The sequence below is a fragment of the Bos taurus genome, chromosome 18, assembly GCF_002263795.3.
Source record: "Bos taurus isolate L1 Dominette 01449 registration number 42190680 breed Hereford chromosome 18, ARS-UCD2.0, whole genome shotgun sequence".
Classification (NCBI taxonomy): Eukaryota; Metazoa; Chordata; class Mammalia; order Artiodactyla; family Bovidae; genus Bos; species Bos taurus.
The window spans coordinates 34,452,936-34,587,145 of record NC_037345.1 but is presented as its reverse complement, the minus strand read 5'-3'; the positions used below and the strand labels follow the sequence as shown (position 1 = coordinate 34,587,145).

Sequence of the window (134,210 nt, the reverse complement as noted above, 5' to 3'; positions counted from 1 at the left end):
GGCAGCCCACCAGGCTCCTCCGTCCCTGTGATTCTCCAGGCAAGAACACTGGAGTGGGTTGCCATTTCCTTCTCCAGTGCGTGAAAGTGAAAAGTCAAAGTGAAGTCGCTCAGCCGTGTCCGACTCTTTGCGACCCCATGGACTGTAGCCTACCAGGCTCCTCTGTCCATGGGGTTTTCCAGGCAATAGTACTGGAGTGGATTGCCATTTCCTTCGTACACCTTAGACACAGTTTTCCCCGAACTCATTTTTTCTGCTAAACCTGCTCTTCCCCTCCTTCCCTAACCCAGTAATGGCCCCACCACGTGCTCAGAGACCCAAGCCCCAAGCCTGGGAGTCATTTTGACTCCTCTTCCCTCACCCCCACCCCTCTTCTGTCAGTTATCTGATCCTGTTCTTTGTCTCATCTCCTAAATATCCCTCTAATCCAAATATTTGCCTCCAGCTGCCCTACCACTCCGGAGAGGGCGATGGCACCCCATTCCAGTACTCTTGCCTGGAAAACCCCATGGACACGACTGAAGCGACATAGCAGCAGCAGCAGCAGCAGCTCTACCACTCTATACAATCTTATCTGGTCGCCCCACCCTGACTTCACCTTGGCCCTAGGCACTCTTCCTCTATCCCTGGAGAAGGAAATGGCAACCTCCTCCAGTATTCTTGCCTGGAAAGCCCCATGGACAGAGGAGCCTGACGGGCTACAGTTCATGGGGTCGCAAAGAGTCAGACACAGCTGAGCGACTGAGCACACTCTTCTTCTATAGAGCAGGTACAGTGACCCTTCTACAACTTAAATTGCTACGAAAACGTCTTCGTTGACTCCCCACCAACCACTGGGCCTTGAACTGACAATTACATTGGCATGGCCACTGACAGTTATCACAATAGTTAGTGGTTGGTAGATTGAGAAAAGCTGAGAACCAGGATGTCAGATACTCTGTCCGTCCCTGTAGAATTCAGATTATAGCCTGCTGCCTTACAAATTGCTTTAATAGAACCTATCTACAGCCTATGGTGGGCTTCCCAATTTGTTGCTCCGTTGCTCAGCAGTGTCCAACTCTTTGAAACCCCACGGACTGCAGCACATCAGGCTTGCCTAACCTTCACCATCTCCTGCTCAAACTCATGTCCATTGAGTCGATGATGACATCCAACCATCTCATCCTCTGTCATCCCCTTCTCCTCCTGCCTTCAATGTGTCCTAGCATCAGGGTCTTTTCTAATGAGTCAGCTCTTTGCATCAGGTGACCAAGATATTAAAGCTTCAGCTTCAGCATCAGTCTTCCAATGAATATTCAGGACTGATTTCCTTTAGGATTGACTGGTTTGATCTTCTTGTTATCCAAGGGACTCTCAAGAGTCTTCTCCAACACCACAGTTCAAAAGCATCAATTCTTCTGTGCTCAGCCTTCTTTATGTTCCAACTCTCATATCCATACATGACTACTGGAAAAACCACAGCTTTAACTAGACGGACCTTTGTCAGCAAAGTGATGTCTCTGCTTTTTAATATGCTGTCTAGGTTTGTCATAGCTTTTCTTCCAAGGAGCAAGCGTCTTTTAATTTCATGGCTGTCACCATCCATAACACTATGGCTGCCACAGTGATTTTGGAGCCCAAGAAAATAAGGGCTTCCCAGGTAGGTCAGTGGCAAAGAATCTGCCTGCCAATGCCAGAGACACAGATTTGATCCCTAGGTGGGAAAGATCCCCTGGAGAAGGAAATGGCAACCCACTCCAGTATTTTTGCTTGGGAAGACCCATAGACAGAGGAGCCTGGCGGGCTATAGTCCATGGGGTTGCAAAAGAGTGGGACTTGACTTAGCAACTAAACAACAATTACCTACGATAAATCAAGTGCAGTCTTCCCTGGAGGCAGAGAAAACTGGGAGAAGACCAGAAAAGGCCACTTAGAACCCTGAAAATGTGGCCTTCTGGGAGGAAGGCTCACTGGCTTACCTGGGGAGCCTGGCCAGCCCACCTGGATCCAAGGACATGGCTGCCATAAAACAGCTTCTGTCAGACTTGCTGGTGATATGATATTCATACTGCCACTCACCCTTGCCGTTTTTCAGAAGTTCTACCAGTAAGTCAGAATTTGCAATATCTCTCTTCCTGGATATTGAGACAGCTGTTTCCAACTTAAACTAAAAATAACTCCAAAGGATTTGAAATAAATAGGTGCAATTATTATTATTTTTACGGGCAACACAGTTTCTGGGTGCCTACCATATGTCAGGCCCTGGGCTGGTGACTACTGGAGAAACACAGATGGCAGCCCCAACAGCACTTTCCTGAGAAAATTACATCATTCTGCTGTCTGAAATCACTGAGTTTTTCTAAGTTACCACACGTACACCACTTCCAAAGTAAAAATCCACCCTTGAGGATTTTGTGTGCATTGGTACTTCTGTTTAAAGCCTATAGTGAGCTTAGTTGCCCTATATATACATGATGGCTAGCCCAAGAACCCTATTCAGTGTCAAGTCTTCCTTGGCACAAAGTCTTATTAGGGGAAAAAAAAAAAAAAAAAGAAGGAAAAGGACTTATCTGTGCCTTGATAAAGGGAAAGCAGCAGCTCAGCTATCATTTTCCAAGAAAATATGTAAAAAATACTGTCTCAATGAAAACCAAGCAAATGTGAATACTGATGAGTTACTGATTTTTGTCAGTCAAAGTGAAAAACATTAAAACATGATTAATACCTAATGTTGATGAGTGGGTGTTGCCTTCTTGGTAGGTGGAGTATAAATTGAGTTTGCCCAATGGGCAGCTCTTTGATCCACTAATTCTACATCTTTTAATTTTACAGAGACAATCAAAGGCAAACACAGCAAATTTTATACAATAAACATACATTCCCCCATCTTGTATAATCAGAAAAAAAAAAAAAGAAGCAAAACTGTATTTTGCAAGCAGAGGAGTGGTGGGGGTAGGGAAACAAATCTCTTAGATGATTCTGATTAGGTCCCCTGATTCCTTAGCAATGCAGATAAGCCCACCTATGGAATGTTAGGTAAGCTGGATTTGAAGATGACCAGGAGGAATTGAGATGGTGGCAGGGGGGTTTTGTCTGACTTGTCAAAACTGTATCTGGCCTGATCATCTGGGAGAGTTTAGAAAAATGTCAGATGTCTTCTTTGCCAGCACAAGCTTGCCCCTGCAGCGTTTCTGTGGCATCACTGTTGCCCGAGGTGGCTTTAAGCCCAGAAAAGCCTTCTTGCTGATCTGAGCACATCTGTGCTTTGAGTCAGTTGTCCCAGAGACCAGTGCCATCCCAAATCAAGTGATTTAACTTCACCATCTTTGAGCCAAGCAGGTGGCTTTCCCTGGCACTGTTCTCTCCCAGATTGATCACACATACACACGCGCACACCCCACCTTTCTTCCCATTAGAGGGAATGGTTACCAATCCCTGCAGAGCAGCAAACTCAGGGACATATTTAGCCAGTCTTGAGGATGCTTGTGACAAAGGCTTGGAAATTTTTGAAAAATACAAGTCCTGCCTCAGCCCTCTTAAACCTGTTGTGAAGCAACAGCACTGACAGCCTTGCCAGCAGTCTTCAAAAATGGTTATGTTAAGCACCTAGCCTAGGTCAAGCTAAGATTGCCCTTCAGTAGAGGAGGATGGGCAGAGCCTTTTTGGGGAAACACAGCCTGTGTTTCTGTCTCTTTAAGGCTTCTTCAAACATAAGTTAATCTTTTTCAGCTGCTGCCAAGGCTGCGATGATCTAGGCCAGAGGGCACCTTCTTCTGTGAGCCTCAACGAATCATTCCCTTTGCCACTGTCACCCCATACCCATTCTCACTCAGCCCTTATTAACTGGTGAGCTCAGAATTTTCCATCACCCTGGAGTCCCAAGTCTGAGGCCCAGCTCTGACACCTACTTGCTGTGTGATCATGGGCCAGTCACTTTCTCTCTCAAAGCCTCCATAGAACTATTTGGAGAGGGCAGTTATATGGGCCTTGGAGTTGTCATTTGCACTCTAGTTTGCCCATGACATATCCTTTCTTGAAAGTGAATTTGGAGAGGAGCAGAAGAATAGCATGGGCTTCCCAGGTGGCACTAATGGTAAAGAACCCACCTGCCAATACAGGAGATGGAAGAGATGCAGGTTTGATCCCTAGGTTGGGAAGATCCCCCTGGAGAAGGAAATGGCAACCCACTCGAGTATTCTTGCCTGGAGAATTCCATGGACAGAGGAGCCTGGTGGACTATAGTCCATAGGATCACAAAGAATCAGACTGAAACGACCTAGCAGCAGCAGCAGAACAGCAATACGGGCCTAGTGTGGGGAAGACAAAGTTGGGAGACAACTCTGGAGCTCCGAAGAAGCACACTTCCTGTTCTTTCCCTTGAAGCGCCATCCTGTGCTCCCCTGTGAAACAGTAGTTCTCCAGGAAAACTTCCAGTGCCTCTCCCACCACTCCGGTGGAATCCCCACCCCAAGTGCCCAGGGCACCTCTTTGAGACAAGGTTGAGTGAGTGAAGTTGCTCAGTTGTGTCCAACTCTTTGTGCGACCCCATGGACTGTAGCCCACCAGGCTCCTCCATCCATGGATTTTCCAGGCAAGAGTACTGGAATGGTTGCCATAGACAAGGTTAGGAGTGGAGTATCAGCACCTTGGCCTGAGCAGGTCCCTAACACCCAACAAGAAGCCAAGAGCCAGGTTGGAAAGTCCAGAAAGGAGCTATTGTGACCAAGAGACCTCAGATGGAAAAACCAGATTACAACAGAGAGAAGGCGTTTGATAATAACAGCAATTATCTCTGCATTTCTCCCAACCCCTCTTTTCTCTGCCTGCAAAGAAAATTAAGTAGGACACATGCCAGCAGTTAACAATGCTTATCTCTGTAGGAACTTTCACATTCTTTGCCTGTCCATTTATTATTTCCTTTAAAAAAAAATGTTTTTAACAGTCAGCCTGTCTATCCTACCTAATGACACCTGGGAGTGGGAGGGAAGGAGACACAGCACAGGGTGGGTAGGGACTGTCCTGAGGCCAGGGAGGCAGCTGGGGAGAGGGCAGTGTCCTAGAGGAGACTGCTGTTCTAGATGGGGGAAATCAGGTAGGTTAATCTGATAAGACAGGCTTTGGCCAGAGATCTGAAGGGAGTTAGGGAATGAGCCTGGCAGTATCTGGGAAATTGAGATACATTCAACAGAGAGAAAATATCAGGGACAAAGGTCCTGGCCTTGCCAGCCAAGGGAAGGGCTTAAATTTTATGGCTAGGGCTGCCTGTCTCATCTCCAGCCGGCTGAAGAGAACTTAAAGGAGCATCTCCCCCTTCTTTCCTGTCACACGAGTGTATGTTCCTCGGTTCTTTGTCTCATCACAACAAAGATTTGGAGTGACGAACATTAAAGCCCCCTCAGCGTGTCACAGCTCTCAGGTCTTGGATAGACCGTGTTATAGCTCTCAGGTCTCGAAAAGACCATGTTACAGCTCTTAGACAAATCAATGTTACAGCTCAGTGTTACAGGTCTATTTTATTTAGAAAATAGCAGGAAAATCCATCTTCGAGGCGTGAGGGCACTTCGATCCAAAGATGCGAAGAGAAGAGCGCCCCAGCGCTCGGGAGAGAGAAAGAGAGAGCTAGCTTTGGCTCCTCTTTTTATATGTTTACCTCTCCCTGGGCCTGTCCTGTGTAAATTGGGCCAGCCAGGAGTGTTGTTTGTTTTACCTGAGGTCCTCAGTCTGGTCTTCGGACCTTCTTTTGTTCTATTTTCGTGGGCTTTTCCCTTCTTCGTCTTTTAGCCACCGCCATTTTGGACTCCTTTTCCCTATTCTACCTACCTAACATTCCTAAAGTGTGCTCCATGGAACACGGTCTCCGAAAATGTTCTGAGAGAAAAGGGCCACAGCCATACCACTCTGCCCTGGCAGAGATGCATAATAAACAATGGCTTTGTTAGTTAGAATAGGAAACTGGAGTCCAAAATGGCAGTGGCTAAAAGACAAGGAAGGGAAAACCCCGTGAAAATAGAACAAAGGAAGGTCAAAAGAAGGTCCGAGGACTGGAGTGAAGACCTCAGGAAGAACAAACAGCACTCCTGGCTAAGCCCAATTTGCATAGGGCAGGCTCAGGGGGAGGGAAAAAAACATATAAAAGGAGGAGCCAAGTCTCTTTCTCTTTCTCTCTCTCTCTCTCTCTTTCTCTCTCCCTCTCCCTCTTTCTCTCTCCCTCTCCCTCTCCCTCTGTCTCCCCTTCTCTTCTCTCCTTTGGGTTGGCATGCCCTCACTCTTCGAGGATGGATTCTCCTGCTATCTTCTCAATAAAATAGACCTATAACACTGATTTGTCTAAGAGCTATAACACGGTTTCTCCAAGTTTGTGATGTGCCGAGGGCATTGGAGAAGGAAATGGCAACCCACTCCAGTGTTCCTGCCTGGAGAATCCCAGGGACGGGGGAGCATGGTGGGCTGCTGTCTATGGGGTCGCACAGGGTTGGACACGACTGAAGTGACTTAGTAGCAGCAGAGGGCATTAATGTCCAAATCTTTGCTGTGACGAGACAGAACCGAGGAGCATACACTCGCCTGACAGCCTAGTCAGAATTATTGGCTGAATCAAAATTATTCAGTAAAAGGAATTCATCCACCTTCATTGCATCAATGCAAAACTGTTCACCATGGACCTCCTTTTTACCGTAAAATTTTGACACATCTGGTAGAACCTGTGTACTTTGTGAGATGCCATATATCTGTTCTTGGAAGAGCAAAATAGAGTCGGAAGACCTGAACTGATTTCCCCAGGTTGCCCTTTAAGCTTGTGGCTGAGAGGAGTCTGGGTCTTGCTCTCTGGACTCATTGGCAAGCCACATTCCTAGAAGCACCTTATGCATATTTAATAGCCTGAGGGACCAGGTTAGACTTCTTCAAAGCCAGACAAATCCAGAGGAAGACCCCTGTACACTGTACAGGGAAGCTAGTTTTCACCATGCCATGTTTTTCTTTAGCCATCTTTAGGTAAAGACTGTAGCTTAAATAGGCACTTCATCTTCATGGGTGTTAACAATGTGTGTGTCTTGAGCTTGGTCCCCCAGTGGGCAGTGCAGGCTGATGCATTTCAAACACACTCATGGAAAATCAAATATACTTTAATCAGGTGATAGAGATAAGCAAAAGCTCTGTCTGAACACTCCACTTCTTGTAGAAGACTGGGAATCTGTGCATTGTTTCCCTCCCCCGCCCCATAGGATTTTTTGAAATCAAAGTATAGTTTGATTGTGTTGTATGTTGTATTCATTTCTGTTATAAAGCAAAGTGATTTAGATATACATACTATACATTTTTAAAAATAGCCTTTTCCATTATGCTTTATCATAGGATATTAAAAAAGTTCGCTGTGCTATACCGTAGGACCTTGCTGTTTCTCCATTCTGTATGTATAGCTTATATCCGTTAACCCCATCCTCCCACTGCATTCCTCCCCCGACTATCTCCCCCTGTGCAACCTCAAGTGTGTTCTCTATGTCTGTGTGTCTGTTTCTCTTTTGTAGATAGGTTCATTTGTGGCATAGTTTAGAGTCCACATATAAGTGATATCATATGGTACTTGTCTTTCTCTTTTCTGACGGACTTCACTTAGTATGATAAGCTCTAGTTGCATCCATGTTGCTGTAAATGGCATTATTTGTTCTTTTATATGGTTAAGCAGTATTCCATTGTATGTATGTGCCACATCTTCTTTACCCATTCATCTGCTGATGGACATTTAGGCTGTTTCCATGTCTAGACTGTTATGAATAGTGGTGCTATGAACATAAGGGTGTATGTATCTTTTTGAATTAGAGTCTTGTCTGGCTATATGTCCAGGAGTGGGATTGCTGGATCATATGGTAATTCTATTTTTATTTTTCTGAGGAACCTCAGTGGCTGCATCAACTTACATTCCCACCAACAGTGTCATAAACCAGGTATTTTTTCTTCCCTGCTGAGGACCAGTGTGGCACTGTGGTCTTGGGCCTCATTTATGAAGTGCCAAGCCCCACCTCAGTACTTTTTACACCTCTTCCAAAAGAAATGCCTAAGGATTGATGCTTTTGAACTGTGGTATTGGAGAGTCCCTTGGATTGCAAGGAGATCCAACCAGTCAATCCTAAAGGAAGTTAGTCCTGACTATTCATTGGAAAGACTGATGCTCAAGCTGAAGCTCCAATACTTTGGCCACCTGATGCAAGGAGCTGATTCATTTGAAAAGACCCTGATGCTGGGAAAGATTGAAGGCAGGAGGAAAAGGGGATGACAGAGGATGAGATGGTTGGATGGCATCACTGACTAGATGGATATGAGTTTAAACAAGCTCTGGGAGTTGGTGATTGACAGGGATGCCTGGCGAGCTACAGTCTGTGGGGTCGCAGAGCCAGACAAAACTAAGCGACTGAACTGAACTGAAGTTCCAAAAGAAACACACTTCACAGACCGTGTGCAGGCCATCGCAGGAGAGAGTGGCCTCAAAATGTGGTGTGTTAGCTTTTATGGGCTGAGTAGTTTCATAGCCTAATGAGTGGGAGGATTATTCCAACTCTTTTGGGGAATGGGCGGGGATTTCCAGAAATTGGGCCACCGCCCACTTTTTGGTCTCTGAAGGCCTTGGAACAGTCATGAAGCCTGTGGGTGTGTCATTTAGTTTGCTGATGTGTTACAATGAGTCTGTACTGAGGTTCAAGGTCTAGTGGGAGTTGTCCTTCCACCATCTTGGATCCATTTGATTCTAATCAGTTTATGTTGTATCCTTGGGCTCTGTCTTTCTTTCAAAGGCTGTGCCCCTTCTCCTTCCCTTCTGTTTCAAAAGGGCACCCCATGTAATGTGGGAGTTTCAGAGGCTGGGCCAAAGGTCAGGCAGAACGTGAGAACCCCAGCCATCAGCTGGATACATGATTAGGGCCAGAGGCCTCAGCTGAATTTAGAGCCCTGTTTCTCTATCTGCTGAATGGGGGCAGCCATTCCCATGTATGTTGGGGTGAACTCCTCTTGTGACTACAGAATGGGGGCAAGGGTTAGCATATGGGGGTGTTGAAGCAGAGCTGTCCTCCTTTCCCTGGCTCTGGAGATATTTCTGTCTCAAGAACTAGGGCCTGTTACTGTAATCAGGGCACCCCCATCCCCAGACTCTGCTGGAGACTGGGTCAAATTTAATTCAGCTTATTTTCTGTGCTCACTTCAGTCCCATGTAACTACCTGCAGGCCTTTGTCCCTATTGTTCCCCTGCCTAGAACGCCCTATCCTATCCTCCACACCTTTGGGAACAGTGGGGCCACTGTCTCAGCCCTCCATGCATGCCCTTTCCTAAGTAGCCCAGTGGTCTCGGTGGCACTGACCAGCTGCCTGCTCCAGCCAGTGCTGGACCCCAGGGGCAACAGAGGAAGCAAGAGCCTAGGATGTTAGTAAAGCAGGACCACAGACAACAGCAAAAATATTTAAAATATTTCAACAAGTAAAAACCTGCTGGATAGGCTTCCCAGGTGGCACAGTGGTAAAGAATCTGCCTGTCAATGCAGGAGACGCAAGAGACTCAAGTTTGATCCCTGGGTTAGGAAGATCCCCTGGAGTAGGGAATGTATTCTTGCCTGGAAAATTCCATGGACAAAGGATCCCGAAGGCTATAGTCCACGAGGTTGCGAAGAGTCGGGCATGACTGAGCGTGCACACACACACACACACACACACAGCCCACTGTTGTTGTTGTTCAGTCACTAAGTTGTGTCTGACTCTTTGCAACCCCATGGCTTCCCTGTCCTTCACCATCTCCCTGAGTTTGCACAAACTCATGTTCATTGAGTCGGTCCAACCATCTTATCCTCTGTCATCCCCTTTTTCTCCTGCCTTCGATCTTTCCCAGAACCAGGGTCTTTTCCAATGAGTTGGCTCTTCGCATCAGGTGGCTAAAGTATTGGAGCTTCAGCTTCAGCATCAGTCCGTCCAAAGAATATTCATGGTTGATTTCCTTTAGGATTGGCTGGTTTGATCTTCTTGCTATCCAAGGGACTCTTAAGAGTCTTCTCCAGCACCACAATTCTAAAGCATCAATTATTCGGCTCTCAGTATTCTTTATAGTCCACCTCTCACATCCATACATGACTACTGGAAAAAAAAAAAATAGCCTTGACTCTGATAGCTTAGGCTGGATGGTATCAGATTCATGATCTTCAAAGAATATTTAGCTTTGGGACCAGGGACCAGGCTTCATCACTCAAGAGCTTTTGAGTAGCAGAGTTTTACTGAAGTATGAAAAGGCACAGAGAAAGCTTCTGATATAGACATCAGAAGGGGAATGGAGAGTGCCGCCCTAGTTTTAACAAGGGAGCTATATACTTTTTCAATTGGTTATTACAGTAAATCAAAAGAATGTCTCAAGGTTGTAAAGGTCTTACTAGACCCACTCCCACAATATACATTTTAAGATAAAAGGATTAGTCAGAAGGTTCTCAAGAAGGAGAAACATGTCCTCAGGCAGGATACATTTTTGTTATATAATCCTTAGTACAGAGTTTAAACTGAGTTGTTTTGTTGTGTAATCATCAGCTCTGGGCTTAAAGAAAAAAAAAAAAAAAAAAACGTTTTATGTGACTAAGACTAAAGATGTAGGAAAAAAAAGTTTGTTCTTTTCTCCTCCTTGAGAGCCCCAGACCCCACTCTCCTCCTCGGGGACCTCAGACTTCTTATCAGTTCTTATCAACCTACATAGAAATTTACTCTCTCAACTCTACAGACAGTTGTCAGCAAAATGATGTCTCTGTGTTGTAATACACCATTTAGGTTTGTCATAGCTTTCTTTCCAAGGAGCAAGAGTCTTTTAATTTTGTGGCTGCAGTCACCATCTGCAATGATTTTGGAGCCCAAGAAAATAAATTCTGTCACTGTTTCCCCACCTATTTGCTGTGAAGTGATGGGACCAGATGCCCTGATCTTAGTTTTCTGAATGTTGAGTTTTCAGCCAGTCTTTTCACTCTCCTCTTTCATCTTCATCAAGGGGGTCATTAGTTCCTCTTCACTTTCTGCTGTTAGAGTGGTATCATCTGCATATGTAAGGTTATTGATATTTCTCCCAGGAATCTTGATTCCAGCTTGTGATTCATCCAGCCCAGCATTTCTCATGATGTATAACTTCACATAGGAGTTTAATAAGCAGGGTGAACAATATATAGCCTTGTTAATATTTCTTTTCCAATTTTGAACCAGTCTGTTGTTCCATGCCCGATTCTAAACTGTTGCTTCTTATTCCACATACAGGTTTCTCAGGAGGCAAGTTAGGTGGTCTGGTATTCCCATCTCTTTAAGAATTTTCCACAGTTTGTTGTGATCCACACAATAAAAGGCTTTAGCGTAGTCAATGAAGCAGAAGTAGATTTTTTTAAAATTCCTTTGCTTTTTCTATGATCCAACAGATTTTGGCAACTTGATCTCTGGTTCCTCTGCCTTTTCTAAATAGAGCTTGTACACCTACAAGTTATTGGTTCATATACTGCTGAAGCCTAGCTTGAAGGATTTTGAGCATTATCTTGCTAGCATGTGAAATGAGAGCAATTGTGCAGTAGTCTGAACATTCTTTGGCATTGCCCTTATTTAGGATTGGAATGAAAACTGACTTTTTCCAGTCCTGTAGCCACTGCTGAGTTTTCCAGATTGCTGGCATATTGAGTGCAGCACTTTCATAGCATCATCTTTTAGGATTTGAAATAGGATCTGGAATTCCATCACCTCCGCTAGCTTTGTTCATAGTAATGTTTCCTAAGGCCCACTTGACTTCGCACTTCAGGATGTCTGGCTGTAGGTGAGTGACCACACCAAAATGGTTATCTGGGTAATTAAGACCTTTTTTATATAGTTCTTTTGTGTATTCTTGCCACCTCTTCTTAATCTCTTCTGCTTCTGTTAAGTTCTTGTTTCTGTCCTTTATTGTGCCCATCTTTGCGTGAAATGTTTCCTTGGTATCTCTAATATTCTTGAAGAGATCTCTAGTCTTTCTCATTCTGTTGTTTTCCTCTATTTCTTTGCATTGTTCAGTTCAGCTCAGTTCAGTTCATTCAGTCATGTCTGACCTTTTGCGACCCCATGGACTGCATACGCCAGGCCTCCCTGTCCATCACCAACTCCTGGAGTTTACCCAGACTCATGTCCATTGAGTCGGTGATGCCATCCAACCGTCTCATTCTCTGTTGTTCCCTTCTCCTCCTGCCCTCAATCTTTCCCAACATCAGAGTCTTTTCAAATGAGTCAGCTCTTTGCATCAGGTGGCCAAAGTATTGGAGTTTCAGCTTCAACATCAGTCCTTCCAACGAATATTCAGGACTGATTTCCTTTAGGATGGACTAGTTGGATCTCCTTGCAGTCCAAGGGACTCTCAAGTGTCTTCTCCAACACCTCAGTTCAAAAGCGTCAATTCTTTGGCGCTCAGCTTTCTTTATAGTCCTACTCTCACATCCATACATGACTACTGGAAAGACCATAGCCTTGACTAGATGGACCTTTGTTGGCAAAGGAATGTCTCTGCTTTTGAATATGGTATCTAGGTTGGTCATAACTTTTCTTCCAAGGAATAAGCACCTTTTTATTTCATGGCTGCAATCACCATCTGCAGTGATTTTGGAGCCCAGAAAAATAAAGTCTGACACTGTTTCCACTGTTTCCCCATCTATTTCCCATGAAGTGATGGGACCGGATGCCATGATCTTCGTTTTCTGAATGTTGAGCTTTAAGCCAAATTTTTCACTGTCCTCTTTCACTTTCATCAAGAGGCTCTTTAGTTCCTCTTCATTTTCTGCCATAAGGGTGGTGTCATCTGCATATCTGAGGTTATTGATATTTCTCCTGGCAATCTTGATTCCAGCTTGTGCTTCTTCCAGCCCAGTGTTTCTCATGATGTACTCTGCATAGAAGTTAAATAAGCTTATTGTTCACTTAAGAAGGCTTATTTTTTTAATCTCTCCTTGCTATTCTTTGGCACTCTGCATTCAGTTGGGTATATCTTTCAGTTTCTCTTTTGCCTTTTGCTTTTCTTCTTTTCTCAGCTATTTGTAAGACCTCCTCAGACTACCATTTTGCCTTTTTGCATTTCTTTTTCTTGGGGGTGGTTTTGGTCACTGCTTCCGGTACAAAGTTATGAACCTCCATCCATAGTTTTCTGTCTATCAAATCTAATCCCTTGAATCTATTAGTCACCTCCACTGTATAATCATAAGGGATTTGATTTAGGTTATATCTGAATGGTCTAGTGGTTTTTCCTACTTTCTTCAATTTAAGCCTGAATTTTGCAATAAGGAGCTGATGATCTGAGCCGCAGTCAGCTCCATGTCTTGTTTTTGCTGACTGTATAGAGCTTCTCCATCTTCAACTGCAAATAATAGAATCAATCTGATTTCACTATTGACCATTTGATGATGTCCACGTGTAGAGTTGTCCCTTGGGTTGTTGGAAGAGGGTGCTTGCTATGCCCAGTGAGTTCTCTTGGCAAAACTCTGTTAGCCTTTGCCCTACTTCACATTATACTCCAAGGCCAAACTTGCCTGTTACTCCAGGTATTTCTTGACTTCCTAACTTTTGCATTAGAATCCCCTATGATGAAAAGGACATATTTTTTCGGTGTTAGTTCGAAAAGGTCTTGTAAGTCTTAAAACCATTCAACTTCAGCTTCTTCGGCATTAGTGTTTGGGGCATAGACTTGGATTACTGTGATATTGAGTGGTTTGCCTTGGAAATGAACTGAGACGACCCTGGCTGGTGATCCCTGACTGGGATGGACCAGAGATGAAGCTGCTCGTGGCCACCAGGGGGCGTAAACACACTTCAGGAAGCACTTGAGCCTCCCACTTTGCCTAGTTGGTGGAGAGAGAATGTGTGTGTATATGCACACATCCTTCCATAGCGCTTAGCACCAGGAACTGACAGTCAGTGGTGGAGAGGTTAAATGCCTTTTAAGCAATTTAGAGAGTGGTGGCTCAAGCTTAGCTCTGGATGTTGGCCAATCCCGGTCCCAGCAATTCTTGCTGTGTGCCCCAGAGCAAGCTTCTTAATCAGTCTTATCCTCAGTATCTCATCTCCCATATGAGAATAAGAATGGTCCCCACCTTGGACTTCCCGGTGGTCCAGATGCTAACACTCCAATGCTCCCAATGCAGGGGACCCAGGTTCAATCCCTGGTCAGGGAACAGGTTCCTACATGCTGCAACTAAAGATCCCCCATGCCACAATTAAGACCTGGGCCAGCCAAATAAATATAAATATTTTTTAAAAATGAAAGAATGGTGCCCATCTCAAAAGGTCTTGAGTTTAATTAAATGAACCAGTTCATGGGCTGTGTTCACTGGTTGGTCACACCACAGGCATTTGGAGCATGTTCTCAGGGGCAGCAAAGGAAGGTACTTTAAAGCAACTCATTACTTAGTATTGTATTAAAATAAAAGCATAATGGGAAAAATCAGAACTTTGTTTAACTTCTTTATTTTAGTATCAATTTAGTATCATTGTTTTTATATCTAATTACACAGGTGCATATGCACTTAGTCGCTTAGTAGTGTCTGACTCTTTGCGACCCACGGACTGTAGCCCACCAGGCTCCTCTGTCCATGGGATTCTCCAGGCAAGAATACTGGAGTGGGTTGCCATTTCCTTCTCCAGGGGATCTTCCTGACCTGGGGACCAAACCTGGGTCTTCTGCATTGCAGACAGATTCTTTACTGTCTGAGCCACCAGAGAAGCCCCAGTTACACAGGTGAGGGTCCTGTAATCCTTTTGATATATAGCTTATGTGGGGTTTTCATCCCAGGAAGGTCGTTGGAGGAGCTACTGAAGATGGGGCCCCCTATATCTATTAGGGGGTTTCACTTCCTGTGAGGCCCAGAGCAGTTGAGCAGACATGCATGGAGGGCTCAGGAAAGTAGGTCCTGGTAGCATCCTCTGAGGAAGAGTGGGGATGGGTAGCAAGGTCCACATAGGTCCCCAGCCCTCCATCCCCAGAGACCAGCCTCCTACCCCGGAGCTGGCCTTGGGGAGGCCCCGCCTAGGGATCCCATCACTCCTCTCATCCATACCCCCACCTCCTTCAGGCCATGCCCAACCTTCTACCCTGTGCTTCCCTTGCCCCCGCCCCCGCCCCCATGGTTCTCTGACCCCCAGATGACCTCCCCATTTGTCCCCTAGACTTGTGGTACCACCTCAGAAAGCATTTGGAGAATCTGGGGGTAGTTGTCAAATGGTTGAGGAGACCTTGGCTTCTGGGATGGTCAGGGTGCTAGAAGTCCTACAGGACAGCTCACACCACAGAGGATGTCTGAGTCCTGCCCCACCTTCAAACATCTCACCTGGATATTCAGTCGAGTGAAGAAACTTTATCTACATCAGAGGCTACAACCTTGTTCCATTTTATTTGGAAATGCAAAGTAAGGCTTGCACAGGTTTAATATGCAGCAAATTATCGTACTTAGTGTCATTTGGAATTTCACCAGGAGCTGTTCACCAAATAGGAAAATCTCCCCATGATGGCATCAATACTCATGTTCCTCCGCCTGGAATGTGTGTGTGGCTGCCATGTTACAGGGCTTCTGAATATGGGCACGGACACACGGGAAGACTTCTTCACATCCTTGTGCCCCTGTATTTGCATAAGGACACACATGATATTTTTATTGAAAATTACATATTTTATGTATATAAATATATCTTTTTATGTACTATAAATCACTGTCCTTTATATCAGTGGTCCCTAAACTTTTTGCCTCAAGGCACTGGTTTTGTGGAAGACAATTTTTTCCATGGACTGGGCCAGGGGATGTTTTAAGATGATTCAAGTGAGCTTACATTTATTTCTTTTAATATGACATCAGGTCCACCTCAGATCATCCGGCATTAGATCCCAGAGGCTGGGCACCCCTGATTTATTTACAACTAAAGTGTTACATTGATTTTTTGAAATTATGTGTAGATGTTACATTTTCTTCCATTTTCATTGAAGGCTCATAATGGGACGTATGGCATTTGTTATTTTAGAAAGTAAGCTCTGAGAATCTCACAAACATACTATAAGCAAAACATCCAGAAACCATGGATGTTTCTGAAATAAATGACTTTATTTATTTGGAGTTCAAAACAAGACAAATGTAGTTTATGCTATTAGAAGTCAAGATGGTGGTTACTCTGGGGAGATAGGAACTTGATGAGGACTTGAGGGGTTTGGAGTGCTGGAAATGTACTTTTGTTGATCTGGGTGCTGTTTGCACATGTGTGTTCAGACAGTGAAAGTTCACTGGGTGTATGTACTTTTCTGCGTATACCCTGTGTGTGTGTGTGTGTGTGTGTGTGTGTGTTAGTGGCTCAGTCCTGTCAAACTCTTTGGGACTCCATGGAATGTAGCTCGTCAGGCGCCTCTGTCCATGGAATTCTCCAGGCAAGAATACTGGAGTGGGTTGCCATGCCCTTCTCCAAGGGATCCTCTCAATCCAGGCCTCCGAAGCTGGGTCTCCTGCGTTGCAGGCAGATTCTTTACTGTCTGAGCCAACAGGGAAGCCATATATACATTATGCTACCATGAAAAACAATAACGGAAAACAAGGTTAACATCACCAGTAATGGGACAAGCTAGAAAAATCACGCTAGCAAAGTGATGCTCAAAATTCTCCAAGCCAGGCTTCAACAGTACGTCAACAGTGAACTTCCAGACGTTCAAGCTGGTTTTAGAAAAGGCAGAGGAACCAGAGATAAAATTGCCAACATCCTCTGGATCATCGAAAAAGCAAGAGTTCCAGAAAAATATCTATTTCTGCTTTATTGACTACATCAAAGCCTTTGACTGTGTGGATCACAGCAAACTGTGGAAAATTCTTCAAGAGATGAGAATACCAGACCACCTAACCTGCCTCCTGAGAACTCTGTATGCAGGTCAAGAAGCAACAGTTAGAACTGGACATGGAACAACAGACTGGTTCCAAATCGGGAAAGGAGTACGTCAAGGCTGTATATTGTCACCCTGCTTATTTGACTTATATATAGAGTACATCATGAGAAATGCTGGACTGGATGAAGCACAGGCTGGAATCAAGATTGCCAGGAGAAATAACAATAACCTCAGATATGCAGATGACACCACACTTATGGCAGAAAGTGAAGAACTAAAGAGCCTCCTGATGAAAGTGAAAGAGAACAGTGAAAAAGTTGGTTTAACGCTCAACATTCAGAAAACTAAGATCATGGCATCTGGTCCCATCACTTCATGGCAAATAGATGGGGAAACAGTGACAGATTTTATTTTTGGGGGCTCCAAAATCACTGCAGATGGTGACTGCAGCCATGAAATTAAAAGACTCTTGCTCCTTGAAAGAAAAGTTATGACCAACATAGATAGCATTTTCAAAAGCAGAGACATTACTTTGCCAACAAATGTCCATCTAGTCGAGGCTATGGTTTTTCCAGTAGTCATGTATGGGTGTGAGAGTTGGACTATAAATAAAGCTGAGTGCTGAAGAATTGATGCTTTTGAACTGTGGTGTTGGAGAAGACTCTTGAGAGTCCCTTGGACTGCAAGGAGATCCAACCAGTCCATCCTAAAGGAGATCAGTCCTGAATATTCATTGGAAGGACTGATGCTCAAGCTGAAACTCCATTACTTTGGCCACCTGATGCGAAGAACTGATTCATTTGAAAAGACGCTGACGCCGGGAAAGATTGAAGGCAGAAGGAGAAGGGGATGACAGAGGATGAGACGGTTGGATGGTATCACCGACTCAATGGACTTGAGTTTGAGTGAACTCCAGGAGTTGGTGATGGACAGGGAGGCCTGGTGTGCTGCAGTCCCTGGGGTTGCAAAGAGGAAGACATGACTGAGTGACTGAACTGAATTGAACTGAATGAGACAAGTCAATATCATGTGCTGAAGACAATATGGGATTGATGTGTGATATTCTCATGAAAGGTACATAACCTGAGTCTCCATGAGGAAACACTTGACAAAACCTGAGGGAGATACATCAGTATCCCTAGTAGATGTATTCCTAGTACATCACTGGCCTGTGCTCTCCAACATGGCAAGGCTGTGAAAGAAAAACACACGGGGGAGCTGTCCAGAGAGAAGCAGACTTAAGGGACCAGACAACTGAATACAATGCATGGTCTGGGAATTTGGGGGGTTTACAAAGACATTATGGGGACAATGAGCAAAATCTGATTAAGGTACACTGATCAGATAATAGCAACATATCAATGTGAATTTCCTGATTTTGATTCTTGTATTATGTATGTAAGAGAATGTCCTTGTTTTTAGGAAAAACCGCTAAAGTATTTAGGAGTGAAAGCATATCATGACTGCAACTTATTCTCAGAGTTTTTAAAAATGTGTGCATATGAAGAAAGAGTGGGAGAGAGCAAATGTGATAAAACTGAGTCTGAGTGGCTAGTCTATGGGTATTCATTGTATTTTTTTTTCAACTTTTCAATAAATCTTGAGTTATGCTAAAGTAAAATGTTGGGGTTAAGGGGTTCCAGGTCTCATAGCATTGGCTCTTCCTTTCTTTATTCCTATGACCACCTTCTCTATTTCCTTCCTTTCCCTATTCCCAGTTTTCATGGGTGTCAGTGTGAAGAGAGGCAGAAAAAGAAAGAAGTAAAGCCTGGCATTTCCTGACATGGAGGCCAGGGCTGTGTGCCACAGGTGCTGAAGGCCCATCTCTAAATGTTCTAACCTACAGCAAAGCTTAGCAAAGTTGGCTGGGATTGGCAGTTCTTGCCAGCTGCCTGCCATCTGACTTCCCTTCCTCAGCATGACCTCTGACCTCAGGGGACACTGGGATCAAGGCAGGTGCCCCAAAGACTGTAAAGCTGGCTGCTGTGCTCTGACCCGTGCCCCAGAGTTTGCCAGAGCCACCCCTGGCTCCAGCTAAAGCAGCCAGGTTGGCGCTCAGCACTCTGGACCCAGCCCAAGTTCAAAGGATGCATGTGGGCAACTCTGTACGTGGCAGACCTGAGCTGCATGGGCTGAGGAGGCCCCCAGTCTACTTTGCTGCCCCTAGAAACCACAGGCTGAGTGTAGGGGCCAAGGGTTTTAAGGCTTAGCTGCCCCCAAATATTTTTTTAGCTCACCTGGCCCTGCCTGAAATTGTACCATTAGAGTTCTGTTCTCCTAGGAGAGACCATTTCCAAACACTGACTTCTTCTAAAGTACAGACCTCGTGTTATAGGGGGTCATAGTTCATGGACTTGGGTACACACATTGGATGCTTTTATTTTCCATAAATCAGTTGAATCTACCTCTAAGCTCCCATTACATTGGGCTGGGAGGGATTTCAGCACAGGTATTCTCCTGGGTTGATGAGTGCTGATGAGAAAACTCTGGGGGTTTGGGGAGGCTCTTTTGATCATCTCTCCCTGCAGGTTTTGACCCAGAACTATGTCCACTTTCAGTGTAGGGAGTGCCTAGGGTGACCCATATCCTGAAATCCAGAGCTGTCTGCCCCCCAGCTCAGACACAGACTAACTCTCCCCCTGGGAACTCTGTTTTCCCTCTTCTCTCAAGCTCTACCTCTCTCGGGCCTCTCATTGACACATTTTACAAAAGCAGAGACTGAGGCCAAGTGAAGAGACTGCAGAGCAGATGGAGAGGAGGCGGTAGTCATTCCCCCATAAGGTGTTTCTGTGTGCCCCTTCCAGGGACACTTGTCTTTCCTCAGAGGACCATTCTCAGCTGTGAGCACTGTAGCTCAAATGGCAGGATTTCAGGCTCCATGAAAGGTGTGCGTGTATGCTCAGTCAATTCAGTCATGACTGACTCTCTGTGATCCCATGGACTGCAGCCTGCCAGGCTCCTCTGTCCATGGGGATTCTCCAAGCAAGAATATTGAAGTGTGTTACCATGCTCTTCTCCAGGGGATCTTCTCAACCCAGGGATCGAACCCACGTCTCTTATTTCTCCTGCACTGGCAGGTGAATTCTTTACCACTGCACCACCTGGGAAGCCCCCATGACAGGCAAGCAGGAATTATTTGGTATGGGGGAGATCTTTCTGCTAGATTAGGCTCTTGTGATGGGTGAAGAGCATAGCACTGGGAGTCATACATCTTAGATCTCCCACCAGTTCATTTGAACAGACGCTGTTCCCTCTCTGGACCTCAATTGTTCTACCTGTAAAGTGGGGTCAGACCAGGAATCCTCTCAACCTGGATGCTCTGAGATTCCCTGAGCAATTTATTGATCACTGCCATGGCTTCCTCTGGTTGAAAAAGGTGTTCCCCAAAAACTCTACTCTTGAACGCTCAGGAGAAGAAGCAACCACAGCAAAAATTCACATGCCCACCCCCAGTCCCCCTGGAGGTTGGATAGCTGGAGAGACAGGGAAGTGAGCCCTCTGGGGCACCTGTGCCCCGAGCAACAACAACTTGTCACTCAGAGCAGGTGCTGAGAGGAGGAGCAGGAGAGAGAGTCCCTTTTCTGAAGATCCAAGGGTTCTATGGGGGCCCAGCTGAGACCAGGGCTCCTGTGTACCCATGCCTTCCCTGCAGGGCTTTTCCCTGGAGGGCAGCTTAGTGGAAAAGAGCCATCTGCTCACCCTCACATGCCACTAAAGACAGGTATTTGGGTTGCAGCTGGAGAGATTTAGATTAGGTTCACAGACTGCCAAGCCAGGAACTGCCAGGGCATGGGCATGAGTCCATTTCCAGGAGCCCAGGAGGGGGAGTAGGAGGAGCTGATGAATCGCACCTGCCAACATTTGCACTTGAGCCTGTGTTGGGAAGTGAATTCAGGCCAAGATGCCCAGCGCTTTCTGAGCCTCAGAGTCCTCTTTCTCCAATCTGGGAGCCCTTTAGCCCCTGCTCTAGAATTTCCAGTAGCTCCTCTTGGCCCCTGGATGTAAGGGTAGACTCCTGCCTGGCATTTGTGCCCTCCAGAGCCTGGGGACCTCTGTGTCTGCAGCCACACATCTCCCCTATGTTGATTCATGCTGGGCAAGAGCCAGACCTCCCTCCTCTCTGTCTCGTAGGGCTCCCTGCTGCTGAGGCTTTTGAGCCTCCGCTCGGATTCTGACAACTTTGCCCTGGCCTCCTCTTCCAGGAAGCCCTCCCGAACGAATCAAGTCTCCTCAACCAAGCCATGACCCTTCTCAGGGGCACTCCCACCTCCCCCAGTCTCTTGCCATTTGTTCCTTCTTGAGGGTCTTGAATCTTTTTCCCAATGGAACAGCAAGGGTCCTGCAGGGGGTGTCCTGAGACACGGCCAGCCAGGCCTGACTGAGAAAGGGAGTTAGGGCAGTTTCCTAGAGGAGGGACGTCCTGGCAGAGAGAGCCAAGTTGGCATCAAGTGTTCTGAGACTGCCCTTGTCGAGGACAGAGCCTTGGAGCAGATCTGACTCATGCCTGCCATTGCCTTGTCTGGCTCTGGGCCTGGCCAGAGGGCCTGCTTGGACACCTTGCTAGCAGATGGCCCTGTAAAGAGTGCCATCCGTTTCGGGCTGTGCTATCCAGTATGGTGGCCGCTGGCCACATGTGGTCTTGGGCACTTGAAATGTGGCCAGTCTGAGCCGAGATATGTAGAAAGTGTGAAATAAACACTGGTGTTCAAGAATTTAGCACCAAAAATAATGTGAACTATCTCATTAAATTCCTTATATTGATGATATGTTAAAATGATAAAGTATTTTTGGATATAATTGAAATATATATATATTTTATTATTATATATAATATGAAATATATTGAATATATTGTATTATATATAATATATTAATATAATTTATATTATATTAATATATCATATATTTCAATATATAAAATATATTAATATAATATATTTATATGTTAAATATAATATATATTATATTTATTATTTTTTTGATACAAATTAAATTTTATTTATCATTGAGTTATTGAAAACTTCAGTACCAAGAAGTGTAAAAATTGCTTTACATATCCATTCATTCATTAAACAACTATTTATCAAGCACCTACTAAGTGCACAATACTTTTTAAGCATGTGGGCTACATCAGTGAGATTAAAGATAAATAATAATGATTATCTACCCTCGTGTACATTTGATGAAACCAGGATAGAGATCTTTTAACTTGCCCAGGGTCAAGTTTTTGTTTTTGTGTTTTTTTTCTCTTTTTTTTTTCTGTCTTTATGGTATACATGTGTTCCCCATCCTGAACCCTCCTCCCTCCTCCCCCCCCATACCATCCCTCTAGGTCGTCCCAGTGCACCAGCCCCAAGCATCCAGCATCGTGCATTGAACCTGGACTGGCATCTCGTTTCATACATGACATTTCACATGTTTCAATGCCATTCTCCCAAATCTTCCCACCCTCTCCCTCTCCCACAGAGTCCATAAGACTGTTCTATACATCAGTGTCTCTTTTGCTGTCTCGTATACAGGGTTATCGTTACCATCTTTCTAAATTCCATATATATGTGTTAGTATACTGTATTGGTGTTTTTCCTTCTGGCTTACTTCACTCTGTATAATAGGCTCCAGTTTCATCCACCTCATTAGAACTGATTCAAATGTATTCTTTTTAATGGCTGAGTAATACTCCATTGTGTATATGTACCACAGCTTTCTTATCCATTCATCTGCTGATGGACATCTAGGTTGCTTCCATGTCCTGGCTATTATAAACAGTGCTGAGATGAACATTGGGGTACACGTGTCTCTTTCCCTTCTGGTTTCCTCAGTGTGTATGCCCAGCAGTGGGATTGCTGGATCATAAGGCAGTTCTATTTCCAGTTTTTTAAGGAATCTCCACACTGTTCTCCATAGTGGCTGTACTAGTTTGCATTCCCACCAACAAAATATTTAATATATATTTATATAATATATTATGTAATTAAGATAGATTTTATTATATAAAATACATTATATAATTTATAATTAATATAATTATATAATATAATTAATATATTAATTACATTGTATTATAATTAATAATTGTATTATGTTGATTAATATAATTAATATGTAATATATGATTTATAATTAATATATAATTATATATACTATATAATTAATATATAATACATTTTATATATTTATATATAATTTTATATATAATATATAATTATATATTTTATATATGATTAATATAATGTATATAATGCATTTATATATAATTTATATATTTTATATATATAAAATATATGTTGAAATGTATTTATTGAAATATATTATTATTTTGTATATATATAATTTTATATTATATTATATATATATAACTAAAATATAGTATTCAAGTTACTTTATTTTATATAAAAATTTTATTCTTAAATTTTATTAATCTTCCAGCCTTATTGAGATATAGTTGACACACAGCACTATATGAATTTAAGGGGTACAGCATAATGATTTGACTTTATACATCATGAATTGATGGTCACAATAAGTTCAGACAACATCCATCATCTCGTATAGATAAAAATGTAAAGAAATAGAAAAAAAATTTTTTCATTGTGACAAGAGCTCTATGGATTTACTTTCTTAACAACTTTCATATATGACCTACAGCAGTGTAATTATACTTATTGCATTGTACATTACATCCCTAACAATTATTTCTTTATAACTGGAACTTTGTGCTTTTGACTGTCTTCATCCAATTCCTTCTAACCCCATACCCTGCCTCTGGTAACCACAAACTTGGTCTCTTTTTTTGTTTGTTTGTCTGTTCTTGAAGTACAGCTGACCCACAGCATGTTAGTTTCTGGTACCCAACATAGTGATTCAATATTTCTATGCATTTCAAAATGATCACTACTATAAGTCTAGTTACAATCTGTCATCATACAAAGATATTACATAATCGTTGGCTGTTTTTCATATCGTACATCTCATACCTGTGACTTATTTATTTTGCAACTAGAAGTTTGTGCCTCTTGATCTCCCTCACCGATTACTTTCTTCCCCCATCCCTTCCCCTCTGTCAACCATCTGTTTGTTCTCTATATCTATAACTCTGTTGTTGTTTCTTCATGTTTGTTCAGTTGCTTTGCTTTTTAGATTCTACATATATGTGAAATCATACAGTATTTGTCTTTCTTGGATTTATTTCACTTGGTATAATACCTCTCAGCCCATATCCACATCATTGCAAATCAAGACTTCATTTTTTACGGCTGAGTAATATTCAGTTAAATATAAATGAAATTATTTCTTCCATATATTGGCAATTATAAATAATAACTAATGAACATAGGGGTACATAAATGTTTGCTCAGTAGTAATTTTATTTTCTTCAGATAAATACCCAGAAGTGGTATTGCTGTATCAAATGGCAGTTCTAGTTTTGATATTTTGAAGAATCTCCATATGGTTTTCTGTAGCGGCTACATCAATTGACATTCCTATCAACAGTGCAGTGAAGGTTCCCTTTTCCCCACACCCTCGCCAACACTTATTTGTTGTTTTTTTGATAATAGCCATTCTGACTAGTGGGAGGTAATATCTCATTGTGGTTCTGATTTGCGTCTCCCTGGTGATGAGTGATGTTGAGCATCTTTTCAAATGTCTCTTGGCCATCTGCCTGTCTTCTTTGGAAAAATGTCTGTTCAGATCCTCTGCCTATTTTTTAATTGCGTTATTTGGTTCTAGTCTTTGTCTGTGCTGGGTCTTCTTCACTGTGCATGGGCTTTCTCTAGTTGCGGTGAGTGGGGGCTCTTCTCTAGTTCTGACATGTGGGCTTCATTGTCCTATGACATATGGAATCTTCCCAAACCAGGGATTGAACCCATATTCCCTGCAATGACAGGTAGATTCTTAACCACTGGGCCATCAGGGAACTTCTATTTGGGTTTTATTTTTTTTTGATGTTGAGTTGTATGAGTTCTTTTTATATTTTGGATCTTAACCCCGTATTGGATATATTGTTTGTAAATATCTTCTCCCATTCAGTAGGTGGCCTTCTCATTTCATTGATAGTTTCCTTCACTGTACAAAAGCTTTTTAGTTTGATGTAGTGCCGTTTGTTCATTGTGGCTTTTGTTTCCCTTGCCTGAGGAGACATATCCAAAAAGATATTACTAAGACCAGTGTTAAAGCAAGTACTGCCTCTGTTTCCTTCTAGAAGTTTTATGGTTTCAGGATTTATTTTAAAGTCTTTAATCCATTTTGAATTTATTTTTGTGCATGGTATGAGGGCGTCATCCATTACAGTTCTTTTTCAAGTAATGGTCCAGTTTTCTTAACACTATTTATTGAAGAGTGTGTGTCTTTTCCCCACTGTATATTCTTGCCCCTTTTTGTCATAGATTAATTGGCCATATAAGTGTGGGTTCATTTCTGGGTTCTGTATTCTGTTGCATTGATGTATAATCTGTTTCTGTGCCAATATCATATGTTCTGTATAAAGTATACTGTAGCTTTGTAGTATAGTTTGAAGTCAGGGAGTATGATGCTCCTAGCTTGTTCTTTCTCAAGATTGTTTTGGCTATTTGGAAGTCTTTTGTGTTACCATACAGATCTTAGAATTATTCATTCTAATTCTGTGAAAAATGCCACTGGTATTTTAATAGGAATTGCATTAAATCTGTAGGTTGTTTTGGGCAGTATGGTCACCTTAACAGTATTAATTCTTCCAACCCATGAGCATGGTTTATCTTTCCATCTGTTTGGGCCATCTTCAATTTATTTCATCTGTGCCTCATAGTTTACTGAGTACAGATCTTGGATTTATTCCTAGGGGCTTTATTCTTTTTGATGTGATTATAAATGGGAGTGATTTCTTAATTTCTTTTTCTGACAGTTCATTGTTAGTGTATAGAAATGCAACTGATTTCTGTATATTAATTTTGTATCCTGCAGCCTTACCGAATTTATTGATGAGTTCTAGTAGTTTTTTGGTGATGTCTTTAGGATTTTCTAAGTCAAGTATCATGTCATCTGCTATAGTGATAGGTTTATTTCTTCCTTTCCAGATTTGGATTCCTTTTATTTCTCTTTCTTTTCTGATTGCTGTATCTTGGACTTTTTTTACTTTTAAAAATAGAGCTACTAGAAAATTTTTACTTACATATGAAACGGACATTGTATCATTTCCATTTTACAGAGGTGCTGTACAAGCATCAGAGGGCTTGAGTGACGTGTGGTGCAAAGCCCAAGTGTGGAAGTCAGTGAATCTGCTTTAGAATTTGTGAGCAGAGAGGACTTCAAAAGGGTGCATTCCCCAGGCCCTTTGGCTGTGGGACAAACACTAGGACCCTCCATGCTCAAAGAGTCAAGTTCCCCTCCTCCTCGGAATCTTAACCAACCAGAAGTATATTCTGCCTTTGAGGGTGGGCTCGGAGTTGAAGCTGTGACCCGTGGACAGAGGAGGCTCCCCAAGATGGCCAGCCTGAGCAGATGCCATTAACTGACCTGCTTCCCCAGTTCCAACCACAGCGGGCCGGCCTCTGCCCTGCCCCAGGCGCCATCGGCTTGAACCACAGTGTGGGCCCTCCCGGACGTCACCCCTGCCAGCCACTCTGTCGGGTGTCTTGCACCCTCTGCCTCAGATCCACCTCTGTCCCCGTTCCCATAAAACGCCGCTCAGGCCGCAGACCACTTTCCCCACAGTTAAGCATCCTGGCTAGCGGTTGTTCCTGGTCAGCCCTTAAGGGGACCCCCTCCCCGGCCCCTGAGGCAACAGATGTAGAGGATGACTTTGGATTTGGGAGCAAATTCTTGGCAGTCTGGGTCTTCACAGCCACCCCACTTCCTGAGATGGGGTGAGGCCAAGAGAAAGGAGATGCTCTGGAGCCCAGGAGGTGCTTCAGGGGGAAGATTGTGCCCCCTAGCCTGGGCACAGGCTCGGCATGCTGTGGCCACTTGCCTGGGCCCTGCGGTCCAAATCTCTTAGAAGGTCACCCTGGCTACCCTGGGAAGGGGTCTCTGGGGTCTTGGGAGTAAGCATAGCCCATTTTGTCTTGAGTACCCTAAATGTGCCTAGCAGTGCCTCCAGGAGGCAATCTTGCCACAGATGAGGATTCAGGACCCAGTCCTGTGGCCCTTGAGGTCAGGTCAGCTGGAGGCATTTGGGATCCAGCTGGCGCATCCCATTTGCATGTAATAGGGTCAAAGCTTGCACTGTAATTTTAGCAGAAGGAGGCCACTTTTGGTTTTAAAATAGTTTTAAATTTAAAAAATGAATTAAGTGGAAGGATGAAAGGCGTGAGGAATCTTGGCAGCCTTGGCATAATTATTTTAAAACCAGCTCCCATTTCTCAAGTCCTCCGCAGCACCAGGCCTGTGGTGCTGCCATCCCTGGGAGGCTGGCCAAGATCTCTGGCAGGGCCAGTGGTATCAGGCCTATTGTACCGCCTCCAGGTGGCCACCGCTAAGCTCATCCCTCCCTCCCTCAGGCCCAGCTGCTCTGGCAAAGAGCAGGCGGGTTATCGGACAAATCCAGCTTCAAATTCTGCTCGGCCACATGTCTATTTAACCTCCCCCAGACTCATCTTTCTCACCTGTAACATGGGGGTTATGACAGCTCTTGGGTCATAAGGAGAGAGTCAGATACCTGCCCCAAGCCCCTTGCCTGCCTTCCAAGGCCCATTACTAGCGTTACTTCCCTCAAGCTGAGCAAACGCTGTCCTCCAGACACCATCCCTTTAACCATCATCAACGTGGAGGGAGAAAACGGTCCCTAGGTGAGGCCAGGAGTGCCTGCAGGAGTAAAACTGTCTGACCCTGTGCAGGAGCAGCTCTTGGCGAGGGACCTGTGCCTCCTGTGCCCCGACACACTGGGGAGAGGTATGCCCCGAGCATGAGAGCGGAAAGGGGCATTGTCAACAGAGCAAACCTCTCCCTCCCCTGCCTCCCTGGGCTTGAAGCTAGAGGTCTGAGGCCCAATTCCGCCCTCTCCTCATGGTCTCAGCCAAAGCCCAGAAGTGTCCCATGACCTTGGAGTGCCTCCTGGTATAGTGACCATGACAAGCTGCGGCCAAAGTGAGTAGACACAGATGCGCCCATGGCCCCACCAGTACCTGCAGGTTGGCCTCCTCCCCAAGGATGTTCACGCACATCCTGAACATGCCTCATTCCCAGGCATGCCCTGGCCCATCTCTCCAAAAACCTTGACCCTGCATCCCCTCAGCTCTCCCTTCACAGCCTCAGGCATACATTTGCTGTCCCAGTTTTACTCCCCGCCCTACTCTTCAGTGCCCCCACTGTCCACCATCCTCCCTGCTCTGGCTCATCTAGGGTGCAGCGATAGCTGGGTTTCCAACCCTTCTGGACTTGGGCTGGGACTATGTTGAGTCCAGCAAGGCACTTCAGGTGCACGTTTAAGGAGACGTGTACTCTCAACATCATTCAGATGCAGGGCTGGGACCTGAGGGTGCATGCCCCTTTACATTTTGCACCCTGAGAGATCACTTATCCCACCCCAAGCCCACCCTGCCTCAGACTCCTCAGACCCTCCACCTGCCCCCCTCACCTTTCCAAACACTCATTAAGTGTCTCAGACCCCACTCTGTGGCTTTCCCCCTCAGCAGCATCTCTCCAGGGTTGTGCCCTGGTTCTGGGCTGGATCCCTCACTGAGTACCCTCTTCCTCCAGCCCCTCAGCCTCACCTACCACCTTGAATGAAGATGCTCCAAACCTCCCTCCACCCTCTACCTCTCTTCTTGGCTCAGACCCCAACACCTCACTCCTTCCTAGCACTCCTCTCCAGGGCCCCACAAATGCTGTTTGTCCCTCCTGGTCCCCTCTTGCCCAGGCTTTCCTGTCACCTCTCTCTACCCAGGGACATACTCTGCACTCCCCCTCCCCCCTCCCTCATTAATAGATAAATGCTATCTAAATCTCTCTCATTCAGCCCCCTGCTCCCAGCCTCCACCGCCCTGTATTCTTTCTCCTGGCCGCTGACCACCATCTCCCCCTGCTGCCACTCCTGCCTGCCCCCCAACACTCCCCAGGGATCTCCACCTTTGCACATCTGGCCTCATCTTCCCTTTACTCCAGATCCTTCCTGACTCCACTAGCCTTGGAGACAGTCCCAGGCCCTCCCCCAGGGCTCCAGCCCCACTGGTGCTTCTCCACTCCACAGACACCCTGGGCTCTCACCTGGGAGCTGGCACCCCTGCTCTTTCTGCTCAAACACACTGTTCCCATCTCTCTGCCTTGGAACACTGGTTGGAATTTAATCCCTTCACCAGATGAAGATATCGCAGTTTGAGCTCAGTGCCCATGGCCTCTCAACATCCCATGCTTGACTCATCACCATGGCCTCTCCAATGTCCAGAACAGTACTTGATAGAAAACAGGCACTCAATGGGTATTTGTTGCATGAATGATTGAATTTATTAATCAGTGCATGGAGGGATTGTCATGTAGGTGGCTTTGGTGGCTGGGTGGGGATGAAGGGAGATACTACATAAGCTGTAACCAGTGCCTGCCTATGGCAGCAGGTGGCTGGAGGGAGAAGGCCACGTCACCCGCAGCAGGCTGAGTCCCAGTTTTAATGGCCTGGCAGTGAGGTGCGTGCATGGCGGAGGCCCGCAGAAGAGGTAATGCTGAGAGGGCAGCTCTGCCGACTCTTCTAATTATTGCTTGAGTCTTTCCAGGAGTGCCAGCTGCTTGCCCCAGAGAGTTTGGTCTCATCCGTCACAGTGTGAGCTCGGGGTAGGGCTGCTGCCACTGCCAGTGGGGAAGACAAGAGGAGGTTCCCAGGGGCCTTTGGGTCTTGGAGAGCAGAGGCAGCCTCAGGCTTGGACCACACTCGGCTTAGGTCCCTTCCTGTCCCCAGGGCTGCTGAAAGGTGTCCCCCGACTTGAGGGTCCTGTCAAGAAGCCTCCAGCGTGGCCAAGGAGCAAGCCAACTGAAGGAGGGTCCACAGCAACCCCAGGCAGGGAGCCTCGGATGGTTTGGTGTCTGCTGACATGGAAGCCCTTGGGAAGATGGTGCCCCGGTGACTGGCTGGGCAGGTAGACAGCTCAGGCCCGGAAAGAGGCCTTGACCACACGGCCCTTCAGTGGCTGTGGCGGCCGGAAGTTGTTCACCATGTGGATCCTCTCATCCTCCTCTGAGGTGAAAAGCAGGCTCCGGAATTTCTCCATCTTAAGGCAGAAGAGATGCTCAGGGCAGAGTAGGGTAGCTGTGGTCCCCTCTGACCCCAGACAGACACATCATCTGGCATACCCTGCCCAGCCAGCTCTGCCCCTCTCTCCTCCTGTTCCTAGGGCTTGTCCCTACTTCTCCCCACTCGTTTCATGTTTGGGACCCCCAAGCTCAGTGACTTATTCACTAAAGAGCCTCTGAACCTGGGTCCTGCTCGTGTAGCTCCAGTCCCAATCTTCGCTCTAGCTAAGAATCGTCCGCAAATGCAGCATTCAGGTTCTAGCATGCTAGGGGCGGTCCCAGGATCCAGGGATCGCTCCTTCTAGCCTGTGTCCAGGTCCTAATGACTAACAACCAAGCTGACCCCCACCCAAGAATCTGAACATGTATTAGCAAAAAATAGGAACCTTGACGGTGGGACCGCAGGCTGTGGGCTGCTATGGTCATGCTGCCCAGGTGTGCCTGAATGTCACCTCCCTCCATCTGCTCCTCTGGGAGGACTCACCTGCCTCTCAGAGATACGGATGGGCTCCCGGAGCACAATCCAGGTGACGCTCTCGCTCAGCGGTGGCGTCGTCAGGGACCCGGGATAGGTCCAGTAGTGCCGGCTGGCAGGCAGGAGGCACTTGGGGTTGAAGCAGCTGAACTGGGCCTTGGTGCCCTGGGCCAGGGTGGGGGACCCAGGAATCAGCATAGACCTCCCACCAGGATGAGAGCAGCACCCTCCCACCCATTTCTGTCAATAGGATTTAGGCTTATATGGCCCACTGATGCAAACTGTGGGCAAATGTCTGTGATCCCAGAGGCCATCACCCATCCTTTTGCATTAGAAAGCTGTGGCTCCTAAAGCTCTCAGGGCACCATGTTCTCTCCTTTGCCCTTGACAAACCTTAGTGGTGCTGCCTGTCGGAGGACCATTAATGGGATAAGCATCTTATGAATCCTATACCCAACCAGACAGCACTCTGGGCACACAGCGGGGCCATGGACACTGATGATGAGGAGTCAGTCGCAGCGCCCCACAGCTGCGGACCTGCACCCTTCACCTCTGCAAGGGTCTGCTGCAGGATGGAGGAGTGGGAGGGCCCACTCCATGATCTAGCCTGGCCCTCTCTCCCCTCCCAGGCTGCTCTGGATCAAGGACACCGACCCCTGGTCTCACCTTAAACCGAACCATGTAGAGCGCATCTGTCAGACGGTTCATGCTGGGGTGCTCGTCCCCCGTCTGTCAGAGAGAAGGCAGCGTGAGCCCAGAATTCACTATGTTCTGGGACTAGGGGTGGCACCAGGCCTCCCATGGCCCTCTGGGCCCCAGGTAATCCCCTTACCTCCAGGAAGACACCGACCACAGCCAGGCCATCGGGCGCCGAGGCCGCCTCCCCAAAGGTGCTGTACTTCTTGGCGTTCCAATGAACAAGGTGCAGCTACAGGGCAACAACAGGCCAGGCCAGTGCGTAGTACCTCCCAGGGTCCGTGAGAGCTCAGGGCTAGGTTTCCCTCACTCCCACAGGACTCCTGGCCCCCTGCAGGAGGGGCTCCTCTGGGAGCCATGGGTCAAGATAGCATTAACCCTGTTCTAGGTCTGATCCTTTCCTGAGCCCCAAGGGACCAAAGAGCTCAGGCCCTGCCCTCCATGAACTGTGCAATAGATAATGACCATCTAATGTGACACCTCCCTGAGGAAGTGGACCCTGCAGCTGAGGCCAAAGAATCAGAAAAAGGTTACCCAATGGAACTCTCCAGGCAAGGTATTTCAGGCAGAAAGAACAGCATAGGTAAATGCCTAGAGGTATGAAAGAGCCAAGCTTTCCAGGTGGCTCAGTGGTAAAGAATTCGCCTGCCAATGCAGGAGACACAGGAGATGTGGGTTCGATCCCTGGGTCCAGGAGATCCCCTGGAGAAGGAAATGGCAACCCACTCCAGTATTCTTGCCTGGAGAATCCCATGGACAGAGGAGGCTGCCAAACTATAGTCGACGGGGTTGCAAAAGAGTAGGACAAGACTTAGTGACTAAACAATAACAATAGCAACATGAAAGAGCCAGGTGTGGGCAGGGATTCATTACATGTAGGTCAGTACGAGAAAAGGTCAAGGTGAGATGAGGCCAGGCAAAGCCAGGTCACGCAGGCTCTTGAATGCCAGGCTTAATCCTTGAAGGGCTGTTGCAAGGCTGTGATGGGACTGGATCTGCCCTTCAGAAAATTCCTTCTGGACACACAGATCAGCACAACAGTGGGCCAACTTCAGGTGGAAGACCCTGTGCTGAGGGTGGGTGGAGGTCCCCTAGGGACTTCACTCCTTCCAGTGCCCCACACTGGGCACCTAGCAAACCCCTGACTCCCCAGTGCCCCACTCCCTCCCCCATCAGGCAGAGGAGGGTCTTACCTCGCTGGGGAATGACTTGCCATCCACCGTGTGCTCCGAGCCCACACCGTGCTTCTTGCCCCAGTGGAAATGGAACTGCTTAAGCCGGTAGGGCCCATCCAGGGGGCCCCCAGACACCACTGCGGGGAGAAGGGGGACCTGTAGCAATAGCTGTGAGAGACCCCACTAGCATCAGGCGGCAGTACTAGCATCAGGGCAGTGCCCAGAAGGGAGATAAACTTTTCATTTGGAACATTCCTGGGGCTAAATGGACTTGGATCAGTCCCCACGCAGTTCCCTATGCCCTTGACTGGGCCAGGGCAGAAATCCTGGAGGCCTGTAGGTGACAGAGGAGTCTGGTACTGACAGGGTACATCCTTCCATCAGGCTGTCCTCCCCACTCCTGCCCACTTTCCAGTGGAAGCTAGGATGTTGCTTCTCAGACCCCCTTCACCACTAACGGTAGATGTCCCATGCCTGCAGCCCTGACTCAGAGCTGGGTCAGAAGGATTCTCTTTCTTTAGTCTTCATGGTAACTCAGGACAGAACCTATTATTATTCCTATTGTATAAAGGAGGAACCGAGAGACAGAGAGGGCAAGGTCTTTGCCCAAGGTCACACACAGCAAGGCACTGAGCTAAGATATAAGCCCACGTCTACTTCATGTAAGTCCAGAGCCCAAGGCCCTAATCACCAGGCTGTGTTGCCTGCCCAGAACTTGGTGGCTCCCCAGGACCTGATGTCCAGAGGCCAGCTCCTGAGGATCCCTACTCCAAGGGTCAGGCCCCTGTCTTGTCCAGAGTCCCGCCCTCATGGCCTCTTTGGCAGGGGCAATTTATGCTGGTTTTGTGACTTTCCTACTCTGATACCCAGTGAGCAGAGGCCACACACAAGGCTTCCTGGGACTGATAGAATTTCTAGCTGAAATAGATCTAGCAGTGGAGGGAGCCCCCGCCAGGCCTGAATGTGAGCTCCTGGATCAGGTGACGGCCCTGGGCTCAGAGTTCCACTAGGCCCCTCCAGGATGGGTGACTAGGGCGGGGCCCTGACCCCTGTGGGCCCCTCGAGGAGGAGGATAATGGGACAGCCCAGAGGCCCCGTCTCACTGTCCTGCCTCACCTGAGCAGCAGGTCTGTCCATGGCAATGCTGGGTGGTTAACTGAGCCTGAAGATGGTGGCTCTGGGTTGAGGCCCGGTGAGGATGCCTCCATCCTGGGGAGGGCCTACAGACTGAGCTTCTGATATGGACTGTGGAGGCTCACTCTTCCAAGCATGCCCAACCTGGGACTCCATAGTGTAACCTCTTAAACAGTGACCTCCCTCTCTAACCCTTGAGCTTGGCTTCCTCGCCTACTCTCTGCATCCTGACCACAGAATACACTGCCATTCTCGGTGTACTTACTGTGTGTTCAGGCACTCTGCAGACATCAACCCCCACAGTGGCCTAGAGGGGGACACATTGTTACCCCCCTGGCCAGATGTGGCACAGAGGCTCGAAAAGGTAGATCTCTTGCCCAAGGTCACACAGCTGGGAAGTGGCAGAGCCCCAACTCTCTCACTCCTAAGCCTACTTTCTTTCCACTGGGCCCCTAACCCCTCAGGCCTGGGCATTCTATTAAGAAGGGAACCCCAGCCAGGCTAGAAAGTAAGCCCCTGGATCCGTAGTCCAGAGGAATGCTCCCTTGCAAGAGTGGCCTTCACTGAGCTACTTATGTCTGAATCGAGCCCTCAGTGCCCTCTGAAGGTTATTCTGAAGGTCCAGTCACTTGAAAACTACTCCTTCACAAACTGTGATCCTTGGTGCTTCCCTGGTGGCTTAGCGGTAAACAATCTGCCAATGCAGGAGATGCAGATTCGATCCCTGGGTTGGGAAGATTCCCTGGAGAAAGAAATGGCAACCCACTCCAGTATTCTTGCCTGGGAAATCCCAAAGGACAGAGGAGCCTGGCGGGCTACATTCCACAGGGTCGCTAAGAGTTGGACACGACTTAGTGACTAAACAACAACAACAATGCCATCAAGAGCCCCATGTCCCTCCCCAAAGTTCTGGGCGAGAGCCTTTTACTTAGAATTCAGTACCAGGAATGCTGTGTCTCTCTTCCGAGGATCTGCTGAATTTCCTCCCTTCTGCAGCAAGAATTATAACTGATCCTCTTTCCCTTTTTTCCTAGCCTACCAGAGAACTCGGGATTAAGCAAATAAGATCATTCCCATCTGGCTTTCCTCCTCTTGTCTGCCTTTTGATCCTCTATTTGAAACTTGAGTTCCCCTGAGTACTTTCATTGCATGTATGGGGGGCAGAGGTCGGAGACAGAGGGGCAGAGTACCAGTCACTTCCTTATGTAAGGAACTTTAGCAGGTTCCCTCCTTGTCCCCCTCGACCCCTCACAGGCCTGGTCATAAGGACAAAAATCCCTATACTAAGGAGTACTCCCAAGCCTTCTGTCTAGGAATTTATCATGGAGGAACCCTCTAATCCCAGGGCAAAGAGACCCTGGAAGGAGCTGCCACAAGTTCCCACTGGGCTCCCTTTGGTCCAAGGTAGTTGGGATTTGAGGCTATAGGTGGGCTGGAGACTTCGGAGTAGGACCAGGTAGGTTCTGGCCCTCCCCAGCTTACTAAGTTTCTGCTAGCCCATCTTAGAGGCAGGTTCTTAAGAGGAATAAACCAACTGCCTATGACCTTAACAAGTGGCCTGGCATGCAGAACATTTTAGCTCCATTCTCTTTCTGCTGGGATTAACCAGATCACACACAGAGGAGGGTTTGGCCTTAGGCCACACAGCAGGTCAGTGATGGGGCAGGGAGTGGAAACAAGCCCGACCTCAAGAACTGAATGAAAGAGAAGAAAGAGAATTAGTATTTCTTGTGCATCTACTACATGCCAGCACTACAGACATCACTCCAGGTTTTTCATTTTTTTCTCTCTGTGACCCCAAGGAGGGAAACAGGGTCTTAATGTCCCCCATTTTATGCATCAGGAGACTGAGGCTTCACAGCTGGTACAAAGTGGAGCCTTCCTTTCCCAGTATAGCGTTCTGCCCTTCTTGAGCCTGCCCCAATCAGGTTAGGATCCCAGGGAGAAGAGTGGTAGTGGCTGGCAGGGACCACTTACCAGTTCGGTCATCACTGTCATTGAAGTCCACTTGGACAGAGTGGCCATTGTTGGCGATGCTGAGGGATGTGCAGGACTCATAGGAAATCTCCAGTGGCTTCAGGCTGGGCGAGTACACAGCCTGGCTAGATACGATATTGATTGGTGACTGGCGGTCTCCCTGGGCAATGGGATACAGCTTGTGCCAGTGTGAGGGGCCTGCAGATGGCGGGGAGAGGGCAAGGATTCAGGCCAGCCTGGATCTCAGGGCTGTAGACGAGGGCATCTGTGGGGGATGGTCTCCGTGCTATATCCTTTCAGAGGTCAGCCTCTGCTATGGAGTCGCATGGTCTGGAGCATCACTCCCAGCTCTGCCACTTCCCCTCTTAGCCTCCATCTTCTTGTCTGTGAAATGACCTCTCCAAAGCTCTCTACTCATAGCTGATAGGAGATCCAGAGAGCTAACGTGAGGAAGGGAGCGCACAAAAGCTACAGTCTCAGGGGCAGTTTGGGGTAGCAAGTCCTCCCCAACACCCAGCATATGTTTAGAGAGGTCCCCAGGGCCTCGAGGTCCCTGACCCTACCCTACCGAGTGCCTGGCTTCTTCTTGCATCTGACCAAGTTCCAGGCGGTATTCATAATAACAATAACAAAAGCTCACATCAACTTCACTTTGGCTCTATGACATGCATTTGCTTCTCATAATAGCCTTGTCAAGTAGAGACAAGTGTGATTCCCATTTCACAGATGAGGGCACTGAGGGTCACTTGTGCACGTGTGCATGCACACTTGGGTACAGGAGTAAACACACAGTGTGTGCATGCCTTGCCCCCAGCTGCCCTCCCTGGGCATGTGCAGGTCCAGGGAGATTTTCATGTGCGCAAACATATGTGCACAGTGGCCTGAGTTCACCGCATCCAGAGCGGGCAGGCCCGGTAACACATGTGTACAAGTGTGCAGCCCTTCCAAGTATCTCTGACACACACATAGGCATCCTCACACAGAGATAACCCTGTTGCAAACCCGGGTCTGCACTAAGAGACTACAGCAAAACACATGCTCATGCACACACATGCACACCTGTGTGCACACCCACGAGCACCCACCACCTGCCTCCCATAGATTCCATCTGCAGCCGAAAGGCTCGGCATCTCCCTGGGGAACATCCTGAGATGCAGCCTATTTTTAGAGCCACTGCCGGCTGGTGCTTCTCCCCGTTTTTGGCTTCTTAAGTTTTCCTGAGAAAACAGCAGCAGGTGCCGACAGAGCTGTGTCCCCAGTGGATGACTCAGAAGCGTGGCCCAGACCCACTGTGGGTTATTTTTGAAGTCCTGTGAGCATGCCTCATGCCGGCACCTCCATCCTCTGTCCTTCCCGCCCTCACTGTCCCTAGGGTGGGTGACCCAGGACTGGGTGAGGCACAGCAGCTTCAGGGAGGCCAGCTACAGGGCAGAGCTAATGTGATACTGGACATTCAGTGCTGGCGGTCAGGACTAGCAAGAAGGCTAGAGTCAGTGGACTTTGACTCTGGGGAAGGCATCCAGAAGCTGGCTGGGAGCAGAAGCTGGGCGTGGGGGAATCTTCTAGGAGGGTCCTGTCAACCTGCCCCTCTCTGCCTCTCTCTGCATCTCTGCGCATCTCTCTTGCCTTTTTCTGAAAATCTCTTTCTAGCTTTCACATGTCCAAACAGGGTTTTCCCCTTCAAAATATGCTCCTGTGTGCTTGGGACCTCAGAGTGGAGGCAAAGACCCCACAGCACCTCCCTAACTTTCTCTGGCCCAATTGTAACCTCCAGACCCCCAGACTTGGTACCCAGGACCCCCATCCACCCCTCACAGAGTGCCTGCCTCTCTGTAGATAAGTAGGGATGGGGGTGTTCCTCCCACCAGCACTCCCCTTCTCCCCACCCCCACCTGCCTTGCCTGGGTTTCCTCTGGATCTTGGTTCCTCGGGGAAAGCTAAGAACCCTTATTCCACATCCCCACCCCAGCTTGGTAAGAAATAGCCTCAAAGGAACTGCCCTGCCGCAGACCCACACTGAAGCGGTCTGGCTCTTACCGTCTGCCTCTTCTCTCTTTCTCTGCGTCTTAAGGAGGAAACTGAGGCAGGATCGATGAGCTATTCTCCGGGTCAGACCAGGAAGCTGATGTGGGCCACCGGCTCCCTTGTCTCACACCGGGACGTGCTCAGACACCCTGCCAGAGGCAGACACGCAGACACATCCATGCGCCCTTAGATGCTCCCTTCCTTCACATACCTGCCGACTCGAAAGCTTGGACACTTCGACGGGCAAACTCTGCCGGGGACACCGCGCCCTTGCCCACGCGGAGCCCAGCTCCGGGGAGGTCACTGCACACCAGCCGTGCGCGCTCCCCTCACATACACCGCGCAACGCGCTGCGTTCAGCCCGCCCCCAGCTGCCCTGGGCTACCTCCACCCGCTGCGCACTCCAGCGGGGGATGAGAGAGTGAGTGTCCGGCCCAGGTCCCAGCGAGCTGGGTCGTCAGGGGCTGCGCGGAGGAGGAGGCAGGACGCGCTTGGCCGCGGGTGGCTAGCTGGCGGCGGGGCCGGACGGAGAGCGGCGCGCACTTTGCGCCAGGTGCGGGGGAGCCAGGGCTCTGACCCGGCGGGTGGGCCGGGCTCTGGGGGCTGGATGGGAGAAGGGTCCCCGTCTCGCCTGGAGGATAGGGGGCTTGCAGGTCCCGCTGGGTGGGAGGGTCAGGGGCGAGTCCCAGTGGATGGGGGCTGGCTGGGGTTTATGCCTACCGTCGTTCTGGCCGTAGCCCCAGCCGTGGTGGCCGGTCATGCCGCTGCCGTCACCTGCCGGCTCGGCTCAGTTCTGCTCGCTCGGGCTGCGGCTCCGGCCCCGCTCGCTGCTGCGGAGCAGCCTCTTAAAGCGGCGGCAGGCGGGAGGAGCGGTTCCCAGGGGACCCGCCCCCCCCACCCCCTAGTAGGGCGAGAGAGGCCGGCCCTGCCCCGCCCTGCCCTCTCCCACCCACCCCGCAAGCCAGTTGAACCCTGAGTTGAGATGCGGGCTGTGTAGGGGTGTCAAGGGGACCTAAACCCCACCCCCACCCTGACCCTGGCCGAGCTCTGTTCCTCCTTCCCTCCAGCACGTGTACAGCCTCTGGGGCAGGAGAAGCCACCCATCATGAGGGCCGCCTCCGTTTCTCCACACCCCATCCGTCCCCCAGGCTTGTCTCTGGGTGGTAAATCCCACCACCGGAGACCTGGGCTCTGGGCCCCGGAGTCCTCTTGGATTGGGACCCCTTGAAACTGCAAATTGCACTGACCATCAAGTGTCCACGAGTGGAGTTTCCCCTGTTTGGTGAAGGATCCAGGTGCTGGGCCAACCTTTGGATCATTCCTGTTTCCTAACCCTCTCAGCTTTCCTACAACAATGGGTGGTATACTTCCATTAGCCTGATCGCACAGAGCAGGAGACTGAGGCCCAGAGAGGTGAAGTAACTTCTTGCTGCAGATCTTCTAGCTACAGAGTGAGGGCTTTACTCTCAATTTGTCTCACTCCTGGATTCTTGTGCTCTTTCCTACTTCCCCTTGGTGTCGGGGTTGGGGGTGGGGGCAAAGGAGTCCTGTGGTTGTGGGGGTCTGGGAGCCCTGGGGTAGGAGGAGGGCTTAGGCAGAACCAGGGTCTTATAATGGGAGTGAGGAGTTTGAGCTTTAACCACTGGGCATTAAGACAGACAGACCCCAGGGAACTTCCCTGGTGGTCCAGAAGCTGAGACTCTGCACTCCCAATGCAGGGGGCCAGGGTTTGATGGATCCCTGGTCAGGGAACTAGATTCCACATGCCACAACCAAGGATCCCACGTGCCGCAATGAAAACTTGGTGCAGCCAAATAAATACTTCAAAAGACAGACCCACAGAACACCAGCTGGCTCCCGCCATGGAACTAAGTATGAGGCCGTACCTCCACCCTCTGCTTCTCTTCCTTTCTTCCTCCACTGTCCAGGTCTCTGCCTATTTCTTTATAGCTCACTGTTTGTCCCTCCTTTCCTTGCCTCCCCATGACCTTCGGCACACCTGCTGGGAGCTCAGGGCCTCCACCCTGCACTCAATCTCAGTATCTGCCTTGGCCCAACATTTTCCCATCCACAAGCCCTGGTCCTTGCTGTGCCCTCCACCTGGGACGTCCTCTGTCTTCCACCCACTGGCTCCAGCCGGCCCAATCTGATTCATCTGAGGATGTGGCCTTATGCCAAGGATAGGGCTTGTCTCTGGCTAGGCCTCAGCAGGCACTTTTGGGAAGACAAACAGATGGGTGGATGGAAGGAGAGACAAATGATCCCACCCAGGGATTTGTACCCAACCAGAGTTGAAGGACCATTTGTGAAATCTCCGCTGGTCTGACCTCTACCAGAAGGAGACCATTTCAGACCCTGTTGTTGGCTGACCTTGTGAGGGAATCTGCCATCTTGTCTGCCAGGCTCCCCTATATCTCTGTGGCTGTCTTGGTTTCCCTTAGGCCCTGAACCCCTCAGGTCCCCGAGTAGAGTTGTGGAGATTAAGTGACAACTGGTTGGCTGGGCCAAGGTCAGTCAGTCACCTCCCAGCACTGCCTAGACACCTCTCCTTGACCCTGGAGCTGGAAGGGGCCCTTAATAAAAATCTGATTCTAAGACAGGGGGCAGAGGATCATAACAGACATGCAGAAGGTAGCCCCCAAGACTGCCTCTGTTCATCTCCCAGAAGAGCCAGCCACCTTTCTCCTGGGGGAGCTGCAACACTCTCAGGGCCTGGGGTTGGGCCCAAATGTGTCTACTTCATTGACCTACTTCCCCCTCACTGTGACCCAGACATTTCCATATTTATAATACTAAAAAAAAATGGAATTACTTTTATAGCATTGGATTGAGCTTCATTCTCACAGTAGCCCCACTTTGTAGATGAGGAAAGCAGGGCTCAGAGGACTTGAGTTAGGGTGCACAGTGAGTGGTAGAGCTAGGATAAAAACCCGGGGCTGCTGAGTCCCTTTTTCAACATGTCTAAAATCACCAGGAGGGGGGAGGAAGTGGGTTTGAAATTTGATTGTCATTTGTGTAGACAGGTAAGACTTCCTCCACAGTGACTGAAGAGAAGCCAGGGAGAGTGTTTGCCTCCTGGGTGGAGTCTGGTAGCCTGGAAGGGTGGGAGAGGGTGCAGAATGGGAATGGGAGGGACACCCTTTACTGCTCACTCCTTCACAAAGAATTAAAATATTGCCTCTTTAACAACCAAATAAAAGTTGATCCAATTCTTTCCTTCCTGCATCCAGTCTTTAGCAGTTTTCTCTAGGTGCTGGAGAGCTGGGAATTCAGGTAGGTGAGAGGAGATGATGGAGTCTGCCTGTCTGAGGTGAAGCCTCAGTTTCCCCTGTAGCCCACTCAGGTCAACTTGGGAAAGACTGTGCCCCCATTCAGGCACATCCTGTCTCAATTACATGCTGTCTTTAAAATGGAACTGGGGACTTCCCTGGCAGTCTGGTGGTTAAGACTGCGCTCCCAATGCAGGGGGCGTGGGTTCGATCCTTGGTCAGGGAACTAAGATCCCATATGCCATACAACTCAGCCAAAAAAAAAAAAATTAAAGAAAAAGTGGAATCGAAAAAAAAAAAGAATTGTTTTCACTGCTCTGGAGTTTATTCTTTGGTCTCATTGGTGTCAGTGGCCTCCTGGATTTTGCTCTTTATGGGGGAGAGGAAGTGTAGGGATGTGAGAGCTATGATGAAGGGCTGGGGGAGGATTGTACAGCCACACCTCATTCATCCTGACCTTGATCAGATCTCACTTCCCCTCTCAAAGATACAAGTGTCTTTGCTCTACAGTAACAAGGTGATTAGGGCATCATCCCTGCCCTACCCAAACTCATGGGATCCCTGTGAGTTTCAGTTGAGACAGTAGTTGTCCAGTGCTGCACCAACAGGCAGAATCATGCCTGCTCTTCACTGTGTGTTGTGCCCAGGGCCAAAAGGCCAGACTGGAAGCCCTGCGACCTAGAGACTCTAAGATGAAAATTATAGCTTCTCAGGTTTTTTTTTTTTTTCCAAAAAATTTCCACTCCAAGTATATAGAAACAATGGAAACAATGAGACTTTAGTTTCTTGGGCTCCAAAATCACTGTGGATGGTGACTGCAGCCATGAAATTAAAAGATGCTTACTCCTTGGAAGAAAAGCAATGACAAACTTAGTGTATTAAAACACAGAGACATTCCTTTGCCTCCAAAGGTCCATATAGTCAAAGCTATGGTTTTTACAGTAGTCATGTACAGATGTGAGAGCTGGACAATAAAAAAGGCTGAGCCCTAAAGAACTGATGCCTCCGAACTGTGGTGCTGGAGAAGACTCTTGAGAGTCCCTTGGACAGCAAGGAGATCCAACCAGTCAATCCAAAAGGAAATCAACCTGAATATTCATTGGAAGGACTGATGCTGAAGCTGAAGCTCCAATACTTTGGCCACCTGATGCTAAGAGCCGACTCATTGGAAAAGGCCCTGATACTAGAAAAGATTGAAGGCAAGAGAAAGGGGTGACAGAGGATGAGATGGTTGGAATGGCATCACTGACTCAGTGCACATACGTTTGAGCAAATTCCTGGAGATGGTGAAGGACAGGGAAGCCTGGTGTGCTGCAGTCCACAGGCTCACAAAGAGTCAGACACGACTGAGTGACTGAATAACAACAACAAGTATGTGTGTGTGTGCACTCACAAGTGGAATGAATCTGGGCTGTGAACTCAGACAGACCGGGTCCTGGCTCCCAGCATCACTAGCTGTGTGATCTGGGGTGAGTTGCTTCACCTCTCCTCCTGTTTTCTGATCTGTCAGATGGGAACAGAGAGTCAAGGGGGCTAATAGGATGGTCGGGTGGGCATATCTGTGAGAACAAAGTATGTACTCCTCAGACTTCTGTTCTTTCCCCTTTTCCTTAGCTTTTTTGGGAAATTTAAACCCCCAAATATTCATTTTCCAATTACAGTAGTGGCACCTATTATTATAGAAAATTTGGGAGGATCAGAAAAGCATAGTAAAGAAAATTCACTGGTCATATTACCACCCAAGAATCACCACTGTAAACAGTGAAGTGACCATCCTGCCAGGCTTTTTCAGTACGAATTGTGCTCAGTCACTCAGTCATATCTGACTCTTTGAGACCCTATGGACTGTAGCCCACCAGGCTCCTCTGTCCATGGGAGTCTCCAGGCAAGAATACTGGCATGGGTTGCTATTTCCTGCTCCAGGGCATCTTCCTGACCCAGTGGGTTGAACCCATGTCGCCTGTGCCTCCTGCATTGGCAGGCAAGTTCTTTACCACTAGTGCTACCTGGAAAGACAATATATATTAATAGTACTTAAAAAACAATCAGAACCATATGTGGAGTTTTGTGACCAGGTATTTTTCACTTAATGCCCTATGGTAAGCATTTCCCTGCTTCATTAGTCTTGGAGAACTTGACACAATAACTGCACAATACTCTAGTATGTGGATTTTTCCATTTTTCACTATTGTAAGTGTACTGCAGTGGACAGCCTTATTTATACATCTTTGTGTGGGTGGCTGACGATTTCCCTGAGAAAGTGGATTAACCAAATCAGATGATAAACACATGGCGGGTAAGACATTTTAAAATGTAGAAGGCATACTTCCCTGGTGATCCAGTGGTTCAGAATCCACCTTGCAATGGAGGGGACATGGGTTTGATCCCTGGCTGGGGAATTAAGATCCTGCAAACCATGGAGCAGCTAAGCCTGAGCACTGCAACCAGTGAGCCTACACGTCACAAACTAGAGATTCGGTGCACGAAATGAAAGACCTTGCACGAGTCAACTAAGACCCAACACAGCACCCTGGGAGTGTGTCCTACATTGGGATTCATTCCTCCTGGCTGGTTTCCCACAGGTTATAAGCTCTTCTAGGGCAGACCCTGATGCTGGGAAACACTGAGAGCAAGAGGAGAAGGGGGTGACAGAGGATGAGATGGTTGGATAGCATCACTGACTCAACAGACATGAGTTTGAGCAAACTCAGGGAGATGGTGAAGGACAGGGAAGCCTGGTGTGCTGCAGTCCCTGGGGTCGCAAAGAGCTGGACACGACTGAGCGACTGAACAACAAAGGCAAACAACAGGGTCCACTCTTCCTGGCAGCTCAAGGATCCGGGCTCCTCTGGCTGAGACCAAGCAGGATGGGTAACACAATAGACCTGAACTGGGGTCTGGCCAGATCTGTAGTGTGTTTGTTTCTAATCCCTGTGCCACCTTTAAATAGCTGTGAGAATTTGGAATTTTACTCACCTCTCCAAGCCTCTACTCTCTTGGGTATAAAATGGGGTGAATAGTAGTATCTGTTGCATTGGGTGGATACGGTGAGCACAAAATGGTGGTGTGGTCAAGGGTCCACCTGGCTCACGAGTCACAGTAAATGGGGGTGGTGTGTGGGTTTTAGGGCTCAGTTCTCCCACCTGTTCAGTGGGAGATTGGCCTAGGTCGGTGGTTCTCAAACTTGAGCCTAAATCAGAGTCACCAGGAGTCTTATTAAAAGTTTCTTAGGCCTCACACCAGGGTTTCTGTTTCAGCAGGTCTGGAATAGGACCTGAGAATTTGCCTTCCTATCAAATTCCCAGGTAATGTTGATACTGCTGGTCCAGGATCACCCTTAAAAAACCAATGGTCTAAATCAATAAAGCCATGCTTTCCTGATCTGATACCTTTGATTGCCTCTCTTCTACAAAAGGAAAAACTTGTGAGGAGCCCTGAGTGCCCAGGTGGTAGGGCTTGTATTGGGTCAACCTCCATGGTTCCAGCACAGCACCTTTTCACACTGGCTTGAACTAGATCCCCTGCCGAAAGCTGTTAAAGTTTTAATGTCTAGGACCTTTGAGTGTAATCTTATTTGGAGACATGGTTTTTGAAGACTTAATCAAGTTAAGATGAGGTCATGGGTTTCCCTGATGGCTCAGTGGTGAAGAATTTGTCTGCCAATTCAGGGGACATGGGTTCGATCCCGGGTCCAGGAATATGCCACATTCCATGGGAAAAGCCCGTGCACCTAGAGCCTGTTCACAACAAGAGAAACCACTGCAATGAGAAGCTCGTGCATCTTATCTAGAGAGTAGATGCAACTAGAGAGAGCTTGCAAGCAGCAACAAAGAGCCAGTGCAGCCATAAATAAATCTTTCCAAAAAAGTTTTTAGGGTAGGCCCTAATCCAATGTGACTTAGAAGAGAAGAAATACAGAGACATGAGGAGAGAATAGCATATGATGATACAGGTGGAGACTGAAGTGCCACATATGGCTGTGAGCCAAGGATTACTAGCCAACCACCAGAAGCTAAGAAGGCCACGCCAGGTTCTTCCCTTTAAGTTCAGAGGGAACGCACTGCACACTTTAATTTTGAACTTCCAGCTTTCACAACTGTTAGGCAATGCATTTCTGTAGTTTGTACCAGTTTGTGGAACTTTGTTATAGCAACTCCAGGAAATTAATACACTGAAGTATCTTCTTTTACAGGTTGCCACCAACACAAACCTTTTTCAAAATCATGTATATCTTCATAGGCAGTATGACTCCCCTTCGCCAAACTTGGGGATGTTTCTATTCATGCAGTCCATGATTGCACTGAACTCTCACCTGTCATCTTTTGACCTTCCCACATTCCCTGGGTGTATTTTATTATCTATTATATTTCACCTGTCCAATTGGAGGACATGTGACAGAAAAAGCATATGACAAGCTGGGAGAGTCTCCTGCCTCCGTTTCCCACCGGTTGTGTTCCATGGTGCTATGCAGGGGCCAGGGAAGTCACAAGAGGGCGTTCCCCAACCTGATACTGGTGACAGCACCCAGGGGGAATTTTATCCATCATTGCTGCATGGTTACTGTCAAACCATGCCCCTTACTCAGTTCCCACCCCAGGGTGGGTTGGGGTGGAGATCTGTGCTCACTTTCACCTTATTTGAGGTAATCATTAACCTGAAGATGCATGTAGTGTCTGTGAAATAGGAAGGAATCCTCATGTCCCCCTAGTCCCCTCTCTCCCCACCTTCCTCATGGAGTAGCCCCGTTCCTTGTCAGCCATCCCCACAGGGATGGTTCTTTTCAGGAAGTGCAGAGCTTTAAATTCCTCCTTGATTTTATGTTCTCAGTCTTCACAACCTGGCTCCTACCACCTCTGAAACTTCCTCTGAGCACTCCTTGTTGTTGTTTAATTGCTAAGTCACGTCCAACTCTTTTGCGACCCGGTGGTCTGTAGCCCCGCCAGGCTCCTCTGTCCATGGTATTTCCCAGGCAAGGATACTGGAATGGGTTGCCATTTCCTTCTCCAAGGGATCTTCTCGACCCAGGGGTCGAACCCGGACCTCCTGCATTGGCTGGCAGATTCTTCACCACTGAACCACCTGGGTGACCACTCCCTACCCTTCACCTAACTCTACATCACACCAAACTTCCTTTAGTGCCTCAGCCTGTCATACCTTATCTGTCTCCCAGGGATGACACCTGCTGTTCTTTCTGCTTAAAACTTGCCCACATCATGTGAAACATTCCTGGAAGAGGGGAAGTAAGTAGAGTTCCTCTGCTCACCTCTCAGGTCCTCAACTTCCCTCTACCTATAGGAGGGTCATATTGTCTAGGGAGTACTCGTTTACTGTCTCTCTCTTCTTGGAACAGTGAACTCCCCAAGAACCGAGTCCCGGACTTATTCCTCTTTGCATCTGCAGCCAGGAGCAGCTAGCTTTGTGGTTGGAAACACTCCAACCACAACCAGGCGCTCACTGTGGGCTTCTTGCTTGAGAGGATGGAAGAAATGGGTAAATAATAACATAATAATGAAAGTTCTTCTTCCAACAGGATTTTTTTGTGAGTCCTGTGTATTCAAAATCTCACTTAAGGTTAACAGAACTCTGTGACGGAGGCTCATTTATCCCCATGACACAGAAGGAAAAAACAGGATTTGAGAGGTAAAGAGCATATTTCTAAACCAGTGAGTGGTGAAAATCTAAATCTGCCTGATTCCAAAGCCCAAGTTCCCCACAACTACCGAGCGTACAAAGTCACGGATTGGTCGACCAGAAGTACTGCTGCACGGGTAAGGCGCGACCACCTTACCCTTCGTCACCAGACCCGTTTCTGAGCTTTGGCCGCATACTCCCGGGTGTACAGGCGACGCGTGCGCAGTGCAGTGGAGGCGCCCTCTGCCGGCCGCGCGCAGGAGACGGCAGCGGCAAAGGCGCGCTTAGTGCGCCTGCGCGCTCGAGGAGGCGGTGGCAGTTTTCGGTAGTGGCCCGGCGGTTCTCCGTGGGGCGGGCGCGGCCATGGCGCAGCCGGGGAAGCTGCTTAAGGAGCAGAAGTACGACCGGCAGCTGAGGTGAGCCAGGGCTCACCGATTCGGGCGGGCCAGCGGGTTCCTCTGCGTCCGGGCCGGGCCTAAACGAGCGGGCGGCGCTGTTGGGCCTCGGGCCTCCCGCCGGGCTGGGCCGGGCCGTGCGTCCCGTGCTCAGGGTTCCGGCCTGGGCCCCCGGTGCTTCTCGAGGGCCGGCACTCGCCTTCCCCGAGCGGCGCGCCTGCCCGCTCGCCACGCGGTGTGCAGGTCGAGGTGCACCGCCCCCAGCGTCCGCCGGGTCACCGCGGCGGCTGCCGGTTCCCGCCTCGCTGTGCTCCTGGTTTTGCAGAATGAGGGGCTCGGGACTACCCCATCTCGGCCGCCGAGGGCAGCACCGAATGTTAGGTATTGTTCTAAACCGGCGCTGTCCAGTAGAAATATAATGCCAGTCTCATGTGAACCACATACGTAGTTATATATATGTGTATATATAACACATGTATATATGTGTATAGATAACATAATATTTATATTTGTAGTCACATTAAAAAAGGACAAACGGGTGAAAATAATTTTAATACTTCAGTTTATTTTGTTTAACCCAGTATGTGCAAAATATTACTATTTCAACGCATAATCAGTATAAAAAGTTATTAGAGATATTTTACAATTTTTTCATTCTGTCCTCAGAATCCAACATTTTACACTTTTGGCGCGTCTCAAATTGGACTAGCCTTATTTCTAGTGCTCAGTAGCCACATGTGGCTAATGGACTAATGGATATCTACTTAATGGACTGTAGGTCTAAGCCATTGGGCTAGTCGTTGGCTACTTCCTCTCCCATGCCTTGTCTCCTAACACTCCCCATTCCTTATTTATTGAGCATTTTCTACGTGGTTAAAGGGCTTCCATGGTGGCTCAGCTGTAAAACATTCACCAGCAATGCAGGAGACCATCTACAATGCAGGAGACGTTGGTTTCATCCCTGCATTGGGAAGATCCCCTGGAGAAGGAAATGACAACCCACTCCAGTATTCTTGCCTGGGAAGTCCCATGGACAGAGGATCCTGGCGGGCTGTCGTCTCTGGGGTCACAAAAGAGTCGGACATGACTCAGAGACTAAACCACCACCAAAGGCAGCAGAAATAGCACAACCATATGGCCCCCCTCCTTTCTGAAGACCCACAAGCCAGAAGTTACAGTATGTCCCTAAGGACTGGAACTCATTTTCACCTCTGGCTTAGTGCTGTTGTTAGGGGCTTTATGCACTCAATTGTGAGAGCAGTCTTGAAGGCAGATATTCTGTCTCCTTTATAGATGGAAAAACTGACTCTTAAAAGTTTGATAACCTGCCCTGAGTATCCCATGTGTTTGAACCAGGATGTAAACTCAAGCCTTCTGGGTTTTCCAAAGCTGATAAGGTCTGCTCCCTGGGGAAAGGGAAAGGAAAGTTTCTGGGGAAAGAAGCAAGATGGTAGAGACTTTGTAACCAACTTGTGTTCTCTTGTAAATTCTTGGAGATCCTTGTGTTTTGGAGCAGAGGTAACCATACATGACAGAGCTGATAAAATATTTTAGATTACTAAGTAACTGTGACAAAAGAGAGTTTTTGCTGAATCCAGTCCATTTAAGGAACAAACAGAACTATTTATTGATTTTGAAGTGTCAGAGGGAAGCAGGTACAAGCAAGATTGTGCCACCAGCTAGCAGTCAGCAGGCCCTGCCTTCCTTAGCCAGCAAGAGAATGGAGAGGATTGATTTTTGTTTGGGCCATTTCTTGAAACGTATTACCTAGAGATGCACCGATATTCTCTTAGGCTCTTTCTCCAACTACCCAAGTATCCATCAACCGAATATGCCAAGTGTCTTCTGTGTGCCCTACTTTCATAGGAAAAAAACAGAGGTTTCCAGTCTGTCTGGTTCTTCTAGACTCATCCTCCATGCATTTGACAGCTATTCAATGATTATTTATCCTGGGCAAGGCACTGTATCAAGCACTGGGGCTTCAGTGGTGAACGTAGGGAGTGGTTTGTGCCCTTACGGAACTTAGAGTGGAATGGAGAGATGGATGTTCAGCAAATAAAACGCCAGATGAGGCAGTTACAGTTGTGATTTACTCTGGAGGACGTACAGGCTGCATAATAGGAGAGGATATGCTTTAGACAACGGACAGGAAGCAGCTTAAAGTCTCTCAGTCCTCCAGGCTATGATATTTTTCTAATGATTTGGGCTTCCTCTGTGTTTCCTATACTGACAAGAAAAGACACATTAGACTTTCTGGGCAAAGGTAGCCATGTTAGCTCAGCTGTCATGATGCCTGTTTGATCACATATCTTGCCCTGTTAATGATATGCTGGTGTGACAAGATGTAACATGTATTTCAGGTTATAACACATTTCTAATCCTTATTACATCTTTCTGTTTGTTAATGTATGCATTTACGAGTCATGCTGTTAGAATTGGGAATAACATTTTAAAGCACTCCTGTAGAAGTCAGTGTGAAGGCTTTTCAGATGGTACTTCGGTTTTCTTGGTAAAGCTTTTCTCACTCTTGAACATGTCATGGTGGATCAGTATTATGTCAAGATCTTAAATTATACTGGATCCCTGTAACTTAAGGAGAAATAAAATAGAGGATGCATGTGTGCTCAGTCGCTTCGGTCGCTTCAGTTGTGTCCAACTCTTTGCAACCCTGTGGACTGTAACCCTCCAGGCTCCTCTGTCCATGGGATTCTCCAGGCAAGAATACTGGAGTGGGTTGCCATGTACTTTTCCAGGGAATCTTTGCGACCCAGGGATCGAACCCGTGTCTCCTGAGTCTCCTGCCCTGCAGGCATATTCTTTACTCATTGAGCCACCTGGGAAGCCCAAAATAGAGAATGTTGTTGTTGTTCAGTCACCGAGTCGTGTCTGACTCTTTGCGACCCCATGGACTGCAGCGCACTAGGCTTCTCTGTCTTTCACCATCTCCTGGAGCTTGCTCAAACTCATGTCCATTGAGTCGGTGATGCCATCCAACCATTTCATTCTCTGTCGTTCCCTTCTCCTGCCTTCAGTCTTTCCCAGCATCAGGGTCTTTTCTAATGAGTTGGCTCTTTACAGGTGGCCAAAGTATTGGAGCTTCAGCTTCAGCATTAGCCCTTCCAATGAATGTTCAGGATTGATTTTCTTTAGGATGGACTGGTTGGATCTCCTTGCAGTCCAAGGGACACTCAAGAGTCTTCTCTAACACCACAGTTCAAAAGCATCAATTCTTCGGCACTCAGCCTTCTGAGAATAATAGGTTTTAATAATAATAGAGAATAATAGGTTTTAAATCTAAAGTACTTCTCTAATGTTAATAAATATAAAGACTTTCTGTTCTGTAAGTTATCTGACTTGAAAAGAGTAATGAACTAAGAGCTGAAAGACCAAGTGTCTAGTTCTGATTTGACCCCCGCTTTAACCATGACAGGCTCAAGCTCAGGTTACTCAGCTGTGTGATTCCCATAACACCTCCTGCTGTTCCTGTCTCACATGTGTGCCATGCTGCTCACATCAGTTATTTGATGCAAGAACACTTTAACGATCACCATTCAAATAAAGTTGTATTTTCATGGAAGTTTTTAACATGTTAAATTTGTGTCTTCTTTTGTAGGTTGTGGGGTGATCACGGCCAGGAGGCTCTAGAATCTGCTCATGTTTGCCTAATAAACGCAACAGCCACAGGAACTGAAATCCTTAAAAATTTGGTGCTACCGGGTATGATAGTTTTGTGGTTGTAAATTTACTTCTTTAAGGTTTTTAACCAGAAACATATATTCTTGACGGACTCTGTTTTATTTCCCAGGCATTGGTTCATTTACAATTATTGATGGAAATCAGGTCAGCGGAGAAGATGCTGGAAATAAGTATGTTCTATTCTTTTCAAATACATTCTTTAGAGAAGGCAGTGCATTGTCATGCGAGAGCAAGGCCTAAACCCCAGCTTCACCTCTCAGTCAGGGTGACTTGACTCAGGTGGAAAGTCAAGTCAACGCTGTGTTTAGGATTACGGCAAGGATGGAGTGAGTTAATATAGGTAAAGTGCTAGCAAGCTGTCTGGCAAATAGGGTGTTAGTAAAATATAGCCATCATTACTGTCTTTATTGTTGTTATTAATGCAAAGAGTAGTCATTATTCCTTAATTTGTGAAATCTGTATCCTTCCTAAGTCCTTGCATTGATTCCTAGGTATTAGTATGTAATTAACAATAATTATATTTTGGGATTATAAGAATAATAAGAACTGCCTTTTATTTGTGGTGTCTTCTAGGCTTGGTCCAGGTATCTCTCTTCCTACACTACATTGTCTCTATAAGAATGCCATTTTAAAGTTGGCTTGTATATCATTCTTTAAAGATGATCATATATAGACTGTCAGGGCATTCCTGAATTTGGATTTCAAGCTTCCCTTTTCAGGAGCTTGGAGTCTGGGATCTCTCATGTTTGTCAAAAATCAACAACAATGAGTAAATACAAGGGAAATCAGATTTTGGTTCATATTTGGCTTGGTTATCCTTTCTTTGGGTAGAGTACCCTGACTCTGAGAAGCAGACTCAGATATGGGCCTCCGGACATGATAAGGGTATGTGTGGGAGAAAGCCTGAGTAAATCTGTTATAGTTATCTGAAAGAGCAGTCTAGCATTTCCCAAGGGTGGGTCTGTGGAACTTTGGTTCTAGGGAACGTTTATAGCTGTTAAATGGGCATATGGATTCCGTGGTCAAATTATAAAGTATTTCCTTAGTATAAGATTTTAATATTGTGTATTATATATGCTATTAATTTCCAAGAGAGGATATAATGCATGGTGTTTCCCAAACTTTTGAAACTTTCCTCCAGGGCAAACATTTTGGGAAACATTGATTTATTAGTCTGTCTTGCGACCCAGGGATTGAACCCGTTTCTCCTGAGTCTCCTGACCTGGGAAGCCCAAGATAAAGAATGTTGTTATAAGTTTTCACTCAGCTTTCTTCCTCTAGGAAGTCTATTATGCTCTAAAATTAAAATATACTTTGTTTTAAACTATGAATGAAGTGCACCAGGTATTACACCTAACCTTCCCTTTATAGTCCAAGAAACCATTAAAACTTTTTTTTATTCTATTTTAGTTTTTTCCTTCAGAGAAGCAGTATTGGCAAGGTAAAAATCAGTTTGTAATAGAATACAGTTGTATTTGAACACCTAGTGATGTCACTATATCTTGATTGCTTGAAAAGCTTTACTTTGAAAGAGGTTAACTGTTAAATTGTATTAGAATCATTATAACCTGGTTTTTAAAAAGATCTTATTATTTCTCTGAGAAAAAAATTAATTCATTTCTTTCTGATCTTATAAAGATTTATGTGCTTGGTAATTTAAGAACTTAGAAGTTTTATATTGTATCCTGTATTAAAGCTAAATACTAAGTAATGTTAATAGTCAGAAGTTGGGGTATTTGGGTTAAGATTTTTTACCAAGAGTTAGTCAGAATGTGTCTTATTTTTGTATTTCATATTAAAAATCTTACAGAGCCATATTGGTCAACTTAGTGTAGTATTGTGTACTACATAATGTATTATATAGTATTATGTATGTAGTTTCCTTAAAGACTGATCTCTCTCATACAGGATTGTAAATGTGGAAGGTTAGCATAAGTCCAAACATGACTTAGAATATCCCTGCCTGCTACCCAGAGTTTTCTGGTCATTTGCCTAATCAGAAAAGTAGAGTGCAAATCATGTAGTCATGTAAGAATTCTGAATAATGATGGTTTAGCTCTGTTTTAAAGAATATTATGGTTTAGTCTCAGTTTCTAAATTCTATGAAAAGCAGACTCTTCATATCTATGCATGGAGTTTGGGTTGTTTTACAGTCTGTTTGCCTGATCTGTAAATTAGGGGGTTACATTTTAACCAAATTTTTTTCTAATTAAAGTCAAATGCTTTGTTTTTTAAAGAACCGAGCTCAAGCTGCCATGGAATTCTTACAAGAATTAAATAACGATGTCTCTGGGAGTTTTGTGGAAGAGGTATATATGTTATTATTTCTGTACAGAAATATAATTTTTTAGTAATTCAGAGCCCTAGGAATTTAGAATTTTAATCTTTGTATTTTTATGTTGAAAGTTGAATTATTTTAACATTGGAGTCTAGCATTTGCCTCACTTGTTCTAAAAAAGCTTAACCATTTCTGTCATATTTAATATGATTGTGAAATTGTTGGATTTTCTTTCCCCTGTCCTATTTAGAGTCCAGAAAACCTTCTAGACAATGATCCTTCATTTTTCTGTAGGTTTACCATTGTGGTTGCAACTCAGCTTTCTGAAAGGTAAATTTTTAAGTTAATTTGTTTTTATTTTAACCTCTTATTAGATTTGCATAGTTTTGTTTTCTCTGCAGAGTCTATGGTTTTTAAATTCTTCAATTCCATAGAAACCTTTAATTAGAAGTGGTCTAATTAAAATCTCCAGCATTAAAAACATAGGGAAGAGAAAAACACAGAGATGTGAAACTTAGAACGGTTAAATTGAACATTGGTTATTTTTTTAGTGGGAAAAAAAAACAATTAATTATAGGGAGTGCTTGGGGGTAGATAAATAGGTTTTATAAATATTTTCTTCTTTATTATAGAAATGTTTTTCAGTAACATTCTCCCTAATACGAAAGACAAGGCTTTCATATCTCTCTAGTCCAACAGATATACTTACTTTGAAACTGCTGCCTTGTGGACTTGCTTGCTTTTCAGCCTATCTTTATGTAAATATGCTGTTTATATGAATGCAAAAGTTATATCTTTGCATTTATTATTTAGTGAGGAAGTTGCTTCATTTTAAGGCATTTTCATGTTGGGCATCTATCCATTTGCTTATGTTCTTGTCTATTATGCCTTCTTTTACAGTACATTACTACGTTTAGCAGATGTCCTCTGGAATTCCCAAATCCCTCTTTTGATCTGTAGGACATATGGACTAGTTGGTTATATGAGGATCATTATAAAAGAACATCCAGGTAAAAATGTTGCACATATGGGGCTTCCTGTTGGTTGTTTTAGCTATAATTTTAGGAACTTGATAATTTAGAAAGTCAGTTTGAAATCACAAAGTTAATTTATAGCAGCACAACTCTGGTTACAGGTTCAAAGTGCTAATCAGAATCAGTAGGCTTTCATCTTCCTATTTCCTTTACTAAGCATTATAGAAGGATACAAAGCAGGAGATAAAATAGGTACAGCTTCGTCATGTTATTAGGAGGCCTGGCAGCTCGGCAAGTACCTAGCTTTTTTTGCCTCTTAGCCTACATAGGGCATATATGGCTGGCACAAGCAAGAGCCAAGGAATGTGGGTCACATTGATACAGAGAGGTTACACTACCTTTTCCCCACCTGTTTTCTATTCTGTTCTTGTATAGGCCTCAGGCTCCCCCAGTTGAGGTATAATTCCTCACAACAATCAAGGCATGTGACTGACTACTGTTCCAAGGAAACTGTGTTAGTAGGAGACTGAAGGCATTCAAAGGCAGGCTTGCACCAACTCAGGCTCCTTACTTACACAACTTTGATCTTAAATCATCATAGGATTTTCACTCAGGACTCATACATTGCTGTGAGCCAGGTCATCTGTTAGTGCAGTGATAGTATCACTGAAGAGTGATGTCTGCTTGGGAAGCTGGGCAGTGGCTTTTGGGGATAAGCTTTTGGCAGTGGGGCAGGGTCATTTAAGAGTTGTGAGAAGAGTGATGAGGTAAACATTTTGTTTTAAATGGGTCACTCTGAAGCCCGGTGGAGAATGAATGGATTTGGAGGGACAAAGGTTGGAGGCAAGGATTGCTTTTAGATTTTCAGCGGTCTAGGTCTGAGAAAGAGAGAGAGACAAAGACAGAGAGAGCATCCTTGACTGAGGGCAGATGTTATAAGGATAGGGAAGAGGGGAGAGATGATAATGAAGGTTAAGCTTGCTAGCTGTATGCTGGCCTTTATGTGGGTTATTTCATTTACTCTTTTCCAAATCCTTATAAAGTCGATACTATTGTATCTGCTTTTTATAGATAAGGATGCTGAGGCATAGAGAGATTAAGTTATTTGCCTAAGGTCACACAGCTAGCAAGTGACAGAACTGAGCCTCCCTCTAAACACTCACTGAAATTACACACTTTCCCGTACTCTCCTCTATGGAGGGCTGTGTACGAAATGACAGCAGGATGTGGGGAATGACTGATAACTGGGCCATGGAAGCTTGAAGTCAAGGAAGACCATCACATTCCTAAGGAAGAGGTATAGGTAGATGGTGATGCTGTCTGTTGAAAACCATAGGAGGAGGAAGGGTAGGTTTTTGGGTGCTATCTGAACACATTTTCATCTTTTCCGATTATAATAACAAGAAAATTCTGTGCTAAAGGAATCTTTGTTTTATTTTTATTAATACTGTAGTCCACTTACGATTTGTACATTTAGTAAAATATAAGTTTATATGTAAATTTAACTCAGTAATGAACAAAACAGTGAGAAAAAGCTGTAGGCCCTGTGTCCATTTAAAAATTACAGATTTCCTAAGTTCCTGTGATATATATGTTGCCAGCAATATTGCTAAGGAAATAAGTTTATCTTTCGGGATTATTTGGTTCACAGTAATAGAATCTCATCCAGATAATGCCTTAGAGGATCTACGACTGGATAAGCCATTTCCTGAACTGAGAGAACATTTTCAGTCTTACGATTTGGATCATATGGAAAAAAAGGTTGGTGGTGTGTGTGACTTTTCATTTATAAGTATACTGAAAACTTTTTTTTTTAACCTAAGGTTTATGAATTACAAAGTGAGAAAATATAAACCTCATCCAGGTCACACAGTAACAACATTGTACCTAATTTATTTTAAATAAATCTATCTTTCCCCCAAATTTAAAAACTTTTTTATTGAAGAAAAGTACATTAACTGAACATATCTGTGTAATCAACACTCAAGTCAAGAAATTGGACTTTGTGTGTGTGTGTGTGTGTGTTTGCCTGCCATGCAGCCTGTAGGATCTTAGTTCTCTGGCCAAGGATTGAACCTGTGCCCCTGCAGTGGAAGCAGGGAGTCCTAACCACGGGATTGGACACTCACATGTACCAGAAGCCCCCTTCATGGTTCTTTTCTCCTAAACAAAGAGATGTACTTTTTAAAATAGTTTGAATGTGGGGTGGGTGTTTGTTGAAATTGACTCCTGTTGAAACTTATTTTTAGAGTTTGAGAATTACCAAGGCAACTGCATATTTCATTATAGAAATAATGATATTTATAACAGGCCATGTACTTTAAGGCATATATATGTATTTTCCTACCTACACGTTAATTAAAGTGCAGGTATTTGGTTCATCAGCAAACGCAGAAAAGATCCCTTGTCCTTAGTCTAGGCTTGATGTCTGAAATCAAGATGTGAAAGTGAAAGTCGCTCAGTCGTGTCTGACTCTTTGCGACCTCATGGGACTATATAGTCCATGGAATTCTCTAGGCCAGAATACTGGAGTGGGTAGCCTACCCCTTCTCCAGGGGATCTTCCCAACGCAGGAATTGAACCAGGGTCTCCTGCATTGCAGGCGAATTCTTTACCAACTGAGCTATCAGGGAAGCTCTACTTGAGCTTTATTTCTTTTTTTTAAATTTTATTTTATTTTTAAACTTTACAATATTGTATTAGTTTTGCCAAATATCGAAATGAATCCGCCACAGGTATACCTGTGTTCCCCATCCTGAACCCTCCTCCCTCCCCATACCCTCCCTCTGGGTCGTCCCAGTGCACCAGCCCCAAGCATCCAGTATCGTGCATAGAAGTGATCCCTAAAAGTATAGTCTTTGAGCTTTATTTCTGAGTGGCAGTCTCTGAGACTGTTTTCTGAATGTTAAAAGGAACAGTTGTAGTATATACCTGCCTTACAAGGATTAAATTGGACACTGCCTCGAAAAGCTTTGTTAAGCAATTTTTATTAACCCAGTTCATTTTTCCTCCATTCATTATTCCACATATACTGAGAGATGCAAACATGGTGGAATAATTGAGTAAAGTATTGTTGAATTTGTTGAAAATGATACGGTGTAGTGAAAAATAAATGTTAACTAATACGGATATTTTCTTTGATTGTTTTATTTTTAGGACCATAGCCACACTCCATGGATTGTGATCGTAGCTAAATACTTAGCACAGTGGTATAGTGAAGTATGTCCTTTCTTTCTTTTTTTTCCCTAAGATTTATTTATTTATTTGACCGTGTTGGGTCTTAGTTGTGGCATGTGGGATCTTTGTTGGCACACGGGACTTCTGGTTGCTTGTGCACAGGCTTCTCTAGTTGTGGTGCGGGCTTAGTTGTCCCACGGCATGGGAAATCTTAGTTCCCTGACCAGGGATTGAACCCACATCCCCTGCATTGGAAGGCGGATTCTTAACCACTAGACCAGCAGGGAAGTCCCAGTATTTTCTTTCTTGAGAAAGGACATTCCATATGTGACTGTATTTTTTCAGTTTATTATAAAGAATTTCATTGGAGGGAATGGGAGACTGATATTTTTTCCTTATGGGATTATAGGAAAAGTGGATGTTTTTCAGTTTGAATCTAGCATTTTCTCTTTTGATACTGACATTTTTATTAACAAAATGAAATTTGAACAAATGTCATTCTGAAACTGGCAGTGAGGAGTGAATGTAGAGAAATGACCCACACTTTTTGTTTTCTATCAAGTCAGCTGGTTTCACTGAGGTATCGATTTGCTGATGCAATCTCATGTGGATGGGGAAATTGGCAGGAAACTGGACTTTTAATTTCCATATCTTGAGTTTTTGCAACTATATTTAAATTTATTTAACCCAATTTAGACCAATGGACGAATACCTAAAACATATAAAGAAAAAGAAGACTTCAGAGATTTGATTAGACAAGGTAATTTGGGATTTGATTAAACCTCGTATAAAGTTTAAAAAGATTGCTTGAAGCTAATTTTATTGGATTTCTGTCAGCACTTTTGTTGGATGATGCCATCATGAGCTTTTATTTTATTTTCCTCAGGGGAGGTTAGGAACCACTCCTTGTGTAATTTTAAGAATGAATAATGATAAGCTGTATTTCTTCTTAAGGTTCAGTATCCAATCCTCCCTTCTGAATCTGACAAAGTTATTTCCTTAATGTTGGGGAAGGAGAAGGAATGAAAAGAAAAAGGCTGTTCTTTGCTAATTAGTTTCTATTTTAATAGGAATTTTAAAGAATGAAAATGGGACTCCAGAAGATGAAGAGAATTTTGAAGAAGCTATTAAAAATGTGAATACAGCACTAAATACAACTCAGGTATTAAGAGCTACTGAAGTATTCACCAGTGAAAGGTGTCTTCTAAAGTCCTCATAGGTGAAATAGTTGATTTTAGTTTTAATTTAATATTTCTTAAATTGTATAGTTGGTTAGAAATTAATATTATAATACAGCTTTAATCTTCTTTTATTAGATTCTGTATTGTCCTTGTTAAAATGGATGTCAGTGCTTCAGCATATAATAGTTATGCAGTAATTTACATAAATTAATTGTTTGAAGTACATGATTTGTGAGTAGTAAGGGTTTAGGGGTAGGAATTATATAATGAAGGTGTTACTTTGCTAGTCCAAATAGTGTTGCCTGAAAAGTTAAATCTTACTGTGCATTTGCTTTTATTTTTTTGCATTTGCTTTTAACAGTAATTATTTGAATACATTGGAAGATGTTCTTAATAATATCATATACCTTAAAAATTACTTGGAGGACTTTATTGTTGAAGTTTGACCAGTGAAGTTTTGGGGGAACTTTGGAATAACAAAATTGGTAGTTAAAATTTTCTTATAGTTTAAAACAGCAAAAAACGCTACCTTTCAAGTTAGGAAAGCACTTAAGGTGTCATTACAAACTTTTTGGAGACAGTGAGGTTGTGTTGCTGAGTGATTAAAAATATGTGCTGTGTGAACCACACAGTTTTCTGGGGTGATAGAAATTTTCTAATGTCTCAATTGGAGCGATGGTTAAAAGTATATGTATAGTTACAAGAAAGCATCAAATTGTCATTTAAGATTTGTGCATTTCACTGAATGTATAATTTACCCCAGTTGAAAAAAAACAAATAAGGTTCTGTGATTGGGGGACAGTGAGCTAAGCAGACAGACAAATGTACTAGGTACTGTGAACAAAATTAGAGCAGAACAAAGGGGTAGAGCATGAGGGGAAGGAGGAGGTCTGGGATCGGGAGGGACCAGGGAGACTTTGAAGGAGATGTGTTTAAGCAGAAGCCTAAGTGAAGTGTGACATGCAGAGGTCTGGAAGAAGAGGTTTTCAGGCTGAGGAAGTACAAGTACAAAGGCCCAGAAGTGGGATGATGCCTGGCATTTGTTCAAGGATGGGTATGAAAGCCACTGTGATTGGAATGAAGTGAACAAGAGGGAAAGTGGTGGGAGGAGTTTAAGTTTGGAGAGGCAGAAAGGGCCCCATCATAAAGGCAATGCAGGCCACTGAAGTGTTTTGAGCAGAGGAATGAAGTGACCTGATTTATATTTCTAAAAAAGTTATTCTGGCTCTTTTGAGGACAAAAGACTCTAGAGGGGAGTGGAAGCAGAGAGTTACCAGTAAGAAATTTCTTTTTTCCACATAACAGTGGAACCAAAGCCTACAATTTTTATGGTTTTTATAACATATGATGTTCTTGCTTGCATTAAAAGTTCTTAATTTAACTATCTTGCTCTTTTCAGAGTGCTTGTCTTCTTCTACCATCACTAGATAGGGTATACGGGTTTCAGATTTTTTATAAGCTGAAAAAACATGAAGGATTACAAATCTAGCTTGTCTGTTTTCTTCGTTCTGTCTTCAAATATAACTATGAAAAGATTTACTTAGACTCCTTCTTTACTCCATATATGATGTAAGAAAATAGGTCAGTCTTTAAATGCTAACAGGAGTGGACAGGAGGGGATTTTCTTCTGTTCTCTCTTTCCCCAACAAATCTCCATCTGGTGATAATTCTGAATAAAAGTCCAAACAAATCAGAAGTTTGTATTTGAACTTATTTGGAAGATTACAGTGAAAATAAAGGTGGGCAAATTCTTAGTATAGGTTAATGTTTTGTGTTCCTTTATTAGATCCCAAGCAGTATTGAAGATATATTTAATGATGATCGCTGCATAAATATCACCAAACAGGTAACAACCAATAAGTAAAATTAGTAACCCTTAACCTTCAGGTCAAATTGAGATGTCACTTAATATTAATTTTTTTTTCTTTTTTTTAGACTCCGACATTTTGGATTTTAGCTCGTGCCTTAAAGGAATTTGTGGCCAAAGAGGGTCAAGGAAATCTACCTGTTCGAGGCACAATTCCTGATATGATTGCAGATTCAGGCAAATATATAAAACTTCAAAATGTGTAAGTCACCTGTCTTCAAGCTATGTAAGAGAAAAATCAGTCTGTTTATATTAGAGAGGAACATGTTTTATCAGTCTACCAGAAATCAGAAATCAAATGAAAGTTTGTTATAATCTCATTGCTTTAAAAATAAGCTAAAAAACTTAGAGGGCAGATTTATTTTAAAATAAAATTTATTTTATTTTTAAGAATTTATTTTATTTTTAAGAATTAATTTTAGGTTCACAGCAAAATTGGGCAGAAAGTATAGAGAGTTCCCACTTAGTTTCTGGGCGTCAGACTTTTTCTTTCATATTTCAAGATAAACCCAACATTTGAACACTTAATTCTGTGCAATGAACCGGTCTATGTATTAACTAGTTTAATATTCACAAATATCCTATGAGAGAGATACTGTTATTGTCCCAGTTTTACAGGTGAGGAAACTAAGGCATAGAAGAGGTAATTTATTCAGGGCAGGACAACTGGTAAATGGTAAAACCAGGATTGGAATTCATGAAACCCAGATCTGTACTCATAACCATGGCTCTGTCCTCTTTTATCTGTAATTTAAAGCTTTCAAGACTCTAGTTTTTGATAACTTTTTTGTCATTAATGTTTCATAATTTAAAGAGTTCATGACTGTAGACAGACATGTGCTATCCACTGTCATAAGGATGGGTCTCAATAGATATTACCCTTGTGTATCTTTGGGTATGCTGAGGATGAATGCAGGGCCACTGGCCTGGCTTCTTCAAGGGCCAGATAATGTCACACAGAGAAGGTCTTTATTCCATAGACAGATTGTACTCTTCATGTCAGTCATTCTCTTAACAAATCTTTGTTGCCCTAGCCTAAAAGTTCAACTACTTAAAACTTGGGGAAAGTCAGTTGAGAGAAAGAAGTATGACCTCATATCAGAGGTGATCAGCTTAACACTGATCATCTCTACAGGGTGACCATCTCAAGTTTTACATGGATTTGTTAGATGGTCGGTTTTGAAGGGTTTAACTTTCCTTGGACTTGACCAAGGAGATTGAAAAAGTGAAGTCGCTCAGTCATGTCTGACTCTTTGCAACTGCATGGACTGTAGCCTGCCAGGAATTCTCCAGGCAAGAATACTGAGTGGATTGCCATTTCCTTCTCCAGGGTATTTTCCCAACCCAGGGATTGAACCCGGGTCTCCCGCATTGCAGGCAGACTCTTTATCATCTGAGCCACAAGGGAGCTTAAGCATGTTCTTTTTAAAATTTTTTTATTATTATTTTTTAAGCATGTTCTTTTGCAGCATATTTTGTTAGGTCCTCTATCAGAGAAGCATGGATCATGGACTTCTCCAGGAGGGCAAGTTTTAAATTAGGTGCTGTTAATTACTCAGAGATCCTAGGTATTAGGTGAAGTCCCAGAGTCCATCACCAGCCACTAACAGGTGCTACTGGTAGCATTTCCATGGCATTGTCACATTTCATACATTGCCAGATCAGTATTTTTTTCATGAAAGGTAAAGACATTTTTTTGTTTGCTTCATGGTGATATTTAAATCTGGCAGTTTAAATATTTGTTAATAGTAGCTTTTTGTTGTTCTTTTCCAGTTACCGTGAAAAAGCAAAGAAAGATGCTGCTGCTGTGGGTAATCATGTTGCCAAATTGCTTCAGTCTATAGGCCAGGTAAGCTGCTGGGCACAGTGCCTTTGATAGACAGTACAGCTCCACATGGGCCGGATTGCATTGCATAAACCCAGCCAGGAAGGGCTCAGAGAGAGGGTGTGGCACTGGCTCAGACCTTCTGCAAAGGGTCTTTCACTTGCCTGCCTAATGAGAAGGCCAGTCATAGTGACTGGCTTTGTGCTGCACCCTCTGTTGATCTTCTTTTACATTGGAGCAAAATCTGCATTTATCTCTTTACAGGCACCAGAGTCCATTTCAGAGAAAGAATTAAAATTACTCTGTAAGTCACCTTGACTTAAATTTCCTTATTTTGTTTGATAAAAATTGTGACATGGGAAATGTTCCCAGCAATTTTAAATGGTTGAAATTAACATTTTTCCATGGTCTCAGTGGTATCAATATAGGTAATTATTGGGTAAGGTTTTTTTCTCTCTCTCATAATGAAAGGAGAGGGTATTCTAGGACTGATCAGAGATAGGTCGTATCTGTATTGATACACTGAAAATTATCAGTAGTGCAGAATTGTTTTTGGCTTATTAATTTTAAATAACTTGGAAAAGTCTTATCTAAAGAGTTTGGGTATGAAGTCTTGAGTCACATGTACATTGACAAGATTGGTTTAAATACTAATTTTGATCAGTATTTGATCAGACTGTTAGAATTAGGAATTTCGCCATTTAGTTTCGGAGTGGCTAGGCTCCTGGGGTCTCTTTGATAATTCTTCAGTAGGCCCAGAGTATTTAAGAGTTAATTTAAGAATAATAAAGTCTGTTTCATATGCCACCTGGGAGTTTTTCCCCGTAGCTATGACCTCTCGTTTCTGGAAAAGCATGTTTTGTATGTTACCCATTCTTAAAATATATGTGTCCAAATTATCCATTTTAAGATTCTTCAGCAGTGTTTGTTTAGGCTTAGATTTAATGTTTTGTTCCACTACTAATCTTGCGCCTCGTTTATGCATTAGTATTTGTTCTACTACATTATATGATACCAGATTAAAAGCTGGATATTGGGTATTTGAGAGTATTTAAAGGTATTTGGGTAGTATTTTGGTCTCTCTACTGGAATACATTTGAAAATTCTCATAATACAAAGTTTTTTGTTTTTAAAGCCTTAACTTATACCCAGAGCACACTATATATACCACTCTCCTTCAGGACTGCTTATCCAGAATAATAATAAAAATTACCATTCATTGAGCCTTGTCAGGCTTTCTGCGAGGTATATACTTTATACAGTTGGAATTCTGATCCACAGAACAACTCAAAGTTAAAAAATATTATTTCTGTTTTACAAATGAAAACTGAGGCTCAGACAGGTGCTGTCACCCACATACTCAGTGCTGAACTGAATGTAATGCCAAGAACATGAATTTAAGATGGCTTGTGTTGTAGTGCCATTTCTGCTAACCATTAGAGCCACTTCTTCATATTTCTGTGTCTGTAAAGAGAATACACAAAATTTTCTGTTCTTAATCAGGATATTAGTGTATCTTAACCATTTACTTCCATCATGCCTTTCCTGTGTTCAGGCAGCAATTCAGCATTTCTTCGAGTGGTGAGATGTCGATCCTTAGCTGAAGAATACAGCTTGGATACAATTAACAAGGATGAAATTAGTGAGTAATAACCTTTTGATGCTAGGTTATTAATTTTAAGGATATGATATTTTATACATATTGTATGACAGTATGTATAACAGAGTGTATGGTGATAATATAAAGGATAATATAAATATTTATACTCTAAATTTTATTCTGTTAGCCTGTCCAAGTGGTAGTAATTTCAAAATATAAAACTCAATGTGCTGTGTGGTGCTTAGTCGCTCAGTCGTGTCTGACTCTTTGCGACCCCATGGACTGTACACCACCAGACTCCTCTGCCATGGGGCAAAATACTGGAGTGTGTTACCAGACCCTCCTCCAAGGGGTCTTCCCAACCCAGGGATTGAAGCCAGGTCTCCCACATTGCAGGTGGATTCTTTATCATCTGAGCCACCAGCAAAGCCTATAAAACTTAATGTACGTATATATAATCATATTTAGGTTACTGAGTAAGTTGTGTTATATGTAGAAGAGCTAAATTTAGCATTTTACTACTTTATTAGAGATTGTGTGGCCATAACTAACTATCCATAATACCACTGGGTTTTATTTTAATAATATATTTTCCTTTATTTTACTATTATGTATCATTTTCTATTTTATCATTACAAAATATTTAAATTTTGTGATAGAATTACCTTGTATTCTGAAACTTCAGTATATAGTAAATTCAGTTTTTCCTTGTTTTTAAATCATGAATTACCCAAATTACACTGAAATGTTTTTCCTTTCAGTTTCCAGCATGGACAATCCAGATAACGAGATAGTATTATACTTAATGTTACGGGCTGTTGATAGATTTCATAAACAGCATGGTAGATATCCAGGTAAGGATAGCAATTAAATTATCAAATACAGTGAAAATATTTTTTTTTGGCTTCACAGCATGGCTTGCGGGATCTTAGTTCCCTGACGAAGGATTGAACCCAGGCCAGAGCAGTGAAAGTTCCAAATCCTAGCCATTGGACTGCCAGGGAGTTCCCAATAAAATCTTAAATAAGTACTTAAATGGAATGAAATCTTAAAGGGCTCTTGGGGTGTTGACAGTAGTAGATGCTTGAATTCACACTGTAAACAGTTTACACATGGTTCATCTCAGTGAGGCCAAGTGTAACCAACTGCAAACAGTATTTGATTCTGAACTATTGCAGGGGACTGTTGGTTGGTTGCATATAGGATAAAACTTCTTCCTGCTAGTTTCTATAGTTGATTTCTAAGATTCACACTGAGTTTAATTTGGTAGAATGGGAAAATCACAAGAAGTATGCCAGTGACTTCTGAACTCAGAACTCTGAAGATGTTTCTTTGCTCAGTATCTATTTTTTGTTATCTATAAATGTAGTCATTGGGGAATTGGCATATGCTCCAAGGTCTTCAGTTGTCCAGGACATCTTTATTAAGATGATAGTTTTAATTGTGCAGGATTATTGCATAGCAGCACATTCTGGGTGTGTCATAAAGCCTGTTGCCCCAACTGATGTAGTATACCCAACGAGTTGTAATGTTAATGAGCAAGCTTACCAGAAAAGGAAAAAGAATGAAACAGCAAATAAATGTACTGCTTTATTTGTATTGTTTGCTTAGAATGTATTTTTTGTTATCTTCTGCATAACAGACCATCCCCAAATTTAGTAGTTTAAAACAATCCATTATTGTGTCTGTGACTTTGAGGATTGGCTAGGCTCAGTTAGATAGTTCTCCCTGGGGAAAGGGGATCCCATGGAGATGCATGATGCCTAGGGCTGGAGTCGTCCAAGAACGGAGGTGCAGGACACCTGGGGCTGGGGTCATCCATGAAGACGTACCCACTGACGTGTGGCACTTCAGCCAGGGTACTGGAACTTCTGGGGGCTGCTCAGGCATCTGTCATCCTGTGGCTCACTGGGGCTTCCGTTCAGCATGGCAGTTCGAGATTTCTTACGTAGTGGCTGCCTTCCCCAGAGTTAACAGTTCCACAAGACTCAGGTTGATGGCACAAAGCTTTTTATGACTTGGCTTTTGAGCATCACTAATGTCCTATTGGCTTCACAGAGTCAGCTTAGATTAAGAGTGGAAGGGGGACCACATGAGGGCGTGAAGAGGTGTTCATTGGGGAGCCATCTTGGGAAATTAGCTATTATATAGAGCACAGACTTTGGAGTTAAACCTAGGTTCAAATCACTTCTTGTCTTCTTGATCTTGGGTGAGTCACTATTTCCTTCCAAGTCTCAGTTCTTTCAGTATGGAATGGTGATAATAAAACTCTTGTTAGATTGTTAGGGTTAGGTACATGATGTATGAAAATCACTTAACACACTGCCTAGCTTTTTATAAGTACTTAATAAAAGGTTCAGTTCAGTTCAGTTCAGTTGCTCAGTCGTGTCCAACTCTTCGCGACCCCATGAATCGCAGCACACCAGGCCTCCCTGTCCATCACCAACTCCCGGAGTTCACTCAGACTCACGTCCATTGAGTCAATGATGCCATCCAGCCATCTCATCCTCTGTCGTCCCCTTCTCTTCCTGCCCCCAATGCCTCCCAGCATCAGAGTCTTTTCCAATGAGTCAACTCTTTGCATGAGGTGGCCATAGTACTGGAGTTTCAGCTTTAGCATCATTCCCTCCAAAGAAGTCCCAGGGCTGATCTCCTTCAGAATGGACTGGTTGGATCTCCTTGCAGTCCAAGGGACTCTCAAGAGTCTTCTCCAACACCACAGTTCAAAAGCATCAATTCTTCGGCGCTCAGCCTTCTTCACAGTCCAACTCTCACATCCATACATGACCGCAGGAAAAACCATAGCCTTGACTAGATGGACCTTTGTTGGCAAAGGAATGTCTCTGCTTTTGAATATGCTGTCTAGGTTGGTCATAACTTTCCTTCCAAGGAGTAAGTGTCTTTTAATTTCATGGCTGCAGTCACCATCTGCAGTGATTTTGGAGCCCCCCAAAATAAAGTGTGACACTGTTTCCACTGTTTCCCCATCTATTTCCCATGAAGTGATGGGACCAGATGCCATGATCTTTGTTTTCTGAATGTTGAACTTTAAGCCAACTTTTTCACTCTCCACTTTCACTTTCATCAAGAGGCTTTTTAGTTCCTCTTCACTTTCTGCCATAAGTGTGGTGTCATCTGCATATCTGAGGTTATTGATATTTCTCCCGGCAATCTTGATTCCAGCTTGTGTTTCTTCCAGTCCAGCGTTTCTCATGATGTACTCTGCATATAAGTTAAATAAGCAGGGTGATAATATACAGCCTTGACGTACTCCTTTTCGTATTTGGAACCAGTCTGTTGTTCCATGTCCAGTTCTAACTGTTGCTTCCTCACCTGCATACAGATTTCTCAAGAGGCAGGTCAGGTGGTCTGGTATTCCCATGTCTTTCAGAATTTTCCACACTTTATTGTGATCCACACAGTCAAAGGCTTTGGCATAGTCAATAAAACAGAAATAGATGTTTTTCTGGAACACTCTTGCTTTTTCCATGATCCAGCAGATGTTGGCAATTTGATCTCTGGTTCCTCTGCGTTTTCTAAAACCAGCTTGAACATCAGGAAGTTCATGGTTCACGTATTGCTGAAGCCTGGCTTGGAGAATTTTGAGCATTACTTTACTAGCATGTGAGATGAGTGCAATTGTGCGGTAGTTTGAGCATTCTTTGGCATTGCCTTTCTTTGGGACTGGAATGAAAACTGACCTTTTCCAGTCCTGTGGCCACTGCTGAGTTTTCCAAACTTGCTGGCATATTGAGTGCAGCACTTTCACAGCATCATCTTTCAGAATTTGAAGTAGCTCAACTGGAATTCCATCACCTCCACTAGCTTTGTTCGTAGTGATGCTTTCTAAGGCCCACTTGACTTCACATTCCAGGCTATCTGGCTCTAGATGAGTGATCACACCATCGTGATTATCTGGGTCGTGAAGATCTTTTTTGTACAGTTCTTCTGTGTATTCTTGCCACATCTTCTTAATATCTTGTGCTTCTGTTAGGTCCATACCGTTTCTGTCCTTTATCGAGCCCATCTTTGCATGAAATGTCCCCAGTAAAGGGTAGATGCTACTATTTTGAGGACAAGGAATAATGATAGTTTTTAAACTAGAGGGATTTAACAGTACCTGGATATTATGGCAATGACATTTTTCCTTCCAAGTAATAATAACAGGTTCCCTTTGGAGACATCATAGTTTGATCATTAGGAACTGCCTGGGCTCATGTTGCAGTTTTGCTACTTATGAGCTAAGTAACTCAGGCAAATAACCTGATCTCTCTGTGCCTCAGTTTTCCCATCTGTAAAATGAAAATAATAATAGTGTCTATTTCACAGGGTAGTTGTGAGGATTAAATGAAGTAATATACAGATGGTATTTAAAACAATGTCCAACGTCTATTAATGCTCCATAAGTGTTACTTATTATTATAGCTTTATGTCCTTAGTGTTATTTAATCTCCTGGAAAGGGTAATAAACACCAGAACTTTTATAAAGGATGTGTGTGTGTGTATAGGACATTACTTTCTCATTTATTCAGTTCTATCAAAAAATCATTGAGCACCAACTACGTGTCAGATAGTCTTCTAGATACTGGGTATAGAGCCCTGAACAAAGCAGATTTGTCAAATTCAACTTTTTAATAGGTCTTTAGATGGTTTCTTTGATTGATACAGGTTTGTGATAGTTGCAAATATTGGTCTCATACTTTCCATTATTTTTGTTCTTATTTCAGATTTATAGTTTTGACTAAACAGCTAACACTGGATTAAATAGAAGAGGCAGTCAACAATTTTGAATCATGTATTTATTTCAATGAAAAATAATTTATATATATATATATTTTAGGAGTGTCTAACTATCAAGTTGAAGAAGATATAGGAAAGTTGAAGTCTTGTCTCACTAGCTTCCTTCAGGAATATGGATTATCTGTAATGGTGAAAGACGATTATGTCCATGAATTGTGAGTATTTTTTTTTAGGGAATATAAGAGACAGTACTGTTGTGTCATATGGCTAATTGTGTTCCTGTCTCCATCCTTTCCTGTAGTTGCCGATACGGAGCTGCTGAACCACACACCATTGCTGCATTCTTAGGGGGTAAGTTCCAGAGACGAGAAGACTGTCACCTGTTGTTAAATAGTACGGTTGTGAAGTTTTGTTTTCCTAGCTGTTTTAACTAGGGAGGTCAGTGTAGCACAGTTGGTTTCCCTGCTTTCCATCTCTCCCACTGCTGTCCTGAAGCGTTAATTAGTCTTTCTAAGGCATAGTTCTGAGTGTTTCTCTCACTTAACTAACCTTCTGACCTGCCAGTACACACATATACACTATAGTAGTCCTCAGAAAACAAATCCAGAGTCCTTTATTCTGTGTTCTGGTTTTACCCAGCCTTTCTTTTCCTTGTTTTTTTCAAGTTACTTGCTTTCCCCCTAGACATGCCCTTTGATTTCCTGCTCCTTGAATCTTTACCCCTCTCCGGACCCATTTGCCCTAAATCTCCCTCTTTCTTCCATGTCTAAAATCTACCTGTTTTTCATGACCCAACTCAACAATATCTTCTCTTTTGTAAGACTCCTTGGAGGCTGGAAGTTTGAGATCAGGGCCGGTATAATTGGTTTCTGGTGAGGCCTTTCTTCGTCTATTCATGGCTTGTAGGCAGTCAACATCTTGCTATGTGCTGTAACCTCTTTTCTGTGCAGGAAGGTGAGGGTGGATGGAACAGAAGCTCTCTAGTGTCTCTTCTTCGAAGGCCCCTCCCCATGACCTTAGTTACCTAATTACCTCCCAAAGACTATCTCCAAATATGGTCACATTGAGGGTTAAGGCTTTAACATAGAAATTTTGGGGTACATGCCTTTGGTCTACAACACGTGCATCCTATTATTATTCTGCACAAGTCACTTCTTTGGGGGCTTTGTTTAAATATTATCTTCTTTGTGAAGCCATTCCTGATACCCTGATTTAAAATAGTCCCTCCTCTTGCACTCATATCCCCCCCACCCCTTGCTTTTTCTCCTTAGCTCTTAGTCACTTGACATTTTACTTGTTTGTAAATTCTCTCTTCCTCACTACTGAAAAGTAAGATCCATGAGGACAAGGATTTTTGTCTTTTGTTCCCTGCTGTATCCCTAGTGCCTACTAGGACAGTATCTGGTACAGAGCAGAATCTGATTTTTTTGAATGAATGAATGTGAAAGCAGAAGCTTCAGATTATAAAAGATGAAAAATTGTTTTCTTAGTTGTTTTTTGTTGTCGTTTCTTTATTTTCTATTGTTCTGTTTTGAACGTGCATGCGTACCAGTTGTGTTTGACTCTTTGTGACCCCATGGACTATATAGCCTGCCAGGCTCCTCTGTCCATAGAATTTTCCAGGCAATAATACTGGAGCAGGTTGCAATTTCCTTGTCCAGGAGATCTTCCTGACCCAGGGGTAGAACCCAAGTCTCCTGTGTCTCCTGCATTGCAGGTACCTGGGAAGCCAAGTTGTTTTGAATAGTAACTTTAAAACTTGTTACTATCTCTATATACTCAGACTGTTACTGAGTATAGCAGTCTAGCAGTATTTAATATAGATCTTTTCCAAATTACAAATATTCCTTTAACCCCTTTTTATTATAAAACATGTACGGGGTAAAATTCAAATGCAACAGAAGGGTATCCTTTGAGAATCTTTTCTGTCTTTAAAAAAGCCTTTTAAAAAAAATGCAGTAGTTTATAATACTGTTTGACTTTTTCTTGCATAATATTTTTTGCCAATATTTTTAAACCACCATAATTTTAAAAACTTCTTTCTTTTAAACTATGGTATAATATTTCAAGTTGTGAATGTATAGAACAAATTTTTATTTCCTTTAATAACATAGTTATAAAAGCTTATAGTCCCTTGTTTTGATCTGACTCAGTAAGTTATGTCTGTTTTGGATTACTGTTAAACATCTTTGGTTTTGGAAAGGAAAGGTTTTCTTTATAGAATTGAGTATTTTTATATTTATATAATTTTTTAAATTCTTTTTCAAAGATTTGCTTTTCTCCTTTTTCCTTGCAGGAGCTGCTGCTCAAGAGGTTATCAAAATAATCACCAAACAATTTGTAATTTTTAATAATACTTACATTTATAGTGGCATGTCACAAACTTCAGCAACTTTTCAGTTGTAGAATAAGCACCCTATAGTGTGTTAATGACTGAAACTGTAATTGTCTTCAGGTTGTGCCCTAGTCTGTCAAGTTCTGCTAGGGAGAATTGTTAAAATTGTTTCCTTAATAAACATTTTTCTCATTTGTAATAATGTAATCTTGTTCTTTGCGGGGGCAGGGAGCTGAGGTGGAGAGGAAGGAAACAGTTTTCTCAGAGAATAAAAGTTATCCATTCCTAATTGAGTTCATTATTTCTGGCTTGCTATTTCAAAGTTACCTATAGAAATGGATTACATTAGAAACAGCTTAAAATATTTTTTTCTTAGGCTTAAATAATGAATTTAAGGCATGTGCAGATTTTAGCTGTGGAGATCTTTGTACCCATCACTATTTGCTAAAACTAATACAATTTAAAGAAAACACATTTCAAATGTATAGTTTTATCAGAAAACAAAAGCAGGCTACAAAGGGGAGGGAGAGGGAAGACTGGAAGAGAGGAATGAAGGCAGGGCTTGGAGCTCGTATGCTATGCTATGCTAAGTCACTTCAGTCGTGTCCGACTCTGTGCGACCCCATAGACGGCAGCCCACCAGGCTCCCTGGGATTTTCCAGGCAAGAACACTGGAGTGGGTTGCCATTTCCTTCTCCAATCCATGAAAGTGAAGGGTGAAAGTGAAGTCACTCAGTCGTGTCCGACTCTTAGCGACCCCATGGACTGCAGCCTACCAGGCTCCTCCCTCCATGGGATTTTCCCGGCAAGAGTCCTGGAGTGGGGTGCTACTGGGGCTCGTAAGGCCTAGTCTTAGTCTCCACGTCTGCATACACCTGCTGGGCCTCAGCGACTCTATGGCCAGTTCTAAGTTCTTGAGGCAGACGCCCCTCTAAGGTAAGAAAGCCCTTTACACGGAGAGCGGTGAGCTTAGAGGAGTTCTCGTTTCACGTTGTGGCTTTCCACCACTTAACAGGCGCACAGTTACTAAACCCCGGCCCTTTGGAGTGCTGGTGAGCGGCTGCGCGCGTTTGACTCCGATTGGGGGCGGGACGGCCGGAAGTCCCGCCCCTCGGAAGTTCTCCCGCCCTCTCGGCGGGAAACGGTCCGGCGTCAAACTAGGCACGCGTGGAGGGAGAAAGGGCGAAACCCAACGCGCTGCGACTTAAGGGTAAAGGCCACAGACTCCACTCTGCGCCTTCGGGCCCTGCCTCATCCCCTCCTGGGAACCCGCCCGTCGCCTCCTGTGGAATGTCTGGGGTGCGTCACACCTCGCCCTAACCTTAACAGACCCACAAGAGGGAATGGAATGAGTTGGCGGGAAGGGGCCTTCAATAAGGAGGCGGCCTTCCCCAGCTGCGGCCTCCACAGGGAAAAAGAAGTGTCACGTACCACTTAGGAGGCTTGACCCTGGCAGTTTTCGGTCTGATAGTACTTCAGAATCCCCGGGCGTCTCCCGAGGTTATTCTGATACACGAAGGAGGTGTGCGCTGCTGCGGAGGTCGTTTCTCGGGTCGGGTGTGGGTTCCTATGTGCTGCATCACCTGAGGGGGAAGGCATGTTCAAGGGACTGATTTCCGGACCCACCCACTCTCCTGCGGGTGAATTGCAAGTGATGGGGCCGGCCTCAGGTCGCTAACCAGCGCCCCGCTCACTGCAGGAGTTGGAGAACCCTGGACTAAGAGGGAATGGCCCGAGGGACCACCTATGCTCTTCAAAAGGAGTTTCCTCCAGCTATTTAGGTGAGCCAGGCCAGGGGGGGTTGCTGCTGCTGCTGCTAAGTCGCTTCAGTCGTGTCCGACTCTGTGTGACCCCATAGACAGCAGCCCACCAGGCTCCCCCGTCCCTGGGATTCTCCAGGCAAGAACACTGGAGTGGGTTGCCATTTCCTTCTCCAATGCATGAAAGTGAAAAGTGAAAGGGAAGTCGCTCAGTCGTGTCCGACTCCTACCGACCCCATGGACTGCAGCCTACCAGGCTCCCCCATCCATGGGATTTGCCAGGCAAGAGTACTGGAGTAGGTTGCCATTTCCTTCTCCAGGGGGTCTTCCTGACCCAGGGATTGAACCCAGGTCCCCTGCATTGCAGGCAGACGCTTTACCGTCTGAGCCACCAGGGAAGTTCCTACCTTCTCCGCCAGGGGGGGGTTAAGGAGCGCCAATTGACGAAACAGGGTGGAGTTTGCCCTCCATCTTGGGAAAGACGTCTATCAGTTACCTCTGGAAACTGGGATAAGGTGATGCGGGTGGATGCAGACCGGCGGCTCCAGCTCCTGAGGCTGGGAGTGCTGATGTAGTGAAATGGCTCCTGGTACTGGCAGCCTGTTTCTGGACCCAATCGAATGTTATTTCTGAAGGCAATGGCACCCCACTCCAGTACTCTTGCCTGAAAAATCCCATGGATGGAGGAGCCTGGAAGGCTGCAGTCCATGGGGTCGCTGAGGGTCGGAGACGACTGAGCGACTTCCCTTTCACTTTTCACCTTAATGCATTGGAGAAGGAAATGGCAACCCACTCCAGTGTTCTTGCCTGGAGAATCCCAGGGACGGGGGAGCCTGGTGGGCTGCCGTCTATGGGGTCGCACAGAGTCGGACACGACTGAAGTGACTTAGCAGTAGCAGTAGCAAACTATTGTAAGAGAAAGTTTAACATTACTTGCATACTGGCCCTTTCTGTCCTGCCTTGCCTGCTTTAGAGGAATGTTTCCACGCGAATGAGTCCAAGCTGGGGATCCACTGTCAGCTACTTAGTGGTGGCATTTATTGTGGGATTTTCACCCCTGCCAGCCTTATCCACAGAATGATGTCATTTATCTTTCTAATATTTTGGGGGTGCTATTTAGATTTCAAAAAGCTTTTCATGTTAACATATTCTAGACCACATAAGTAATGTTCAGCTCCTTTACTTACTTAAGTTTTAATTTGAGCTTGGGGAATTTATTGAGTGAAACCTGTAACTAGGGTAGTTTCTTTCTGGTACCTGGGGGGTGAGGACGGTGATGGGGGGAGGAATCCCTTTTTTCCTCTTGTGAGAATGCAGTAAATGATTTTGAAATCTTGTTCATGACAGTTTGCATCTATTCACTAAGTTCTGAAAATACTTAACAATATGCTTTATTGGAGCAGGTGCTTTTGTTCTTGGGAATATACTGTATTTTCTACTTTAAAATTAATTTTATAATTATTAATCACTTGAAAGTTATAACTTGTCCTTTGCCGTGGATGTTTTTAACTATGTAGCAAGTAAATATAATGACTTGTTCTTAATGTTACTAGATATTTGGCAAACTTTATTTTACTGTGTAACTATTTATTTAAAAATGGTATAAAAAAGACAGGGGACTAGAAGGTAGTTTGTGTTGTCAGTTTCAATTTAAAAGTTATATCCCTCTTTAATAATGAAAATCTTTTTAAAAAGCAGATCGACTAAAATGAAGGAACTAGTCCTTAAACTATCTCACAAAGCAAAAACCTCCATGTATGATACAATGGACTTTTTTTAGCAGAAATATTTTTAATTGGAAGATAATTACTTTAGAATGCTGTGTTGGTTTCTGTCATACAATAGCATGAATCGGCCATAAATGTATATATGTCCTCCCTTTTGAACCTCCCTCTCACCCCTACTCCATCCCACCCTTCTAGGTTGTCACAGAGCTCCCCGTGCTTTACAGCATCTTTCCACTAGCTTTCTGTTTTACACATGGTCATGTATTTGTTTCAGTGTTACTCTCTCAATTCATCCCACCTTGTCCTTCCCCACTGAATAGACTAATGTTTCAACAGATTGCTTTTTAATCTAGTCTTTTTCCAAATCTTAACACATTTGCTCATAGACAACTCAACCTTTAAAAAAGAATGAAAATTTTCCTGTATACTTTTATGTATATATAGTATGTCTCTTTATAACATGTCTCCAAATTATATGTAGGAAACAGAGTAACGGGGGATAAGAGTGTAGCCCTTACCTCAGTTTTCTTGATTCTCATTTCAGCTCTGTCACTTACTAGCTGTTTGAACTTGGACAAATTGTTACTTTCTCCTCGTCTATCCTTATAGCTCCCTTGCATGGTTGCTGTAAAGACTAAAAATAATAGGTTTATAGAGGTTTACAGGGCCTGACCTACCATTGGACTTGCTGAACATTAGAAGCTTCTATTACAAAACCTGTGAAAAATGAGAAACAGTGAAATAAAACACTACCAGCTAAAGACAACAAGTGTTAATATGTTGCTGTTTTCCATCTAATTTTATATTTGCCTCTAGATAGTTGGGGTCATACTGTAGATAAAATTTTGAGTCTTGCTCTTTTTGATTATATTGTAACATAAGCATTTTTCCATGTTATCAAACATTTCAAGTAAATGTCAATATTCTTGTAACAATATCCTATCCGGTGGATATACTATGATGTACCTACCCATTCCTTTTTTAATGGAATATTTAGGTTAAAAAACTGCCAAAACTAGTAAACGTGTGTGTGCACGTGTACTAAGTCACTTTAGTCACGTCCGACTTTGTGTGACCTTGTGGACCGTAGCCTGCCAGGCTCCCCTGTCCATGGGATTCTCCAGGCAAAAATACTGGAGTGGATTGCCAATGGCCTCTTCCAGGCGGTCTTCCTGACCCAGGGATTGAACCCATGTCTCTTACATCTCCTGCATTGGCAGGCAAAGGGTCCATGGGGTCGCAAAGAGCTGGACATGACTGAGCAACTGAACTGAACTGAACTGATTGGCAGGCAGGTTCTATACTGCTAGCACCACCTGGGAAGCCCCCAGTAAATATGTGTATATTACTTTATAAAAGATTTGCATATTTGTCATTAAATTTTTTGTTGGGAATTTTAATTTTGAGAGTAAGAATGAGCAATAGAATAATTGTCTCCCTTTAACTACATAGTATTGGGTTAAATAAGAATTTTTGAATTCTTTGAGTCCTGATTTATTGTTCTAAGAAGTTGACTGGACCCTGATATCTTTTTCTAAAAAAATCAGTTTAGCATTTTAAAGTAAAGAATGTGAGAGGCCATATTAGGGTTGCCAGTTATTTTTAAAATTCTTCTAATGAATGATTTATAAACAAAGATTTAAGCTTGAACGTAAGCAGAAGTTGTTAGAAAAAAACTTTAGTATTAAGCTAAGCTTGTGAAGAGAAATGCACATCTAAAGAGTGTGTGTGTATTTGTGTTCTAAACCTCTGATTCATGGAGGGGTGCCCAATCTGAAATGATGGGAGGAAAATTTACAGAAAAGGAAATAAGGAAGGAGGAGCAGAGCAGTTAGATTCAATCAATAATTCATGTGTTTGTTTAATAAAACCTATTGAACCTTAAGTGCCTGTAGAACTTAAGAATGTGAGGTGCATTCATGTATGTTCTCAATGTTAATTCTTGTAACAACTCTATAAAGTTGGAAATTTCTATTTTATAGATGAGGAAACTGAGCCACAGAGAACTTAAGTATACCTAATATCTAGTAAGTTTCAGGGGCTTCCCTGGTGGCTCAGTGGTAAAGAATCTACCCTGCCAGTTCAGGAGATGTGAGTTTGATCCCTGGGTCAGGAAGATCTACTGGAGAAGGAAATGGCAACCCAATCCAGTATTCTTGCCTGGAGAATCGCATGGACAGTGTAGCCTGGCGGGCTACAGTCCATGGGGTTGCAGAGTCGGACACGACTGAGCACACGTGTTCTTTTCCTACTCCTTTGCATACTGCACTTCTGGAAATCTCAAAATAGATTTAAATTGAGAGAATACCTTTATCTTATAGATGAAATATAAGGAAAAAGAATGCAGACAAGCATGGAAAGTGAGGACACAAAGAAAATACAAGGTGAGAAATTTATGGATCATATATCTGGGATTTGTTTTTTAGTCTATTTGTGGAATATACTGCAGATTATCTGACAGGCTCCAGGAATTGAAAGAATTATTCAGTAATTTACATAAATATTTATTAAACATCTAGTCTGTACCAGTCACACTGACTTCAGGAAACTGACATTCTAATGGGAGATGGCATGCTGATAATTAGAATACCATATGATAGCTGATTCAATGGAGGTATATGTAATAACAGTGGAAACCTGAGAGGACCACCAGCAAATTTCAGACTTGTCTTCAGAAAAATGGAAATTTAATTCATGGAAATGGAGGAGGTTAACCAGAGAGGAAATACTAAAATATAATAGGCTGGGAAATAGTACTCCCCGATGGACCCCATCACATCAGGGTTTGGCTGAGGAAGAGGACCACCCCCCAAAAAGACTAAGAAAAACATTTCAGAAAGGTAAAGAGACAGGAATGTGGTATTTGGGAAATTAGCCTTATGAGAATGCTTTGAGAAAGGCATTCTCATTACCCTCATACCCAAGAGGCTCAGTCTTAAATGTCACAGATGATGACTGAAGTATCCACTGGACTTAATTTGTTTTATCAATAGTAAACTTAATAGATTTCAGCCAGATTGCAGTATATTGAGGTCTGGGTGGGAAATAATCTGGAGACAGTATGAATAGCTTGGTGGTGGTTGTTTAGTTGCTAAGTCATGTCCAACTCTTTGCAACCCCATGAACTGTAGCCTGCCAGGCTCCTCTGTCTGTGGGATTTCCCAGGCAAGAATACTGGAGTGGGTTGCCATTTGCTTCTCTAGAGGATCTTCCTGATCCAGGGATCAAACTCACGTCTCCTGCATCGCAGGTGGATTCTTTACCATTGAGGCACCAGGGATTCCCATGAATAGCTTGCTCTTCTTCAGAGCTTATCTGAAGATATATGGCAGTAACTAGAGGGTGGTTGTAATGTTAAGGATCGTATAAGAGGTACAGAGATAAGAGAATTTGTGAAGGGACTTTCCTGGTGGTCTAGTGGTTAAGACTTCACACTTCCACTGTAGGGGGCTGGGTTCTGTCCCTGGTCAGGGAACTAGATTCTACATGCTGCAACTAAGACTTTGCATGCCACAACTAACAAGATCCTGCATGCTGCACCTGAAAAGACCCCTCATACTCCAACTAAAAGATTCCACATTCCAGAAGAAGGTAGGAGATCCTTCATGCCACAACTAAGATGTGGCACAGCCAAATATATATGTATATATTTTTTTTAAGTTTTATAGTTTCAAATTTTACATTTAGAACTACAGTTCTAATTAGTTTTTGTATACAGTGTGAATAATGGATTCAAGCTTTGTTTTATTGTTTTTTTGAATATGAATATCCAGTTGTTCCAACACCATTTGTTGAAAAGGCTATGCTTGCTTCTCTACATTGCCTTTTTTTAAAAAAAAAAATAGCCACTCCTATATATGGGTTTATTTTTGAACTGTGTTCTGTTTCGTTTATCTGTTGATGCCATACTGTACTCTTGATTACTGTAGGTTTGTATTAAGTCTTGAAATTAAAGACAGTTGAGTCTTCCATCTTTACTCTTCTCTTTCAGAATTGTTTGGCTATTTTAGGTCCTTTGCATTTCCGTATGAATTTTTAAATCAGCTTGTCAACTTGTACCAAAATAGCCTGTTGGGATTGCATTGAATCTCTAGATCAATTTGGGGGAGAACTGACATCTTAACAGTATTTAATCTTCTTACCCATGAACAAGGTGTATCACTTCCTTTATTTCAGTCTTCTTTAATACCTCACCGTATTTTTTAGTTTTAGTGTGTATGTAATTCACATCTTTGCCAGTAAAACTTCTTTTTCTCTTTTTTGGCCACAGCTTGTGCAGGATCCTAGTTCCCTAACCAGGGATCAACCCTGTACCACCTGTAATGCAAGCACAGAGTCTTAACCCCCGTACCACCAGGGAACTTCCAGTGTTTCATATTTCTTATGCCATTTTAATGGGCATTGGTTTTGAGTTTCAGTTTCCAATTATTTATTGCTGGTATATAGAAATGTTACTGATTTTTGCATATTAGTGGATATTCTGAAACCTTACTATACTCACTTATTAGTTCGGTAGCTATTTTGCAGATTCCATCAGATTATCTACATAGAAGGCCATGTCGTATGTGAATACTGATAGTTTTATTACTTCCTTCCCAATTTGGATGCCTTTTCTTTTTTCTTACCTGATGGCACTGGCTAGACTCTCTAGTGCAATGATAAATGGAATGTTAAATAGAATGACATTGGCTAGCTTCTCCAGTACAATGGTAAACATCTCTGTCTTGTTCCTTAGGGAGAAAGAATGAATTCTTTCTCTGCTAAGTATGATATTTACTGTAGGGTTTTTGGTAGATATACTTCATCAGGTTAAGGAGGTTCCTTTCTATTTCAAGTTTGCTGAATTTTTTTTTAGATCAGAAATGAAATTTTATTTTATCAAATGCTTTTTTTGCATATACTAAATGACGTATTCTGTTTTAGTTTGTTGTATTACATTGATTTTTAAAATCATAAACTAATCCTGCATTCCTAGGATAAACTCATTTGGTCATGATGCATTATTATTTTAATTTATTTTTGAATTCAACTTGTTAAAATTGTTTAGAGTTTTTTGCATGTATGTTTGTGAGGGATATCGGTCTGTAGTTTTCTTTTTTCCTTTCTAATGACTTAGTTTTAATATTAGAATGAGGAAATAATACTTTCCTAAAATAAGTTGTAAAGTATTATTTCTTTTGAAACTTTTTTGGAAAACTTTGTGTAGAATTGACATTATTTCTTCCTTAAATGTTGGGAAGAATTTACGGATGAAGCCATCTGAACCTGGGGTTTTCTTTATAGAAAGGTTTTAAACTATGATTTCAATCTGTTTCATATATATATATATATATATATAATATTTATTTCTTCTTGGGCGAGTTTTGGTAATTTGTTTCTTTGAAGCAACTTGTCCATTCACCTAAGTCATTGAATCTGTAGGTATGAAGTTGTACATGATCATTATTATCTTTTGAATATCTTTAGAAGCTATGTTGATGCATCTGTCTCAGTCTGATATTGGTAATTTTTATCTTTGCTCTTTTTTTTCCTGATCAGTTTGTCTAGGGGTTTATTGGTTTTACTGATGTCCTCAAAGACCCGGCTCTGCAGTTCAGCTTGGATCTTTATGATTTCCTTCCTTCTGCTTATTCCTTACCCTTTCACTAGTTTCTTTAAGGTGGAAGCTGAGATCATTAATATGTGACTTTCTTCTTTTATAATGTAGACATTTAGCATTACACATTTCTCCTAAACACTGATTTAGTAGCATCCCACAAATTCTTTTTTTTTTTGGAGGTGTGTATGCTTCATGGCTTGTGGGATCTTAGTTCTCCAACCAGGGATCAAACCCAGGCCCCAGCACTGAAAGTGCTAAGTCTTAACTACTGGACCATCAGGCAATTAGTACATCCCACCAATTCTAATATACTGTATTTCACTTTCATTCAGTTCATTCTAAATAAATATTTAAACCAAAGTAGCTTTAATTACCGGAGAAGGCAATGGCACCCCACTCCAGTACTCTTGCCTGGAAAATCCCATGGATGGAGGAGCCTGATAGGCTGCAGTCCATGGGGTCGCTAAGAGTCAGACACGACTGAGCGACTTCACTTTCACCTTTCACTTTCATGCATTGAAGAAGGAAATGGCAACCCACTCCGGTATTCTTGCCTGGAGAATCCCAAGGACGGGGGAGCCTGGTGGCTGCTGTCTATGGGGTCGCACAGAGTCGGACACGACTGAAGCAACTTAGCAGCAGCAGCAGCAGCAGCTTTAATTAAAGAGAATAATAATTATATTTTCTTTTCCTATATTTTGTGTGAGGGGAAAATCAAATAATTATAAGAAGCTCATTTCAAGTTGTTTTATTTAAGGAGCATCTTTCTTTTACATATTTTTAGTCCTTGTTAGATTTTTAAAAAGTAATACATGTTATTTAAAAAACAAAAATATGTATTTTGAGGGTGAAACTTAAATGATTAGTTTTTGAAAGGAAATGTTTAAAATAATGAAATTTTTGTTCTTTAGAAGTGAAGACTGACCTGAACTTATTATTGGAGTGTCTGAAGTATCAAATGGACAATGCTTTTTCACAAAAGGAAGCTTTGGTTACTATTCATTCAATTTGCCAACAAAACAGTAAGACGTGATAGTGAAATTTTGTTTGTGATTCTTTGTAGTATTGTGATATACGAAATATGCATTGTTCTTTCTCTTCTATTCAGTTATTTTATATGTTACTATGTTCATGTGATTTATTGTCCTTAAAAGAATAATTATAATAAATCTTCTTTGTTTTGTCTGCACATTTTACAGGTAATGCAGGTCTTTATTTTCGGGAAATTGGTGGTTTGATGTTTGTGAAAAATCTTGCAAAGTCAAGTGAACATAGTATGGTAAAAGAAGCAGCCTTATATACATTAGGAGCTGTTGCAGAGCAAAATGGTAAAATATGAAAACTTTATTTCACTTTCCTAAGCATTGTGTTTTACTTTAACAAACTATTGAAGTATAATTTTAGAATTAAATTTTTTACATGTCTGGATAGTTTTATCCAAATGTTTTATTTAAATTAATGCATGCCAAATATTTTATTTAACTTTTTAACTAATGAGGGAAGCAGTAAAATGTTAAAACTGCTTCAAAAGTAATGGCAAAAAACAGTGCTGTAGACTTTTGGGAAAGCTGAATATTATGAACAGGTACATAACTAGTCAGTGTCTGCAGGTCAAAGATCAGTTGCATTCTACTGGTCAAAATGTTTTGCATTTCTGTGGACAAGAATAACTTGGGTCACTATCAGTTTTCTAGAGTTATGAAATAGCCCAAAGACAGTAAAAGGCACAAATAATCTAGAAAGAAGGCTAGATAGGACATTCAGTACTTGTTATCATCCATTTCGAAATCTTTCATAATTTTTTTCTTGCCAATAGTTGGAAACATTTTTTTACTTTTGTCTTTTACTATGCTTATCCCCCCCTTTTTTTTTGGCCATACAAAAGTTTTTTTATTTTTATAAAAATAAATTCATCATTCTTTTCCTTTCTTGTTTCTGAATTTTGAATCGGAGGAAGTTTTCCCATATTCCCAGATTATAGAGGAATACACCCACGTTTTCTTTTGGTACTTGTGTGACTTTATTTTTTACTTTTGCATATTTTATTCTTTTTGTATTTTCCTGGGGTATGAGATGATGAATGGTTCCAGTTTTATGTGGCAATCCAGCTATCCCAACTCTTCTTATTGTAAAGTAGATCTTTTTCACATTGATTTGAGATGCAGCCACTATCACTTAGTGAGTCTATCTCTAGTTTTTCTATTCTGTTCACTGTCTGTATATTTGGGTACTTGAATCAGAATATTAAGGTAACCCACAACCATCTTGTATGTGGATAAAGATGTTTTGGGTGCTTGGCCGCTCAGTTGTGTCCGACTCTTTGCGACCCCACGGACTGTTTCCTGCCAACTCCTCTGTCCATGGGATTCTCTAGGCAAGAACACTGGAATGGGTTGCCATTTCCTTCTCCATGTTTTGGGTGTGGCTGACAAAAATATTTTTTTTGTAGTGTACCTGAAATGAAGTTAAATCTAAACCATCAATTTGTCAAATAACTTTATATTCTTATATTTTCATCCATTAACTTCATCACTTGTTTTGAGAATAAGTTATGCTCTAGGCACTGGGGATAAATAAGACATTGTCTTTGCCTTTGAGAGTGTCTAAAAACTGTTTTAGACACTGGATATATGTGTTCAAATTATGTTTTACAATTCTGCTTATTGCATGATTATCACCAACGAACCCCTCCTTATCAGGTAGGTATCATTTTTGCTTTTTGGAAAGATATTTTTATATCTAGAAGAGTCTTTACAAATAGCACAACTATCATTTACCCCCTTTTCTAAAGCAGGTTTCTGAATTTTCTTAATTTTTTTTGGCTACATTTTGTTACTTCTCAAATTTTTGGGTCATGTTTTATCTTATATTTTTGTTAGGCTTAATTTTGAAATGTAGTTACTGAAAATTCTATGAGATTGCAATACATGCTTTAGAGCTAGGTCAAGTCCTTCTGATTAAAATACTGCTTCTTTGGTCTGCTAATTGAGTAAGCACTTAAATTTGTCAGAATTTGTTATATGACTGATGAATGTCAGTGAAATGAGACTTGGTTGAGAACCATCCATAATGGCAATTTTATATTTTGTTCAGCATATTTTAAAACTTGTTTGTGCTAGTACATAGAAATTAAAATTATATTTTCATGTTTCAGTTTACTGTCAGCAGACTTTGTGTACTTCAGAATTGTTTGAAGACTTAACTTGGTTCTTATCTAACAGTGATTCAAACACAAATTTGAAAAGAATGTCTGTCTATGTTATTTTGGTTCTGGTTTCAAATAACAGTAAGTACATTCTCTTATGTTATAGAAATATTTTTTAAAATAATAAATTGGGACAGTATTAATCTTTTTATTCTAGTCAGTGCCTTTTAAAACCTTACTAACTTTTTAGAACTACTGGTTCTAAAGACAATATAGCATGATTTTAATTATTTAATATTTATTAATTTAAAAAATAGTAAAGTGATTTGTATTATTTAACTAGCATTGAAAAGGAATGGGATTAAAAGCAAAAGAGAAGCATTTAATGAATTGTTGTTGTTTCGACACTAAGTCATGTCCAACTCTTTTGTGACCCCCATGGACTATAGCCTACCAGGCTCCTCTGTCCAGGGGATTTCTCAGGCAAGGATACTGGAGTGGGTTGCCATTTCCTTCTCCAGGAGATCTTCCTGACCCAGGGATCGAACCCACGTCTCCTGCACTGGCAGGCAGATTCTTTACTGCTGAGCCACCAGGGAAGCCCCATTTAATGAATTTATTTGGTTGATTTTCCATTGAATTGGCCATTCAGTTATCATCAGATTTAAGGTCATTATATCAGTCAGCAATGACCTTAAATTTCATGTAGCTCTTGGCTAAAGTTTTACTTTGCTTTTGTTGTTTTAGTTTTATTTTGGAATAATCTTAGCTTCACAAAAAGTTGCAAAGATATTATATAGAGTGTTCCTGTATACCTCTTGCTCAGGCTAAAGGCTATTTTTTTGTTGCTTTATTTAGATCTTCAAATTGTTAGAAATTTTATATGCATTTAAATGCTTCTAGATTTTATTTTTTCAGTTTTTAATATTTTAAATTATTTTTTTCTATTTTGGAGCATATTTTGGTACTATAATACAGAACTATGCAAAATAAATGTTTTGTGATTTTTAGAGGAAATTTGAATACTGTCATTCTCTAAGCATAAGTAATACATTTTCCATAATAATCTTGATTATATATTTTTTACCTACTTTAACTCTGTATTGTACTTTATAATACTTTAAAATGGCTGAAAGTTATTTATTAAAAGTACTGCTTAAATGTTGTTTTCCATTTGTGCAAAATTATTTTCTAAACAGAAATCTTTCATGTAATACATAGCAATTTTTTTAAGGGACTGGACAGACACTTGTGAGAGAAACAGGTTGTATTTCAGTTCTATCACAGTTGTTCAAGTAAGTAAATATATGTTTCTTCTTATTAATTATTCATAGCTTAATACCTTAACACATATGTATTAATTACTTTCTTTACTCTTTAACCTAATAGGACTGTTCTTTCAAAATATGAGTTGAATTTGTCAGATGAAAGTGCTTTTCAGAGTTATCAGTTGTGGTCTTCAGTGTGTAGTACTCTGTGTGTCTGTGTCAACAATCCTCAAAATGGTAATTATCTCAAATATTTAAATACAAAAAAAGACTAAAAACAAATAAAAAGCTGATATTTTCCAAGTATACTAAAATATGATTGCCTTTATCCCTTTCAGATGAAAATCAAATGCTTTGCTGCTCACTTTTTACGCATGCTAATGACTGGCTGATAAATTGCATGAAAGCTGAGATAATTCGCCCTATTTGCTCATTTATTGGACTCACTCTTGCAAATAACAGTAAGTATTCATTATTCTCCAGGCTTTATTTGAAGAACTATATTTCAAAGCATAACCTATTGAATTAATTAATGAATTCCAAGTAAATTGGGTCGTTTTGGATGCATTTTACTATTGTATAAGTTAAAATCTTATACATAGAAAAACATAGCAAAACTATAAAAACCCACATAGAGTGTTCTCTGAAAAAATTAGAAATTAATAAAAATAAAACATCTAGAAAAGTTCCTAATATCTAGAAATTAAGCAACAAAATACTAAAAACCCACATCAAAACAAAAACACAAACCTATGAGTCAAAACAAATTACAAAGGAAATTAGAAATGTTTTTAATTTAATGATGATGAAAACACAATATTTTTGACGGAAAGGCTTGCATAGGAAAGAAAAAAGGTCCCATATCAATTATATTAGTTTCCACCTAAGAAACTAAATAATAAAACAAGTCAATGTAAGCATAACAAAGGGAATAATAAAGAGAACATTAGCAATCAATGAAATATAAAAAGAACAGAATAGAGAAATAAATTAAACCAAAAACTAGATCTTTGAAAAGATCAGTAAAATGGATCCTTTACCCAGACTAATCACAAAATAGAGAGAAGGCCCAAATTATGAGGAATATAGCTTTATGCCACTAAATTAGATAACTGAAGTGAACTGGACAAATTCTTTGAAAGACAAGCTACAAAAGCTCACTCAAGAAGAAATATATAACCTGAGTATTCAGTATCTAACACAGAAATTGAATTTGTAGTTTAAAACCTTAACACAGGAAATTCTAGGTCATAAAGGCTTCACTGGTAAATTCTACCAAACATTTAAGGAAAAAGAGTTCTACATAAATTATTTCAAGAAGTAGAAGTAGAAAAAATACTTCCCAACAAACTTTTAAGGCCAGCGTTATTTCCATACTAAAGCTTGAAAAAAGCATTACAAGAAAACTATAGGCCAATATCCTATATATATATAGATATAAACACCCGTAACAAAATATTGACAAATCAATCCAGCAAAATATAGAAAGGATAATGTATTCTGATTAGGTGACATTCATTTTAGGAATGCAAGGTTGGTTTAACGTTAGGAAATTCACAATATTCATAGACTAGAAAAGAAAATATGATCTTCAAAAATGTAGGAAAAGCTTTTCACGTAATTTAACATACATTCATGACAAAAGATTGTCATGTTCCTAGGTGAGCTAGGAACAGAAAGGAACTTTCTCATTCATGACATTCATGACAAAAGATTGTCTGTTCCTAGGTGAGCTAGGAACAGAAGGGAACTTTCTCGATGTGATAAAGGGCCTCTACAAAATATTATAGCTAATACACTTAAATGGTGAAGGACTTAATGCTTTTCCCCTAAGATTGGAAAGAAGACAAGGATGGCCACTGTCTTTATTTAATTGGACATCCAAGTCAGTGCAATAAGGCAAAAAAATGAAATAAAAGGCATAGAGATTGAAAAGAAAGAAGAAAATATAGTACTTATTCATAGGTGACCTGATTGTATAAGAATCTACAAAAAGCTACAAAACTAATAAGTGATTTTAGCAAAGTTGCAGGATACAAGGTCATATGGAAACAATTACGAACTTAAAGTGACTATCATTTATGATAATATAAAAAACTCAAAATACTTAGGGATATATTTAGTGAAATATGTGGAATATATATATGCTGAAAACTATAAAACATTGCTGAGATTAAAAAAAAATTAAAACTTAATGGGAGAGATATCATACTCATGGATTATAAGATTCAATTATGTCATAATGTCACTTCTCAAATTCATCTCTAGATTCATAGCATTCCCTATCAAAATCTCAGCAGGCTTTTCTATAGAAATTGACAAGTTGATTCTAAAATTTACATGGAAATGCAAAGGGGCTAGGATAGTAAAATTTATTTGAAGAAGGACAAAATTGTAGAATTAATGTTTCTTGATTTCAATATGTACTGTACAGTAATCAACAGTGTAGTACTGGTGTAAGTGTAGGTATAGATCAATGGAACAAAATAGAGAGCCTAAAAATAGACACACACACACACACACACACACACATACACACACACATATATGGTTGATTTTCTACAAAGATGCCATGGTAACTCTATGTTAGAAAATGTAGTATTTTAAATAAATGATGCTGGTAAAAGTATTTACCTATCTGTGAAATATGAATATCAACCCTTACCTTATACAGTATGAAGTGAAGTGAAGTGTTAGTTGCTCAATCGTGTTTGATTCTTTGCAACTCAATTGACTGTAGCTCGCCAGGCTCCTCTGTCCATAGAATTCTCCAGGCAAGGATGCTGGAGTGGGTTGCCATTCCCTTCTCCAGGGAATCTTCCCAATTTGGGGATTGAACCTTCCCGCATTGCAGGCAGATTCTTTACCATCTGAGCCACCAGGGAAGTTGGTATACAAAATTAACACAATCTACAAAAATTAACTTTAAATGATCTATATACCTCAATATAAGAAATAAACTATAAAACTTCTAGACAAAAACAGGAACAAATCTTTATAATTTGGGAGTAGATACACATTTCTTAGGACACAAAAACATGAGCCACCAAAGAAAAAATTATCATTTGGAGTTCACTGAAATCGAAATGTTTTATTTTTCAAAAGTTCCTGTTAAGGTGAAAAGGCAAGCCATCGACTGGGAGAAAATATTTGCAAAATGTACATCTGATAAAGAACTTGTGCCCAGGAAAACCCCAAGGAGATATCACTATACACTCACTAGCATGACTAAAAGTAAAAAGGCTAGTGACATTAAATATTGAGGTTGTGGAACAACTAGAACTTTCTCACACATTGCTGGTGGTATATCTATATTCAGATATTTAAAGCAAATAGTTGTCTTTCACATGCTCACACGCAAAGGAACATATCTCTATATAATTTCAAAAATTGAAACCTATTTCCATGATGCTTTGACATTTCCTCTTTCTTTAAATACCAATTTAAATGAATGATACATAGAGGAACATATTACTCTCAGTGGATTGGTATGAAATAGATTAGAGGCATCATCAACTCAATAGACATGAGTTGGAGCAAACTCTGGGAGATAGTGAAGGACAGGGAAGCATGGCATGCTGCAGTCTCTGGGGTCGCAAAGAGTTGGACACGACTTAGTGACTGAACTACAATTTTAAATACTCTGTACAAGTGTAGACTAGGATGTTCTGCTTATAAGTCTGATTTTTCATTACATAGAATATAATTGAAAATACTTTTTAGTAAAACCTATTTTGGAGTCCCTGTAATACTGAAAATGTCTGAATGAATGAAAGTTGGTCAATCATGTCCGACTCTTTGCCACCAGTCGTGTCTGACTCTTTGCAGGATTATAGTGTACCAGGCTTCTCTGTCCATGGAATTTTCCAGGCAAGAATACTGGAGTGGGTTGCCATTTCCTTTTCCAGGGGATCTTGCTGACTCAGGGATAGAACCGGGGTCTCCCACACTGCAGGCAGATTCTTTACTATCTAAGCCACAGGGAAATTGGAGAAACTGAAAATGTTTACATAGCCTTAAATAACATTTCCTAACAGTCTGTTCCCAGATATAGAAATTTTTGAACATGATTTTTTTTAGATTAAGAGCTTTGTGTTTTATTAAACAATTTTAATATAAAAAGTACTTTTTGTGTTTAAATCATCCTGGCTCAATTTGTGGTTCTAGGGTAGACCGGAAAGAAGGTTTATCACAGAATTATAATCATTAGCCCATATATCCATTGATTATATGTCCCCTGCTTGGATAGGGGCTATAGAGACTATTGAATGCATAGACCCATGGGGTACTTACCCATCAGAATCATTTTCAACAGGGGAACAAAAGACTGAAGGCTTTTAAAAAATGTATCTGTCATTGAATCTTTGCTTGGAATAGTTGTTATGACTCTCAGTAATATGTTATACTTTTATGCTCTAAGAAGTAAAAGAATTAGGCTTACTTAAATAAGATGGATGAAATATGTGGGGTTTTTTTGAAACAGTTAAATTACTTTGTTTTTTGTTGATTTAGCCAATCTGAGGAATGAGTTATTTTGGAATTCAGAAAATAGGCAGCTTGCTGGTTGTAATACCAAGCTAAATAAATGAATCTATAGCTCTTGTAGGACTTGAGTTTAATATCATTCTTGCAAAATTTACCAGTTCTTGATCAATGAAATGAGATGTCTAACATACAAGAAAGAAGTACTATACTATACATATGGTTGTACTATGTTGAAATGAGTTTCTTGTATAAGTAAATAGAATCAGTCTTGTGATTATGTACATGCATAGGTAAGGATTAGATTTTTCATTCTTTAATTTTGGGATTTTTAGTAAGTATTTTTAAAAGTCAAGTTAATGTTATATTTAGTACAAGTTAATTTAATGAAACCATATACTTGTCTTATTTGAAGTATTAATAGTTCTGCTACTTTTTTCCTTAAGCTTATGTTCAGAAATACTTTATATCTGTGGGTGGACTGGATGTATTGTCTCAAGTTCTTGTGCAACTGGAATCTGATTCACACAAGACTCCTTTCAGTGCTAAACTTGCAGTGGTGGTGACAAAGACAGTGGATGCATGCATCGCTGATAATCGTGAGTGAAAATGCTTAGTAATTTTTCCACAGTTGCATTTTGTTTGAATTTGGCATGGTGAGTGTTGAAATGGTATTGAACACAAACATGGATTGGACTTCTAGTTTCTCATAAGGGGGAGAGAAACTTAGAAATTATCTAGTCCGACTCCTTATTTTCTCATGGAGGTTATGACGTCCTTAAGGATTCAAATCTAGGTCTTCTGATTTCAGATTTGATGATAGAATCAAGAGAAGAGTCTGTCAGTCTTAAATCTTTGTTTCACTTACAAAGCAGCATTAAATGAAAAAGATTAGAAATCAAGGGACATTTTGGAGACATAGGGAATGGAAAGTCCGATTTATAGATTTTAAAAAATGAGATAAAGAATTAAGGTATGCCTCTATCCAGTAAGTATGAGAGGAACTTATCCTCCCACAACTAGTGAGTGGCTGAACCAGACTAGAACTTATGGCTATAGATTTTAAAAAATGATGTAAAGAATTAAGGTATGCCTCTATCTGCTAAGTATGAGTTGGACTCATCCTACCATAACAACTGAGTGGCTGAACTAGACTAGAACTCATAGCTGCTTCTCACATGTACAAATACTGAAGAATGATAGTCCACAAATTTTGTAATAAGCAGTTCTTGAAATTCATAAATAACTTAAAAAAATGGTAGATCATTTTTTAAAAATTCAGTTATGTGCTAGGCTCTATGTAAGCTCTAGAGATAAAAAAATCATTACGACATAGTCCTCTGAGGAATTCACAACCTTTTTGTTGCTATCAGGACTATTGGATTCTGAACTCTGTTTTTAAAAACTGCAAAAAAAAAAAACAACAACAACCCATGAGAAGTGTAACTTCTTGAATTTTTCACATCTCAGTATAGATTCAAGTATGCTTCACTGCATCATTAACATCAATAGAACCACGACCAGCTAGTAGTGTATTTCAATGACAGGCAGGAATTGATTACATAGGAAGGTCTATACTGTCAGTCTAGATAAGACAAGGTATGTAAGATGAGAGTAAGCAGCTTTTAGGGAAGGTAGTATTATTACTTCATATTCACAGCACTATACAGGACAACTTAGGAGAAGGCATCCTTCAAAAAATTTGCTTTAGTATAATGTCTTTAGTATGGGAAGAGGAATTAATGAGGGCTTTATAAGCCTCCATCTTATTATAATGCATTTGTTTATAGTCATACATATATATTACATGTTATATGAGATGTGAATTTTAGATACTATGTAGATATATAATATCATTCTCCCAGGATAAGATCTGAAAAATAGTATATGTAATATCTGGAAAATATGTATAGGTAGGGAGAAGCTGTAAGTTTGTACTTGTTCTTTTTTTTCCCCTTTTTAAGCTACTTTTGGTGTTGTATTATCCAAGTACCACATTGTTTCAAAACTTCTGGCATTGCTGCTTCTTGACAATCTGGATTCAGGAGAAAAATTTAGTGTCATACTTACTCTTGGTCATTGTACAGAGGATTGTGGTAAGTACTGGATTTATTTAGCATGTTAATTAAAACAGTAGAGTGGAAATACACTGTTATTTCCTCCCCAACTTAAAAGTACTGTTGCCTTTCTCCTAGTCCCCCAGCCAGTCATTCATTGCTCCTCATCCTTCTTCATCCATGGTATTCAGTCAGTCACTAAGACCTGTGGTTCTATGAATACATCTGTTTATCCTTCCTTATCATTTTCTACTCAATTCCAGTGCTACTTTCCCAACTTAAGCCCTTAGCCCCTCAACATCTTTCATCAGGGTTTTTGCAAGAGAGTCCTCCTTGTGTCCTCTTCCTTCTGTCTCCGTTTTTTCATTCTATTCCTCACATTGCTGCACAGATATGATCCTGTTCTCCCTTGTTGAAAATCTTCAAAAAGTTCTATCTTTCTTTCTCTATTTATCATTCTCTCCTATTTTTTCTCTTCCCCTTTCATTTTTTCCCTCTCTAGTTTCCTGCCATGTCACTTGCCTCCTTTCCAACCTTCTTCACTTTTCTCTCTCTCCTCCTCCCATGTTTCCATTTCCCTTTCTTTGTGCTTTCTTGCTTCTTCTGCTCTCTCCCCTCATTTTCCATTCTCTCCATTCATTTATTTCTCTATACTTTCTCTTCACCTGTATATAATTTAGGGTTTACTATGCCTTTAAACGGAGAAAGCAATGGCACCCCATTCCAGTACTCTTGGCTGAAAAATCCCATGGATGGAAGAGCCTGGTGGGCTGCAGTCCATGGGGTCGTGAAGAGTTGGACACGACTGAGCGACTTCACTTTCACTTTTCACTTTCATGCATTGGAGAAGGAAATGGCAACCCACTCCAGTGTTCTTGCCGGGAGAATCCCAGGGACTGGGGAGCCTGGTGGGCTGCCGTCTATGGGGTCACACAGAGTCAGACATGACTGAAGCGACTTAGCAGCATACCTTTAAAATTATTAATTTTTATTTTTTAATTGCGGTATAATTGGCAACTAAACCTTTTTTTAAACCAAGTGAGGACAGTTCATTTACTCTTATGAGATATGACACTACTCTGTGGCTGTATTTCACAGATTATCACTTATGAGACGTAGGTATCTTATGTAAGTAGATTATTTTCTAAATTGAAAATACTTTTGAAACTTTGTTTTTCTGTATTTTTAAATTTGAACTATGTTGATAATTATCACAAGAAAGAATTATGACCTCATGCATATAGTTTAAGATAAAATAACTCTCAGAATTCCATGATGGTCCAGTGGTTAGGACTTGGCACTTTCACTATCAGTTTGATCTCTGCTTGGGGAACCAAGATCTCGTAAGCCCCATGGCACACCCAAAAGAAAGATGAAATAACTATTTTCTACTTTAATTTTTGATGTGTTTTCCAGAGGAAAATCAGTATGACTTTTTTAAAAACAATGGCCTTCCACTCATGATACAAGCCTTAACTGAATCTCAGAGTGAGGAACTAAACAAAGCTGCCACTTTTGTGCTTCACAACTGCAAAAAAATTAGTAAGTTTACTATTACTTAAAAAAATGCCTACCAAAGTTTTTGAAAGAGAATTTACATCTGCTTTTTAGCTCCCAGCCTCCTCTTACATTTGAAAAGTAGATTATATAATTTTGACATGACAGCTAGAGTATTACAGCATATAAAAAAACTTCTGTGGAAGGGAGCAACAGTATAGATAATTCACTTATTTAATGCACTGTGGACAGATTTAGTTGTAGGACTTAAATCTGAGGGCTACAGGTGACTTAGGATTAAATCATAATATAAAGTACTTTCATTTATTTATTTAAAAAATATTTGAGTGCCTCTTATTTGCCAGGCACTGTGCTAGGCTTTAGGGAGACAGTGATAAGGTACAGCAGTCTATGTGCTCATAGAACAGTTTAACTGGAGAAATAGGAAGTAGATGAATATATTATTATAAATTAATGCAAAGGTTAAGATTGGATGGAGCACAGATCTTAACCTGTAATAAAAGACAGTGACCTAGACTTGGAGCAGAACAGGCTTTGGGAGGAAGTGATTTTTCACCTGAGATCTGAATGTAGAGTTAATTAGGTGAAAAGAAGGGAGTTTGTCTTGGTCCAGTGTCTCAAGCATAAGCAACAGTGAGGCACAAAGGTCCTGTGAGAGGAGACAACCTGGAGCATCCAAGAATTGATGGCTGGAGCATAGCGGAAATAGCCCTGAAAAGGAGTTTGGTCTTTTGAAAGGAAAATTGCAGCCACAATACGTAAAAAAATTTAAAATTATAGGAAGGAACCTATAATCCACAGTTGTGGAAACTGTGTTAAAAAAATACTTTAAAACCAGTATGCATAAACTTGAGCATGTTTATATGCCTGGTATAACATGTTTTCATGCTATTTTTTCCCTATAATTCTGAAAAGTAAAGTCTATTTTATGACTCTTCGGGTCCTCAACTTCTGCCAAGCACTTTCTTTCCACTTAGTTTCGTTACCAATTAGGCAGTTAAGATGGTTTGGATGTGCAAAATTTAGAGAAGGGGTTGTGGGGTATGAGTTTGTCCTTATTTCAAGTGTTCAAATAGCATTTCTAGTAATGGATAAACTCACTATTTTTTTTTCCATATTTCAAAGCTGAGAAGTTATCTCTAAGCCTAGAAGAATATTCTTTTGATAAAAATGAAGAGCATTTAAAGGACATAAATATGAAAGAGAAGAATCTTGAAGATTATTGGAAGAAAGCAAAGGAAATTTTACACAGAATAGAAGAACTTGAAACAGAAGGAAATGAGGTTGGCTTTTTTGTTTCAAATAATACAGAACTTTTTTCAAAAATTTTTTAATAATAGAAGTTGGAGGGTAAAATATTTTTCTTACAAATTTAATTTTTATTTTTATGGTTTTAAATTTAAAATTCAATAGTAATACTTGAGGAATCATCCTTGAACACAGAAAAAAAATATTTTTAAAAAGTGAAAATGAAGGACTTCCCTGGTGGTCCAGTGGTTAAGAGTCCGCCTTCCAATACAGTGCATGCAGGTTCAATTCCTGGTCAGGGAATTAAGATCCCACATTCCACGTGGGCATTAAGCCTGGCCTTCACGACTAGAGAGCCTTCTTGCTGCAGACGGCAGAGCCCAGGCACTCCAGAACCTTGGTCTCTACAACTACAGAGAAGCCTAGGTGCCACAACTGTAGAGCAGCTTAAAATAAATATTTTAAAAAGTGGAAATAATGACTGAAAAAATAAGAGACATGGAGGATAGAGTCATGAGATCTATCATTTATATAGTAAGGGTTTGAGAAAGAGAAAGAATGGAGAAGTAATAGTTGACCCTTGAACAACAGGTGTTTGAACTGCTTGAATCTATTCATACATGACTTATTTTGACTTTATTTTTGTGTAAACTGTGAGATATATGTTCCCATCTGACTATCCAATGTCCCCTTTCTCCCTAATGTAAACTTCATCTTTTATAATGTATATTCTATTGACAATCATAAACTTTTTATATATTATTTAAAGGGAGTGTAATTTGGATTATAAAACAAATGATTATTTTGAAATTATTTACTTATTTTTACATTATAGGAAAATATAAAAGGAGAGAATTATAAGAATAATGTTTCATCTGTGAACATAAATATTCAAGATACACTGAAACACCTCCATGCAGATAGCAGCGGTGGTGTTCCCAAAGCAGAGGATAAAGATAAAAGCCAGGCTAGAAAGCTACATGGTTCTAAGTCCCATAAAGTCATGTCTAAAGCATGTACAAATGATGATCAAGTGAAGATGGTATTACGGAGTGCAAATCCAGTTAATGCTTGTTATAGGGAGAGTGGGCAAAATAAGACTTTATGTACAGCCAATTCAAGCTGCAAACAAAACCTATGTGAAGAAACAACTTCTGAAAAAAAGAACTTTGTTTCTCAGTCAAGGTATAATTTAATAATTGTTTCTAACTTTTATTTACTTATTCAGCATTTGTGTGTGTGTGTGCCTGTAGTACAATGTGCTATACTCTTTAAGCACTGGGATACAGAAATGATAAAACATGGTTTTGGGGAGGAACCTAATGTAGGAAGTTTTGGGAAAGGGGTTTGGATGGGACAGTCTTGGCCAATTCATCTAGGGTCTGGCATGTCATGCGCAAGATTTTCTGTTTTAACTTACAAGGTATAAGGAGCCATTGACAATTTTAAATCAAATGGCATAGTCAGATTTGAATTTTAGAAGGGATACTCAGAAAACTTAAACTGAATGTCTATAGCTGAAATAACGATGCACATATTGATACTCAATCAGCAATTTGGCAAAAGCCAGTTTGTAAGTTTAATTTGATAAATGGGGTTAAGGTGTGAATAAGATCTGGTTTAGGCTCACCTTTTCATTTGTTCCCTGTACCTCCTCTCCTGTACATGTTCTTTCTCCCTCACGGGTAGCCTATGGGGCTGGACCTGGAATCATAGGCTTTCTTCCAAGAACCTATCTTGCGTTCTGCTCTTCTGATAGTTACTGGACTATGAGGGAGACTGAAGAGGATGCTGCTATGTTTTGGGAGGTTGTAGGGTAAACCAAGTGTTAGAAAGATGGATTATATCATCACATTCCCTTTTTCCTTTTCCAAACCATTCTTCATGTAATTTTAACTTGATTTCTTAGGGATGTAGAATTGGGAATTAGTGAAATATGCTCTTGCGCCAGCCTTCTTGCCCTCTGGCCCACTGAATTTGTTATTTCCTCTTTTTTGCTTTTCTTCTTTCCTATTTTCCTTTTTTTTCCCCCATGTTTCTGCTGACATCGGTATTATTGCCCTTTGGAGTCTTGTTTAACTCCACTTTTTTTTTTTTAATTGAAGTAGAGTTGATGTTACAGTTACAATGTTTCAGCTGTACAACAGTGATTCACTTACTATTCTTTTTCAGATTCTTTTCCATTATACATTACTCCAAGATATTGAATCTAGTTTCCCATTCTATACTGTAGGTCCTTATTATCTATTTATATATAATAATTAACTCCACTTTTAGAAACAAGGTTGTATGTAACTGCTGCATTCCATACTTGGGCAGAATTTGGTGAGTTTTGGTAGATCCTGGTGCCAGCTCCTTCTGTCTGCCAAACTCTGCTTATATAGAAACATTTGTTCACACACCAGTGTTTACTTATAGTAATCTTGTGTCTGTTTTCTTTTAGAGACCATATTTTTAAACACCCAACTCCTGTTGCCCAAAACACAAAGCAACACTTACCAGTAACAGGTATGACTAAAAATGTTTCTTCTTTGATTGTTGAACATATTCAAGTGATATAGCTAAAAATGTACATTGGTATATCTTCTCTCTGACATATAAGCCATGCCTCTACCTCTCTTTCAAACTAAGTGCTTCAGTCACCTTTTGTTAATATCCAGAACCTTTCTGTTTATCCACTAGGATGACGGATGTGTAGTCCTGGGCTACAGTTTATAAAAATTTTCAGAATTAATAAATCTTGTAAATGTCACATACTTTTTACTAATCAAAAATACCTTGCATTTTGCATTTTTTTTTCCAGATCCATTTACATTATGTTCAGATATAATAAATAAAGAAGTCATCAGTTTTCTAGAAACAGACAGTTGTTCCAAAATGTTGAGGTATAGATGCTCAGGTAAGTATTTTTTTAATTGTAATTGTTTCATAATTAAAGTTTATATGACATAAGTTAACTAGAATTTGTAATAGTTCTACCAGTGTGATTTAAACTTCATTCCCTTTGGAGAAATAACAATCATGGGTGTCATAAAAAATGCAAATTAATACCTTTTATCTACAGTAGCCTGTGTTCCCAATATTTGTTCATATGCGTCAACACAGCTAATAGTTTTTAAAAATTACCTTATAATTCTCTTTTTATCACCATCTATAAGTTTAGCTTTACTGAGTAAGGTAAACATTTTTTGTATTTTCAGAGAGTCAATAAATAGGTATATATTCTGGATTATGTTCTGAAAATCATAGACATTAACTGTCTATTATATTTATAGTAAATTTATAAGTTTTTCTAGTGTTCCATGTCCCATTATTTCTTTTTTCTTCGGGGTCCTCAGTGCCTACTCCATCCTTTCTTCTTCATATCCAAGCATTTGCTCTTTGTTTACTATTATTGTCACACTCTGCCCTTTGGAGAAAATTGAGGCTATTCCACATTAGGCTCAAAATACTACTGTTCTTCTGTTTTCCACCAGTCGTGTCCAACTCTTTGCAGGATTATAGCCTGCCAGGCTCCTCAGTCCATGGAATTTCCTACACAAGAATACTGGAGTGGGGTGCCATTTCCTCCTCTAGGGGATCTTCCTGACCAGGGATCGAGCCTGTGTCTCTGTCTCCTGCATTGGCAGGCAGATTCTTTACTACTGAGCCATCTGTTATTCCTTGATCTTTCTCCTCCTGCCAGATTTCTGCAGGTATTTCCCCCACTAAATAATCTACAGCACTTACTCAACTCTGCTGCAACATATACTTTTTGGTATCATCTCTCATTTTACTAATGATTTCAAATCTGTATCTCCACACTTCACTTGTACCTTGGGTTATAGCCACATTCTGCCATTTCCACCTGTATCCAGGACATACTCACTTTAATATCTTGTTATTTCAAGTTTAATATATTCAAAACACAACAACTTTCTCCCTCTTAAACTGCCCTCCCTCCAGCGTCTTCATTTTTGTTAATATTGCCACTATTCTTCTGGCCCCCCAAATTTCAAACATTGAGTCATCTATAACTATCTTTTCTCCTTACACCCCCTATTTCTAGTCTATCAGATTTGGTTCTTTCTTTCTTTCCCACACAGGCCTCTTTTCCTTAATGCCTCAATTACTCCAGCAACTCTGCAGCAGTCTTTCAGTCTCAAGTCTCACCAACCCCCAAGTCATGCATAGTGCTATTAACTTCTCTTCCTCGTGTGCTTTTTATCATGTTACCAGGGTAAAGAACCCTCAGTGCTCCTCTGTAACTCACCAAATCAAACTCTCTGCCTGGCTTTCAAAATTGTGTGGAATTTTGTTCTTGTTCCACTTGTAAAATTTTACTGTACATCTGTTCTACCCAAAATGTGCCATGCTTATTCCAGACTCTGCCATTCGATCTATCACAATTGAGCATTGTCCTAAACATCTCTTTTACCCTGCTGCTGCTGCGTTGCTTCAGTCATGTCCAACTCTGTGTGACCCTATAGACGGCAGCCCACCAGGCTCCTCCGTCCATGGGATTTTCCAGGCAAGAGTACTGGAGTGGGGTGCCATTGCCTTCTCCAATGCATGAAAGTGAAAAGTCAAAGTGAAGTCGCTCAGTCGTGTCCGGCTCTTAGCGACTCCATGGACTGCAGCCTACCAGGCTCCTCCGTCCATGGGATTTTCCAGGCAAGAGTACTGGAGTGGGGTGCCATTGCCTTCTCCGTCTTTTACCCTAATAGCTCATTATTCATCAATTTTACCTCAGAAATCTCTGCCTTCTCCCAGCAAATGTTGTATTTCAGAATCCCCACATTTATTTTCTGGACTATTTGAGTTATCCCTCAACTGATTCTCTTACTTTTCAGCTGAACTTTCTGTTAGACAAATTACATCATATCCCTGCTTGATAAATATCCCTCAGTTCTCCCATTGACTTGAAGATAGCTAAAAATCCTTAGGATGGTTCTCAAGACTCTTATTGATTGGCCCCTGGCAACCCTTACCAGCCTCAACTTTTCTCCCACACTTCTCATACCTATACTCTAGCCACACATGACACCTATGATTGTCTGAACACACTACACTTTCTCACTCTTCTGTGCTTTTGAAAATGTTCTTTGTATTTAAAATGTCTTCATCCCTGCCAACTTTTTGTCTGGCTAACTTTTCCTTTAGGTGACAGGCAAATAGAGTACCTTATAATGTATGGATGTGGCTAACATTACCTGAAGCTACTGATCAATGTTAAAATTTAAAAAAAGATAGTCAGACTTTATGTGTCTGTTAATATGATGCAGTTAGAAGTCCACAGTACTACCTGAGAGGAATTCTACTAAAAACAAGTTAATCTGAATCTGATCAGTCATCTAGATCTACTTAACAGTTTCTTGGGCACACAGGAACATTTTAAAGGATACAACTAGGATGTAATCAGCAAAACCCTAACTTTGGGAACCTGCACATTACAAATGACCTGGTGTCTCCAACAGGCAAATGACAAAGAGGAAGAGAGGAGAATTGATAGATTAAAAGAAACTCAAGAGACGTATCAGCTGAATGTAATGGTCAACCTTGTTTGAATCATGATTCAAATAAACCGACCATAAAAAGAAAGTTTTAAAATGATGGGGAAATTGAGCATTGACTGGATATTAGATTACATTAAGCATAATTTTCTTAGGTGTGATAGTGGTTTTGCTGTTTAAAAAAATAAGACAAAATAAGTACTTTTTAAAGAGTTCTTATCTGTTGAGAATGCATATGAAATAATACTCAAATGCAACTTCCAGGCTTCATAATCCAGTGTGTACAGGAAGGCAGAGCTGAGTAGGTAGAGAAAGATAAAATATGATTGGTCATGAGTTAAGAATAGTTGAAGCTAGATGATGGAAACATGGTGGTTCATTATTCTTTTCCATTCATTCTCATGTATTTGAAGTGTTCCATAATATTAAAAAAAAAAAAAAAAAGATGACTGAGCCTAAGGGTCACTTCTTTTGGATATCTTCCCTGACAGTGACTCCTGCTCAGAATTAGACCAAGCTAGACTCTCCTTTCCTATATCACCATAAGTGTTTACACCTCTGTGGCAACACTTGTATTTGTTGTCTTTACTTTTTCATATGATGTGGCTTTGAGTTTCTTGATGTATTTATAATTAACTTCCTGATTTCACTTGTTACTATCATAAAGATATTTGCTTTCATAAATTTGTTATTAAATATTTTATAACATCTATGCATCATTTTAATTTGTTTTCTTTTAGGTTGCATAGCAGTAGGAAAATCCCTGAATAGTCGAAATTTTAGCAAGCTCTTGCACTGTTGCCCATACCAATGTGATCGTCACAAAGTCATTGTGGAAGCTGAAGACAGATATAAAAGTGAACTAAGGAAATCACTTATCTGTAACAAAAGTAATTAATTCAGCAGTTTAAAAACTGTAATTATGACTGTACCTTCTGAACTATGATCTAGAACGTTAAGTATATTAAAAGCTAAAGGGTACAAAAAGTGTTGAAAAGAAAATCTGTCTCTGAGCAACCATAATTTAAAATGTTCCCAGGGAGTAGATTTAGTCTCTGGTGGTTTAAAAATTCTTCCTAATCCACCTAAGGAGTCCCATTAGAAGGGGGAAAAAGGAAATATCATACTAATGGAATTGTGATACTACTCAGATTAATACTTTAAGTAGGCTAAATGTTTTCGTATTTTTCAGAAATTCTGCTGACCCCACGTAGAAGACGTCAACTCAGTAGTGAATCTACTACCCCTGGAAGAATAAGTGAATATACTTAATTTTTAAATAAATATAAATTTCATATATTCCTGAAATAGAACAGCTCAATGACTGTTCTCAGTCACATCATTAATGGCTTCTAAATAATAACCCTTGGCTCTGATAAGAGTCATATTTCCTGAGAAAAGAGGTTTCGCTCCTCCCTTCCTCATGCCACTCGCTCATCTCTTGCTTTCTAGCTGGGGAAGGAGCAGGAAAAACTTAACATTTATTAAGAACCCATTATGTATTAGGTGTTTTATAGACATTATTTCCTTTATTTCATAAAATAAAATTGTAAGATAAGGTATTACTTTATTTCCACTTTACTTTCTTTTCTTTTAGGTTGCATAGCAATAGGAAAATCCCTGAATAGCCAAAATTTGCCAGTGAGCAAATGGCAGGACTTAGATTCAAATGCAAGTTTGTCTTTCTTCAGAACCCCCAGTTCATTCCTCTGTATCACATTTCTATTTTAGCACTTCAGATAATCAAAATTGAAAAGACAAATAGTATAAAGCTTAGATCCCTGCTTAAAAATTAATATACTTCTCAAACTATGAGTTAATTTATAGTTTTTTTTTAAACTACAGGGTTAACAGTTCAGGTTTATCACCATTTCAAATTTATCATGAGACTTAAAGAACATTACCATTTTCTTCTGTTCATATGGAATTAGTACCTGCAGAATAAGAGTAAGCAATTGAGTACATTACTTGTCAAAGTAACCTAGAAATTAATAGCCATTAGTAACTATAGAGTCATTCTGTTATTTATTGTGAAGAGGTCTGGACTTGATCCATCCAGGAAACATTTTGCCACTCACTTTTGTTTGGCCATTTTCACTGCCAAAACCTTGAAAGAAATTTCAAATTTACTTTTTATAACTGGGTCTTTTTCAAGATTAAAATTTCTGCATATAAATTAAAATTAAGTGCAATACCAGTATAGGGTAGCCCACTTTTTGAAGTAATATTTTCTGTAGAAACTGTTAGAAAATACATATTTTTCCATAGAAATGTTGCAGTTGGAAATCTTGTCTTTGACAAGGAATTGGCATCAAATTAACAATAGAATTTCTTCAGCAGCATGTCTTAAAAGCAAATATAAAACAACTGAAAATATTTGATAATCATTTTTCATAGTAAAGTCATTTGCAGAACCTCATGAAATATACATAATTATTCCTATATATTGATTATACAAAGGGATCCTAAATACTGTTAGAATCATTTTCAACTCATAAACACCTACATCTTTTTTGTAGGTTAGAACTGCTTAGTTAAAATCAAATAATAAGTTGGCCTGCTTTTTTTCAAATTTAGGCATCTGGAGGATTAGATTGGTCTTATATCTCTTATGGGGCTTCCCAGGTGGCACTAGTGGTAAAGAACCTGCCTGCGAAGGCAGGAGACGTGGGTCAGGAAGATCCCCTGGAGGAGGGCATGGCAACCCACTCCAGTAATCTTGCTTGGAGAATCCCATGGACAAAGGAACCTGGAAGACTATAGTCCATGGGATCACAAAAAGTGGGACATGTCTGAAGCGACTTAGTATGCATGCATATCTCTTTTACAAGTAGGCCAGGAATATTTGATGTACTGTTTTCCCCCTCTTAATAAATATCCCTTTCATACTAGAGACATTCATTACCTTTCATTTGGTTATAGGTTACACTCAAATTTGAGACTGTTCTTTTGAGAAGGGACCATTGCAGCATCTAAGTATTTAAAAGAGTCTTGGGGACAAGGCTTTTTTAGGATGGATTGAAAAATAAGTCTAAAACTGAGGCTTCTTGCCTACTTTACCCTGCTATTTTCTTCCCCCTGTTTTCTTCTAATGCCCAATCAGTATAAAAAAGAGCACTAAAGAAGCCACAGAAGGGAGCCTTGTGATGTAGAGAGCTGTTTCCCCTTGTAGGCTGCCCACTACTCTGCTGCAGAAACCTTTGAGGAGTTGAGCACAGATGTTAATTTAAGTTAGAAGTCATTGAAATGGCAACTGCAGTAGAAAAGTGGGGATGGGCTCTACATGAACACCCCAAGACCCAATATCCTGAATGATATAATAACCCATCTGGTTCTGATTATAATGAGTTTTGAGATCATTTAGCAAGTCAAATTGAAATCATCTATTTCTTGGAGAACTACAGTTTTCCAGTAGACCCAAAAGTAAGAAGTAATTTCATTGATGAGTTTTTAAAAAATTTATATATATATATATATTAATTTTATATTTAAAATATATTAAATATATATGATTTTATTTTTGGTTGCTCTTTGTCTTCGTTGCTGCGTGCAGGCACTCTCTAGTTGTGCGGAGAGCAGGGGCTACTCTCCATCGCAATGCATGGGCTTCTCATTGAGGTGGCTTCTCTTGTGGAACACAGAGTCTAGGCACACAGGCGTCAGTGGTTGCAGCACACAAGCTCAGCAGTTGTGGCACACTGGCTTAGTTACTCTGAGGCATGTGGAATCTACCCAGACCACAGATCGAACCCGTGTCCCCTGCACTGGCAGGTGGATTCCTATCCACTGTACCACCAGGGAAGTCCCAGTGATAAGTTTTAAAACACTTTTTACCAGTAGTAACTTTTTTTTTCTTTCAACAAATATTTATTGATCACCTCCCATGTGTCTGACACAATTTTAGGCACAGGGGACATAATGGTGAGTGAAACAGACAAAAATCCCAGTCTTCATGAATCTGACATTCTAAGCAATACCATTTGATAATAATTAGACATTGTTTCATTGATTTCTTGGCCTTCTGCTGCTAAGATTTTTCTCTTCTGATTTAAGAGATCTGAACTGTGGCTTCTATCTTAGGAGAGATGGACTAACAGTCCTGACCTGCAAAGGCAAGATTTTCTAAGGTTGTCCCAGCAGTTATTCCAGGTCCTACTAGAGTGAATAGCAGCCTTATTTGGAAATACAAAAACTCCTCCTCATCAGCATTAACAATGAATTAAAAGCCTTAAAGGAAGAGTATTTCCTGGTAATCATGACTAGAAAATATTTGTTTACGGATACCAACTGTGTATTCTTTCTGTTGTAGAAATTACCCCTAAAAACCAGATAAAACTTCCTCCTTGTGCAGCCTGGTTGGTTTGCTTTTTTTTTTTTTTTTTTTAGTTTTAATCAAGCTGAGCCCTCATATAGGTAAAGAACATGTTCTTTAAGTCAAATTTCAAAAGAGACCCTTAATCCTTTAAAAATATTAATCAAGCATGATAATTAAAGTAACAAGTGTTGATATTCTTTTCTATGAAGTTATGGAGCCCTTTGGGAAGACTGTAGCTGTAAGACAGGTAAGTGGTTCACTGTCTTCACAGAAATGTTGAAAGAGTTAACAACCAAATGTTTATAAAATTTTGTGTTTCTTGATTATCGTAAGATTAAGTTACAATTATTGCAGGATCACAGTGATAGCATCTAGGTTGATAGTAGGTGCTCAGAGTTTGTTTGTTTGTTTTCATTTGAAGTGGATTTCCATATGATGAGTAGCCCAGGCATGAAGTTTTCTCACTGTGTAATCCATATCCTTAGAATAAGTTTTTATTTGATTCTCAAGATCTCTTTTTTTAGCAAGTACTAATATATTCTACAATTCTCATTAATTACAGAGAAAAGAAGAATTCGTAAAAACTTTACCAAAGAAGAAATAAATTACCTTTTCAATGGAGTTAAGAAAATGGGAAATCACTGGAATTTAATTTTGTGGTCTTTCCCCTTTCAACAAGGACGGAAGGCTGTGGACCTTGCTCACAAATACCACAGGCTGACCAAATGCCCCAAGCATGTGGCTCCTTGATTGGAAGAAGACTTGTCAGTTTTTAGTTTGACACCTTGAAAAACAGTGTGTTAAAAATACAAAATTTAAAATATTTTTAGACACTCTCATGAGACAGGAAATGTGGCAATGGGGATACTGTTTTAATTATTTTTTGTGATGCTGTAGCTCATCAGACTATTAAAATAACTTACAGGACTTCCCTGGTGGTCCAGTGTCTAAGACTCCTTGCTCTCAATGCAGGGATCCTGGGTTCAGTTCCTGGTCAGGGAATTAGATCCCATAAGTTGCAACTAAAGATCCCCTGCAACTAAGACCCAGTGCAGCCAAATAAATAAATTTTTTTAAAATTATAAAACAAGTACATTTTCTTTTAAAAATTTTATTTTATTGTATTTTTGGCTGCAATAGTTGTGATGTGTGGGGTTCTCTCTAGTTCTGGTGTGAGAGCTCTCTAGTTGTAGCAGGCAGCCTTAGTTGCCCCATAGCATGTGGGATCTTAGTTCCCTGACCAGAGATCGAACCCATGTTCCATGCATTGGAAGGCAGATTCTTAACCACTGGACCATCAGAGAAGTCCCTAAAACAAATACATTTTCAATGTGTAGATTAGTAGGACAAAATTCCATATGAGGTAAAACATATGTTTAGGATTATGTTTTTTTCCCTTAAGCTCAACCTAGGTCAGAGAAAAAAAATTATTGGCCTTTAAACATTATTTGAAATTATATACTATATGAGACACTGGATTTAGTATTTTTCAGTCAGTTCAGTTCAGTCGTTCAGTCGTGTCCGACTCTTCGTGACTCCATGAATCGCAGCACACCAGGCCTCCCTGTCCATCACCAACTCCTGGAGTTCACTCAGACTCACGTCCATCAAGTCAGTGATGCCATCCAGCCATCTCATCCTCTGTTGTCCCCTTCTCCTGCCCCCAATCCCTCCCAGCATCAGAGTCTTTTCCAATGAGTCAACTCTTCACATGAGGTGGCCAAAGTACTGGAGTTTCAGCTTCAGCATCATTCCCTCCAAAGAAATCCCAGGGCTGATCTCCTTCAGAATGGACTGGTTGGATCTCCTTGCAGTCCAAGGGACTCTCAAGAGTCTTCTCCAACACCACAGTTCAAAAGCATCAATTCTTCGGCACTCAGCCTTCTTCACAGTCCAACTCTCACATCCATACATGACTCAGGAAAAACCATAGCCTTGACTAGACGAACGTTTGTTGGCAAAGTAATGTCTCTGCTTTTGAATATGCTATCTAGGTTGGTCATAACTTTCCTTCCAAGGAGTAAGCGTCTTTTAATTTCATGGCTGCAGTCACCAACTGCAGTGATTTTGGAGCCCCGCAAAATAAAGTCTGACACTGTTTCCACTGTTTCCCCATCTATTTCCCATGAAGTGATGGGACCAGATGCCATGATCTTCGTTTTCTGAATTTTTACCCAGTGAAAGTCCCTCCCTGGAACTTAGTTTCCCAAGTTGTTCAAATCATGTTCCCACACACTAATGTTTCTCCTTCTAAAGGCAATTGTGCAATTGCCCAAATACTCCAAATTCTATTGTCAGGTTCACTTTTTGGTGCATGTTTATTTGCTTCTGCATTTTCAAAGTTTGAAACAATTTTTGATTGTTTGCTTTTAAGTTAGTTTTCTTCTAGTTGGAAACCAAACTGTTAAATCTCAAAGTTCTATTTTTCTTACTTTTTTAATATTCCATTACACCAATACATTCCTCATTATACTTAAAATACTGTTACTGTGGCAAAGTGATCAAGTATCAAGGCCTGAAAGCTCAGTTGCACTTCTGTACATATTGGCTCACTGCTTGGTGTCATTCTTACAAATACTGAAGGGTATTTTCCTATAAGCATGTGTTCTTTGACCCTTTCAGATCATGAGTATGTCTACTTAGACAAAGCAGAATTTTTATTAATTTCTGTTCCACAATGAAAATTCCAGAGGGTCAATAAGCAGAAAAGTCTGTTTAAAATCCATAATTTCCTTTAGGCCTAAGAATAATTTACAATTAGGAAAATTCTTTGCATCATTTAAAGTGTGAGTGAATTTAGTCCATTATCTGTCCGTATTTCCTAAGCTCTATGGAGATGATTTAAATGGTCTGCTGGGCTATTTTGATGTGTAATTCTCAAGATGTGTGAATGTTGTTTTAGGTCAATGGGGAAAACATTTTGTTGCCTCAACCTTGCTGGCAATAGTTTTTTTTTTAATTGGAAATTATCTATGTACCAGAAGATCAAATAGTACTTAAAGAAGCATCCCCAAGAGTATGACACACTGTAACTTGGACAATATTTTGTATCAGTCACTGACACTTTATTTAAAATAACTTCCATTGCCTTCTGAAACCTTTAAATTTTATCCTAACCTTTGGGTAACTTGGTTAACATGAACTGCTTTTTTTCCCTCAAATGGAATATGATAGTAAATACACATCAAAAGGAAAGCCAAAGAATGATCACATAATTAGAGGACTGTTTGGTTTTAGGAACCCAAACCCGACCAGTTCCACAGGGAACAAAAAGTCAGACTCTTGGAGTTGGAGATTACCTCAGTTATAGCTCCTTGCCAGAGGCATGAACTAACTGCTATACAACAATCTGGACATTGGTGGCTGTCTTTTGTTTTGCCTATATGCTCAGAAACCTGGAATTCACTGTTTCACAGGGTGATAATTGATGGTCAGTTCTTGCTTATGCCAAAATGAAATATGCCTTTGTGGAGTACCTCCTGCAGAACCACAAAGTTGAATCTCTTTTCCACATACCAGCCCTTTAGAGAGTTAATGATAAATGTTCATCAATTTCCCCTCTACATCCTTTATCTTCCATGCTGCTGAATCTTAGCTACTTCCTGCTTCAGCCGAATAGTGTCATGTCCCCTTATGAACTTAGTCACTGACCACTGGGCACCTTTTTGTTTATAGACTGTCCCCCCCAAAATGTGGACTGACTGGCAGAGTATAGGGACCAGTTTTTTTGCTAGCCCAAAGGATTTACAAGAGCAAGTGAATGTGGACTCAATTCAGTGAGTCTTGTGTGCTCAGTCACGTTCAACTCTTTGCAGCCCCATAGACTATAGCCCGCCAGGCTCCTCTGTCCATAGGATTTTCCCGGCAAGGATACTGGAGTGGGTTGCCATTTCTATCTCCAGATCTTTCTGACCCAGGGATCTTCCCGACCCAGGGATTGAACCTGTGTCTCTTGCCTCTCCTGCATTGACAGGTGGATTCTTTACTACTAGTGCCATCTGGGAAGCCCCAAAGGATTAATGGACCTTACCTAAGATGCTTCTTGGCATTCTACATGACCAACTCTCCAATTATAATTGATATAGTTAAGACATTTTTAAATTAATTCTTACCTTGTTCTTATTTTAACTCCACTACAAGACTTCAGTGTTTGTATGTGTTAATCAGTTGTGTCCAACTCTTTGTAATCCCATGGATTATAGCCTGCCAGGTTCCTCTGTCCATGGAATTCTCCAGGCAAGAATATTGGAATAGGTAGCTATTTCCTTCTCCAGGGAATCTTCGCAATCCAGGGATCAAACCTGGGTCTTCTGCATTGCAGGCAGATTATTTACCATCTGAGCCACCAGGGAAGCCCCCCTGTTGAGTTTTAGATTTATTCTGTACTCAGTTTGTCATCCAGTGTGTTAGGCCTCCCTTCCTGCTTCAGGTCATCCACAACTTCTATGAGTGTGTGGCTGCATTCTCATCCAAGTTGCGCATGGTATACCCTGAATTGCCTGGGCCAAGGCAGGAGATTGGAGCAGGCTCCTAGAAGTCTCCTCTGGGCCGGGCAGGGGGGCTTGCTCATCAGCCCCCTCTGGGCCTGGTCTTTAACAAGCCTGGATACCATCATCCAGCCTACATTTCACTTTCTTGTCTACGATATGCATTGGCAAATGTCCTGTTGAAATCTGAATTTGCTGTGTCTGCAGCATCCTCCTACTTGGTATTCCTGCAAAAAAAAAAAAAAAAAAAAACTAAATCTGGTGCTATCTTTTCCTTTTCCAACTGGTCACATTAGAGAATTTCACCTAGGGCTGATGAATTTCACTGGCCTGTAGTTTTCAACTCCGTCTTGTCCAGTGAAAATTCTGATACTACTTGCCTTATGATTTACAACACTTTCTCTGCTTTTCCTAGACTTCCAGAGGTACAATTCTCAGTAAGTTTTCACTCTTGTTTGAACCTTACATTAAGGCTGGCAGAGGATATGCCGATTTGTTGGATCCTTTAATTTTTGGCAGAGCCAGGATCAAAGTCCTACTCATCTGAAACCCACATACTCCTTGCTTTTCTGCTATATCCTACTTCCTTGTGATATTTAGAAATGCCTTGTAAAATGCCTCTGCTTCCACAGAGCCCTCAGGTAGCCGTCACACCTAAAGTGAAACTGGACAGGTGAAATGTATTTTTTCTTTCATTTTCTTCCCATTACCCTCTTCCTTCCCCTTTCCTCCCCTGCCCCTTCTCCTTTCACATCTATCCCTTTTTCTTTCTTTTCCTGAAGAAAGGAAATTAAAGCCTACTATTTTTGGTGTCAAACGCTGGCTCCCAGAAAAAAAAAAAAAAAGCCCTGTAATTAACGTAAAAAGTGTATTATTCACTGCCGTAAAAATCACTGCCTTGTGGTCTTAATAGGGTCAAGGAAGGACGAGGTGAAAAGCATGATATTTGTATTTGGGGAGTCTCGTTTAAGGCCGATCTTTCAACTCGTGGCTCGATTAGGATTAGGCAAAGTCCATGGTATATATAATAGGTTAAAACTGATGAGTAAGACTCAAGTACCAGGATGCTATCACAAGATAGCTGGAAAGCATTGAGTCCTTGGTCAGGGTTCTCAAGATTTCTGAGCTTCAGGTTCCTCACCCTTAGAGAGTTAGACGAGATTTAGTGAGATAACTTGGCACACGATAAGCACTCGATAAACGGCGCTATCCTGTATTGTTCTCATTCCAAAGCCTAAGCTTTTCGCTTCAGCGCCTCCGTCCGGTGCCTCGGCCCCCGGACAGCGCAGCCGGAGCGGCCACTGGACGGGACCTGGAACAGGGGTGCTGTTGCGCTCTTCGGCCGGCAGAGGCCGCCAGCGCGAACTCCGCCCGGGCGGCTCCCGCTAGCACCGCCGCCTCCCGAAGCAGGGCTGCCCAGGCGGCTGCCTGACCACCGCCCACCTCCTACCACTGCGGTGGCCTCACGACCCTGCAGGAGCCCGCGGACTTCGCAAGCCCGGCGGAGCTCGGCGAGCGGCGCGGACCGTGCGGGGCGGGCGGTGCGGCGGGCGGCGGGCGCGGGAGGCCCGGCGGGGTCCTCGCGGGTCCTCGGCGGGCCCGGGGGAGGGCCCTCTTTGTGGCTGCAGTTGGCAAGATGGCGCCGGTGGGGGTGGAGAAGAAGCTGCTGCTGGGCCCCAACGGGCCCGCGGTGGCGGCCGCCGGCGACCTGACCAGTGAAGAGGAGGAGGGCCAGAGTCTGTGGTGAGACTGCGGGGCGGCCGGACTAGGGCAGCCGGTCCGGGGAGGGTGCGACCGGGCGGGGCGGACCGTCGGACGGACTGACGGGCAGTCGCGGACCGGTCAGTTTCAGGCTGGTCCCGGGGCCGACAGCTCTGCCGTTTTCCCACAGGTCCTCGATCCTGAGCGAGGTGTCCACCCGCGCCAGATCCAAGCTACCGTCTGGCAAGAACATTCTGGTCTTCGGTGAGCACCGCCGGCGGGGCGTTGTCCGGGGAGCTGGGGTGGGCTAGGCGGGGCGCCCTCTCCCTGGTCCCTGCCTTCCTCTCCTCTGCCGCCTGCCTGCTCGGGAGGGTCTGTAGACCCTGGCTGGATAGCCCTATGTGGCCGAGTCACCACGGCCGAGGTCGGGACGCTGCCCCTTTTCGAGAGCCCAGGGATGCTGGCAAGTGCTCTCGGCACATTCCTTAGTCGCTTGGCCGCAATATTAGCTTTGCTTTAAATGACCCTGACTTCCTGCGCTCCTAGCCTCGAAGTTCACCAAACTGGGCATAAAGAGGGGAGGGACTGGATGAGGAGGTTAGCGGAGGAGGAGGGAGGAATGCGGTGAACTGGGGGTCGTCGGATTGGGAGGAGATGCCACAGGAGCCATTTCTCGATCTTGATGAAGCAGTGTAAGGTGAGAGGAACGCCGCAAAGGGCAGCAGGCTTCGGAGTCCCCACCAGGGACTTTTCCTGCATTGTTTCAGGCTTCACTGCTGGGTTACCTGGCTTAGGTCCCTCAGCATCTCTGTCTAGTGAGAGGCTTTGGCTGGGTTCATTCATACAGCCAATACCCATTTGTTGAGTGAGTCCTGTACTGCCCAGGTTGGATCTGGGGACTGTACAGACATCCCGCAGACACTACCCAAGAATCAGTCTAGTGAGATGGGGATAGATGTCCTGGGCATAGGCAGATGATTCTGGAGCATCAGCCATGGCTTGCTGCTGTTTGGAGTTAGGTGTTTTGAAGGCTAAGTGTCAACATGCAGGGCCGCAGAGGGTTAGTATTCTCAGGAACACAGAGGTGACGAGGATGGAGGAGGGTGGAAGCTAGCACAGCCTCCTTGTGGAAGGTGACTGATGAGGTAAGGTGGAGGTACACTGTGGAAGGCTGAAGAGTCGCTGCTTTTTCCTGAAGCCGCTTGATTCTTGGGGGCTTTTTATTTCACCTCTACAGTCTGATTCTCATGGGAATCACTTGGAGGGTGGTTTTCCCACTATTTTTGAGGGGAATGGATGGTGTTTAGTTGATGACCACTGTAGCAGGTAACGGAAAATGCTTAGGGGTCTTCACAGATTGGGGGATCCAGGGCACCAGATCTCTGTTTAGAAAGGGGACTCTGGCAGAGAGTGGCAGGTGGCCTGAAGTCAGGCTGAGTGCTCACCACGTCCAGATGGGATGTGGAGGGCCTGAGTGAGAGTGGCATTGGGGGTGGAGAGGAGAACTTGGATCTGTGGATTGCCTTTCGGTTTTCCTGGTCCATAATTCTGTATTATTAAATCCAAGGAGTGCCAGCAGTGTTTCTTGGTGGTGGCTCCTTCTGATGTTTAAGGTTTCTTTTGAGGCTGGGGGAGGGGAATTGTTTGCTGGTGGAGGGGGACGAGGGGAGGCTTGGTGGTTACTAAGGCTGCGCTTTAAGAGTTTTGCTTAGGTCTGTGATTATTTTCATTGGTTTCCTAGCCTTCAGGGTGCTTACGAAAGAAACGCACGAAAACTGAAAGTGGAAAGCAGCCCATCACTCATGGTTATGAGGCAGGGTTAGAGTTTTTTTCATTAAGGTTGATTATATTTTGAAGATTTGCTTTTCTTGGGGCAGAAGTTTATTTTGTGAGACACTAGCCCGACCTTTTACTTTCACTTTTCCATATGCGTGTCTTATAAATTGTAGATAGGGTCTGTGGACCTGCCTTCTTCCTTTCCTTGGGAGGTAAGGATGGCTGCAGTAGATTGTCATTTGAGATCTTGGAAATTACCACCTTTCTCACTCTTCCCCACCCTGACTACTCTTGCAGCAGGGCCTGCTTTGTTTATGAATGCAGATGAGACCTCTGTAGCAAGCTCCGTATGAAAGTGCCTTGTGTGACTGTGCAGACTCCCCATCCTTGCCTAGAGTAAACAGTACACTTTGTCTTCTTACGTGCGTCACTTGTAGGTGAAGATGGTTCTGGTAAAACAACCCTCATGACTAAACTTCAAGGAGCTGAGCATGGCAAAAAAGGAAGAGGCCTAGAGTATCTCTACCTCAGCGTCCACGATGAGGACCGAGATGGTGAGTGAAGCATTGATACCCATGCAGGTATCTGAGTCCTTGGTTACCATTCCTGCAAAATGGCCATGCATTCTCAATTTTCTGTTTAGTTCTAAGAGAATTAGTCACAGGGGACTAGATGAAGTGTGTGTCTTTGTAGGACTTTACCTTCTTCTCTTTGTATAGAGTATGGCAGCAAAGTGGGGAATGGGCCTGTTAGCTGGGTGGCCCCACTTAAAAGGAGATACTGAGGGTAAAGTTTCAGATGCACATAAACATAAGAAACTAAGAAATTTTTAAGTGCCTTGCACTTTTCTTTGAGAGAAATGCTTGGCTGGCTGATCTGGGCACCATTGTTACTCTGGCTGGTTCTAGTGGAAAATCTGAAATTGGTGTAGTTCAAAATGTAACAGCTTAACAGATATTCACAAGAGAATTTTGGAGTTTTTTTGGTGACAGTGTAGAAATGCTGATTTCCTGGGGGATATTTGTTTAGTGTTTTCTGTTTGTTTTCCCCAAGTGGAGAGAATAGAGACTCAGAGGCAATAATGTTCTCTTTTAATTCACATTTGTAGAATGTGGATAGTAATTGTTTTCTACCTTCTGGGTATTTGAGATGATTAAAAGTGCATGGTAAGCTTTCTTATAAGGATTAGATATCATTTAAAAGTTTTTTTCTTATGAGTCCAGTTGGAATAATGGTTTTTGGTTACCATTAGTTAGTATTGCCTCCTTTCTAAACTTTCAGGTTTTATGTTAGATCTTGAATGACTCTAAAATAAATAGTTATTAGTGCCTAGGTCTTTAAATTTGTAGGAAAGTTATCTGTGTAGCCTAAGGATGAAATATCTTCATTAAATTACTTTATTTAAAATTGCCTTTACCCATTTAAACAGTAAGAATCACCATGTAACAGTGATTTTACAGGAGGACAAATTCCGTCACCTCTAGTTCCTCATTCTTTATTGCTGAAATGAAGAAGCTGATCACAGGTGGTTCCTTCTACCTTAATTCTTCGAGCTCCAAGAATTATTTAAATAAAGGGGGAAATATCTTTAATCTTAACGTTATGGTCATCTTAGCACTCCAGGGATTTTTTTCCTGCTCCTCCTTCCTTGGCTTACTTTTCCTTGCTGAACATTCCCTGTGTTCAGTGTGAAAGAGAGGTAGAAGGCGCTGAGGACTCTCCTTGTCTGAGGCGAGCAGAGGCTTTCCAGTGCCCGTCTAGGCCCACTGGAGTTTGTGTAGGTAATAGGGTTGGGACTCGGGTCCCTGAGCTAGACTAGGGGGCCTTACATGTCCGAGTCTTTTGCTTCCTGTCTTTGATGATTATTGTGGAAATAACTTGGGCACTGTAGCCGGGCAGGACTGGTTTAGAATCCCACTCCTGTAGTCACTAGTTGTAACTGACTTCACTCTGTTCCTCGGTTTCCTCATTAGTAATATTGGGCAATGAAACTAGTGTGTAAGTTGACAAAATGAGAGGTGGCGTGTGTTAAGTGTCGCTGAGTGCTTGAAACACAGTGGTAGGTCTAGTACTCATTTTTTTTCCCCAAAAAAACTTTAAACTTTTAATTTTGAATTGGGATATAACTGATTAAGTGTTGTGGTAGTTTCAGGGGAACAGCAAAGGGATCTAGTAACTTTTTGAAAGTATATGAAACATCATGTACATACTCCGTACATTTCTACAGATGCTTATTTCAAAGGGCATAAACATATCTCATCCCAGCCTCAAAGTAACCATGTTCACTTGCCTTTGAGTTGAAGTACATGTTAAGTTTTATTTCAGATTCCTTAGGTTGCCTTAAAAGCTTCTTGACCTCTGCATTTATGGGATTTTTTTAGGCCTCCTACTTGGAGGTTCCTCTTTGATGAAAGAGTTGTCCTTACCTGTGGTTAATTATACATTTTTCAGCCTCCCTTTTTTTAATTGTGTGTTATGACTGGGTTATAAATATACATTTTGCAGGCAATCACCTAGGTAGAGAATATAGGATCTGGTTTGTCCTTCATTTGTGGTAGAACTTGACATGTCAAAGGACCTCTGCCTTCAGGATTTGGGGTATCCATTTAACACCACTTGTGGTGTGTGTGATCTCCATGCACAGGGGTTGGGTTATATGTAGTGGGCAGTGGGAAGAAAGGAGCTATGTCTTGTGAGGGGCAGGCATTAAAATCTGCAGACTTCAGGTACAATGCAGTATTTTTGAAGGCATTCAGAGAATCCAAATCAAAACCGCTATCTGAAATGTGTTAAGAGTTTTGAAAGCATAGTTGGATGTAGATATCTTTATTGTAAACTGTTGAAATAAAGTCATGAATATAAAATTTTTTACAGCCTGTAAATTAATTGATTATACCAGAAAAAGGTAGCTAACTGAAGATAGGTTGTTGTTTTTTTTTTTTAAAAAAAGCAAGAGACTTCATTGGGAAGGGGCACCCAGGCGGAGCACAGGAGGGTAAGGGAACCCAGGAGAAATGCTCTGCCACTTCTCGGATTTCATGGCTTGAATTCTCGGATTTTATGGTGATAGGATTCGTTTCTGGGTTGTCTCTGGCCAGTCACTCTGACTCAGGGTCCTTCCTGGTAGCACACGCATTGCTCAGCCAAAATGGTTTCCAACAAGGAGGATTCTGGAAGGTCAGTAGGACACCTAGAATCTCCTTTTGACCTTTACCCAATTTGAAGACAGGTTTTTTAAAGTGTAAGTTGGAATTTATTAGGGAAGAAGTTAATAAAATTATATTTTTGATAGTAGGATGGCTCCCTTGACGTGCTTATATTTAAAAATTTTTTTTCTTGAAAAAGATATTTAAAAATTTTTATGTATGTTATTCGGAGAATTCTACGGTTTGATTACGTAGGTATAATTTTAGAATCATGTGCTTCATTAACTGTCAGCACTTGCACATTTGTGCATATGCGTTTTTAACTTTACTGGGGAAAACCAAACTACCTAAAACACAGACGAGTTTGATGAGCCCCAGTGTATCTATCCCCTGCCTTCAGGTTACCAATTCTTGGTTAGTGTTATGTCAGCTATACTTTACACCCTCTTTTTACTCCAAGTTGGATTATTTTCAAGCAAATTTCAGACGTTATTTCTTTTTATCTGTGACTACTTCCATATGTATGTCTAAAAGATGAGGATTTTTGAAAATGTAATTATATTATACCAGAAATAAGTGTAATTCCTTAATATCATCAGGCATCCCATAATCCATATCTTAGTTATGTAAGTAATGAGTTTATCTCAGCATTTAAATACAAAGGTCCTGTTTCTGTGGCACCCTTTGTGGTATGTGAGCTCACTGTTGAGTGTGACTGACAGAATAAGAGCTTGTTTAACCACAGGCTCTTGGCCACAGCTTGCCGCCTCACAGATTGCTGATATCTTAGAATGGATTATTTAGACTATGGCACAGATGTCCAGGGAACTTTTGTAGCTTTTATTCATGTTTTCTGATTCTTACTGAAAGCTAAAATGTCCTTTGTTAAAGAAGTTTTATAGTTTGGACAGTTCACAGGGCACCTTGATGAAGAGTTGTTGTATTTTCTGGTCAGGATTTTTTTGTGTTCTGTGTGGAATTCTGTGGCTGTCATCTTCAAATTTATTCCTGCTGTGACTCTCCTTTTCAGCTGTGCTGATGGTCATCATCAGTAACTTCACTTCGCTTCTTTTCTTAGATCACACACGCTGCAATGTGTGGATTCTGGATGGAGATCTATACCACAAAGGCCTGCTGAAATTTGCAGTTTCTGCTGAATCCTTGCCGGAGACCCTGGTCATCTTTGTTGCAGATATGTCTAGGCCTTGGACTGTGATGGAATCACTACAGAAATGGGCTAGTGTTTTACGTGAGCACATTGATAAAATGAAAATTCCACCAGAAGAAATGAGGGAGCTGGAACGGAAGTGTAAGTAATGTAGGGTTTTCCTAATTGGAAAATTCCCTGGTCTCTTTGGATGATTCCAACCACCTTCCTTTTCACAGGATCAAGAGGCTGCAAAGCTCTCCTTATAGAGTTTTTGTTTTGTTTGCACCGTTTATTTCAGAGTTGCTTTTGTCGATTCAGTAGTCAGAAAGTCTTCAAAGCAGGAATTCCCTTGCTGTCCAGTGGCTGGGACTCCGTGCTTCCCCTGCAGGGGATACTGGTTCCATCCCTGGTCTGGGCAGGAAGATCCCACAAGCCGCGTGGTATGGCCAAAAAAGTCTTCACAGCAGTCTTTGTCTCCGCTGTCACAGTTGAAGAAAATACATGAATCAGTATTCCTTATTGTCATTGGTTTTCTTTTATAATAAGTGTTCTTGCCTCATCCCCTAAAATGTGATTGGTTCTATAAGTCTTTTTCCTCTTCTGTTTACCCCTTGTCTGCTGAGTTCACATCTGTGGGTGTGGAGATTTATTGTGATTTCTGTAGCAAGTCCATTGCCCTGGATATCATTGAGGTCCTTTCATTTGCAGATTTAAAGGAAGCCTCGCAAAAGATAAATCTTTCGGCTCTTAACTTAGTTCATTTTGCCATCCAGCAAATACGATTTTAGTAAGAAATAGGAAGTTCTTTTTTGTGTGTCATTAAAATGAAAGGATATTTTAAGACTCAGGACATCCAAGGCCTTTTGAGAACAAACTTCAAAGGAAGTTCGTTTTTGTTTTGTTTTTCCTTTTTGTGATTCAGAAGCTTGTTTTTCGTTTTCTTTGCTTCTGTGCAGTTACATCAGCTTCTGTCCACTTGCCAGGGAAATGGGAGGGGCAGGGGCTGGAGCTGTGGCAGCGGCAGCAGTGCTGTCTTGGCCAGGGCAGTCTTGGCTCCGCCTGGCTTATTTCCACAGGATGACATCATTCCCTTCAGTGAATTAATGAGGGCTGCTGGGGCATGGCACACGGGACCTTCATACTTACTGGCAGAGACACATCGGGAATCTCAATGTGCTTTTCAAATCAGATTTCTTGCTGGGTGTCTTCCTGTCATAACTTCTGCTTGCCCCTGGCTCAGATTACCTAACACGAATTTAACGGGTGATTCTTTAGTTTGTCGTGTGCATATGTTTCCTGGGACACCCGCCTGTGTGCTGCAGTGATTGTTATGCAGCTCAGCGCATCTGTCCTCAAACACTGACTTTTTTAGATAAAGCCGATCTTTCCCCTAAAATAGAGACCCTGAAGGCAACTTCTGAGAAGAGTTCTGAGGCTGAGGAGCTGTTTTCCTTTCGCTGCACATTTACCATCGTACCCAGATTAATGACACAGGAGATTTCAGTTTCTGAACCTGTTTTCTTAGAGTTATAAACCTTGTAAAGGTTTGTTAAAACAGAAAAAAAAAAAAAAAAAGGAAGACATTGGGCCAAGGATATTTTTGCTTCCCAGAGAAGGCAAGTGTCTGTCTGGGGCCACGTCTGTTCTAGGTGTTGGGGATACATACAGCAGACAGGATGCCCAATCCTGGAGCTTGTGTTCCCATGACACACTGAATTTATTTTGTGGTCTTAGTCATTGATGTCTGTGTCACTTAGGATCAGATTGAGCTGCATGTGACACAAGCCCCAAAATAACAGTGGCCTAAGCAAGACTGGGTTTTATTACTTGCTCCTGCAAGTGAAATCCAGAGGTGGTTAGTTAGTTCAGGCCTGGAAAGCAGCTCGAGGAAGACAGGTCAAGGACCCAGGCTCCTTTTTGCTTACTGCTTGGTCATCTCTAGGGTGTGGTTCACTTCCTCTTGGCACCTAGAGCTCCAGCCTTCACATCTGTGTTGCAGGCACCTGGATGGAGGAAAAGCAAAGGACTGAAGGGCGTGTGCCCATGGTCTTCCTAAGAAGACATTTCCTTAGGAGATGTAGTCAATGTGGCCGTGTGTTCTAAGTATCACGGTTCTGTTTGGTTGTAAGGAAGAAGAGGAGGGGACACTGGAGGGTAGCTAGAGATTCTGGAACCGCATCCATGCCTCATGACTCTGGTTAACCTTCTGAGGGCCTCTCTTGTTTTCACTGCCCTTCCTATGAGATGCTTGGAATGGTATTCACGCCTTTGTGTTACCCGTTGAAGGATTGCCTTTGTTAGTGCTGGTTTTAGGTTACATTTTAGTAAAGCGGTTGCCCATCTTCTCCTTGAAGGACTCCCACTTTCCAGCTTAATTGCACTCTAGGTATTGTATTGAGTAAGAAAAGGCTGTCACCCATCCTGCTTTCAGTCTCCAGTCAGCTGAGTTTGGAACGATGCTCCCTGGCCAGCCGCTCTTTTCCGGATTAGGGTCCCCAGTGGTCCTGAATCCATGGCAGCTGTTTGGCAGCAGGATTGATGGGGGAGGATAGAGCAGTCCCTGAAGCTGCCAGAAGGTGGTGCTTGTGTGTAGGTTGGTCTTCTCTTTCCAGCTTTGTGTTGGTGGCTTCCCTTGCTTATCAGGTAGAGGAAAACAGTTAGGTACTGTCTCTTAAGTCTTCTCAGAACTGTGGAACCAACAGGTGATCAGTGAGGCAGGAGGGAAAAGAACAGAAGGAGGTGGCAGCAGTAGGGTAGAGCGCTGCTCCTTCCTGTACCAACTCCATCTGACGCCCCAGGTGGGCGCATGGCTCCTGCTGTGAAATCCCAGCCACCCCACCTGCTGGAGAGAAACTGTTAATACTATAGTATGTGTGCACTTGGGCTTCCCTGGTGGCTCAGTGGTAAAGAATCCGCATGCCAATGCAGGAGACGCAGGTTCGATCCCTGGGTCAGGAAGATCCCCTGGAGGAGGAAATGGCAAGCCACTACAGTATTCTTGCCTGGAGAATGTCATGGACAGAGGAGCCTGGCGGGCTGCAGTCCATGGTGTCACACGGAGTCAGCACCACCTAGTGACTAAACAACAACAAATTTGTGTGCCCTAAGTGAAATATACACATTATTATTCAGATTACACAGTCCTCACTTTATTTTTATCATTCCTTTTCATCACCTCTGTTAGGAATATCTGCTCTGCCTTCCAGCTTATTTTTTTAAAATGCTGGATTATTAAAAACGTGTGCATTTCCTGTTGTTTTTGGATAGCAGTACTTAAGCCAGTCCTTCAGAGAATAAGGAGTCTAGCCCAGGGTTTCCCACCCATGTTCATGTCATGGCATGTGTAGAACACAACACAGTTTATGCAGCATGCTGGGAGTGGAGGTTCAAGGAGCAGACTGCTGGAGCTTCCCCCCCCACCCCCACCTCCGCCTGCCTTCCCGCAGTCACCTGGCTCACCTGTAACCAGTTCCAGGCTCTGCCATGCTCATTGTCTCACGGCCTGTTTGACTGCTGCATGTGACCTTGGGGAGTTACAGATACTACCCAGTTAAGCCATTGTATTTTTCATTGACTTGAAGATCTATTAAAATGCTTTTAAAGAGAAAATGTAGGAAGACTAAAAAGAGAACATATTCTCAGTTACATTTATATATAATTCTAGAAAACGCAAACTAATCTGTATTGAAAGAAAGTGGATCAGTGATTGCATGGAGTTAGGGATGGTGTTGAGGAGAGGTGGAGAGAACAGATTACCAAAAGGTATAAGGAAACTTCTGGGGGTGATAGATACGTGCACAATCTTGATCGTGGTACTGACTCAGGGGTGTATTCATAATGTCAGAAATACCAAATTTAGGGAGTTATGTGGTGGCCTGGTAGTTAGGATCTCAGGCTCTCACTGCTGTGGCCCAGATTCAGTCCCTGGTCAGGGAACTGAGTTTCCGCAAGACACGAGTCAGGTCTTCCCCCACAAAAACCAAATTTACATTTTAAACGTGCAGTTTGTTGTGTGTCGGTCTTGGCTGCATAAAGCTAAAATAAAGCAGATTTCTAAAAAATAAGTGGGAACTTTTGATGCCTTCAAGATCCTTCAGCAGTTATCAAAAAACCCTTCTCTGTTTTTGTCCAAAATGCAATGCAGTGAAGATCTCTTCAGTCATTTGTTTATATTGGCAATGACTTTGTATGAATGAGTTTAATTAAAGAGAAATTGTAGAGGTGAAACATTACATCTCCACTTTTGGGGTTAATCAGTGGTTTTCAATTTATGTGAAAGACAGTGTGTTCCCAGATAATTGCAGAAGCTTGGATAATGATAACCTAAATTCTTTGTAAATTAGAACTCATCGTTTGAAAATATTTGAAACCTGTTCTGTGAGTGAAGAAGAGAACACGCGCCTCTCTCCAGGTTTGCGTTCGTCTAGTCCTCTGTGTTTTCTCAGTGAGCATGTTGAGGATGCGAGCAGAGGTCCCTTTAGGTCCTTTACTCGTGTTATTTGTAGAAGAGTAGAGCTGCCCATTCCTCTGGCTGGAAGTAGCTTTAATCACCATGTCTTATTCTCTGGCCTCACATGTGACTTTGAAGCACCAAGAAAAAGGGGCAGGTCTGTGGGCTTTGCCTGAACCAAGACCATAGACCACTCTCAGCTTGAAGGCCCTCCTGTGGGATTGCATCCTTGGCCAAAATAGTGACTGTGTGTGCCAGGGAGTGAATGTGGTAACGCTGACCCCTACTTGTGTGAGGTAGGGACAGGTCCATGACACACATACCTCAGGATCTCTTACAGGTGAAAGTCCACAAGAGTGAGGACGATGAGGAGGTGCAGGTGGTGCTGGGCAAGTGCAGCCTCACTCTTTACCACGGACACACCTCCTCTGTGTGGAAACAGCGTATTTTTGTGTAGATCAGGTGGTTTTAACTATTTCTAATGAGAAAGCTGGGAAGTTTTATAAGTTATAACCTATTTCTAGTGGTTGCCTCTGTTGAATTAACACAGTTCAACTACCCTAATATTTTGAAAGTGTAAAACATATAAGAAAATCGTTGGGAATTCCCTGGTGGTCCCACAGCTGGGACTCAGCACTTTCACTACTGTGACCCGGGTTCAATCCCTGATTGGGGAGCTAAGATCCTGCAAGCCTCCCTGTGTGGACCAAAAAAAAAAGTGTTTGCTTTTTGTTTTCATAGTAGGAACTGTTGAAGCCTTAGGAGATTTTTAAAAACCTGTTTAATTGTTAAGAGCTGGATACAGTTGAAGATGACCAGGGCACTATCTTTGCCGCTCTGAGGTTACACTGCTCAGACTGACAGAATTGAGAGTTTTGCATCAGTACCCCTATGTCCTAATACTGCAATTAAGTCAGATGCAGTTAGGAAGTTTGTCACAACTCTGAATGTTTTGTGCTTATTACTCCCTCTTTCAGTTTTCTAAAGCTGGCTTGTGCATTTTTTATTGTGTGAATGCATGTGTAATTTTCTTTTCCTTCTTTACCTGTAGTTGTGAAAGATTTTCAAGACTATGTCGAGCCTGAGGAAGGTTGTCAAGGTTCCCCACAAAGAAGAGGGCCTCTGACCTCAGGTCCTGATGAAGAAAATGTTGCCCTGCCTCTCGGTGACAATGTGCTGACTCATAACCTCGGGATCCCGGTGCTGGTGGTGTGCACAAAGGTGGGAGCCGTAAGGTTGGCTGGGTTTGGTCAGTGAACACTCACCATCTGTAAGAAACTTGGAGAAGCTCTCATTAGGTGTCTTCCTAAGGGGATGTTGGACTAATTCAGGATTCATTAAGGTACACTGAATATATCAGTATAGAAAATATTGTCATTTTACCTTGCTGCTAGAAATGTGACATTTACTTATAGCTTGAGTTAATCTCATGGAGCACTGTCAACTTTATTGAGGGATGCAGACTCAGATCTGAAAGTAGTTTTCTTAAGGCTGTGTAAACCAGTTCATTTAGCTCAAACTAGTGGTGAAAAAGGAACACAGAAGAGCAGAATTCTTTTGGCTTTTGGTCTCTAAAGTCTATTGGACTTGTTTTCAGAAAGGAACATAGCAACCCTGGAAAAAGAAGAAAGTGGATTCAGGGTTTGTAAAATAATGAGGTAGGAATAGAAATTAAGGGTAGTCATAGAGACATAAAGTTGTGTCTCTTAGAAATGAAAAGGAAATAGCTGTAAAAACACTTCGGGTTCAGAAGTTCTGTGATCTTAGTCAGAGCTGGTAGGCTGCCCAAGTATAGCATGAGCTGTTCACAGCATACTCTGTGAGGATGCAGCCCTGTGGAGTGTGCGGCGCACAGTCATGTCCAGGGGGCCTGTTTCCTGATGTGCCCTTGTTTGATTCCTAGAGCAACTGTGAGATGATCAGGGCTATTTTATCCCACTTTACACATGTGGAAGCTGAGGCCCAGGATGAAGGGGAAAATCTCCAGTTGCTTTTCACTCTTGTCTGTTTAGTCAATTAACGCGTGGACTCTGGGCTGTAGCTTCCTTCTTTGAAGCTATGATGGTTTTATTTCTGAAGCAGCCAGTGGTCCCAGCCTCAGCAGGCAGAGAGGCAGAAGGGTGACTCCCTTCTCTTTCTGTCTTCCCTGCAGTGTGATGCGGTGAGCGTCCTGGAGAAGGAGCACGATTACAGGGACGAGCACTTTGACTTCATCCAGTCACACCTACGGAGATTCTGCCTTCAGTGTATCCTTGGGGCGCTGAGATGGGGCCCAGGGCACAGGCTTCCCTCTGTGTGTTGATCCGGGCTTGCTCCGGATGGGGCATCTTCAAAGAGGTGAAGTGCTTCCTGAACCCAAAACAGTCTCATGCCAGGATGAAACTGTATACATGTTTTTACTTTTTAAAATTTTACAGTGTTGGTATTTGAGACTTATTAATTTCTGCTTGTTTTTTATTGCTTTCTATTTTTAATGGTGCACATATGATAGGCTTTCATATTTTTTTTTTTAGGCTTTCATATTAAGAAAGCTGATACATGATAATTTTATTACAAATTATCTTTACTGTATCTTGGAAATCTTTCTAAACTTCACTTTTTTTTGTTTTTAGAAAAGGTTAATTACCCAAATGACAGTGTTGTAGATGCTTCAGGGTTTCCTCTATTATGTTTTGTCCTGTCAATGAGAGAGATGCTTTGTCAACAGTCTTTTGAGTCTTCTGTGAAAATCTAGTAGCCCCACGTCCTGGGCTGGGGAGGGTAAAGGTGGGTTCCACTGCTTCCTTCGGGCTCTTCAGCTTGTCCAGCTCAGTGGTGAGGGCCAGTAACATGGTGGTGCCCGTCTCTTTTATGCTTAATGGCACACTTGATCACATGTGGGCATCTGTCTGGGAAAGAACCTGTGTGCCTTGACGGGGCTGAGGGTTTTCCCAGGCTATAGCCTTAGAACCAGTAACTTGACTGCTTGGGACACAGACTAAATCGGTCAGAAGATGACAGTTTACATGTTTAAAAAAAAAAAAAGGCCTACGTGGCCCGCTATCATCGACATGCTCTATGCTTTTGACTTGCTTCCTCTGCTACTATTCCCTTTTTCGTTGTTAAAATTTTAACACTTTCTCTTAATCGTGTATTGATCAAAAATGAGCAACCTGTGACTAATACTTTGAGGGTTGTGCTTGTATGTGTTCGTTTTTGTCTCCTCCTGCAGTGAATTGGTTTTCCTTAAGCAGATTGATCAGATGGAGCGGCTTTGATATACACATCAGTTAAAGAAGAGAAAAACCTCGACTTGTTGTATAAGTACATTGTTCATAAAACATACGGTTTCCACTTTACCACTCCTGCCTTAGTTGTGGAAAAGGAAGCAGTTTTTATGTGAGTTCTTTACAGGTGATGCCTGTGTGCGTGTGTGTGTGTGTGTGTGTGTAGCAGAGTTTTATTACAGTGAAAAAGGGACAGAGGAAGCTTCTGACATAGACATCAGAAGAAGGCAGAGGGTGATGCTTTTGAACGCTTCTCTTTATGGTGCATTTGCTCTTTACATTTTATCCTTCCAAGTGAGGTGCTTCTGTTTCTCTCATACAGCCAGCTTGCTTGGCAAAGTTCTTGGAGTTGGACCTCCTAGGGCGTAGATACACCCAACTTTACCTCTCCGCTGCTTTCCAGATTACTTGCCATTCTGCCTCCTGTCTGAAGGAAGTGGGTGGAGTGAGGTCAGGTGTGCTGCCTCTTTTCATTAAAAGCAAGTTGTCAAAACATTTTTGCCACTTACTGTCGACTCTGGCAAAATACTGGCTGAGAAAAGGAGTGGCAGCATAGGGAATTGGCGCTTCGGGGATCCTGGACATTTTCTGTTGCAATGTCTGGTGTAATGGCATCTGTTGGCAGGATGACTGCCTGTGCCCTCCCTGGCGTCTCATCAGCTTGGGCTTAGGCTATACTGAATGTCTGTTGTGTTTCTGACATTTCACACTTGGGAGCCACTGGGGCCGACCGTCCTGGGCAGAGACTTGGAACCTGTGTCATTCCCTCACTGGAGAATGAGAAGTATGGTGGATGCATAAATAAATGTTGAAGGTGTGGTTTCTGAGAGGCCTTGTGCGTTTTTAGGCTTAGATGTCCTCTTGACTTAAAAAAGAATGGCAGTTCATCCAGCAAACACTGAGCACCTCCTAGGTGACCACGTTCTTTGCTGAGGACACAGAAATGAACGAGATGTGGTCCCTGTGTGTGGCCTGTAAGAGACACAGCTGAGGGGGTAGGTCGCTGGTGAGGTAGTAGAGGCAGTGCCACAGGGAGAGCAGAGGAGAGATGCTGGCGGGGGAGTGGAGTGTGCAGGCCAGAAGGAATGGAAGGGTGGGAGGGACGGTGTGGGAAAAGACTGAAGGTGAGGAAGCCCAGAGCTCTCGGGGGACTGAACAGGCTGTCTCCTTGACATTTAGGGAGAGCTTCATTTGGGAGATTCCCAGACAGCAGACTCAGAGATGTGGACTGATTTCAGAGAACCGTTGTCCAGAGCAGTCAGGCCAGCACCAAAACCACAAGCTCTCAGTGAGTGGTTTGCTTTTGGAGTCAGTCAGTACCCAAGTCACTTCAGATCTCAGGAGGAGGAGACATAGGGAGACTGGTCGTGTTCAGGGCTGGTCTGGAGTGGAGAAGCAGCTCAGAGCTTCTGAGGGTGACATGGGTCGTGGCAGTGTCTTTGGCACCTTAGGTCCTGTTGGTTGTTGCCCAACAGGAGCTGGTGAAGTCAGCAAAGCCATTCATGGGGAGCGCCCTGACTAAGCACCTCCTTGGTTATAGAGCTAGAGTTGGATGGAGAATGGGAAGCCTAGACAAAAGTATGTCGTGTAGGGCATTTTACAGTTGCTCCTTGCCTTAGGCTTCAGCTTAACTTAATGGAGCCTGGGTGCCATCCTGCCCTGCGATGTCCATCTGGGCAGCACCCATTTAGGATCCTCAAAAACTCCTGTGTTCCTCTGGTTTGGGGCCTGGGGTAGTGCAGGTCCTACCGCTCTCCGTTGCTCCAGGGTACATATTCACACATCAGTAAAATTAGCCAAGCCATAAGAGGACCATTGTCAGAAAGAAGAGGTTTCAGACTACTCATGGGTGGGTCTCCGTGCCAGATTCCAAGAGATACAGTCTCACCCTGGGCTCCGTGTTGCTCTGTATTCTCCCCTCTGTCAGAATAGGGCCCCATGGTGTCCTTGTCCTTCTGGGTGAAGCTGTGGAAAAGCTCTGAACACTTGCTGTGGGTCAGTCAGCATGTACAGTCAGAGAGATCTTTTGCTGGCTCCTCAGGCCTTGGCCCTGTGACCTCAGTATGGAACTGGACCTGCAGTGAATATTGGCTTGTCTGCCAGAGACTACCAGCCAGCCCAGCAACTGCGTATCAGAACTTGGGGGAAAAGGGTGTCAGCCGGAGGTCCTCTAACCCGGAGTGTGCGGAGTGTTCTCTAATGCATCTAAGGAGAAGCAAGTTGGTTTCTGTCTCTTTGCCTTTAGACCCGCAGGCTGGGACAATGAAAAGAAAATAGCTATTTTACATGAAAATTTCACAACTGTTAAGCCAGAAGATGCATATGAAGACTTTATTGTGAAACCTCCTGTGAGAAAGGTACCCTAATCAATCATTTTTTAAGAGTTGTAGGTGGTTTTTTTTGTTTTTGTTTTTTTTTAATGTATAAAGATAGACATCTTACACATTGAACCACTTAGGGGGTAAAAAATAGATAATAATCCAAGGGCCTTTAAAAAGTCTTTAAATGAAATCTGGTGTTATGTAAGTGGTTCTGGGTGGTGCGGCATGAGGGACGGAGTGCCTCCGTTGCCTCTGGGTTACTCTTCGTAGATGCCCTTTGCTCCTGAGATCACCTGCAGACCCTGAGCTGGGAGGTATTGTTTAGAACCTGCCAGACTTAAAATATCATTTGCCCATATGCCAGGGCTGGCCTTGAAACAGGGTCTTTGCTAGGCTAGAAAAACCTACCTCTGCAAAGACTCCCGAAACCCACGTTGAGACATGAACCCAAGAGTCTCCTTTCGGCGTGAATTTTGACAAGTAGTTGGGGTGTTCTTGGCCTGTGACTGCAAATGAGTGTGTTGCTTCACTTCACAGCTGGTCCATGACAAAGAGTTGGCAGCGGAGGATGAGCAGGTGTTTCTAATGAAGCAACAGGTAAGAAGACCAGTGAGGCTGGAGCAGAGGCTTTTTGTGAGTGGAAGGCCAGCTCCCTGGGGCAAGATTAGGGGATACCACAAAGAGCTTGCGGCGACAAAGGGGTTGTTACCAGTTCTTGTCATTCCCTCTCGTTTGTCAGATTAGTACAAAGTACCTGCCTTGCAGATTCTCCTGCAGCGATAGGCTTACAACCTTATTAAGTGCCTGTTCCTTTCTGGGGTTTTTTTTGGCCATGCTGAGTGGCATGCGGGATCTTAGCTCTCTCACCAGGATTTGAACCTATGCATCCTGCATTGGGAGCTCAGAGTCTTAACCACTGGACCACCAGGGAAGTCCTTAAGTACCTGTTCTGTCTGTAAATGTACATTTTCTAACATAGCGTTTTCCATGTTGACAGTTTACCAAATGCCCTGACCTCACTTCCAATATGTCACCTAGCCCCCCCACAGCCCTGTGCATGAAGGAGGTGAGCCAGTACACACACTTTGTAGGTGAGGGGAGTAAAGCCAAGCTGGTGGTTCAGATTGCAGACCCTGCCCCACCTCTCCGTTTCACTGAGACAGTTGTTAGACCCCATGGTGCAGACAGGTCAGCAGAGGGAGTTGATAGTTCCTCTGCCAGCTTTTCCTCCCTTCTGTGCTCTCTTTACTTCTTTAGCTTAAAAACTGGTTCCTGGAAGTATTTTTTTCCCACCATCGATCAAATTGCTCAATTAAAATGTTTGCATTTATAGTGTAGACCCTATGATTTGGCTGTTGTTAATGGTGCCCTCTAGTGGAGTACTCAGAAGTGTTTCTCCAGACCCGTGCACTCTGCAGGCATGTGTTAATGGCCGGTGTGTCCCTCTCTTTGCAGTCACTCCTTGCCAAGCAGCCAGCCACGCCCACCAGAGCCTCCGTAAGTACCTTAAATTAAGCTGAGGGTCAAGGGCCAGCGTCATGGGTGGCCAAGCTTTATACCATTATTTGTGAGAGCTTTTATTTGTGTGGGCTTTTATGTTTTCAGAGGGAATGTTGTCCCCCTTAAAGCCCAGGGCCAGAAACATGGTAGAAAATCAGAAAATGTCTGATGAAGGAATACAGAGTTCTGGGCATTAGAGTGAACAGGCTTTGTTATCTTGATATTTCTTCTCTCAGGAGAAACTGGGATCTAAAAAGAAACTGAGCTGAGTACAAACTCTCATTCCTGCCACCTATCTCCCTAGACTATGAAAAATACCCCACAGAGGCATGTCTTTGTTTTGGGAATATGTATTTTCTGTTATTTTGACGCCTGTGTGACTCGACTTGGTTTTGGACTTAGGAATCCCCTGCAAGAGGACCCTCTGGCTCTCCGAGAACCCAGGGCCGGGGAGGGCCAGCCAGCGTGCCCAGTGCCTCCCCAGGCACGTCAGTAAAGAAGCCGGACCCGAATATCAAAAGTATGTACCCTGTCTCCGTGGAGGGTCCTTGGCCTCTTTCCTGCTTTAGGGGCTGAGTCGGTGGGTTTGGTAGGTGGAATCTTAAGGCAGCTGAGCTGTTTTCTTCCCCACAAGGGCTGTTTTCCACTTCTGTCTTAGAGAGAGGGAGTTCATGGGTTGGCAGAGACCAAGGCCTGTTCCTTCGCTGGAATTGGTGCCCTCACGCCTGGCTTTGTAAAGGCCTTGGTTAGGCCTCTCTGTATTCAGGGAAGAATACAGCATAAGTCATTTTAAAATGTATATTTTGAATCCTTGGTTTTGTTTCTTAATAGGTATATATTTTTACCAATTATGAATTGTCACTTCCTTTGTCAAGCTCGATGCCTTACTGGCCCTCATCCCAGTGACTTAATAATACCCCAAGATACTGGCTTTAGTAAAATGCTCAAATTGTATTTAGTTCTTGCATGTTTGATGCCTGTATTCTGAATGAGAGTTTTTCACAGCACCTTTGGAATGTCATGGGCTTATAAAACTTCTGCCTCATGGACAGGGAGATGATTTGGAGTACAGGTTCAGGTGAGAAATATAAACAAGTTTCACTTAATTAATTATGCTAACATGTAATCAGCCTTAGCAGTAGCAGTATATAAGGCATCACAGTGAAGGAATGTGCTCAGTATCAAAGATCATAACCACAAGTGGATAATTCTAAGCTGAAAAATAGTTTGTTGTTTAATTGAGTCATCCAGTTTGTGTGATGCTTTTTTCCTTAATGTTTCCTTAGATAATGCAGCAAGTGAAGGGGTGTTGGCCAGCTTCTTCAATAGTCTATTGAGTAAAAAAACAGGCTCTCCTGGAAGTCCTGGTGCTGGTGGGGTGCAGAGCACATCCAAGAAGTCAGGTACTGGGAGATTTATGACCCTTGGGATGGAGGGGTGCTGGAAGTTGAGGTGGTAGACAGGAGTGTCTGCTTCCACTGACCTGCAGACCCTTGATGTTCTGGACAGGTGTTTGGTTTATACTGAGCGGTATACTTTACAACAGAATTACCATATTACCATGCAAATTTCTTGGCACATTTGAGGTGGGATTTATGTATATTTGGTTCTCAGGAACCGAGTCCTGGGTGGATTGAGGTAGATCCTAAACGTATGGCCCAGGTGTAGAAGCTCTGTCCATTGAAAGCATGGTCTAGAGTGTACTGTTGACATTTTATTTACTTTTTAATTTTTATGTTGCTTTATAAGGATTTTGTTCACTCTGCTGCCCCCATCTTGTCATCAGCTGCCTGTGAACTCTGCAGGCATTTCTCCTCCATGAAGCTCCCTGTCTTGTCACACATACACATCTCTGTGACCGCCCACTCATCTTCTTCCACATGGGCAGGTGGGGCAAGTCTATGACTTGGAGGTCTCTGAAACAAAGGAACCAGCTTCCTCAAAAATGATGCATTTTCTCAGGAAGCTTGAGGCCATTTCAGAAGGGTTTTACTTTTCCATTGGCTATAAGGAATATTAATTAATACAGTGTTTTCCTTAATTGGTATTTTCTGATCAAAGCCCTCGGGAAATCACTGTATCCTCAAGTCAGCCTGGGCCTTCAGGGGCTCTTGTGTTCTTGGAGACTCAGGAGGCTGGTCTGGTGGCCCAGGCTATAAGCTGGTATTCCCTGGGAGGAAAGAGGGGTCACTTTTAGGCCCCAGTTAGTGTTCAATACTGTGTGCACCAACTTCGTGCAAGGTTGAAATTGTCAGCCTTAGTCTAATATTCTTACTGAAATATGGTGATTCCAGGACTCCATATGAGTCCGTTGTATTAGAAACAAAACATAGACATCTGTCTGAGGCACAGAGAGTAGTTTGCTGCATGCCAGAAACTCAAATACCACCTCTCGGAAAATGGTGATGAGACTGCATAGGGCTCAGAGGGTTTTCAGAAAGGCCTTTGTGTTTGGCACAAAGGCATCCCCAGGCAGGGGGCAGTAATGTAGTCCGGGAGCCCAGAACTGTGGCATTTGGAATAAAGAAGGGCTGAAATACGGTCTGTCTCCTTATAGTCAATACAGTGAAAAAAAGACTTTTCTTGTTCTTACTGGGATTATCACCAAAAATGATTATAGAAATCTGTATTATTTTAAATGTTCCTTAAAAAAAGTTTTTTTTTCTGGTCTCTCATCACTGCTGTTTTGTTTTTTTTTTTTTAAGGACAAAAGACTGTGTTGACAAATGTTCAGGAAGAACTGGATAGAATGACTCGAAAGCCAGACTCCATGGTAACAAACTCTTCAACAGAAAATGAAGCCTGATCCTCCTTAAAAAGTGCATATGTAAAATGACCAAATAACTATGTATATTGATCTTCTCTAAGACCAGGATTTTTCTGATATGGCACATGCTATCAGTTTTTTGGGGCAGGGGAGATGAACTTAAAAAAAAAAAAACTTCAGTGGCTGTCCGAGTGTGAAATGCACCTTTAGGAAGGTTGTGTGTCAGACCCCTCTGTGATGGATAACCCTTGGACTCTCAGGCGTGTGGCTCTCTTGTGGGCAGCAAGTGCAGCTGGGCCTCTTGTGGAAGGGAAGATAGATGGAGAGAAAGAGGGCCCACTTTCTTTTAGGGTGGAGCCAGTGAGACCGGGAAGTCATTGATCAGATGGTGGCTAGTCCAACCAGTTGCATGTTAACAGATTCACTTCTTCATGGGAAGCACATTAAGTAGCAGAAAGTCCAGGGAAGAGAAAGACTGGAAGGAAGAATGAGAAAAGTGTTGGGGAAGCTGAACGTTGCAGGAGGCGGAGGAGGAGATGAGCAATGTTAGTAAATACTGTGTGTTCAGTAGAAGTCAAATCATTTTTAAAACTTAAAAATCAGAAGTGTTTCCAAACTAAACACTAAGCAAAATAAGAATTGGACTTGTTCTGAATGCATCTTTACCTTGTGGAAGATGTGTTAAGTGTGGGGATGCCTGAGTCAGGTGGAGCTGATGTGGGGGTGGGAAAGATGGCAGCTGCCCAGGGCTCACGTGCATGGCCCAGGCCGTGTCCTCGTGGGAGGTGTTGGGCTCCACACATGTGTATCGTGGGGCAGTCAGTCACTGTGGGGTGTGTTTAAAGTCAGCAGTTACCACATTAGTTTACCTTGAATTGTGTTTTCTGAATAGCTTCTGCTTTGTCATTTTTTATTTCTTTTTTTTTTTTTTTTTACTACCACAGGCTGGCCTATTAGTAGAGAATGGGTGACCAACGTCTCATTTTACCATAATGCAGTGTGCTACAGAAAGTATGAAGGAGGTTTTAATGTAATTGCACTCTGATTAATTGGCTCACACTGTCCCTGCCTTAAGGTCATTGGAAACCTTCATGGAGTTCCAGTGATGCAAAAGGGTTTTGTCCTAGCTCCCTGGTCTGATCAATGCTATCAGATAAACAGATTAGTATGAATGTTTTGTATTGAGGATGGAAATGATGCATTTCTCTTGTTTTATGTCTTTCATAAACTAGCATTTTTTTTCTTATGGAAATAAGTGTTTCAGGTGTTTCCATTTAGGGCAGATACATGCACATTGTCGTGTCATACCATCATCCTGGAAGTGACTTCTGTGGATTTAAAACAGCACTTTTAATTTTATACATGACACAAAACGTTGAAATGCAAACACTACCATTAATTTAATGTATAGAACCTTTGTTGTCAAACCAAGGGAAAAACCACAGTTCACTTCTGTGGAGTTTACTTTTTTTATATGAATGTTTGTTGTACTGTTTCTGAGCATAACTTCCCTAATATCATTACTTTTACATACCAGATTTGACTGACCACTAACTGTACTGGGTGTAACTTAATATCCTGTGTTATATAACAAGACTCTAAGACTGTCTTGAATTGCTTTTTTGTAAAGGTCTGAACACTGTTAAGGAGAAAGCTGAGTATTTACTTACCTTTCTGACAAACAAAAATACGTTTCTCGTGCCAGTTTTATTGTTGAAAATACACTCCCCCCCCCTTTTTTATTTTTTATTTTTTAATGTATTGTGGCTTCCAGTTACCAGATTGTCCAGGTGATGACAGTAAACTGACTTGGAATGATAGTTGTGGTATAATGACCAATAGATGCCAAACAGCTTGCGGCCACACGAATGATGGGGTCACTTTATCCCTCTCTAGCATCTGGCAGGGGCGGGCTGGGGGCACAAAATAAGTGACCTCAGAAATAAAACAAAATTCTTTGAAAGGCCACATATCCAGGAGGGAGACAGTGTGATTTTAAATTTTAACGCAAGACTTTACTTTTATCACTTAAACTGATAAGCACTTTTTGTGTCAGTATAAAATGTACTAGAACCGAAGAAATGCCAAGACATCTGTCTTGTGAAGGAGGATTTCTTGGCAATCACTTTTAGTTTCTCGGGACAAGTGGCTACTCCTAGGATCAGAAGAAGCTGATGTATAGTGTCATGTGCTCAGTGGTTGCCAAAGTCTACCAACTTTGGGGAGCTGCAGGGTTCTTTTTAGTGGGGGTGGGAGGAGGGGGCATATTTTTTGTTATTTTGGGGGTTTTCAAGCATTGGAACCAAAGGCCAAACAATAAACAGCCTTTACTTTTTAAAGTAAAATTCATTTTATTTGCAGAATACACTTGTATGGTAGACTGTTAAAGATAATTTTATGACTATTTATATACATTGTAGTGGCTACATCTGCTGTTTGTCTTCAAAACGGAAAAATCAAAGAAACAAGCCCAACCTTAAAGATATGGCCATGATAAAGGCCATGAATTGGTCTTTGCTAAAAATGCAACGGGTATGCTGCTAGAATTATTTAATTTTGTTTGCACTTTTTTTTTTTTTGGATTGGCATTTTTAAACCAGTATTTAAACTGAAGATGTGTTTTATTAGTTAATTGAAAGTGACTGCTCTGTACATCATGACCTTAACAATGTTGATGCTGTAAGTGAAAGTTCACTGTTGTCTCTATACTAAGTTTATTGGTGTTTTTAACTTAAAAATTAGGACTGCAGATATATTCCCCCACCAGCCTTAGTCCAGGGGTGTGACTCTATCTGGATGCAGTATGCAGTCATGTGGAACCTTGCTTTCTAGTGCTGAAAAGAAGATGTCTCTAATTACTGGCTTCAATAAACACGAATCCAGACTGCTTACAATTTTTGGTGACTTTCTTTACGATAAATCATCCCGCTGGAGATACATTGAGTTGTCCGCTAGTCATATAGGGGGTGTCTACCATGTAGCTAAAAATGTATACCTCTGTCACTTGAAAATATCAGAAATTCTATTAAAGAACATTTTAAAGCCATATTCTGAGGTATGTGGAATTCCAGGCTGTGGGTAAAGGGCACGGGTTGTGAGTTGTCCAGCATAGTTTCTTGCCTCATAGGTAAATTTTTGATTGTCAGAATTGAGCTAAGAAATTTTTGCTTAACTTATTTAGAAACCTTGAGGATTCATAGAGGAATTTCAGAGCCATAATGTTTCTCACTTACTGAAATGGGCAACAGTAAAGTATGTTTAAGAAAATTGGATACTTTGGGGATCAAAGTGTCACGGTGGAGGGAACTCCTCCTCTGAGGCACAGATGGGGTTAAAAATAAAAAAAAATAAAAAAAAGAAAAGAAAATTGGATACTTTATATTAGAGATGAATTGTGTTTCTAATTATTACACTTTTAAGCATGTTGAATTTTCTGTTCTTTTTAAGCTGATTGTTTACAGAAATTTTCTCCCCAAGTTTTTATTTTGAAAAAAATTTTCAACAGAGAAGTTGAAAGAGGAATATATTAAATACCTGTGTTCTTTTACATAGATTCACCAGTAATTGACTTTTGCCATATTTTTTTCTCTTTTCCTCTCCCTCTCTCCCTCCTTCCTTATATCTGTCTCACTTTTTTCCCCCGAGCCATTTAAAATCAGTTTTAAACACCAGGGTATTTCACCCCTATATGTATTAGCTGAGTCCAGGCCAGTTGTCTTGTGAGAATATCCCACAGTCTGGATTTGCCTTAGTGTCTCCTCGTGATTTCATTTAGGGTAAACAGTTTTTGTGAGAACGCTACCTGAGTGAAGCTGTCTGTACCCTGGTGTGGCACAGCGGGTTACTGCTGTGTTGGTGACACTTTGATGAAGGTGTGTCCTCCACGTCTGTCAAACTGGGGTGATGCCCTTGAAGATCTTGGCTCTCAGCCGCCTTTTACACATCATTTGTAGCATCCACTGATGATCGTTTCCTAAATCAGTTACCACACTAGAAGTTCTTAAATGGTAATTTTCTTATCCCATCATCCCCTGCCTGTATCAGCTGGCATTCATCTATAAAAAAGTTTTTGTCCCTCTACCCTTCTTGTTTTCACTATGAATTTACAGTTTTGTTTTTTTAATTCGAATTGTTGTAATCTAATAGCTCGTTCTTTTTGATGCTCAGATTGTTCCAGATTTGATGAGTGGGAGCTTCTTCAACCAGCTGTGTCCTTTTTTCCCTTTTATTGAGATACAATTCATCATTTTAGAATATTCAGGGATTTTTAGTATGTATATTCATTATATTGTGCACCTATTGCCATCATCAAACTCCAGAACATATACAGTACCCCAGAAAGGAACTCCACACCTGTTAGTCCCATTTCCTTCTCCGCATTCCTAGCAACCGCAGTTCTGACTGCGGATTGGCCTGTCCTGTATAGTCTACATAGGCGGGCTCATCCAACATGTGGCCTTTGTGTATCTGGTTTCTTTCATTCTAGCATGTTTTCTAAGGTCATCCATGTTGTAACATTGTATCGTTCCTTTTTATGACTGAATGATGTGCCGTTGCGTG

The 134,210-nt window shown here is 42.3% G+C and overlaps 4 protein-coding genes across 11 annotated transcripts; 3 read left to right on the top strand and 1 right to left on the bottom strand.

The window, feature by feature from the left end:
• Nucleotides 1-29,225: 29,225 nt before the first annotated feature.
• On the bottom strand, nt 29,226-38,267 carry CA7 (carbonic anhydrase 7). Its single transcript, NM_001192522.3, has 7 exons — nt 38,228-38,267; nt 35,483-35,680; nt 32,390-32,508; nt 31,333-31,428; nt 31,167-31,229; nt 30,510-30,665; nt 29,226-30,003 (listed from the first exon to the last, which is right to left on the bottom strand). The coding sequence occupies exons 1-7, from the start codon at nt 38,265-38,267 to the stop codon at nt 29,881-29,883; spliced, it is 795 nt and encodes a 264-aa protein (NP_001179451.1). The 3' UTR covers nt 29,226-29,880.
• An 8,446-nt stretch (nt 38,268-46,713) lies between these two features.
• Nucleotides 46,714-70,677, top strand: NAE1 (NEDD8 activating enzyme E1 subunit 1). Of its 3 annotated transcripts, none has more exons than NM_001193033.1 (20): nt 46,714-46,823; nt 50,416-50,519; nt 50,608-50,668; nt 51,909-51,939; nt 52,736-52,807; nt 53,027-53,106; nt 53,677-53,786; nt 55,402-55,511; nt 56,907-56,969; nt 57,624-57,687; nt 57,998-58,089; nt 59,895-59,954; nt 60,044-60,177; nt 61,749-61,824; nt 62,065-62,104; nt 63,356-63,442; nt 64,162-64,254; nt 68,241-68,355; nt 68,442-68,491; nt 70,437-70,677. In NM_001193033.1, the coding sequence occupies exons 1-20, from the start codon at nt 46,771-46,773 to the stop codon at nt 70,544-70,546; spliced, it is 1,605 nt and encodes a 534-aa protein (NP_001179962.1). In that variant the 5' UTR covers nt 46,714-46,770; the 3' UTR covers nt 70,547-70,677. The 3 variants fall into 3 exon arrangements, with proteins under 3 accessions (NP_001179962.1, XP_005218770.1, XP_005218771.1); XM_005218713.5 differs by having other exon boundaries at nt 46,735-46,823; nt 61,728-61,824; XM_005218714.4 differs by lacking the exons at nt 46,714-46,823; nt 50,416-50,519 and having other exon boundaries at nt 53,071-53,106; nt 61,728-61,824.
• Nucleotides 70,678-71,014: 337 nt separating this feature from the next.
• On the top strand, nt 71,015-105,186 carry TERB1 (telomere repeat binding bouquet formation protein 1). 6 transcript variants are annotated; one of them, XM_059877446.1, is made up of 19 exons: nt 71,015-71,774; nt 76,284-76,346; nt 80,473-80,583; nt 80,761-80,889; nt 82,716-82,847; nt 83,941-84,001; nt 84,096-84,211; nt 84,313-84,435; nt 88,903-89,055; nt 90,421-90,552; nt 91,930-92,055; nt 93,157-93,314; nt 94,115-94,464; nt 95,723-95,787; nt 96,083-96,178; nt 99,512-99,661; nt 99,964-100,029; nt 103,296-103,333; nt 103,649-103,779. In XM_059877446.1, exons 2-19 carry the CDS (start codon nt 76,304-76,306, stop codon nt 103,688-103,690), a joined length of 2,091 nt encoding a protein of 696 aa, XP_059733429.1. In that variant the 5' UTR covers nt 71,015-71,774; nt 76,284-76,303; the 3' UTR covers nt 103,691-103,779. The 6 variants fall into 6 exon arrangements, with proteins under 6 accessions (XP_059733429.1, XP_059733427.1, XP_005218896.1 ...); XM_059877444.1 differs by lacking the exon at nt 103,296-103,333 and having other exon boundaries at nt 71,015-71,685; nt 103,649-105,186; XM_005218839.5 differs by lacking the exon at nt 103,296-103,333 and having other exon boundaries at nt 103,649-105,186.
• A 4,023-nt stretch (nt 105,187-109,209) lies between these two features.
• On the top strand, nt 109,210-130,173 carry DYNC1LI2 (dynein cytoplasmic 1 light intermediate chain 2). The gene is made up of 13 exons (NM_001206152.1): nt 109,210-109,316; nt 109,465-109,538; nt 111,488-111,604; nt 115,275-115,505; nt 120,848-121,017; nt 121,949-122,042; nt 123,039-123,174; nt 125,308-125,419; nt 125,921-125,980; nt 126,839-126,880; nt 127,286-127,403; nt 128,170-128,286; nt 129,589-130,173. The coding sequence occupies exons 1-13, from the start codon at nt 109,210-109,212 to the stop codon at nt 129,687-129,689; spliced, it is 1,479 nt and encodes a 492-aa protein (NP_001193081.1). The 3' UTR covers nt 129,690-130,173.
• Nucleotides 130,174-134,210: the final 4,037 nt, after the last annotated feature.

What these genes read in the sequence shown, in the direction of transcription:
- CA7 (NM_001192522.3), bottom strand. Translation starts at nt 38,267, where the DNA reads ATGACCGGCCACCACGGCTGGGGCTACGGCCAGAACGACG. An exon ending in GGGCTACGGCCAGAACGACG is followed by an intron (nt 35,681 to 38,227) that starts GTAGGCATAAAC and finishes CGCCATCTGCAG; the next exon opens with GCCCCTCACACTGGCACAAG. An exon ending in TGGTCGGTGTCTTCCTGGAG is followed by an intron (nt 31,230 to 31,332) that starts GTAAGGGGATTA and finishes TCTCTCTGACAG; the next exon opens with ACGGGGGACGAGCACCCCAG.
- NAE1 (XM_005218713.5), top strand. Translation starts at nt 46,771, where the DNA reads ATGGCGCAGCCGGGGAAGCTGCTTAAGGAGCAGAAGTACGACCGGCAG. An exon ending in AAGTACGACCGGCAGCTGAG is followed by an intron (nt 46,824 to 50,415) that starts GTGAGCCAGGGC and finishes CTTCTTTTGTAG; the next exon opens with GTTGTGGGGTGATCACGGCC. An exon ending in GAAAGAATTAAAATTACTCT is followed by an intron (nt 62,105 to 63,355) that starts GTAAGTCACCTT and finishes TCCTGTGTTCAG; the next exon opens with GCAGCAATTCAGCATTTCTT.
- TERB1 (XM_059877444.1), top strand. Translation starts at nt 76,304, where the DNA reads ATGCAGACAAGCATGGAAAGTGAGGACACAAAGAAAATACAAG. An exon ending in AACTTTGTTTCTCAGTCAAG is followed by an intron (nt 94,465 to 95,722) that starts GTATAATTTAAT and finishes GTTTTCTTTTAG; the next exon opens with AGACCATATTTTTAAACACC. An exon ending in GTTGAGGTATAGATGCTCAG is followed by an intron (nt 96,179 to 99,511) that starts GTAAGTATTTTT and finishes GTTTTCTTTTAG; the next exon opens with GTTGCATAGCAGTAGGAAAA.
- DYNC1LI2 (NM_001206152.1), top strand. Translation starts at nt 109,210, where the DNA reads ATGGCGCCGGTGGGGGTGGAGAAGAAGCTGCTGCTGGGCCCCAACGGG. An exon ending in GAGGAGGGCCAGAGTCTGTG is followed by an intron (nt 109,317 to 109,464) that starts GTGAGACTGCGG and finishes GTTTTCCCACAG; the next exon opens with GTCCTCGATCCTGAGCGAGG. An exon ending in GCCGGACCCGAATATCAAAA is followed by an intron (nt 127,404 to 128,169) that starts GTATGTACCCTG and finishes ATGTTTCCTTAG; the next exon opens with ATAATGCAGCAAGTGAAGGG.